The sequence below is a fragment of the Salmo salar genome, chromosome ssa07, assembly GCF_905237065.1.
Source record: "Salmo salar chromosome ssa07, Ssal_v3.1, whole genome shotgun sequence".
Taxonomy (NCBI): Eukaryota; Metazoa; Chordata; class Actinopteri; order Salmoniformes; family Salmonidae; genus Salmo; species Salmo salar.
Window position 1 is genome coordinate 27,380,724 of NC_059448.1, and position 140,122 is coordinate 27,520,845.

At 43.2% G+C, this 140,122-nt stretch overlaps 3 protein-coding genes and 1 long non-coding RNA gene across 8 annotated transcripts; 1 reads left to right on the forward strand and 3 right to left on the reverse strand.

Annotated features, from left to right (window-relative positions):
• Positions 1-22,472: 22,472 nt before the first annotated feature.
• On the reverse strand, positions 22,473-29,813 carry LOC100196067 (ER membrane protein complex subunit 4). Of its 2 annotated transcripts, none has more exons than XM_045721347.1 (6): positions 28,921-28,944; positions 28,633-28,745; positions 27,962-28,076; positions 27,648-27,801; positions 26,821-26,981; positions 22,473-22,931 (listed from the first exon to the last, which is right to left on the reverse strand). In XM_045721347.1, exons 2-6 carry the CDS (start codon positions 28,731-28,733, stop codon positions 22,896-22,898), a joined length of 567 nt encoding a protein of 188 aa, XP_045577303.1. In that variant the 5' UTR covers positions 28,734-28,745; positions 28,921-28,944; the 3' UTR covers positions 22,473-22,895. The 2 variants fall into 2 exon arrangements, with proteins under 2 accessions (XP_045577303.1, NP_001134568.1); NM_001141096.1 differs by lacking the exon at positions 28,921-28,944 and adding an exon at positions 29,624-29,813 and having other exon boundaries at positions 22,476-22,931.
• LOC106608970 (uncharacterized) lies at positions 28,721-40,905 on the forward strand. Its single transcript, XR_001329619.2, has 4 exons — positions 28,721-28,988; positions 33,494-33,553; positions 38,396-38,503; positions 38,886-40,905. It is a non-coding gene; the product is annotated as an uncharacterized lncRNA (long non-coding RNA).
• A 4,883-nt stretch (positions 40,906-45,788) lies between these two features.
• Positions 45,789-86,832, reverse strand: LOC106608969 (adenylate cyclase type 4). 3 transcript variants are annotated; one of them, XM_014207241.2, is made up of 28 exons: positions 86,795-86,832; positions 86,567-86,607; positions 82,902-84,005; positions 82,419-82,521; positions 81,818-82,015; positions 81,245-81,406; positions 78,842-78,991; positions 78,462-78,598; positions 77,655-77,766; positions 77,292-77,419; positions 74,720-74,878; positions 74,242-74,401; positions 72,542-72,718; positions 64,497-64,528; positions 64,346-64,405; positions 64,187-64,250; positions 62,383-62,480; positions 62,002-62,086; positions 61,753-61,890; positions 61,555-61,635; positions 61,189-61,364; positions 59,072-59,156; positions 58,736-58,894; positions 54,852-54,998; positions 47,977-48,084; positions 47,420-47,534; positions 47,023-47,147; positions 45,789-46,899 (listed from the first exon to the last, which is right to left on the reverse strand). In XM_014207241.2, the coding sequence occupies exons 3-28, from the start codon at positions 83,822-83,824 to the stop codon at positions 46,783-46,785; spliced, it is 3,999 nt and encodes a 1,332-aa protein (XP_014062716.2). In that variant the 5' UTR covers positions 83,825-84,005; positions 86,567-86,607; positions 86,795-86,832; the 3' UTR covers positions 45,789-46,782. The 3 variants fall into 3 exon arrangements, with proteins under 3 accessions (XP_014062716.2, XP_014062719.2, XP_014062717.2); XM_014207244.2 differs by having other exon boundaries at positions 82,902-83,871; positions 86,795-86,827; XM_014207242.2 differs by lacking the exons at positions 86,567-86,607; positions 86,795-86,832 and adding an exon at positions 85,450-86,511.
• A 14,716-nt stretch (positions 86,833-101,548) lies between these two features.
• On the reverse strand, positions 101,549-118,908 carry LOC106608968 (protein KHNYN). Of its 2 annotated transcripts, XR_006770603.1 has the most exons (10): positions 118,595-118,905; positions 117,422-117,715; positions 112,592-112,726; positions 110,067-112,333; positions 109,643-109,773; positions 109,283-109,379; positions 108,876-108,983; positions 108,172-108,215; positions 104,076-104,177; positions 103,660-103,949 (listed from the first exon to the last, which is right to left on the reverse strand). XR_006770603.1 is itself a non-coding variant. In XM_014207238.2 (9 exons), exons 2-9 carry the CDS (start codon positions 117,686-117,688, stop codon positions 103,541-103,543), a joined length of 3,516 nt encoding a protein of 1,171 aa, XP_014062713.2. In that variant the 5' UTR covers positions 117,689-117,715; positions 118,595-118,908; the 3' UTR covers positions 101,549-103,540. The 2 variants fall into 2 exon arrangements, 1 of the variants encoding a protein (XP_014062713.2); XM_014207238.2 differs by lacking the exon at positions 108,172-108,215 and having other exon boundaries at positions 101,549-103,949; positions 118,595-118,908.
• Positions 118,909-140,122: the final 21,214 nt, after the last annotated feature.

Sequence of the window (140,122 nt, forward strand, 5' to 3'; positions counted from 1 at the left end):
TCTGCCAATCACGTTATACGTATCTAAGGTAGTAGACAATTGGTGACATCTTGAGAGCGAACTAACGTAGCAGGCGCTTGATAATATATACATTTTTTTTTTATATTGGGGGAGTAATTCATCTGCACTGTTCAGATTTGTTGAACAGTGCAGAAAACCTCCCACGACAGTTAAAAAAAACCCTAATATGATCGTCAAGCGCCTGCTATGTTATGTTAGTCTCAAGATGTCACCAGCTGTCTACTACCTTTAGATACGGATACATTGATTGGCAGAGATAGTACCATGGTACAGGAGTTTTGGCTATAACCTGATCTCTGAGCATTTCGTATTATTCTGTAGTAAATCCTAAACAATAAATTTAGTATGACATGTTACGTTTTGTATGGTATCTATTAACTTGTGGATGTCCATCACCCATTTCGTAAGATATGTTACACATTACAATTCATATTATATGTTGTGAATCTGTAAAATATACATTATGTTACCAATTTGAAAATGTATGATATATTGCAAATTCTAACCAGGTAGCTAACGCTAGCTAGCTGGCTAATGTTAGTTAGGCTAGGGCTAAGGTAAGGGGAAGGGTTAGCTAACATGCTAAGTTGTTAATTTAAATGTTAATTGTATTTTTTAATCACAGAAAGAATGAGAAAATATGGAAAAACAAATAATGAAATGTTAATTATATAAAGCAGCTTGTGTAATCATCTGACAGAGAGTAGCCCCAATCATCCCGAGCCCCAAGTAATACATTTGGGCCAGATAACTCTCACCAGAATCGGCCCAATGTCAATCCCCACATCCTAGCCATAAATAATACTGCGAAGGCGGCCCAGACTCGGGCCACATGACGTCGGCCGAGTCCGACTCTCAGCCGAGTGTCCCGACTCTCAGCCGGAATCGGCCCAGATCCACTGTGCTAGCTGGGCAAATATACTAATTTGAGTGTCCCAGATTGACTGTACTATATTACGTATAGTCTATGAGACCAGGCTGGAACAATCAAGCAAATGTGGAGGAGGAGTTAAGATGCATTGCTGACAGAGATACTTTAGAAGAGATGGGAAACGTATTAACGCCTATTGTGTAGGTTGCACATGCTACGTCAATGGGCCGCATGATGCATTCTGGGCTATTCTTGGAGTTCTGAGGTGGATGAGCGTTCAAAAGATTTTTCACAGTCTGAGCTCGTTTTTTCCCGAGTTCCCAGTTATCTTTAACGTACTGAAGTCGGAATTCTGAGATTTCCCAGTTGTTTTGAACTTGGCATTTGCAACAACATGATGCAGAATGACAAGGTGAACGCGATTGGTCGACAGTCTGCTGTGTGGGGCGTTATACAGTATGTTTCTCCATTCGTTGCCGAAATGAACCCCACAGCGGATGTCCTCATAATACCCATAAAAACTAGCAGTAAACACGGAAATGATTCCAAACCTTTTTCAGCATTTAGTTTATTCATTGTGGATTTTAGAAACACTTCAAATAAGTGTTTCGTGTAGGCTTACCCTGGCGTGACGTTTTGATAACAGTGTAAATCTCTCTCGGACAAGGTGACTTGTGTTACAATATTTGGCGCTCAGATTCAAAAATACTAATTAGCATCAAAGCAAACATCATGCAAGACTACACATCGTTGCAAGCTTCTGCACATTATCTCTAGCTGACACCTTTGCTGTCTAGCTACTAGCTACCTTGATCCAAAACTAAAATATATTTTAATTTACTGTTCCATATTTTATTTAACTAATATTTGTTTTCTTATTTATACATTTGGTCTTGTGTCTTGCACATGATTCTATACCAGTAGCAGTCAGATATTTATAATGTGCCATGAAGACTAGACTAGTTTTTACAAAGAAGCTACAGTGCATTCGGAAAGTATTCAGACCCCTTCTCCAGATTTTGTTACGTTACAGCCATATAACATTTATTAAATTCAACATTATCTTCATAAATGAAGCGGCAGGTAGCCTAGTGGTTAGAGCGTTAGGCCAGTAACCTAAAGATAAGAATAAATTCATATTTACAATGATGGCCTACGAACAGTCTGACTGAAACCTAAAGGTTGCTAGATCGAATCCCTGAGCTGACAAGGTAAAAATCTGTCGTTCTGCCCCTGAACAAGGTTAACTGCCCCAATCAGGGATTCGATCTAGCAACCTTTAGGTTTCAGTCAGACTGTTCGTAGGCCATCATTGTAAATATGAATTTATTCTTATCTGACTTGCCTAGCTAAAAAAACAAGAAAAAAAACAATACCCCATAATGACAAAGTGAAAACAAGTTTTTTTTTTTTTTAAAATGTAATAAAAATTAACAGAAATACCTTATTTACACAAGTATTCAGACCCTTTGCTATGAGACTTGAAATTGAGCTCAGGTGCATCCTGTTTCCATTGGCCATCCTTGAGTTTCTCCAACTTCATTGGAGTCCACCTGTGGTAAATTCAATTGATTGGACATGATTTGGAAAGGCGCACACCTGTCAATATAAGGTCCCACAGTTGACAGTGCATGTCAGAGTAAAAACCAAGCCATGAGGTCAAAGGAATTGTCCTAGAGCTCCGAGACAGGATTGTGTCGAGGCACAGATCTGCGGAAGTGTACCAAAAAACAATTCTGCAGCATTGAAGGTCCCCAAGAACACAGTTGCTTCCACCATTCATAAATGGAAGAAGTTTGGAACCACCAAGACTTCCTTGAGCTGGCCGCCCGGCCAAACTAAGCAATCGGCGGAGAAGGGCCTTGGACAGGGAGGTGACCAAGAACCTGATGGTCACTTTGACAGAGCTCCTCTGTGGAAATGGGAGAACCTTCCAGAAGGACAACAATCTCTGAAGCACACCACCAATCAGGCCTTTATGGTAGAGTGGCCAGACGAAAACCACTTCTCAGTAAAAGGCACATAACAGCCCACTTGGAGTTTGCCAAAAGGCACCTAAAGGAATCAGACCATGAGAAACAAGATTATCTGGTCTGATGAAACCAAGATTGAACTCGTTGGCCTGAATCCCAAGCGTCACGTCTGGAGGAAACCTGGCACCATTCCTACGGTGAAGCATGGTGGTGGCAACATCATGCTGTGGGGATGTTCTTCAGCGGCAGGGACTGGGAGACTAGTCAGGGTCGAGGGAAAGATGAACGGAGCAAAGTACAGAGAGATCCTTAATGAAAACCTGCTCCGGAGTGCTCAGGACCCCAGACTGGGGTGAAGGCTCATCTTCCAACAAGACAACGACCCTAAGCACACAGCCAAGACAACGTGGAAGTAGCTTCAGGACAAGTCTCTGAATGTCCTTGAACCCTATCGAACATCTCTGGAGAGACAGGAAAAGAGCTGTGCAGCGAGTTTCTCCCATCCAACCTGACAGAGCTTGAGAGGATCTGCAGAGAAGAATGGGAGAAACTCCCCAAATACAGGTGTGCCAAGCTTATAGCATCATACCCAAGAAGACTCGAGGCTGTAATCACTGCCAAAGGTGCTTCAACAAAGTAAGGGGTCAGAATACTTATCTAAATGTGTTATTTTATTTTTAAAAACCTGTTTTTGCTCTGTCATTATGGGGTATTCTGTGTAGATTGATGAGGAAAATAAACAATTGAATACATTTTAGACTAAGGCTGTAACCTAACAAAATGTGAAAAAAGTCAAGGATCTGAATACTTTCCGAATGCACTGCAGCTATCTACCTACCTAGATATTAGCAACATACCTTTATTTTACCAGCTCCTCTTCTGCTTCAGCCAGTGGAGATTTTTTTCTTATTTCTGACAATTATATGAACAAGGTGAAATCTATTTCAATTGATGGTGTCCGAATGCACTGCTTTATTAAAGCAATTCAGAACTAACTTGTTATGTTGCATACTCAAAAGCCTGATTAACTCATTGCAGAATGTATCCATAAGGATGAATGAATAGGCATATTTATGACAATACACCTAATCACCCATCAATCACATTGTTTTAAAGAAATCAAAATAGTAAACAATGCATACATATGCCTTTTATATGCAACATAACATGTAAACATCTGAATTTAAGTAAACATTAAATTGTTTATTCATCAATGCCACAAACCTTAGACATCGAAGAGCACCATATGAACAGTTGTTACTATCCAAGAGTGCACAGATTCTTCTGCTTTTCCCTTTTAGGAATTAGACCAGTAAAAATAACACGATGTAAAACAGAATATTATGCTTTTGTGGGTGAGTTAAAAATGGAAACTGGATGCTTAAGGTAGGTTTTATATAAAATACTAGGTCAACTCCAGCAGAATGAGAAACACTTAGACTCAAAACAAGGAAGCCATGCCTAAACGCAGCCACTGTATATCAACACCCTTCTTGTAAATTTAACAGGTCCATGTTGCTGCTGTTAATTGTAAGCAGTACATTTACCACTGCATTCAGTCTGAACCCCAGAATAAGCAGGGCAGCATTACACAGGTGACAAAAAGGTAGTAAAAACAGTACATCACAACACGTTTAAACATGTTATCAAATCAGGAGAAGGAAAGGTGAAGGAAGCAGCATAGGGAAAATGGGTGAAGGTAGGGTGGGTTTACAGAGATAAGAGAGAGTTCCAAAGTGTTGACACAAATGATAAACTAAGCAATACCATGCAACAAACTACTACACATATAAAAGAATGTACTCCACAGGCCAGTACAATAGCCTACACATGGAGGGGTACCTAATGGCACATACAGGCTGTGTGCAGCAGTTAGTGGTTATGAGATGGTTTGGCTTGGAAAGGTTTTTTCACCTGGTCACAGACAGTTGATGTGTTGTGCACTGAAGTTCACAAGCGAAGGGAAAAGGTGAGAGGAGGAGAGCACGTAGATGCGAAGGAATTATACAAAGATCAAAGTTTACATGCTATTTGCATGTGGCTGCTATGAAGGTGAACTGTGTTTGCGTGTGATTAGTTGTGTATTAATTCCGCCGATTCTGTTAAAACGTTTCTTAAACAGAACGAAACAGGGATAAACATATCTGAATTTGTCCAATAAAAACTCTTGTTTGCAACTGTTGGACTAATGATTACACCCTAGATCAGCTAGATGCAGGCAAGAGTGTGCAAGGCGGTATTGAATGTGTCACTTTCTGTCACCTTGATTACTGAAATTTGTCTACCTGTGCACCCGTTGTAAACTTTTATTCACAGGCTAGGTTGTAGCAACCTCATGGGTATAAGGAAGTAGTAGCCTAAATCTATCGATGTTACATTGAGATGAGTGAATGGAATATGAATGACAGTCATCTAATATGCTGTAATAGAAATAAGTGGCAGATATAGGGGTGGTAATGTGTGAGGTAATGGAGTCCAGGTGTTCCTCATTATGACGTACAGGTGCGTGTAATGATTGATGCCAGGTGTGCGTAATGATAGATCCCAGGACCAGTGGTTAGTATACAGTCAACGTCGAACGCTGGAGGGGAGGAGCAGGAGTAGACATGACAGTAACCCCCCCCCCCCACGCGCAGAGGGACGGACACTGAGGATGAGGAGCGGGCCAGTCCGAGCGGTGAAGGTGGAAATCACGGATGATGTTGGGGTCCAGAATGTCTTCCACTGGAACCCAACACCGCTCCTCTGGGCCATACCCCTCGAGTCCACCAGGTACTGAAGCTGACCCCCATGACGTTGGGAGTCCAGTAGAGATCTGACGGCATAGGCCAGACCAGGGGGGCGGAGGGGTGTCGTGGGGGACAGCATCAGCTAGGGGACCAGGAACCACCGGCCTGAGAAGGGAGACATGAAAAGAAGGTGAGATATGGTAGTCACTGGGAGGCTGTAACCTATACGTCACCTCATTGATCCTTCTGAGAACCTTGAACGGTCCCACAAACCGGGGACTCAGCTTTTTACAGGGCAGGTGGAGTGGGAGGTTCCTGGTAGAGAGCCAGACACGATCCCCAGGGATCGTCCATGGAAGGAATCGAGGCCTGACTCCTCAGGAACCTTCCCAGCTCCTGGATTATCCTCTCCACCTGCCCATTGGACTGAGGCCTATACCTGGAAGTGAGGCTGACTGTGACCCCGAGCTTCTCCATAAAGGCTCTCCATACCCATGATGTGAACTGGGGGCCACGGTCAGAGACGATGTCCTCCAGAAGACCATAATGCCGGAAGACCTGCTGGAATAGTGCTTCAGCAACCTGGAGAGCAGTAGGGAGACAAGAAAGATGGATTAAAGGACAGGATTTTGAAAATCTATCCACAACCACCAAAATGGTGGTGAAACTGTCAGAGGAGGGGAGATCAGTAACAAAGTCAATGGATAGGTGGGACCAGGGAAGCTGAGGCACAGGAAGGGGAAGGAGTTTCCCTGCTGGAGTGTTCCAGGGGGATTTGGTTTAGGCACATACGAAAATGGAGTTGACGTAGCGAGTGATGTCCTGCGCCAAGGTGGGCCACTAGTACTTCTCAGAAATGGATTGATTAGTGTGAGAAATACCTGGATGTCCAGCAGAGACAGCTGTTTGTGCCCAGGTCAGCAGCCGATCCCTTATCACCATGGGAACATAGATGCGCGCGGCAGGACAGTTAGGGGGTCTGGGCTACCTCTCCAAAGCCTGGCGAATGTCCACATCTACTTCCCAGACCACTGGCGCTATGACTCGGGAAGGGATTGTAGGTGCACTCTGGACAGGACCCTCTCCCGAATCGTAGAGACGGGACATCGGGCCTTTGTTCTTTGAACCTGGGCGATAGGTCAGCATGAAGTCAAACCTTGTGAATAAAAGGGCCCACCTTGCTTGGAGCGGCTTCAGCCTCCCCGCTGTCCGTATGTACTCCAGGTTCTGATGGTCAGTGAGGGTGACGAATGGTTCCTTGGCGCCCTCCAGCCAGTGTCTTCACTCCTCTAATGCCAACTTCACAGCCAGGTGCTCTCGATCGCCAACGTCGTAATTCCTCTCTGCAGGGGACAGTTTCTTAGAGTAATATGCACAAGGATACAATTTGTGGCTGATTTGGTAGCCTAAGTAGGAGACAGTCTTCTGATGAAATTGGCACTTTTAAGCCTTGACGAACGGGTAGTTAGCCAGGAGGCATTCCAGGACTGCTCGAACGTGAATGATGTGATCCTCCAGGGTAGCCAAGTAGACCAGGATGTCGTCGATATACACAACCCCGTCGTCTGAGCATGTCCCTGAACACCTCGTTAATGAATGTCTGGAACACTGACGAAGCATTGGCTTAACCAAATGGCATCACCAAGTACTCGCAGTGACCAGACTCTTGGATGTAATCCTCCATTGCCTGGGTCTCAACCACCGACAGGGGGTAGATGCGTCTGCTCGGAGGCACAGACCCTGCCAGCAGGTCGATGGCACATTCCCAGGGGCGATTAGGGGGAAGACAGGTGACGTGGGTCTTGGAGAATACCTCCTTCAAGTCCTGGTATACCTCTGGGATGTTGGGCTGAAGGCTAACCACAGGACTCTCAACCGACGTGGCACCACAGGGGATGGGGAAGCAGGTCCTCTGGCATTTGGGTGACCAGTCTGATTCTCATCCGACTATGAGATGGTGGGGTTATGGCGTTGAAGCCGAGGGTGATCTTGTGACCTGGTGCACTGGTGATGAAGAAGATGTTCTCCTGATGAATGGACTCCGTGGTGAGAATGAGTGTGATGGTTCCGGATCTTAGTGGCCGATTATCAAGGGCTTGAACCGGGAAAGGAGAGCGGGTATGAGATGTTAACCTCTTACATCTAGACGTTCCGCTAGCGGAACACCTGCTCCAATATCCAATGATAGGCGTGGCGCGAATTACAAATTCCTCAAAAATACAAAAACTTCCATTTTTCAAACATATGACTATTTCACAGCATTTTAAAGACAAGACTCTCCTTTATCTAACCACACTGTCCGATTTCAAAAAGGCTTTACAACGAAAGCAAAACATTAGATTGTCAGCAGAGTACCCAGCCAGAAATAATCAGACATCCATTTTTCAAGCTAGCATATAATGTCACAAAAAACAAAACCACAGCTAAATGCAGCACTAACCTTTGATCTTCATCAGATGACACACCTAGGACATTATGTTATACAATACATGCATGTTTTGTTCAATCAAGTTCATATTTATATCAAAAACCAGATTTTTACATTAGCATGTGACGTTCAGAACTAGCATTCCCACCGAACACTTCCGGTGAATTTACTAAATTACTCACGATAAACGTTCACAAAAAACAAATTATTTTAAGAATTATAGATACAGAACTCCTTTGCAATCGAGGTGTCCGATTTTAAAATTAGCTTTTCGGTGAAAGCACATTTTGCAATATTCTGAGTAGATAGCCCAGCCATCACGGCTAGCTATTTAGACACCCACCAAGTTTAGCCCTGACCAAACTCCGATTTACTATTAGAAAAGTTTGATTACCTTTGGTGTTCTTCGTTAGAATGCACTCCCAGGACTGCTACTTCAATAACAAATGTTGGTTTGGTTCAAAATAATCCATTGTTATATCCAAATAGCGGCGTTTTGTTCGTGCGTTCAAGACACTATCCGAAGTGTAAATAAGGGTAACGCGCATGACGCATTTCGTGACAATTTTTTTTTCTAAATATTCCATTACCGTACTTCGAAGCATGTCAACCGCTGTTTCAAATCAATTTTTATGCCATTTTTCTCGTAAAAAAGCGATAATATTCCGACCGGGAGTGGTGGTTTTCGTTCAAAGATAAAACATGGAGTCCACTCGTGCACGAGCCTGAGTCTCACAGTACTGTGACCAGCCACTATCCAAACGTGCTACTTTTTTTCAGCCAGAGCCTGCAAAGCCACGATTCAGCTTTTTGCCGCCTTCTGAGAGCCCATGGGAGCCGTAGGAAGTGTCACGTAACAGCAGAGATCCCCTGTAATGGATAGAGATAATCAAGAAGGCCAAGAAATTGTCAGACAGGGCACTTCCTGCATGGAATCTTCAGGTTTTGGCCTGCCAAATGAGTTCTGTTATACTCACAGACACCATTCAAACAGTTTTAGAAACTTTGGAGTGTTTTCTATCCAAAGCTAATAATTATATGCATATTCTAGTTTCTGGGCAGGAGTAATAATCAGATTAAATCAGGTACGTTTTTTATCTGGCCGTGAAAATACTGCCCCCTAGCCATAACAGGTTAAGAGAGGAGATAAGGGTCTGGTCTTTTAAGTTCCCCGTGGCACCGGAATCCACTAACGCTGTAGACACAGTACATGAGGGACAGTCAACTAGTGTGATGGACACCAAAAAGAGTTTAGCAGAAAGTGATGAAGATTGAATACTCACTCCTGCCCTATGAGGTGGAAGAGCACGTATTCTGCCGTAATTAGAGTAAGCGCTCACCTCCCTCTCTGCCCTCTGGGGATGATCAAAGATGCATTTGAACAGAGACATGAACCCCTCATATGAATCTAGCTCTTCCGCTCTCCCAGACGGCCGTGGCCCATTCCAAAGCCCACCCAGTCAGCAGAGAAATAACTGTGGCAATCTTGGACCTCTCGGTGGTGGGGGCTTCCCTCTGGTGTGTAAAGTAGAGGGAGCACTGAAGTAGGAAGCCACGGCATTTAGATGGGGTAACATATTTATCCGGTAGGGACAAACGGGCATCGCTGACCTGAGCGGGTTGCTGAATAGGCTGTTGTGCTGGGTCGACTGGTTATAGAGTATCCACCGTTAGTTGACGGCAACACCTGGGTATGTTCGAGATGTTGCACACTGCAAAGAACCTCTCCCATAGCCGTCCCCAGTTGTGCCAGCTGGTCCTGGTGTTGACATAGATGGTATCCCTGCTTGTCGACCGTCTGGGAGATATTTTGTTCTCCTGCTGCTTCCATTGTTTGAGTCAGTATTCCATAACGAAGACGCTGTGAGTCGAGAAGCAGGTGAAACATTTAATAAAACAACAAACATGGAACGAGACAACATAACAGTAGCATCTTTTCATAAACACAGGATCAATACTGACTGGGGAAGGAACCTAAGGGAGTGCCAGATATATGTGAGGTAATGAGTAAGGTAATGGAGTCCAGGTGTGCCTCATGATGACGTACAGGTGCGTGTAATGATTGATACCAGGTGTGTGTAATGATGGATCCCAGGAACGGTGGTTAGTATACAGGCGACGTTGAACGCCGGAGGGGAGGAGAGGGAGTAGACGTGACACATACAGTATACAGTCTCCAAGCAGTTTAGCAGTTACACCGGTGGACACCGGTGGCAATAAATTGATAAAAGTTTACCTTGACTTGGAAGAGTACCAGTGTTGGATAGTCATAGCCAGCTAGCTAACATAGCATCCATCTATGTTTAAGCCGGGTGTTTGAATAGGCTAAACTAGCTAGCTGCATTTGCTAGCTAAGTAAGTGAAAAAAATCTGAAATTTAGCTAGCTCTCTCTCGCACTCTCTTGCTTTCAGTACTAGAGTTATTCTCTGATCCTTTGATTGGGTCAACAACATGTCAGTTCATGCTGCAAGAGCTCTGATAGGTTAGAGGACGTCCTCTGGAAGTTGTCATAATTACTGTGCAAGTCTATGGAATGGGGTGAAAACCATGAGCCTCCTAGGTTTTGTACTGAAGTCAATGTACACAGGACAGAAACTAGCTGACTCTGGCTACACCATGGTGCTACCCTACAGAATACTTTTGAGGCTACTGTAGACCTTCATTGCAATACAGTGTGTTTTAATCAGTTATTTGGCGACGTGAATATATTTAGTATAGTTTTATATAAAAAGGATAACTGATGTTGTTTCAATATATTTATTAAATTCACTGAGGATGGACGTTTGTTTTACTATCCTTGTGGGGACCAAACCATTTATTCCTATTCAAAATCCTCTTTTCCCCAACCTTAACCCCTAACCCTAACTCTTTGCAATTACAGTTTGTTTCCTTTCACAATAACAATGCAATTGAATCACATTTAACACTAAACAATAACTTGACAGACATGAATATATATATACACAATAGAGAATATATTAAAGGAAACCAAATCTTTTAGCCCGTTTAAACATGAGCTTCTCAGTCTATCAATATAATTAGTGATATTCAGCAATAGCATAGCAGGATTTGCAAGTATTGTGGTACCCATTTATTCCCCAGTCTATTCCATTACCCTATGACAAAAGGTTCCCAAACTTGGACATTTACAGAACATATGGATAATTTCACTTGTAATTCTTTATATCAGATTTTTTATTTTATGATTTTTTAAATATAAATTGACTTTTTTTACCCCCTTTTTCTCCCCAATTGGTAGTTAGTCTTGTCCCATTGCTGCAACTCCTGTACGGACTCGGAAGAGGTGAAGGTCGAGAGCCATGCGCACTCCGAAACACAACCCCATCAAGCCGCACTGCTTCTTAACACAATGCACGCTTAAGCCGGAAGCCGGCCGCACCAATGTGTCGGGAAGAAACACCGTACAGCGTGCTTGCGCCCGCCCTGCCACAGGAGTCGCTAGAGCGCAATGGGACAAGGACATCTTGGCCGGACAAACCCTCCCCTACCCGGATGATGCTTGGCCAATTTAACGTCGCCTAATGCCGGCTGCAACACAGTCCAGTATCGAACCAGGATCTGTAGTAACGCAGCTAGCACTGCGATGCAGTGCCCAAGACCGCTGCGCCACTCGGGAGGCCCATGTCAGCTGTACTTGATTGACATCTCCAGCATAGGTTGGATTCTATCAAACCTATTCTGTTCAGCCTCAGAGGAGTCCAATAAATCCCATTGAACACTTTAAATTGAATCAGCATCCCTCATAGGGATCTGCATCGGTTGTACTATTTTGTTCCATTCCTCCTCTACAAATGTTACCTCTAGGTCTTTTTCACCATACAGCCTTTAGGCCCTTACAAGTTTCATTAAATCCAGCTATAAGGTGGCTATATACACTGCTCAAAAAAATAAAGGGAACACTTAAACAACACAATGTAACTCCAAGTCAATGTAACTCCAAGTCAATCACACTTCTGTGAAATCAAACTGTCCACTTAGGAAGCAACACTGATAGACAATAAATTTCACATGTTGTTGTGCAAATGTTATAGACAACAGGTGGAAATTATAGGCAATTAGCAAGACACCCCCAATAAAGGAGTGGTTCTGCAGGTGGTGACCACAGACCACTTCTCAGTTCCTATGCTTCCTGGCTGATGTTTTGGTCACTTTTGAATGCTGGCGGTGCTTTCACTCTAGTGGTAGCATGAGACAGAGTCTACAACCCACACAAGTGGCTCAGGTAGTGCAGCTCATCCAGGAAGGTACATCAATGCGAGCTGTGGCAAGGTTTGCTGTGTCTGTCAGCGTAGTGTCCAGAGCATGGAGGCGCTACCAGGAGACAGGCCAGTACATCAGGAGACGTGGAGGTGGCCATAGTAGGGCAACAACCCAGCAGCAGGACCGCTACCTCCGCCTTTGTGCAAGGAGGAGCAGGAGGAGCACTGCCAGAGCCCTGCAAAATGACCTCCAGCAGATGTGCATGTGTCTGCTCAAAGGGTCAGAAACAGACTCCATGAGGGTGGTATGAGGGCCCGACGTCCACAGGTGGGGGTTGTGCTTACAGCCCAACACCGTGCAGGACGTTTGGCATTTGCCAGAGAACACCAAGATTGGCAAATTTGCCACTGGGGCCCTGTGCTCTTCACAGATGAAAGCAGGTTCACACTGAGCACATGTGACAGAGTCTGGAGGCGCCGTGGAGAACGTTCTGCTGCCTGCAACATGACCAGTTTGGCGGTGGGTCTGTCATGGTGTGGGGTGGCATTTCTTTGGGGGGCCGCACAGCCCTCCATGTGCTCGCCAGAGGTAGCCTGACTGCCATTAGGTACCGAGATGAGATCCTCAGACCCCTTGTGAGACCATATGCTGGTGCGGTTGGCCCTGGGTTCCTCCTAATGCAAGACAATGCTAGACCTCATGTGGCTGGAGTGTGTCAGCAGTTCCTGCAAGAGGAAGGCATTGATGCTATGGACTGGCCCGCCCGTTCCCCAGACCTGAATCCAATTGAGCACATCTGGGACATCATGTCTCGCTCCATCCACCAACGCCACGTTGCACCACAGACTGTCCAGGAGTTGGCGGATGCTTTAGTCCAGGTCTGGGAGGAGATCCCTCAGGAGACCATCCGCCACCTCATCAGGAGCATGCCCAGGCGTTGTAGGGAGGTCATACAGGCACGTGGAGGACACACACTACTGAGCCTCATTTTGACTTGTTTTAAGGACATTACATCAAAGTTGGATCAGCCTGTAGTGTGGTTTTCCACTTTAATTTTGAGTGTGACTCCAAATCCAGACCTCCATGGGTTGATAAATTGGATTTCCATTGATTATTTTTGTGTGCTTTTGTTGTCAGCACATTCAACTATGTAAAGAAAAAAGTATTTAATACGATTATTTCATTCATTCAGATCTAGGATGTGTTATTTTAGTGTTCCCTTTATTTTTTGGAGCAGTGTGTATATATAAGCCCTGCGGTATGTGGTCATTTGCAGAGGATTTCTATCTTAACATTTACATCAGAATATACAGAGAACTTGTTGTTTTTCAGACCCACCGTAAACATACATTATCTCCAGTTTAGAGATTGTGTCTCCTCAAGTCTTGTTCCTGTAAATTATACTTGGACCTTAGTTCTTCAAAAGAGGTAAATGTGTTTTCTTGATTTAGACACCCAACGTTCTTTATCCCCTTTCTATACCACTGTGTCCTCCTATTTTCAATTTACGGTTGTTCCATAACAAAGCAGAGCTTGTCAAAAAAGGTGAAGATTTGTCTCTCTTATGAATCTGACTCCACATATTTTTTGTATGGGACATTATTGGATACCGCCGTCCCACCTTTTGTTGACTCAATCTGATACTCCAAATGGGGCATTAAGTTCTTCTTTGATGTCCACCAAAATTGGCCTATTGGAGTTCTCAATGAAGAGAGAGCCTTTTTGGGCAGTTATAAAGGCTTCTTGACATAATTGCATGTCAGGTAGCTTTAATCCTCCCTTATCAGTCTTTGCCTGTAATCTCGCCTGTTTCATCCTGGCCCTTTTACCGGCCCAAATAAAGGGAGTATTCATTTTGTCCCTAGATTTAAAAAGGTACCGACAGGTATGGATAGTGGTAACATGCTGATGATGTAATTCAGTTTTGGGAGCTATGACCAATCTTTATATGCCTAGTTAAATAAAGGTTAAATAAAGAATAATACAAAATGATAAGCTGTATCCTACCCCATAATGCGATTGGTAGTTTATCCCAGTTCTTAAACTGGAGTTGAATTTTGTTGAATAGTGGGTTAAGGTTTTCAGAAATCACGTTCTCTTGACTAGGATTTAAAGCAATCCCCAGGCACTTCAAGTTTTTAGGGACCCATTGATACCTCCACTTAAGGAAATCAATGTTTTGATAGGGGCATTACCTCAGACTTGGTCAAATTTACTTTATACCCCAATATCTCTGAAAATGAATTTACTCGGTTGAGTAAAGGAGATATGGAGAGTTGGGGGTCTGATATTAATAGCAATATGTAGTCTGCGTAAAGCAGTAGTTTATTCTACCTACCTCCCACAGTAACCCCTTTGACTGACTGATGCAGCCTAATGGCTTTGGCTAATGGTTCTACTGCTATAATAAATAGCAGAGGTGAGAGACAGTCACCTTGTTTCGTGCCTCATCCTACTTTAAATGGAGATGACCGTAATCTGTTCGTGTCTACTATGGATTTGGGGTCGTTGTACGTAAGTGTAATAATATTCTGAAAGCCCTGTCCAAATTCAAATGTATTTAGAGTATAATGCAGGTAATCCCAACCCACACCATCAAAGGCTTTCTCTGCATCTAGGGATAAGGCTGCCACTGAAGTAACCAAATATTTTGCCTTCCAGATGACATGCAAAAGGCATCTAAGATTATCAGATCAGTTCTGCCTTTCACCAATTCCACATGGTCTGGATTTATGATTTTCTTAATATATGATTCACCCTCATAGACAGAAGTTTTGTAAATGATTTTCCATCCCAATTTATCAAAGAAATTGGACAGTAGCTTCCACACATGGGGATTCTTTCCTTTTTTTTGAGGAGTAGGGCGATTACTGTCTCACCTGTGTTAATCAATGTGTTAAATGTTTTCAATACCTCTGGGCTAAGCTGCTCTGCAAAACTTTTATAGAAACGACTGGGTAGCCCATCCAAGCCTGGAGTTTTACCAATGGTGCTTGTCTTATAGTTTTGGGTCAATTCCTCCCAAAATAATGGGGCAATCTAGTCAATTCCTGTCTTCCGCTGTTCGTTTATGCAGGTTCAAATTCTGAAAGAATGTCTCTGCTTTCTGCATATCTAAAGGACCATCTGAAGTATAACGTTTCTGATTGAAGTCTCTAAATATATTGTTTTCTTTATGATTGGTAATCAAGCATGCCTGTCTTATTTCTGATTCCACCTATTTGCTGAATTGTTTCAATTGACTGGCCAACAGTTTTCCTGCCTTTTCACCCGATTCGTACCATCTCTGCTTCAACCTGTACAGGGAATATTCAGCTTTTTTACTGAATAAAATATTTAGCTCGTATTTGGTTTTCGTCAGATTTGCCAGAGGATTGTTGTTGAGATTGGACCAATATCCCTCTCCAGCATTTTGAGCTCTGTTTCAAATTTAAAAAAGTTCTATTAATCAAATGTTTTAATAGTATCTGATCGTTGTGTCATTACTTCGCGTATGTAATCTTTAAAAGCTTCCCAAACAAGTATCTGTTTTGCACTGTCATTGTTTGTTTCAAAGAATATTGTAATGTGTGCTTTAAGGAATTCACAAAACACCTCGTCCTGTAAGAGGCTGGTGTTCATTCGCCAACATTTCAATGTTTCTCTTTCTTCTCCTATTCCAAAGGTCTGATCAATGGGTGCATGATCTGTCATAGCTATTGTGCCCACACTGCAAGCACCCACTTTATCTATGAGAGAGAGTGAGATCAGACAGTAGTCTATGCGTGAATAAACAGTAAGCTTATTTGAAAAGAATGTGTAATCATGAGCAGTTTGATTGATCAGTCTCCATATAGCATAAAGACCAGCATCTTTACACAGTGTTGGAATTGCTTCTTGAGTTTGAGGTCCTGTTTTTATTTATTTTGAATTTAACTAGGCAAGACAGTTAAGAACAAATACTTATTTACAATGACGGCCTACCCCGGCCAACTCTGGGCCAACTGTGCACCGCCCTATGGGACTCCCAATCACGGCTGGATGTGATACAGCCAGGATCGACCAGTTTTAGATTCATCTAAAATGCATCAGGGACCTGATTATAATCCCCCCCCCTAGTACCAGAGGAAAATCATCTAAATCCAGTATTATTTTGCTAAATAATTAATGTCACTTGTTAAATCCACTTCAATCAGTATAGATGAAGGGGAGGAGGCAGGTTAAGGAAGGATTTTTAAGCCTTGAGACATGGATTGTGTGTGTGCTATTCAGAGGGTGAATGGGCAAGACAAAAGATTTATGTGCCTTTGAACGGAGTATGGTAGTATGTGCCAGGTGCACTGGTTTGTGTCAAGAACTGCAACGTTGCTGTTTTTTTTTAATGCTCAACAGTTTCATGTATGTATCAAGAATGGTCCACCACCCAAAGGACATCCAGGCAATTTGACACAACTGTGGGAAGCATTGGAGTCAACATGGACCAGCATCTCTGTGGAGCGCTTTTGACACCTTGCAAAGTCAATGCCCTGACAAATGGAGGCTATTCTGAGGGCAAAATGGGGGGTGTAACTCAATATTTGGAAGGTGTTCCTAATGTCTGGTATAAATTCAGTGTGTGTGTCACCTCCGTGAACACATTTCTCTTGTCCTGAACATCCTTGGAAAAGTCAAAGTTTGTCCCTTTCCAGTGAACATTTCTAAGAGCTTTTGCTCTGAGCCAGACCTTCTCCCTGTCGGTGTATTGTAAGATTTTCACCAGGTTGGGGCAGTGTCGTCGCTGTCCGATGTGTTCTCTCGATGGTCATGTTAACATCATCAGGTGTGTCCTAAAAAGTCTTTCACACAATCAATCAAATTCAATTTTATTTGTCACATGCACTGAATACCACAGGTGTAGACCTTACCGTGGAATGCTTACTTACAAGCCCTTAACCAACAAAGCAATTTTAAGAAAATTTAGATATATTTACTAAATTAAGTAATACAAAAAAAAGTAACAATAAAAATGAGGCTATATACAGGGGGTACCGGTACGGAGTCAATGTGAGGGGTACAGCTTAGTCGAGGTAATTTGTACATGTAGGTAGGGGTAAAATGACTATGCATAGATAATAAACAGCGAGTAGCAGCAGTGTAAAAACAAAGGGGGTGGAGTTCAATGCAAATAGTCCGGTTGGCCATTTTATGAATTGTTCAAAAGTCTTATGGCTCGAGGGTAGAAGCTGTTAAGGAGCCTTTTGGACCTACACTTGGAGCTCCGGTACCGCTTGCCGTGCAGTAGCAGAGAACAGTCTAGAACTTGGGTGACTGGAGTCTGACAATTTTTTGGGCCTTCCTCTGACACCGCCTAGTATATAGGTCCTAGATGGCAGGAAGCTTGGCCCCAGTGATGTACTGGGCCGTAGGCACTACCCTCTGTAGCGCCTTACGGCCGGATGTCGAGCAGTTGCCATACCAGGTGGTGATGCAACTGGTCAGGATGCTCTTGATGGTGCAGCTGTAGAACTTTTTGAGGATCTGGGGACCCATGCCAAATATTTTCAGTCTCCTGAGGGGGAAAGGGTGTTGTCGTGCCCTCTTCACGACTTTATTGGTGTGTTTGGACCATTTCTAGTTGTTGATGTGGACACAGAGGAACTTGAAGCTCTCAACCTGCTCCACTACAGCCCCGTCGATGAGAATGGGGGCATGCTCTGTCCTCCTTTTCCTGTAGTCCACAATCATCTCCTTAGTCTTGGTTACGTTGAGGGATAGGTTGTTATTCTGGCACCACGGCCAGGTCTCTGACCTCCTCCCTATAGGCTTAACAATGTAGAAGTGAACCAATTTTTACAGATTGATAATTGGAAACGTGCCAAGTTAAATGTGCACCAGGTGCAACACACCTTGTACCACCAGATAGAATACTGTTCACGTACTCTGCAGTGGATTTTCTTTTCTTCACTTTACTAGCTAGTTGACCAATGCTAAACTACAGCTAACGATAGCCAGCTAGTAGCCAATGCTATTGAAAAACATCGATCAGTCACGTGAGCATTGGCGATTTTAGCATGTAAATCTTGGTGGGGCAAATTCAACATTTGTTTTTAGATGTATGCCAGCAAAGCTACAACTCCTTGTGGATTTGTTGTAAATTGATAAGAATCCTATTCTCCTTCAATAATAGCAAACACCAAAATGAGTTTTGGCTTTTGAACCACACACAAACATAATTACATTTATGTTCAGTAAATTCATAATGTTTATTCTTATCATTAACACTTAGCTCTAAGTATAAGAAAGTCCAAGTAAATGAGCTGCGACAAGGTAGGCATATTTGCACATTCAAAATGGACACCGTCAAAAATTCAGATAGATGTTAGTTCAGATAAATTCAGCAAGATGTTGAGGCCTTAACTTTACTGTTCTTTAAGTCACCACAGACAGAGAGAGAGAGAGACTCGGTTTGCTTACCATTTGTTGTATTTTATTAGGCCTATGTGGTCTAAAAAGGAAGGAAAATACAATCACGAGGTTCTAAATTATTAGAGAGTGAGGCACATGGGCTACTAAGAGCTTACTACAAAACATACACTTAGTATTACTTTCTTAGCTACAGTATACATATCTTTCTGGCATATTACATAATTTATGCAGCAGCATACTAGACATTTTTGGACTCACCATTGTTGTGCTGTGCTCACTTGAACAGGAAGGTGGTGCGGCGGTCCTTCTTGTGGGCAAATTTTGTCCTGAAACTTTGTCATCAACGTCTGGCATTCTCTGGATTGCGAACTTTGAAAAAAAAACAAGGTTGAATCATGATGTCAGTGACCTTCAGGTCGGAGAAAGAGGCCCGAGTTTCCAACTTGGAATTCTGAGTTGGATAACCATTCAAAACGTATTTTCCCAGTCTGAGCAAATTTTTTCCCCCGAGGTCCCAGTTGTCTTGAACTCACTGAAGTCTGAGATTTCCCAGTTCCGAGTTTACAGTTGTTTTGAACACGGCAGAAATCATGCTGGATTGACAGCATGGCCATTGTATTCAACCTTTTCTGGCCCATGGTGTTGTTTGTGAATGTTTATCCTTTTAAGCTCGGAAAAGAGAACCTTGAACCCAGACTTGGACCATTGCTGAATTTGCGATTTCCAACTTGTTGTGTAATGTTTATGTCCAATGAGCACCGATAGATTTTATCTATAATTTCTCTTCGTATATCAACGATTGAAAGGTATTTGCCAGTAGATTGTCGACATGATTCAGATGTTGACAATCAAAGCTACCGTAGATATAACGTGCTTTGACGTCATTTTATCTGTGGCCAATGACCTTGAGCCTTCTTGGATGGGCACTTCTAATGTAAATCTTTGGTAGCGCCCAACGGGCTTGAACTGCCTCGCTCTCCCTGTAGATTCTGCTGTGATGTAGTGTCCACATGTATTCAGCCTTCTATTTTTTGGGCCAAGCGCTTTTTGATTTGGCGCCATCCAGTGGCTGTTTTGTGTAGCCGCAGCTAACGTACAATGCTGTGTTACTTCTTTGTTGGTGGTAAAACAGTAAATTATGCAGTTCAGCCTCATTGTTGAAAAATATATATATACTGCTCAAAAAAATAAAGGGAACACTTAAACAACACAGTGTAACTCCAAGTCAATCACACTTCTGTGAAATCAAACTGTCCACTTAGGAAGCAACACTGATTGACAATAAATTTCACATGCTGTTGTGCAAATGGAATAGACAACAGGTGGAAATTATAGGCAATAAGCAAGACACCCCCAATAAAGGAGTGGTTCTGCAGGTGGAGACCACAGACCACTTCTCAGTTCCTATGCTTCCTGGGTGATGTTTTAGTCCCTTTTGAATGCTGGCGGTGCTTTCACTCTAGTGGTAGAATGAGACGGAGTCTACAACCCACACAAGTGGCTCAGGTAGTGCAGCTCATCCAGGATGGCACATCAATGCAAGCTGTGGCAAGAAGGTTTGCTGTGTCTGTCAGCGTAGTGTCCAGAGCATGGAGGCGCTACCAGGAGACAGGCCAGTACATCAGGAAACATGGAGGAGGCCGTAGGAGGGCAACAACCCAGCAGCAGGACCGCTACCTCCGCCTTTGTGCAAGGAGGAGCAGGAGGATCACTGCCAGAGCCCTGCAAAATGACCTCCAGCAGGCCACAAATGTGCATGTGTCTGCTCAAACGGTCAGAAACAGACTCCATGAGGGTGGTATGAGGGCCCGACGTCCACAGGTGGGGGTTGTGCTTACAGCCCAACACCGTGCAGGACGTTTGGCATTTGCCAGAGAACACCAAGATTGGCAAATTCGCCACTGGCACCCTGTGCTCTTCACAGATGAAAGCAGGATCACACTGAGCGCGTGATCAGACGTGCCAGAGTCTGGAGATGCCGTGGAGAACGTTCTGCTGCCTGCAACATCCTCCAGCATGACCGGTTTGGCGGTGGGTCAGTCATGGTGTGCGGTGGCATTTCTTTGGGGGGCCGCACAGCCCTCCATGTGCTCGCCAGAGGTAGCCTGACTGCCATTAGGTACCGAGATGAGATCCTCAGACCCCTTGTGAGACCATATGCTGGTGTGGTTGGCCCTGGGTTCCTCCTAATGCAAGACAATGCTAGACCTCATGTGGCTGGAGTGTGTCAGCAGTTCCTGCAAGAGGAAGGCATTGATGCTATGGACTGGCCCGCCCGTTCCCCAGACCTGAATCCAATTGAGCACATCTGGGACATCATGCCTCGCTCCATCCACCAACGCCACATTGCACCACAGACTGTCCAGGAGTTGGCGGATGCTTTAGTCCAGGTCTGGGAGGAGATCCCTCAGGAGACCATCCGCCACCTCATCAGGAGCATGCCCAGGCATTGTAGTGAGGTCATACAGGCACGTGGAGGCCACACACACTACTGAGCCTCATTTTGACTTGTTTTAAGGACATTACATCAAAGTTGGATCAGCCTGTAGTGTGGTTTTCCACTTTAATTTTGAGTGTGACTCCAAATCCAGACCTCCATGGGTTGATAAATTGGATTTCCATTGATTATTTTTGTGTGATTTTGTTGTCAGCACATTCAACTATGTAAAGAAAAAAGTATTTAATAAGATTATTTCTTTCATTCAGATCTAGGATGTGTTGTTTAAGTGTTCCCTTTATTTTTTTGAGCAGTGTATATATACTGCATTTTATCTTTTCCCATCTTTCTTGTTAAGCCTTCGTAAAGCATTGCCTTTTTACACCGTTTCAACTATAAAACTGGAGGTTTATGGAAATCCTTGACTCTGGTTCAGTTCTTGATTGAGTTTGGCTGGCTGTCAAATTATGGTTGCATACACCTTAATTAAGGACAGTACACCATGAGTCACAGAACATTGAGTCAATCAACCGTTGGCTGCCTCTCCACCACAGAAAGCACCGAGCTAGGCTGAAACACCTGCATTTTGGAACGGTCTTACTCAAGAAAGCAAAAAAGAGACCATGTTTGTTTGCAAACTGCTATGTGACACATTAATGCCAAAATAACTACACAAAAGTTGTTTTTTATCTTAACAGGTGGGGCAGAGCCCTGAATGACGGGTCGCCACTGCATCCTGTCACTCGTTAAACAGTTACATATTGATGACAGCAAAGGGTGATGCAAGTCTAACCTACAGTCTAATGCAATTTATTTACCTGTGTTATTCAGTGCAGGATGGGCTACTACCACCTATTTTGACCACATTTTGAAGTGGTTTTGTATTTTCTAGTGAAGAAGCAAGTCATGTGGGGGTGCAGCAAGGCGTTCGAAGGGGGCCAAATAAAAATGAACGGCAGTCATTGGTTTAACAAGAGCGAGTGCTGCTCAACAATTGTGTATTTTCAGTCAGTCGTCTCATTTGTTTTCTTAATCCATTTTATTTTACAAAGCTGTCGATTTGAAGCTTCCAACTTGCAAGTGTACATACATGAGAATGGGAGTTGTTTTTCAAATGACTTAAGACTTTGCAATGTACAAAATGTATGAGAAGAAACAATATTTCCAACAATGATGGCATAAGTTAACTAACATTCCGGATTTTGCCAGGACACTAATTAATTGCCTTTGTGATTCAATGCAAAAGTAACCTACATGTACCTCTCCAAATGTGTCTCCATAGCCTTCACCAATGTGCCCAACTTTCCCTTTCCTTCACTGCCGGTCTGACCCTATGGCCTGCCCGCCTGTTTTCAGTACAGGGAAAATGTTTGTAAAGGGTGTTCAAGGTTGAATGCAAAATCAAAATTCCTAAAAAATTTGTTTATTCCAGAACGACATTTTCACATTTGCCAGTAAACTTAGTTCCACACATTTCTAACGACTGTCACCATTCTATTTAACAAACAAAATTAACTAGTTAACCCTTTTATTTGACAAAAAGATAAATGAAAAATGTGTTATGGTGACACCTTAAGTTGACCGTGTGGATTTAGTAGAACGGTTTTACAAACATGACATTGTCCTATTATCAGTTGTTGAATGTGTTCTGTAACATTTTATAACCTGTGACAAATTAAATCTCAAATGACAAACAAAATGTAGATAAATAAAAAGCTTAAGGATTCTACAAAAACCTAAAAGCCGAAGAATTGAAAAGACTTGGAAGAGATTTAATGTATTAATAGAACAGTTCAGCATATTTCAGTATGTGTGGGTCTTCTGTCCTCTTCACAATACCATCCCTCCACCCATGATCTCCATCCTCTGCACAGAACAGAAAAATATCAGTTTATATATTTGTACTACCCCTTACAAAAGTAAGACATTGTAGAATTTTATGCATATTAGGCTTATGGGTTGTTATATGTATACTGAACAAAAACGCAACATGCAACAATTTAATTGATTTTACTGAGTTACAGTTCATATGAGGATATCAGTCAATTGAAATGAATTCATTAGGCCCTAATCTATGAATTTCACATCACTGGGAATACAGATATGCATCTGTTGGTCACAGATAAAAAAATAAATAAGAAGGGCCTCAGGATCTAATCACTGTATTTTTGTGCATTCAAAATGCCATTGATAAAATGCAATTGTGTTCGGTATTCGCAGTTTATGCCTGCCCATAACCCCACCATGGGGCACGTGGTCTGCGGTTATGAGGCCGGTTGGACGTACTGCCAAATTCTCTAAAATGACGCTGGAGGCGGCTTATAGTAGAGAAATGAACATTAAATTCTGGCAACAGCTCTGGTGGACATTCCTGCAGTTAGCATGCCAAGTGCACACTCCCTCAAAACTTGAGACATCTGTGGCATTGTGTTGTGCGACAAAACTGCACATTTTAGAGTGACCTTTTATTGTCCCCAGCACCAGGTGCACCTGTGTAATGATCATGCTGATTAATCAGCTCTTTGACATGCCACACCTGCCACGAGGATGGATTATCATGGCAAAGGAGAAATGCTCACTAACAGGGATGTAAACAAATGTGTACAAAATTAGAGAAAAATAAGCTTTTCGTGCAAAATTTCTGGGATCTTTTATTTCTGGGATCTTTTATTTCAGCTCATGAAAAATGAGACGAACACTTTACAAGTTGCTTTATATATTTTTTTCAGTGTATGTGTGAGTATATTTAGGGGTTCACAACAAAGCTGACATGGTAATTTAATATTTTTTTATCCAATCACTGACTTTGTTTTTTTAGAATACCCCTCCTGCCCCTTGTCACCAGAAACAACTTAAATGATGGCAGTCTCAGACTAACGCATGTAGCGAACGACAAAGCAGTGGAAGAATTTAATGTGTTGTCAGGCTAAGATTTTCCTCCATCTTGACATTTTGGAAAACCTTTAAAAATATTATAATCATGAACCCTAAGTCCAAAGAACACAATGTGGCAGGTAGGTCCATGGTACATCTCTTAACATTGTTTGAGAAAAGCTAAGGGATTGGTTAAGAGATGGCTGAGTTATTGATAAATGAGGAAATCAGATTTGATGTGTCCATTTCAATCCTTTGTAAATCCACTCCACAATGGCCTATCAACTTTAGACTTTTTAGGGTCATCAAAGACATTACCATGATGAACCATATTTCTTTAAGATATCAATGCCAAAATTAACAAGAGCTTGTTAGCTAGCATGAGTCATCTCAGACATTTTCTTGTAAAACAGCTCAGCTAGCTAGCGAAATGCTAATACACAATGCTAACGTTAGCTCAATAATGTGTTAGCTAGACTGCTTCTAGACTTGGGAGCTCATGGGAGCTTCAGGAGCCAGCAGGTTAGATTTCACCATGGGCAACAACTGGCTACTAGAACTGAACTGATGTACATTGGGCAATGAAGTTTGGTATGTGAACTTTAAACTCAGCAAAGAATTAAACGTCCCTTTTTCAGGACCCTGTCTTTCAAAGATAATTCGTAAAAATCCAAATAACTTCACAGATCTTCATTAAAAAGGGTTTAAACACTGTTTCCCATGCTTGTTCAATGAACTGCAAACAATGAACATGCACCTGTTGAACGGTCGTTATAACACTAACAGCTTACAGACGGTAGGCAATTAAGGTCACAGTTAAGAAAACTTAGGACACTAAAGAGGCCGTTCTACTGACTCTGAAAAACACCAAAAGAAAGATACCCAAGGTCCCTGCTCATCTGTGTGAACGTGCCTTAGGCATGCTGCAAGGAGGCATGAGGACTACAGATGTGGCCAGGGCAATAAATTGCAATGTCCGTACTGTGAGATGCCTAAGACAGCGCTACAAGGAGACAGGATGGACAGCTGATTGTCCTCGCAGTGGCAGACCACGTGTAACAACACCTACACAGGATCGGTACATCCGAACATCACACCTGCGGGACAGGTACAGGATGGCGAGTTACACCAGGAACACACAATCCCTCCATCAGTGCTCAGACTGCAATTGGCTGAGAGAGGCTGGACTGAGGGCTTGTAGGCCTCACCAGACATCACCGGCAACTACGTCGCCTATGGGCACAAACCCACCGTCATGGACCACACAGGACTGGTAAAAAGTGCTCTTCACTGACGAGCTGCGGTTTTGTCTCACCAGGGGTGATGGTCGGATTCGCGTTTATCGCCGAAGGAATGAGCGTTACACCGAGGCCTGTACTCTGGAGCGGGATCAATTTGGAGGTGGAGGGTCCATCATGGTCTGGGGCGGTGTGTCACAGCATCATCGGACTGAGCTTGTTGTCATTGCAGGCAATCTCAACGCTGTGCGTTACAGGGAAGACATCCTCCTCCCTCATGTGGTACCCTTCCTGCAGGCTCATCCTGACATGACCCTCCAGCATGACAATGCCACCAGCCATACTACTCGTTCTGTGAATGATTTCCTGCAAGACAGGAATGTCAGTGTTCTGCCATGGCCAGCGAAGAGCCCGGATCGCAATCCCATTGAGCACATCCGGGACCTGTTGGATCGGAGGATGAGGGCTAGGGCCATTCCCCCCAGAACTGTCCGGGAACTTGCAGGTGCCTTGGTGGAAGAGTGGGGTAACATCTCACAGCAAGAACTGGCAAATCTGGTGCAGTCCATGAGGAGGAGATGCACTGCAATACTTAATGCAGCTGGTGGCCACACCAGATACTGACTGTTACTTTTGACCCCCCTATGTTCAGGGACACATTATTCAATTTCTGTTAGTCACGTCTGTGGAACTTGTTCAGTTTATGTCTCAGTTGTTGAATCTTGTTATGTTCATACAAATATTTACACATGTTAAGTTGGCTGAAAATAAATGCAGCTGACAGTGAGAGGACGTTTCTTTTTTTGCTGAGTTTACATCCTTAGAATCTTTGAATATAAAGTCACTGCAGTCTTAGATGGCTGCACCAGACCAGTTGGTGGCACTATATATTTAAATAATCATTGGCACCAGAGGATACTAGAGCAATAACTATTGATCAAGTGGACTTTGTCTGATGCAAATTTAAAACTTTGCAGACGGACATTGTGGATTTTCGTGATTCGTATAAATCACATAGTTGCCCTCTTATTATATTTATTTAACCTTTATTTAACTCGGCAAGTCAGCTAAGAAAAAAAATTCTTATTTACAATGACGGCCTAGAAACAGTGGGTTAACTGCCTTGTTCAGGGGCAGAACGACAGATTTTTACCTTGTCAGCTCGGGGATTCAATCTAGCAACCTTTCGGTTACTGGCCCAACGCTCTAACCACTAGGCTACCTGCCGCCCCTTATGTGGTCTGAACGCAGTGAAGTGGATATTTTATTAGGTAAAATTAGAAACGGGATGTCCTGCCACTTACAGCCAGCGTATTACAGCGGTGAGAGTGTATCGAAGTATTTTGGAACGCTAATGTGGAATGTTCCAACAGATTTCAATTCTAAGTGGTAATGCTTTCAAAAACTGCACATAGACAGTTCCTACATGATAATGCATGCTTTGTTATCCGACTGATCATGTCTTTTCTGTCATCCAGTGAACCCTGTTCATTGCTGCTAGCAACTATGTTTTTTGCTGGTAAGCACAGGTAAGATTTCCAATGTATTCATTACACATGACAACCTTAAAAACAAGTTAACTATCCTATAACACAAGATAGAACAGGAAATTGGACGGATAACAGCCTAGAAAAAAATATCACCTGAGGTGGTTCTATGAAAGCGAGCCAATCAGAAGAGTGAGTTGGGAGAAGACCCATTGACTGACACTTGTAGATAGCCAATGCCGAGCCCAACAGGTTCCCTACAGAATAGACCAGCCCCTGGAGCCACTGCTGGTTAGAGTTCTCCAACAGCTTGAATGCTGAAGAGAGAAAGGGCAAGAGTGAACAGTGGTAACACACTTATAAACGACATTATACAAACCAGGTAGTTTGGGTCCCAGATGCTGATTGGCTGAAACTTTATTTCAGCTTTGTGTAGATCAGACAATATACCACAAATATGACACAAATACTTATTTACTGTTCTACTTATGTTGTTAACCAGTTGATAATAGCATTAAGGCACCTCAGGGGTTCGTGATATATGCGAACATAGCACGGCTAAGGGCTGTGTCCAGGCACTCACCCCATACATGGAAAAACAGTCCAAAAATAAATCAAAAGGAAGTTCTGGAAAGCTCAATGACAAAGGTTGGTGAACACTGCTGTAGTCTCAGAGAGCTAGGCACTGGCAGAACTACTCTTTTGCGTATTTGTACAGCTGTAGTGATGATTGTATTGTATTATGGATCTCCTATATCTGTTTCAACCTGCCCAGAGACTATGGATGAAAATGTGCACTTTTGATTACTGACTCATACATTGATTGACATGGAAACGGAAATGTTGATTGATGTGCACTGTCTGTACCTGTTGAAACACAAAACACTCTTTTGCAGGGCACCCTTGCAAAAGAAACATTGGTTTCAATGGGACTCCCTGCTAAAAGAAAGGTAAAATAAAGAAAATATACAATAAATACTCACTGGCAGACATGGACATGAGAGCCTGGATGGGCCTCCAGGCCATCATACAGACCATCATGATAGGGAAGATTGAGATGGTGTTACCAGACATGTACATGATGAACAGGTTCATGGGAATCTGCTTCAGAGGGCCCAGGGCCACGTCCCAACAACGCTGTTATAGAGGGAGGAGTTAGAGATAAAGGGTGACGGGGTAAGGAAGAGAGAGCAAGTTAATAACAATATATTAATGAAGTAAGATGGAAAAAGTTGAAAATGCAAACTTTGAACAACACATCATGATGTTATGAAATCACCCTCTTCTGGTGACCTACCTTTTCCACCAGGTTTTTGTCTGTTTCCTGGATGCTGGTGTCTGGGACTGGTTTGTCTGAGTATCCAATGGGGTACATCACATCTCCCTGGTTACTCTGTCTGTCTCCGCGACCCCTGGAAGACAAAGAGGACAGTTAGAGGGCGATCCATGGGGAAGAGGTTGGAACAGAAGCTTTAGGTTATAGATTAGTTAAGGTGGATCTTGAAGCATCTCATGCCTGTTTATCTGTGTAAATGTTGATCTGGACTCATTTGAAATGTCAGCACAATATCAAGTGTATCAGATAGTGAGAGAGGATGACAGTGGGGAAAGAGGTTGTGTCAAAGGGCAGGCCGGATTCAAACAAATGCAGACACTTTAATTTATTATTTATTTAAAATGTAACCTTTATTTCACTTTGCAAGTCAGTTAAGAACAAATTCTTATTTACAATGACTGCCTATCCCAGCCAAACCCAGGCGACGCTGGGCCAATGGTGCGCCGCCCTATGGGACTCCCAATCACGGCCGGATGTGATACAGCCTGGATTCGAACCAGGGACTGTAGTGATGCCTCTTGCACCAAGATGCAGTGCGTTACACCGCTGCGCCACTCGGGAGCACTGAAGACGTGTGCCGTAAAATGCAGCATTACTGCTAGAACAGCCAGGCTACGGGTCATTTGTCTTACCTAGCATTGCCCAAGCTCAACTCCAGAGCCCATTTCATCCTCCTAGCTCCTGCTCCTCTTGTAGACACTGCCCCTCCTCCCTGTCCCCCTGGAGACGCCATGGCAATGTATAACTATGTTGAACCACAAGAAGAACACAGTATTATAACATGAAAGGAACATGACTGAGTGACATTTGACAATGACCAAAACACTGATATTTGATTTTTGCTGCGCTTCATAGAAGATCTTGCTAGTGTCAGCGACTAGGTTATTCCTAACCGATTCAGCGCCTATTGACGGCAGTACCTTCTGGCTGGGGGTGTTCTGTCAAGAGCCCCGACACTCGTTCTGAACGTTTAAATGCACCGCTTACGGTAAGGTTTTGGAAACACAAGGAGCGTATCTTTCATATCTGCGAGGAATAATAATAAAACATGTTAAATTAACACACTTTCTATGGTTGGTAGTGTTGTTTACGGAAAGACAGGGGAGGCCCACTGTGTTAATTAGCTATGTAGCGTGCTCCGAAAAACGTTTCGCAAGCGATGTTTGACGTTTCTAATAGTTAAAACACAGCGTCGGAATTGACAGTTATGGAGAATATTTCTTAAACTAGGCTATTCCAAGACAACAACCCCTGACTAGCTACGAAGTGAGGCATTGGCTTGCCATAAAGCAAGATGGGGGTGAAATGTTCAGGTTTCTTAGTTAAACGTTAACGTTACCTATCTAAATTAGCAGCTAGGCCATCATTGCTGGTCATACAAATACTTGTATTACATATGAACTAGGGTTAGACTATAGGTTTATGGACTAACGCTACGCTAAATGACACAGAATTATGACGCTGTCCAGATATGGCATTCATGAAAACTGGTACTACTGCTAACAACCTATAGACATGCATAGTTAGCTACTGCTAGGTTAACCGAAGCAGCTAGCTAGCTTGTTAGCTCACACATCTAGCCAGAGAAAGAGGCTTAAGATAAGAAATGACAACACTCCTCACCTTAGAGACGTTCCAATTAGTGTTTACTTTACTTTTATGTTACTCTCGAGCAGAATTAGCCAACCGTAAGTGAATATTCGTCAAATTATTCACAAGCCGTTCATTCAGTTTAAATCGACGACATACGATGGCCGGGCACACAATGGTGACGTTCCAGTATTGGCGTCGCGCTTCACGTCTTCTTAAAATTGTATGTCAGACTATACCTATTGGTGTATTTCCGCCACCTACTGTACGGGGTATTGAAACCAAAATAAATCAAAAAATCCAACTCCTTCAGTCACATTCAAATCACATCCCTACACAGGCTCAGGTGCATAAATCGACAGGATTCCTTGTAATGCCTCGCAGAAAAAGTCAGCTGCACATACAATGTCTATTTTCTCTGATTTTCTGTTTGAGCTTTGCAGTTGATAACCAAAGTAATGAGAAGGGAGACTCATCAAAAAACAATAGAATGGATAGAGTGTGCTTCCGCACTCCATCTACCATGCGGTCAGTCATTGTGCACCAACCACTTGATCCAATTTTTCGCGTACAGTGTATTTGGAAACTATTCAGACGCCTTCACTTTTTCCACATGGTTGCTGCACAGCTATTTTCAGGTTTCTCCAAAGATGTTCAATCGGGTTCAAGTCCAGGCTCTGGTTGGGCCACTCAAGGACATTCAGAGACTTGTCCCGAAGCCACTCCTACGTTGTCTTTGCTGTGAGTTTAGGGTAATTGCCCTGTTGGAAGGTGAACCAAATGGGATTTGTGCCACAAATGCTAAAACATTAGCGTGTGGAAACGGTGCCAGGGAAACTAAACCAAATCAAGGATTGCTGTCATAGACTGTTTACAGTGTAAGGAAACCAATGTGTTATTCGATACAGTGTCTGTTTACATTTACGTTGTTTACAAACATTGGATAAAAAACAAACATATATATTTTAGGTTCTGACGGGGAACAAAAGTTGAACTAAGCTCATGAGGCATTTAGAAGTTATATTCTTCAAGAATGAATTGGTTGATATCATTAAAGCTGTGATCTGTATTAGGGGAAACATCGCCCCAGGCGTATTTGTTAATGTTTTGATTATTAAACGGAGAAGAGGAGCTTCAGCATCGTGGTAAAAATAGTCGTGGTACATACTTTGCTCATCAAATCTATTTGTCACATGCCGAATACAACAGATGTAGACTTTACTGTGAAATGCTTACTTACAAGTCCTTTCTCAACAATGCAGAGAAGGAAAATTAGCAAAAAAGAAAATAGTAACACTAAATAACAATAACGAGACTATATACAAGGAGTACCGGTACCGAGTCAATGTGCAGGGGTACGAGGCAGTTGAGGTAATATGTAAATGTACTGTAAGCAGGGGTAAAAGTGACTAGTCAATTAGGATAGACAATAAACAGAGTAGCAGCAGTGCATTTCAATAGTGTGAAAGTGTGTATGGCATCAATATACATGAGTGTGTGTTTTGAGTGTGTGTGTTGGAGTGTCAGTGTAGTATGTGTGAGTGTGTGGGTAGAGTCCAGTGAGTGTGCATAGAGACAGTGCAAGAGAGTCATTGCAAAAAAATAGTCAATGCAAATAGTCCTTGTAGCCATTTGATTGTTCAGCATTCTAATGGCTTGGGGGAAGAAGCTGTACAGTAGTCTTTTGGTCCCTGACTTGGAGCTCCAGTTCCTGCTTGCCATGCGGTAGTAGAGAGAACAGTCTATGACTTGGGTGGCTGGAGTCTTTGCCAATTTTTAGGGCCTTTGTCTGACACCGCCTGGTATTGAGGTCCTGGATGACAGGGAGCTCGGCCCCAGTGATGTACTGGGCCGTACGCACCACCCTTTGTTGCGCCTTGCGGTTGCATGCCAAGGAGTTCCCATACCAAGCGGTGATGCAGCCAGTCAAGATGCTCTCAGTGGTGCAGTTGTAGAACTTTTTGAAGATCTGAGGGTCCTTGACACATGTTTTCATGGACCACGATATCCAGGCCCCAAGTATCCGGTCTGGAGCGTAAAACCACTAGCTCTGCTGGTCGACTACTGCATAGCAACCTAGCGGTGCCAAAAGCCCTGGTCTGCCTTAGAAAGCCTATGTAAATTACAATCACCAGAATGGTGGCTTTGGCCTCTAAAATGTGTTTATTATGGTCAAGTTTGACCCTGATGGTGAATTATTTTACAGTTCGCTACAAATTGAGATATTTAATTAAATAGTGGTCCATTCTGACTACTACATTTGTTGGCAAGCCGGACCACGTGCTGACACAGACCAATCACTGGCCGACAGGCTACAAGGAGGCTCCCGGTTGACTCTCTCAGGCAGGATGAAAACAACTACATCGACCGTGATCCTCAGCTAGTTATGGCCACTTTCACCATGATCCTTAGCGATTTATTTGGTGCCATTTAGCCCCATAGTTGCCCCGTGATTGACTTAGTGTTCTGTCACTCATGGGGACACTACGTCACCACAAAATCTACAGAACGAGCTTGAAAATTCAAGCCAATTTGGGTGCTGCCATAGATTTACATTAAAGTGCCCATCCATGAAGGCTCAAGGTCATTGGCCACAGATAAAATGACGTCAAATCACGTTATATGTACCGTAGCTTTAATTGGACTGATCATGTCAATATCATACTTTAAAAATCTTAGCTAGCAAGCCAGACAGGCAGTCATCATCATGAATCATGTCAACAATCTACTGACAAATTCTTGTCATATGAAGAGAAATTATACTGTAGATAAAACATTTCGGTGCTCATCGGCTATTGAACATAAACATTAGTCAACAAGTTGGAAATCGCAAATTCAACAATGAGTGGTTTGGAAGGAATTAGTGTCTAACTGCAAGCATTGCAAAGCAATCACTAGCCTTCTATTCAGTGGAGAGGGCGTGTGGTCCAAGTCTGGGTTTAAGGGTCTCTTCTCTAAGCTTTAAAGGATAAATACTCACATGCAACACCATGGGCCAGAAAAGATTGAATACATAGGCCATGCTGTCAATCCAGCATGACTTCTGCCTCGTTCAAAACAACTGGAAACTCAGACTGCATTGAGTTCAAGACAACTGGGTACTCAGAAAAAAATGTGCTCCGACTGGGAAAATAAGTTTTGAACGGTCATCCAACTCAGAATTCCAAGTCCATCTGTCTGCACATTGCAAGACATGGCATATGGGGGTGTAGTGAGATACCCAAAGGGCTGAACGATTCTCTTCTCATCTTGAAAAAAATGTATACTAAAAACTTGGAAATCAATAACACAACGAAAATCTGATGATTTATTATTTAAATACTGAAAGTGTGTGGGCTACAGAGAGAAACAAAATGGTGCAGTTTCAGGACATGTGGCAGAAAGTGATGCGGGCGCTGGAGATGGGGGTGTGTGCTAGTGGGTCTGGGCAGGTGTGATGTAGTTGATGTTTGTATGATGTTGCCATTTGTATGTTTTGTATTGTTTATAAAATATAAAATAAAATAGTAAAAAAATAAAAAGTGTTGTCATAGTGTGGTGCTCAGTATCTGGATGTACAAACTACAAGCAAGCACAGGCTGCTGGGGTAACATTTAATCAGTTACCTTAATAAGATGTCGGGCAGAAGTAACGTAGCTAACTAGCTAGCGAACTACATTTGTTTATCTTCATAATACATTGGCAAGATATTTCAAAGCAAATCAATGTAATTAGCCAGCTGCTATCTGGCAATGTGATTTGTAACTTTGTAAGCTATCTTTAGCTACGTTACATTACATTAGCTACAGCCTAGTATACCGTATCTAACCATTAGCCAGCTAACTAGCCAGCTAACTAGCTAGCCAGCTAACTAACTAGCTATCGTAGTGGGTAACGTGACTGGCCTATGTGTTGTATTTACAGAGTCCGATCCCATCAACATCTGCAGCGGCATCAACATCAAGCTCAGTACCAGGAACTAATGTAAGTCACCTTTGCTAAATCTTTCCATGACTCTATGATGAGAAAATAAATATACTGGAGCGAGACATAAACATGATCCGTGTTTTGTTGTCATAGTTGGTGTGTTTATAAGTAGGCTACAACTGCTACTGTAGTTCTCGGTATTATGGAGGCTTAGTTGATTGTTTATGCAAAGCTTGAAGCCTAAATTGGAGAAAAGCAGAGTTATTAGTAAGGAGAGGATGGTGTGGGTGACTGACTGGTGTCTGTTGGGGGTGAGTATTGTGTGTGTGTGTGTGTGTGTGTGTGTGTGTGAAGGTTAGTCAGCATGATCTATCAACACGAGGGGGATGGGTGTATATAGTACCTTGTTTGAGTGTGTATTGATGGGTTCAAAGTAGTAAAATGTAGGCTAATCACTTATTTGTGTACTGTATGTCCTACAGACTAATCCTGCAGCATCTGTTTACAGTGCCCTGCAAAAGTATTTATCCCCCTTGGCGTTTTCCCTATTTTGTTGCATTACAACCTGTAATTTAAATAGATTTTTATTTGGATTTCATGTAATGGACATACAGAAAATAGTCCAAATTGGTGAAGTGAAATGAAAAAAATACAAAAACGTAAAAGTGGTGCGTGCATATGTATTCACCGCCTTTGTTATGAAGCCCCTAAATAAGGTCTGGTGCAACCAATTTCCTTCAAAAGTCACATAATTAGTTAAATAAAGTCCACCTGTGTGCAATCTAAGTGTCACATGATCTGTCACATGATCTCAGTATATATACACCTGTTCTGAAAGGCCCCAGAGTCTGCAACACCACTAAGCAAGGGGCACCACCAAGCAAGCGGCACCATGAAGACCAAGGAGCTCTCCAAACAGGTCAGGGACAAAGTTGTGGAGAAGTACAGATCAGGGTTGGGTTATAAAAAAATATCTGAAACTTTGACCATCCCACAGAGCACCATTAAATCCATTATTAAAAAAGGAAAGAATATTGCACCAAAACAAACCTGCCAAGAGAGGGCTGCCCTCCAAAACTCATGGACCAGGCAAGGAGGGCATTAATCAGAGAGGCAACAAAGAGATGAAAGATAACCCTGAAGGAGCTGCAAAGCTCCACAGTGGAGATTGGCTTAAAGTGATCCTATGGACAGATACTCCATACACTCCACAGAGCTGGGCTTTACAGAAGAGTGACCAGAAAAAAGCAAACACATTTGGTGTTTGTCAAAAGGCATGTGGGAGACTCCCCAAACATATGGAATAAGGTACTCTGGTCAGATAAGACTAAAATTGAGCTTTTTGACCATCAAGGAAAACGCTATGTCTGGTACAAACCCAACACCTCTCATCACCCTGAGAACACCATCCCCACAGTGAAGCATGGTGGTGGCAGCATCATGCTGTGGGGATGTTTTTAATCGTCAGGGACTGGGAAACTGGTCAGAATAAAAGGAATGATGGCATTTAATATAGGGAAATTCTTGAGGGATACCTGTTTCAGTCTTACAGAGATTTGAGACTGGGACAGAGGTTCACCTTCCAGCAGGACAATGACCCTAAGCATACTGCTAAAGCAACACTCGAGTGGTTTAAGGGGAAACATTTAAATGTCTTGGAATGGCCTAGTCAAAGCTCATACCTCAATCCAAATGAGAATCTGTGGTATGACTTAAAGATTGCTGTACACCAGCGGAACCCATCCAACTTGAAGGAGCTGGAGCAGTTTTGATTGAAGAATGGGCATAAATCCCAGTGGCTAGATGTGCCAAGCTTATAGAGACATACCCCAAGAGACTTGCATCTGTAATTAATGCAGAAGGTGGGGGGGTAAAAAGTTATGCACGCTCAAGTTCTGTTTTTTGTCTTATTTCTTGTTTATTTCACAAAAATATTTTGCATCTTCAAAGTGGTAGGCATGTTGTGTAAATCAAATGATACAAACCCCCCCAAAAATATATTTTAATTCCAGGTTGTAAGGCAACAAAATATGAAAAATGCCAAGGGGGTGAATACTTTCGCAAGCCACTGTATGATTACCTTGACAACAGCTTTAGTAGTGCAGATCCTGTGGACCAGTGGTTCCCAAACATTGTATAGTCCCGTACCCCTTCAAACATTCAACCTCCAGCTGTGTACACCCTCTAGCACCAGGGTCAGCGCACTCTCAAATGTTGTTTTTTGCCATCATTGTAAGCCTGCCACACACATACACTATATGATACATTTATTAAACATAAGAATGAGTGTGAGTTTGTCACAACCTGGCTTGTGGGAAGTTACAAAAAGCTCTTATAGGACCAGGGCACAAATAATAATAATAATCAATAATTTTGCCCTTTATTGATCCATCTTCCATATAAAACCTTATTTGTTCATCAAAAATTGTGAATAACTCACCACAAGTTAATGAGAAGGGTGTGCTTGAAAGGATGCACACAACTCTGCAATGTTGGGTAGTATTGGAGAGAGTCTCAGTCTTAAATGATTTTCCACACAGTGTCTGTGCCTGTATTTAGTTGTCATGCTAGTGAGGGTCAAGAATCCACTCTCACATAGGTACATGGTTGCAAAGGGCATCACTGTCTTAACAGCGCGATTTGCCAAGGCAAGAAAGTCTTGAGAGCAGCCCTATCCAGAAATCTGGCAGTGCCTTCTGATTCAATTTTCACAGAACCACTTGTTGCAATTTCGATGAGGCTCTCTTGTTCAGATATCAGTAAGTGGACTGGAGGCAGGGCATGAAAGGGATAACGGATCCAGTTGTTTGTGTCGTCCATTTCGGGAAAGTACCTGTGTAATTGCGCACACAGCTCACTCAAGTGCTTCGCTAAATCACATTTGACATTGTCCGAAAGCTTGAGTTCATTTGCACGCAAAAAAAATCATACAATGATGGAAAGACCTGTGTGTTGTCCTTGTTAATGCAGACATAAGAGCTCTAACTTCTTAATCATAGCCTCAATTTTGTCCCACACATTAAATATAGTTGCATAGAGTCCCTGTAATCCTAGATTCAGATCATTCAGGCAAGAAGAAACATCACACAGATAGGCCAGTCGTGTGAGAAACTCATTATCATGCAAGCGGTCAGACAAGTGAAAATTATGGTCAGTAAAGAAAACTTTAAGCTTGTCTCTCAATTTTTTTTTAAACGTGTCAATACTTTGCCCCTTGATAACCAGCGCATTTCTATATGTTGTAAAAGCGTTACATGATCGCTGCCCATATCATTGCATAATGCAGAAAATACACAAGAGTTCAGGGGCCTTGCTTTAACAAAGTTAACCATTTTCACTGTACTGTCAAAACGTATTTCAAGCTGTCAGGCATTCCCTTGGCAGCAAGAGCCTCGGTGGATTTTGCAGTGTACCTAAGTGGCGTCGGGAGCAACTGCTTGCACGCGCGTTACCACTCCACTATGTCTCCCTGTCATGACTTTTGCGCAATCAGTACAGATACCAACACATCTTGACCGTCAAAGTCCATTTGATGTCACAAAGCTATCCAGTACTTTAAAAATATCCTCTCCTGTTGTCCTGGTTTCCAGTGGTTTGCAGAAGAGGATGTCTTCCTCAATTGACCCCCCATAAACGTAACGGACATATATCAGGAGCTGTGCCAGGCCCGCCACGTCTGTTGAATCATCCAGCTGTAACGCATAGAATTCACTGGCTTGTATGCGAAGCAGTAATTGTTTCAAAACATCTCCTGCCATGTCACTGATGCGTTTTGAAACAGTGTTGTTTGATGAAGGCATTGTCTGTATAGTTTTTTGGGCCTTTTCCCCCAGCATTGTCCCAGCCATATCCGTGGCAGCAGGAAGAATGAAGTCCTCCACGATAGTATGGGGCGTTTATATGTCTTACTACTCGAAAGTCCTCTTAATTCTCACTCAAAAAACTCCCATGGCTTATTTTTCAAATTGGCATGTTTAGTTTCTAAATGTCTGCGCAAGAGTGAAGGTTTTATCAAGTTGTGAGATAGTACTTTGGCACATATAACACACTGTGGCTGAGGAAAAGGCACTACTCCCAGTATAAGTGAACCCCAAATCAATGTAGATCTCATCATATTTGGGCCTCTTCGATGGTCAAACGTCCCTGTCTATTCTTCGGCGCTTTCCCGGGTAAAGTGGCAGTAGCTCTTCGGCTACATCAGATTCACAACTGTCAGTGTCCATGCTAGCTGGGCTAGCAACACATGTATAATTACTGATGCTAGCATTGGATGTGCTCGTGGAAGCAGAACAACTTGTGTTGTCGACAGGTGCAGGTGTAATACTGCTGGTAGTAGCAATACTACCAGTAGAGCTGGTTTTGCATCTCTATGGACGAGGGCCTTACTTTTTTTAACCATTTATTCATTTTCGAGCAAATGGAATGAGCAGGAACTATGTTTGGCTACATACAGACCGTTTGTGGAATTCCCGCGAGAGAGTAACGATTAACGTGATTGGATGTTAATTATTTGACTAGGATGCCTGTATTTGACATTGTGCTCTTATTTCGCTGAACACTAGATTGTTTCATTTTATTTTTGGCAGTGAAACGAGGCTACTCAGATGAGGAAAAAAGATCACCCAAATATATTGCCTAGTTGGAAAATCTAAATGAACTGAATGAAAATGTACCCCCGACAGCATTGTGTGTACCCCTGGGGATAGACGCCCTATATAATGCACTACTTTTGAATTGGGGGCCATTTCAGAGCTTGGTCTGGAACTAGTCAGAAGGGAAGAGGGGACAAGAGTTTTTCCTCAACTGGTAATCTGACCATGAACTGACCATCAGTCTTGTCACCAAACTTGACCCTTTTTCTCTTTCTATGCCCCCCTCTCTATTCTCTCTCTCTAACAGCTTCTCTCTAAGCCAAAGTTCTGTTCTGCGGAGAAGACTAAGACTATTGGCAGCACCTACATGGCAGCTGCTGGTCTGACCAATCCTGCTATAGGGGACGAGCGAAAGGTTGGTAGTAGCCTATTCTATACAGCTCTGTTCTGCCTTACTGGGTCCTGTTCAAATACTTGTAAAAACACAACCTTACTTACTCCCTTCTCTAAGGTAGTCAGGGATCTGTACATGATTGGATAAGCAAAAGAAAGGTTACTTATCATCCTATTGCTTTCCCCAATCAAATATCGTCACATCAATGAAGTGAGTCTTGGAAGTTAGGAAGGAGGAAATCCATGTCTGAAGTATTTATTCGAACACAGTCTCTAGACTGCCTGCCTGTATGGATTCTAACTGAGTGTTCTGATTCAGTGTGTTCTCATAGCCTGGTTACACCAAGACTGAAGGCTGCACTCACAATTGATTCTAACTGAGTGTTCTCGGTCTCCACCAACAGGACTGTGATGTGTCCTACAGCCATGTACGCAGCATGGTAGAGTTTGCCATCGCTCTGAAGAACAACCTGGAGTCCATCAACCAACACTCCTTCAACAGCTTTAAGCTACGCATCGGTGAGTCTGTCTGTATGGCCAGAGGGACAAAGATATGGACTCCATTAATCTTTCCTCGATTACGTGCATCCTCTCTCCTTGCCTGCTTCTCAAAATGTATTGGAGAAGAAGGTCAGACAGGAGGGACCTTGGACTTTCTCCTTCAACACTGTTGAGAAAGGATGCACGGAATCAACGGACGACAAACAGAGATTGAGACTTTTACAACTAAACTCCCTTGATTTGATAACCATTTTATTTTTGGAAGTGAAACGAGGCTACTCAGGAGAGAGAAAAACATCACCCAAATGTATAGCCCCGTCGGAAAATATAAATGTACTGTTTGAAAATGTGAAGAAAAAAAAAAGAAAAAATGGTTTGGTGTACTGCATTGCACGTTTGGGAATACCTGCTGTGGACCCATTGGATGAAAGCTTTCAGCTGGGAACAAGCTCAAGCTCAATATCATCTGACTCAGAAGAGGAAAAGACTGCATAGGGCTGGCAAAGCCAAAGTGTATAGTCTATGTCCAAGATCATGACCAGCTGCCGTTGCCCAACACAAGATGACGTTCACCAGCTGAAGAACACTCAGGAGCCCGACTGAAAGATTAGTGGAATCTGTGTGGGTAGCTGGACAGGTAGGATGACTGACAGTGAGGGTGAACAGGTGGTCACGGGTCAGGTGACAGAGGAATGGATGAGACTGAGGCAGGAATTCCTTTAACCATAAAGTGGTATATTTACTGAGTAGTCTGTGCTGCATAACAAAGGAAACAGAATAACGTGTATCCAATCAAATCCATCATCACAAAGATCTAATCATAACAATCATTCATTGTTAACATCATTTAGGGAATTCAACAATCCAGTTAATTAATAAGTCAATAGGAATCGTCGGTGAGTAATTTAGGCTCGTAACTATTTATCATAAATCATGAAAGAATAATACAAACAGTGATCGGTTATTCAATCTATAAATCGCCATTAGTTGGATATCAGAGCCGATCAGTTCAACAAACAATTACTTTCTTATTTCACCCTTTGAAGTGTCTTCATGTGTACACGGAATTTCATTACATATTAACTATACCAATTGCATAATTGTCCTATTATGATCCGTAGGGCCGGAATCATTGACCATTCACATTAGACAAAATGTTTGAAGCGTGCGCTCCAAGCCACGCGATAATAACTTCAAATAACAACTGATGGCCCACTCTCCCGATCGCAACAGATAGTTCAGGTGAAAGGTAACAGAGTCGGTGGACTTACATGGACGCACAGAACTTCTGGATTTGACAGAGTGAAGGAAGAGAAAGCAGCGTGATCAGGCGATGGTGATTTCCTCCTTTTATGGAGTGGAGATCTGTCAGACATTTCCCCCTGACCTAATTAAAGCGCCCCTGGCCCAGCTGAGTAAGTGGCAATGAATTAAAGGATTATTCCACCAACTCCATGGGCTTTTTCTACACCGACCTTTAACATTCAGCCAACACAACATCTATATTCACTTAGACTGATGTGTAGCATAATATAGAATGCCTAGTATGCTCACAACTGCATTGTGCGGAAGACACATTTCAGTTGGACAACTGACTAGGTATCCCCCTTTCGTATAGATATTGCTAGCTCTTGTACATAAAATAAATTATGCAGGGAGAAGGTGTATCATTTCAACTTTAATTTGTTGGCAAGCAAACATGCTTCAATATAACAGTAGATTAGTCTGTCATTGTAGCAAATAAGTAGACATGGCTTGTATTCAAGACTAAGTTTTTATTTGCTCTGGAGACCGAGGTGAGTTTACACAGCAGTATGCAGGAACAGTTCTGGCAATGTACAGCATATACAGTGAATTCGGAAAGTATTCAGACACCTTGACTTTTTCCACAATTTGTTACATTACAGCATATTCTAAAAAGGATTCAATTGTTTTTCCCCCCTCGTCAATCTACACACAATAACCCATATGGCACTAATACACAATCCATGTCTCAATTGTCTCCAGGTTTAAAAATCCTTCTTTAATCTGTCTCCTGCCTTTCATCTACAGTGATTGAAGTGGATTTAACCAGTGACATCACTGAGGGATCATAGCTTTCACCTGGTCAGTCAGTCTGTCACGAACAGAGCAGGTGTTCATAATGTTTTGTACACTCAGTGCATACAGTGGAAGGAAAATATACTACTAACACCTATAATAAATACTACAAAGGGTATACTTGAATATGGTGTTTTTTTTTTTGTTATCTTTATTTTACCAGGTAAGTTGACTGAGAACAATGACCTGGGGAATAAATGAGCCAATTGGAAGCTGGGGAGGATTAGATGGCCATGATGGTATGAGGGCCAGATTGGAAATTTAGCCAGGACACCCCTACTCTTACGATAAGTGCCATGGGATCTTTAGTGACCACAGAGAGTGTAGGACACCTGTTTAAAGTCCCATCCAAAAGACAGCACCCTACACAGGGCAATGTCCCCAATCACTGGCCAGGGGTATTGGGATAGATTTTTTCCCCCAGAGAGACTTCTTCTGGCCCTTCAATACCAGTTCCAGCAGCATCTGATCTCCCATCCAGGGACCGACCAGGACCAACCCTGCTTAGCTTCAGAGGAAAGCCAGCAGTGGGATGCAGGGTGATATGCTGCTGACCCAAGGTACAGTGAGGTGTTCAGAGTCACTTTGATACAAGGGGAGATTGTTGTTATGGCCCTTTCACATCTCCTCTTGAATTGCTTAATGGCCCCAACAACACACGTAGGCAATGGGATTCGGTGTCCCGTGCTTAGCTTCTCATGTAGTACAAGTTATCAAAACAATCTGTAGGCCACTAAGCGGTATTGGTTGTAAGAGAATTACAAAAACACTATTAGAATTTCATGGGTAATCGTTGTGTACTGTCTGTATTCCTACTACAACACATCTCACAGACACACATGTTAGCTAGCTACAACACACAGGTATAGTTACACAAAAATGAATAATAAAGCCAAAGTCATTCCTTTACTCTGTCATCATCATTAAAACATCTCTCCAGTTTTGCTCCTAGTCCTAATGAGATGCACTGAGGCTAGCTTGGCTAGTTAGCTATAACATTTGGCTACAGTGTGTTGGGTTTTATTTCACTTATTAGATGTGATGCATTACCATTTACAGTAGATGTAGGCCTAAGTATGAATGGACTGTAATGCACTAAGAGGTTTATATTGTATTAACATAGATTGAGCAACATATAATAGACATTACTAACTGGAGGGTTGCTGGCTAGTAGGAGTGTAGGCTGAGTAGACTCTTGACACACACACACAATGCCTGGTTGTGGGGCCGCTCAAGGACAGGTGTACGGGAGGGGCTGGTAGAATGGAAGCAGAAACTATCCTAACTGTAGCATAAAAACAGGCACTGTCCTTGGGTGTCTGACTCTCGGGTACACACATGAAGATAAGCTAGAAGACAACTATGCTTGGCAACAAAGATGCATCTAGAGGCTGGGACCAGCCTACACGCCAACGATAGGATGAGTAAGTTTAAACCACGCTCATCCTCCCTCTGACAGGCCAGCAGTGAGCTGGAACTATCTCTGTCAGAGTATTTAATGAAGAACTTATGATGTCATTTTCAGTTCTCTGTTTGCCCTGCGAGGTGTTACAGTGAACCCGTATATACGAAGATTGCATTTACCATTTATTCTGCTTGACTAATTCTATTAATAAACTAATAAACAGCTGAAAATATACTGCTCAAAAAAATAAAGGGAACACTTAAACAACACATCCTAGATCTGAATGAAAGAAATAATCTTAGTAAATACTTTTTTCTTTACATAGTTGAATGTACTGACAACAAAATCACACAAAAATAATCAATGGAAATCCAATTTATCAACCCATGGAGGTCTGGATTTGGAGTCACACTCAAAATGAAAGTGGAAAACCACACTACAGGCTGATCCAACTTTGATGTAATGTCCTTAAAATAAGTCAAAATGAGGCTCAGTAGTGTGTGTGGCCTCCACGTGCCTGTATGACCTCCCTACAACGCCTGGGCATGCTCCTGATGAGGTGGCGGATGGTCTTCTGAGGGATCTCTTCCCAGACCTGGACTAACGCATCTGCCAACTCCTGGACAGTCTGTGGTGCAACGTGGCGTTGGTGGATGGAGCGAGACATGATGTCCCAGATGTGCTCATTTGGATTCAGGTCTGGGGAACGGGCGGGCCAGTCCATAGCATCAATGCCTTCCTCTTGCAGGAACTGCTGACACACTCCAGCCACATGAGGTCTAGCATTGTCTTGCATTAGGAGGAACCCAGGGCCAACCGCACCAGCATATGGTCTCACAAGGGGTCTGAGGATCTCATCTTGGTACCTAATCGCAGTCAGGCTATCTCTGGCGAGCACATGGAGGGCTGTGCGGCCCCCAAAGAAATGCCACCCCACACCATGACTGACCCACCGCCAAACCGGTCATGCTGGAGGATGTTGCAGGCAGCAGAACGTTCTCCACGGCGTCACCATACTCTGTCACGTCTTTCACGTGCTCAGTGTGAACCTGCTTTCATCTGTGAAGAGCACAGGGCGCCAGTGGCGAATTTGCCAATCTTGGTGTTCTCTGGCAAATGCCAAACGTCCTGCACGGTGTTGGGCTGTAAGCACAACCCCCACCTGTGGACGTCGGGCCCTCATACCACCCTCATGGAGTCTGTTTCTGACCGTTTGAGCAGACACATGCACATTTGTGGCCTGCTGGAGGTCATTTTGCAGGGCTCTGGCAGTGCTCCTCCTTGCACAAAGGTGGAGGTAGCGGTCCTGCTGCTGGGTTGTTGCCCTCCTACGACCTCCTCCACGTCTCCTGATGTACTGGCCTGTCTCCTGGTAGCGCCTCCATGCTCTAGACACTACGCTGACAGACACAGCAAACCTTCTTGCCACAGCTCGCATTGATGTGCCATCCTGGATGAGCTGCACTACCTGAGCCACTTGTGTGGGTTGTAGACTCTGTCTCATGCTACCACTAGAGTGAAAGCACCGCCAGCATTCAAAAGTGACCAAAACATCAGCCAGGAAGCATAGGAACTGAGAAGTGGTCTGTGGTCCCCACCTACAGAAACACTCCTTTATTGGGGGTGTCTTGCTAATTGCCTATAATTTCCACCTGTTGTCTATTCCATTTGCACAACAGCATGTGAAATTTATTGTCAGTCAGTGTTGCTTCCTAAGTGGACAGTTTGATTTCACAGAAGTGTGATTGACTTGGGGTTACATTGTGTTGTTTAAGTGTTCCCTTTAGTTTTTTGAGCAGTGTATATTCAGTAGCCTAGTGTTAAATTTTGTTCTGATACCAGAATTGAATTGACGCAGCCCTAACAAGTGCATTTTGGGTATAGCAACAAAGCTGGCTAGTTCAATTTGTGGTGGTACTAACAAGCCCCATTATGCCTGGATCGATCACAAAATTATGCTGTACTTAACACTTTCTCGTGTGAAAAGAGAGCTTAGCTATATTGCTAGCTAGCTACCGAAAACAAAACAACTTACTTGTTTGTCAAATGTTTGTATGTAAAAGAACTTCAAAACCTGTTTCGTCATCCAGGTCTTCTTGAAAAGAAGACTCGTCAGAAGCAGCCATTGTAATCAATTTGATAGCCATCAGTAACATAGCCCCCCGTGAACCTGTAGATACTAGTACCGCTCCCATTTTGAAAAGCCTGCCTTCAAGGCTATTATTATAATAATTATGTCTGAAACACCTCTCATCACCAATAATTATGCAGGGAGACTGAAAAAACAGTGTCTATTGGAGAAGTATCCCTTTCAGTGTTAATTTGTGATTGTATATTCCACTTGATTTGGCAATGTTAACATATGTATCCCATGCAAATGATTAAGAGGGGTTGGGTTAAATGCAGAAGACACATTTCAGTTGAATGCATTCAGTTGTACAACTGACAAGGTATCCCCCTTTCCCTTTCCCTTTCCTTTCCCAAATAAAGCTCCTTTCAAGAGATAGATAATCGCTGTTGAGCATTCCATTTAAAATGGTGTAAAAACTTTGCTAGAGTCATATTGTCTCAGCACAGTAGGGTACAGCAGGGTTAGAGAGATATGCAGACGTAGATTCATTGGGACAGGATTATTGCTTCTCATCAGGGTGTTGTAGGAAGCGGTAGGACCTTGAGAGCATCATGTCCACTGGATAGGGCTGAGTGGCTGAACTGTGTGAATTATTGTGTGGATTATAATTACTTGATTTTGTAAGGGTTGATCAATATTTGGTTAGGGAAAGTCTCACATTTTAAAGTGGAAATTATAATACATTACAAGTTTGCATTTCTTGTTGTGTAGGAAATTCGCTGCAACAACAGGGTGATCAAATTAAGATCCTACACCTGTATACATTCAGAGAAGACAATTGTCACAGCAATAGTTGTGCTCACAACTGAAGAGTATAGCCTTTGTATGCTTTTCAATGAGCAGGGAAGGATGTTAGTGAAGTATACCCATGCCAATAAAAAGGCTTATTTTAACTTACTGTAGGGGGTGTGTACTTCCGAGTAGGAACAAAACAAACAATAAATAATTTGAATAAATGTTATTTGTTTTCTGTTATTCCATATCCAATTTTGGCACAATAAATAAGAAAACAAGTCAATTTCAGCTGTTTTCTGTTTTCCCCCTCTTTTTGTTTTGACTCTGAAAATCAAAATATTGAAACGTACACGGGCCAAAGAGGCAAGTGATGATCGGTTCTTTGACGTCTAGAGATGCTCTGAAATGTCTATTTTAGCATTTTTGGGAAATCAATTCAAAATTCAAAATATAGTTTAATATTGAATTCACGTTATCTTGCTTCACCAAACTATCATACGTCTAAATAATTGTTTAAATATTACATATTTCTACATGTCCAGTGCTTCACAGGTTCCTGAAACATTATGAGTAAAAGGAAATACACATTTTCATGAGCTTACAAAAACATCAATGCAATTTGGTAGCTTACAGAAGCAATTGCACAACCTCCCACATCTTACTTTATTTCTATGCATATACTGTATGCCCAGGCATGCTTATAAAGTCATTCAGAATAGACAAAATATATCAATCTCTTTAAAAACAAAATGAAAAATATTTATCTGAAATTACATTATGAAAAGTTAAGTACAGTAAGTTATATTGCATTTTCATGGTATTAAAGTGGTGGCAGATGGATTCAAAAGTGTGAATGCAGCAGTACCTTTGGCAGTGATAGCCTACTGTCAACTACTTCCTCATCCATTTAAATAACATAATAGCCCATACATATTCTTATTATATATATATATATATATAAATAACATCCCTTTTAGGAAACCATTGAAAAGTACACAATCTTGTGTTTCCATATAGCCTATAATTTCCTCATAAGGAACATTCACTGTCATTGCTTGCCTTGAACCCACTCTGTGTCACTGTCATTAGTAAGAGCATATTGCTAAATGGCTTTGCTTTGTTGTCTGTCATCAAAGATCACACACAGATAGATACAGTAGTTCATGAGTAGTGACAGATTCATTCAAAACACAAACAATAAATTATCACAAATTGCCTACCAACCAAGTATTTCTTTTTTTACATTCTGTATTTGGTTTAACATATTCATCCAAAAGACAGCACCTCCTTCCTCCTAATGCAGTGTCCCCGTTCACAGCATTACTGCATGAGAATAAATAAGAACGATTGTGATAGGACAATGTTTGATGGTGTGGCTAGATGAGTGATGATGATTGGTTGGAGAGGTCAGAACGGTGGAGATGACTGGTCAGTCGGTGTTGATGAAGTAGGTCGTAAGTTCTCCCTTGCCCTTGACGGTGATGACTCCTCTCTTGGTCACACTGAAGCCAAAAGTCTTCACCACCTGCGCTGTTTCCTCGGTCACCTGTAGAGGGAGACAGAACCATATAACAAGCGCTCTCTCTTTCATTCAAAATGTTTCTCCCCTCTCTCCACCACTTCACTCTCGCTGTCTCTCCCTCCCCATCTCTCTCAATCTCTCTCTCACCTGGATCTTGTCTAGTACTCCAGTGCTGTCCATCCTACTGGCCACGTTCACAGAGTTCCCCCAGATATCATACTGTGGTTTGTGGGCTCCGATCACCCCCGCAATCACTGGACCAAGGTTTATCCCTATATAAGGTAAAGGAGATGAAGTGATGAAAAAGTTAGTTGGAAGGGGGGAGATGGTTATCAAATCAAGGGAGTTTAGTTGTAAAAGTCTCAATCTCTTTTTGTCTTCCATGCATCCTTTCTCAACCATATTGAAAGAGAAAGTCCAAGGTCGCTCTGACTTTCTTCTCCAATATATTTTGAGAAGCAGGCAAGGAGAGAGGATGCACGTAATCGAGGAAAGATTAATGGAGTCCATATCTTTGTCCCTCTGGCCATACAGACAGACTCACCGATGCGTAGCTTAAAGCTGTTGAAGGAGTGTTGGTTGATGGACTCCAGGTTGTTCTTCAGAGCGATGGCAAACTCTACCATGCTGCGTACATGGCTGTAGGACACATCACAGTCCTGTTGGTGGAGACCGAGAACACTCAGTTAGAATCCATTGTGAGCTCAGAATTCAGTCTGGTTTAACCAGGCTAAGAGAACACTCAGTAAGAATCAATGGTGAGTGCAGCCTTCAGTCATGGTTTAAGCAGGCTATGAGAACACACTGAATCAGAACACTCAGTTAGAATCCATACAGGCAGGCAGACTAGAGACCGTGTTCGAATAAATACTTCAGACATGGATTTCCTCCTTCCTAACTTCTAAGAGTCACTTCATTGATGTGACGATATTTGATTGGGGAAAGAAATAGGATGATAAGTAACCTTTCTTTTGCTTATCCAATCATGTACAGATCCCTGACTACCTTAGAGAAGGGAGTAAGTAAGGTTGTGTTTTTACAAGTATTTGAACAGGACCCAGTGAGGCAGAACAGAGCTGTATAGAATAGGCTACTACCAACCTTTCGCTCGTCCCCTATAGCAGGATTGGTCAGACCAGCAGCTGCCATGTAGGTGCTGCCAATAGTCTTAATCTTTTCCACAGAACAGAACTTTGGCTTAGAGAGAAGCTGTTAGAGAGAGAGAGAATAGAGAGGGGGGCATAGAAAGAGAAAAAGGGTCAAGTTTGTTGACAAGACTGATGGTCAGTTCATGGTCAGATTACCAGTTGAGGAAAAACTCTTGTCCCCTCTTCCCTTCTGACTAGTTCCAGACCAAGCTCTGAAATGGCCCCCAATTCAAAAGTAGTGCATTATATAGGGCGTCTATCCCCAGGGGTACGCACAATGCTGTCGGGGGTACATCAAATAAAAATGTGATTCACATTTTCAAACAGTCCATTTAGGTTTTCCAACTAGGCTATATATTTGGGTGATGTTTTTTTCCTCACCTGAGCAGCCTCGTTTCACTGCCAAAAATAAAATTAAACCATCTAGTGTTCAGCGAAGTAACAACACAATGTCAAATACAGGCATCCTAGTCAAATAATTAACATCCAATCACGTTAATCGTTACTCTCTCGCGGGAATTCCACTAACGGTCTGTATGTAGCCAAACATAGCTCCTGCTCATTCCATCTGCTCAAGGCCCGCATCCATAGAGATACATACCAGCAGTACTACACCTGCACCTGTCGACAACACAAGTTGTTCTGCTTCCACGAGCACATCCAATGCTAGCATCAGTAATTATGCATTTGTTGCTAGCCCAGCTAGCATGGACACTGACAATTGTGAATCTGATGCAGCCGAAGAGCTACTGCCCCTTTACCCGGGAAAGCACCGAACAACAGACAGGGACATTGGACCATCGAAGAGGCCCAAATATGATGAGATCTACATTGATTTGGGGTTCACTTATACTGGGAGTAGTGCCTTTCCTCAACCACAGTGCGTTATATGTGACAAAGTACTGTCTCACAACTCGATGAAACCGTCACTCTTGCGCAGACATTAAGAAACTAAACATGCCAATTTGAAAATAAACCACAGGAGATTTTTGAGCGAGAATTAATACGACTTTCAAGTAGTAAGAAGCGTCTTATTTGGTGAGCTACCGAGTGGCTAGGACAGGCAGGCCCCTTACTATTGTGGAGGACTTCATTCTTCCTGCTGCCGCGGATATGGCTGGGACAATGCTGGGGGAAAAGGCTCAAAAAACTACACAGACAATGCCTTCATCAAACAACACTGTTTCACAACGCATCAGTGACATGGCAGCATACAAGCCAGTGAATTCTATGCGTTACAGCTGGATGACGTGGCCGGCCTGGCACAGCTCCTGGTATATGTCCGTTACGTTTATGGGGGGGTCAATTAAGGAAGACATCCTCTTCTGGAAACCAAGACAACAGGAGAGGATATTTTTAAAGTACTGGATAACTTTGTGACATCAAATGGACTTTGGTTGTCAAGATGTGTTGGTATCTGTACTGATGGCGCAAACGCCATGACAGGGAGACATTGTGGAGTGGTGACGTGCGTGCAAGCAGTTGCTCCCGACGCCACTTGGGTACACTGCAGCATCTACCAAGAGGCTCTTGCTGCCAAGGTGATGCCTGACAGCATGAAATACTTTTTGTACACTACAATGAAAATGGTTAACTTTGTTAAAGCAAGGCCCCTGAACTCTCGTGTATTTATTGCATTATGCAATGATATGGGCAGCGACCATGTAATGCTTTTACAACATAGAGAAGTGCGCTATCAAGGGACAAAGTATTGACACGTTTAAAAAAAATTGAGAGACGAGCTTAAAGTTTTCTTTACTGACATTATTTTCACTGACCGCTTTCATGATGACGAGTTTCTCACACGACTGGCCTATCTGGGTGATGTTTTTTCTGGCCTGAATGATCTGAATCTAGGATTACAGGGACTCTCCACAACTACAGTGGTTCCTCCTTTAAAAGTTGCGAGCTTACGCCGCGGGACTTAGCGGTACCCAGCGTCACGGCTTCATTGCTCCAGATTACTGCAGGGGGGAGTTAGAGCACTCATTATGCATTTGGGTCCCAAGGTTTTTATATGACCAATCATATTGAGTGGTTCCAATGACGAATTTGACGTAATGCCACCTGTCATTGGTGACTTTTTTCAGCAAAGATGTCTGACAAAAAACATTATGGTGGATGCAAATGTAAGTAATTATAATGTCATAATGAGTCAAGCAAAACATGTACAATTGAGATTAATATGTTAGTTAATGTAGAGACAAATGATTGTGCATATTTTTTGGTTATTAAGTTAATTCACGAAAAATCGCTATTTAGTGTTGTTTTTTTCCAGTTATATCCAATACCAGGTGTATCAAACGCCATTCTTTGAATGATGCTGTGTCTGCATGTATGTATTACAAATATACACTTGTGTTTACCACTCCTGTTCCTGGGACATCAATGATTACACATTGTAACTATGCAATAGACTAGAAACATGATTTAAGTAAAGGCTGATTTGTAATTCATATATACAGAATGAATAAAAACAGTACACTACAATTCCTATGCATATCTAACTCCCTTCACCTGCATTAATCTGAGGAGGTTCTCCCAGCCATGTGTACGATTGAAAACAGGGCAGCAAAGTTTGTTTTTCACCAGAGCGGTTTAGAGCAGATTACTATTTGCCCGTGAATAACCAGACCATACAAACTTGCTATGCTGAATTCTTGATGCACAACTGAAGGTGCTGCCATATCCTGCCAGCACGCCCACAAGCGAGCCACTCAGGCGGAGAATGACGCATGGAAGAGGGCGAGGAACGAGATGGGAGTAACAATCCAGGCTATTTGCTCTGAGATCGGCATAATAATGTAACGAAACAAGCAGGGAGCAGGTTTCGAACTCTCAACATTCTAGCCCGAAGTCCAGCACGCTATCGACTGTGCCCAAATGTATTAATTGGGGTTGGGGCGGATTGTGGCTAAAATCACTTTATCATTCAGAATCTTTAACAAGTGGAAAGGGGAAAAGCTATTACTAGTTTTTCACAAGCGTAGCAGGCTGTGAATTCTGCTAACAACGTTTCTAGGATGGGCTATTAGCTAAACAATAGACTATTCAACCTTTAATAAAGAATTGTCTAAAAGCCGAGCTAGGTGTGAACCCCCTCCCCATCTTGCAACAAATAATTTGTATCTACTTTTCCATATCTACCTACACACGGTTAGTGCTCTGAAAAAAATGATATATACATATATAAAAAATATATATTCTGTAGCCCATCATATATATATATTGGTCATGGCTCCTGAGTGGCGCAGTGGTCTAAGGCACTCCATCTCAGTGCAAGAGGCATTACTACAGTCCCTGGTTTGAATACAGACTGTATCACATACGACCATGATTGGGAGTGCCATAGGGAGGCGCACAATTGGCCCAGCGTCATCCGGGGTAAGCCGTCATTGTAAGTAAGAATTTGTTCTTACCTGACTTGCCTACTCAAATAAAGGTTACATTTTAAAACAACTGGCTGCAACCGCAGTGCAATCAATAGGAGGGGAACAGTGGCTGGTGCTGAAAATATAGCTAACTTGTTATGCAAGTGTTGCACACCAACAGATGGAGAAAACCTACACCAGTTGAGCAATTCATTTCAACAAAAATCTTCTTTACAAACAAGGGGGCTTAATTGGCTAAGATAGGCTATGAGGCTTAACAGCCTCATAGAAGTATGATTTTTAAAATTAGGACTACTTACAATTGCAACTGGTCAAAAATGTAGCATCCTACATAAAACTATTACTTAAAGAAAAAAAAGTCTGCACGTTCCAACTAAAACAATGTAACTAATAATGAAAAATCACACATTTGTAAATCCAAAACTCTAAAAGTAGTTGGAAAGGTAGATACAAATTATTTATGACATTGTGGTTACAATAAAGAATGTAAACAAGATGCTGTGTTTTTATTTACAGTAGTGATGGACAACTGGAGGCATTTTGAAAACAGGTTTTCAAACACTTGTTTTTCACAGGTGTACTGTAGTACTGTAACAGGTGTAGCCCATCATGCAAATGTTTCCTATTAGCAGGACAATATACTTTTTTATAGATTTATTATCCAAATGGGAAAGCATATACTGTACAGTACTGTATTTCTTCATCAGCATCTTTATGCTTTCGTTAATAAAATAATGATAAAAATACTCTTTCAAAATGCTGATGTTTATTTAGTTATGGGGATAAATATCACTGAATTACAGAAATATTGGAACAAAGTTGCCCAATGAAGGTAAACAAATTGTTGCCTACTGGAAAATACTCTTTCATACCCAGGGTCACATTGTACAGTGCCATTATGGCTATTAGCAGGACTATATTTCGGCCTTTATAAATATTATTTTGGCCTTTATTCAGATTACAATCGCTCACTGTCATTTTTTTTTAAACAAAATAATCTCCAAAATATCGTTACATATAGCCTTCCCGCTATGGATGTCTATTTCAGCACTGTTTCGCGCTGCTCTGAGACAAGCATGGAAAAACTAAATTGTTCAATTATAGTCCATGATATTCTTAAGATATGTGTTGACTGCATATAAGGAAGTGATGTCTGCTAAATAATCAAGTTAAGTTTCTCCAGAAATAAATATTTCTAAATAACAAACTGGCTTTATTTACAAATTAGTGAGAATGACTCACCCCATGTTTGAGAACTGCCTTTTTCCTCGCTCACTCTAGGTTAAATAAAAACGAAATCTCCAAAATATCGTTATTTTTAAACAAAGCTATTTTTATTATTAATTAATTTAGAATGATATAAAAGCCACTTAGATATTCTCAGATATTCTCACAGATCCTAACAGAAAATGCCCCTTAGATATTAATTTAGAATCCTCCAATCCTCTAAATGTTATTATTGGTGTCACGTCATTGAAAAAATATTTTTAGATATACTGTAGGCTTACCATAGGCAAAATTAGTCTCACTAGTGTTGCGTAATGTGCGGTTAAAAGTGATGTAGATCTTATTTATTTAAAGAGCATATTGAAGTTAGAAGCAATAGGATTTGAAGCAAAAGCCTATAACTATTTCAGCACCGTTTTGCGCTGCTCTGAGACAAGCATGGGGACTGGTCTTGATAAATTAATGAGATTTTTATTTTCACTTAATCTCTGTTTGGGTATTGGTTAGACTAGCATTAGAAAATTAGGGTGCAGAAATGTTATGCTCTTAGTGTAACCTTTATTTAACTAGGCAAGTCAGTTAAGAACAAATTCTTATTTACAAAGACAGCCTACTCCTTCCTCCCCATCGGGGAATTCACCCTCGTGCCCTGCCTGCACGACACAGGGATTCTTTGGCTAAATAGCCCAGTACTGTACTGCCGAGTCTCACGTTGTACAGCACCATATTTTCCATTCCATCCTAACAGAAACCCGGTCTCCAGCGTGCCCACATTCTCTAGTACAGACATGGCCTGCTCTCCCTTATGTAAGGAATTAGACACTTTCCCATGTTACTACAGTATGTATTGTAGGCTATGTTTACTTGTCAGACTGCACAGTAGCAAACAATTTAGAATCCTCCAACTGTATGCTGTAGCCTACTCGCGACCGTCACGTTGTACAGCGCCATATTTTCCATTCCATCCTAACAGAAACCCTGAGGGTTTTCTTTTCCTCGGAATAGAAACACCATAATATTAATCAAATTAATTAAGCCAAATTTCTTAAAATCAATGCTATATACTATGTTATTACAAAAAAGTTTTAAATTCTCTGGTAATGCCAATATAGAAGACTATCAAATGCTTCTCAAAGATGCCCTCTGGTGGTCAAACTAGCACTAACTTGCATTAACAGAAAAAATGGCTGACAATTAAATAACGTGCCACAGGATGCTGCAGTAGCCCACAAGGTGTGCTGCAGTATGATACAACTTTTAAAGGAGCAACCACTGTATATTCAATGTGCGGGACAAAATTGAGGCTATGATTAAGAAGTTGGAGCTCTTCTCTGTCTGCATTAACAAGGACAACACACAGGTCTTTCCATGATTTTTTGCGTGCAAATGAACTCAAGCTTATGGACAATGTCAAATGTGATATAGCGAAGCACCTGAGTGAGCTGGGTGCGCAATTACGCAGGTACTTTCCCGAAATGGACGACACAAACAACTGGATTTGTTATCCCTTTCATGCCCTGCCTCTAGTCCACTTACGGATTTCTGAACAAGAGAGCTTCATCGAAATTGCAACAAGCGGTTCTGTGAAAATTGAATTGAATCAGAAGCCATTGCCAGATTTCTGGATAAGGCTGCGCTCAGAGTATCCTGCCTTGGAAAATCGTGCTGTTAAGACACTGATGCCCTTTGCAACCACGTACTTATGTGAGAGTGGATTCTCGGCCCTCACTAGCATGAAAACTAAATACAGGCACAGACACTGTGTGGAAAATGATTTAAGACTGAGACTCTCTCCAATACAACGCAACATTGCAGAGTTATGTGCATCCTTTCAAGCACACCCTTCTCATTAACCTGTGGTGAGTTATTCACACTTTTTGCTGAACAAATAAGGTTTTATATGTAAGATGGCTAAATAAAGAGCAAAATTATTGATTATTATTATTTGTGCCCTGGTCCTATAAGAGCTCTTTGCCACTTCCCACGAGCCAGGTTGTGACAAAAACTCACTCATTCTTATGTGTAATAAATGTATCGTATAGTGTGTGTGTGTGGCAGGCTTACAATGATGCCAAAAAACAACATTTGAGAGTGCGCTGATCCTGGGGCTAGAGGGGGTATGCAGCTGGAGGTTGAATGTTTGAAAGGGTACGGGACTATAAAAAGTTTGGGAACCACTGATATAGGGAATAACGTGGCATTTTTGTACCTCGTCAAAGTCTGAGATGATCTCATTGAGGAAACGTAAACACTCCAGTCCGTCTCGGTTCACACTGCTCTCGCTGTAGAACTCCTTAAACTGGGGTACCGAGGCGAACATCACACACACACAGTCACATGACTGGCTGTACAGGTCCTGCAACACACCCACAAGACACACATTATATCACAACACTGACACAAACACGTTATATACACACACACAAAACACATTATAACGTCACGTCACAACCCACACACATTTCACAAGCACACACGTCATATCCCAACACATACACATACACACACAAACATATTATATACATGTACACACACACACAATAATGACGCCTCACTTCATCCTACCCAAGGCCTTGGTGTTTGCATGATCATTTACATGTTTTTTTAGCATGATGTGGCCCTAACACAGTTACAGCATTGTTGCTGGCGGTGGAGCCCATTTGCCTCACTGACCACTACACTCTCCAGACCTAGGTTCAAATACTATTTGATATCGTTCAAATACTTGCTTTAGCCTGCCTGGAGTGCCATGTACAGTGCCTTGCGAAAGTATTCGGCCCCCTTGAACTTTTCGACCTTTTGCCACATTTCAGGCTTCAAACATAGAGATATAAAACTGTAATTTTTTGTGAAGAATCAACAACAAGTGGGACACAATCATGAAGTGGAACGAAATTTATTGGATATTTCAAACTTTTTTAACAATTAAAAAACTGAAAAATTGGGCGTGAAAATTATTCAGCCCCTTTACTTTCAGTGCAGCAAACTCTCTCCAGAAGTTCAGTGAGGATCTCTGAATGATCCAATGTTGACCTAAATGACTAATGATGATAAATAGAATCCACCTGTGTGTAATCAAGTCTCCGTATAAATGCACCTGCTCTGTGATAGTCTCAGAGGTCCGTTTAAAGCGCTGAGAGCATCATGAAGAACAAGGAACACACCAGGCAGGTCCGAGATACTGTTGTGGAGAAGTTTAAAGCCGGATTTGGATACAAAAAGATTTCCCAAGCAATAAACATCCCAAGGAGCACTGTGCAAGCGATAATATTGAAATGGACGGAGTATCAGACCACTGCAAATCTACGAAGACCCGGCCGTCCCTCTAAACTTTCAGCTCATACAAGGAGAAGACTGATCAGAGATGCATCCAAGAGGCCCATGATCACTCTGGATGAACTGCAGAGATCTACAGCTGAGGTGGGAGACTCTGTCCATAGGACAACAATCAGTCGTATACTGCACAAATCTGGCCTTTATGGAAGAGTGGCAAGAAGAAAGCCATTTCTTAAAGACATCCATAAAAAGTGTCGTTTAAAGTTTGCCACTAGCCACCTGGGAGACACACCAAACATGTGGAAGAAGGTGCTCTGGTCAGATGAAACCAAAATTAAACTTTTTGGCAACAATGCAAAACATTATGTTTGGCGTAAAAGCAACACAACTCATCACCCTGAACACACCATCCCCACTGACAAACATGGTGGTGGCAGCATCATGGTTTGGGCCTGCTTTTCTTCAGCAGGGGCAGGGAAGATGGTTAAAATTGATGGGAAGATGGATGGAGCCAAATACAGGACCATTCTGGAAGAAAACCTGATGGAGTCTGCAAAAGACCTGAGACTGGGACGGAGATTTGTCTTCCAACAAGACAATGATCCAAAACATAAAGCAAAATCTACAATGGAATGGTTCACAAATAAACATATCCAGGTGTTAGAATGGCCAAGTCAAAGTCCAGACCTGAATCCAATCGAGAATCTGTGGAAAGAACTGAAAACTGCTGTTCACAAACGCTCTCCATCCAACCTCACTGAGCTCGAGCTGTTTTGCAAGGAGGAATGGGCAAAAATTTCAGTCTCTCGATGTGCAAAACTGATAGAGACATACCCCAAGCGACTTACAGCTGTAATCACAGCAAAAGGTGGCGCTACAAAGTATTAACTTAAGGGGGCTGAATAATTTTGCACGGCCAATCTTTCAGTTTTTTATTTGTTAAAAAAGTTTGAAATATCCAATAAATTTCGTTCCACTTCATAATTGTGTCCCACTTGTTGTTGATTCTTCACAAAAAAATTACAGTTTTATATCTTTATGTTTGAAGCCTGAAATGTGGCAAAAGGTCGAAAAGTTCAAGGGGGCCGAATACTTTCGCAAGGCACTGTAAGTGGGGTTTTTCTATTGGTTCCATTGCAACAAGCAAGCTTTATCAAGCACAGCTAAAGTACACTGCTCAAAAAAATAAAGGGAACACTTAAACAACACAATGTAACTCCAAGTCAATCACACTTCTGTGAAATCAAACTGTCCACTTAGGAAGCAACACTGATTGACAATACATTTCACATGCTGTTGTGCAAATGGAATAGACAACAGGTGGAAATTATAGGCAATTAGCAAGACACCCCCAATAAAGGAGTGGTTCTGCAGGTGGGGACCACAGACCACTTCTCAGTTCCTATGCTTCCTGGCTGATGTTTTGGTCACTTTTGAATGCTGGCGGTGGTTTCACTCTAGTGGTAGCATGAGACGGAGTCTACAACCCACACAAGTGGCTCAGGTAGTGCAGCTCATCCAGGATGGCACATCAATGCGAGCTGTGGCAAGAAGGTTTGCTGTGTCTGTCAGCGTAGTGTCCAGAGCATGGAGGCGCTACCAAGAGACAGGCCAGTACATCAGGAGACGTGGAGGAGGCCGTAGGAGGGCAACAACCCAGCAGCAGGACCGCTACCTCCACCTTTGTGCAAGGAGGAGCAGGAGAAGCACTGCCAGAGCCCTGCAAAATGACCTTCAGCAGGCCACAAATTTGCATGTGTCTGCTCAAACGGTCAGAAACAGACTCCATGAGGGTGGAATGAGAGCCCGGCGTCCACAGGTGGGGGTTGTGCTTACAGCCCAACACCGTGCAGGACGTTTGGCATTTGCCAGAGAACACCAAGATTGGCAAATTCGCCACTGGCGCCCTGTGCTCTTCACAGATGAAAGCAGGTTCACACTGAGCACGTGACAGACGTGACAAAGTCTGGAGACGCCGTGGAGAACGTTCTGCTGCCTGCAACATCCTCCAGCATGACCGGTTTGGCGGTGGGTCAGTCATGGTGTGGGGTGGCATTTCTTTGGGGGGCCGCACAGCCCTCCATGTGCTCGCCAGAGGTAGCCTGACTGCCATTAGGTACCGAGATGAGATCCTCAGACCCCTTGTGAGACCATATGCTGGTGCGGTTGGCCCTGGGTTCCTCCTAATGCAAGACAATGCTAGACCTCATGTGGCTGTAGTGTGTCAGCAGTTCCTGCAAGAGGAAGGCATTGATGCTATGGACTGGCCCGCCCGTTCCCCAGACCTGAATCCAATTGAGCACATCTGGGACATCATGTCTCGCTCCATCCACCAACGCCACGTTGCACCACAGACTGTCCAGGAGTTGGCAGATGCTTTAGTCCAGGTCTGGGAGGAGATCCCTCAGGAGACCATCCGCCACCTCATCAGGAGCATGCCCAGGCATTGTAGGGAGGTCATACAGGGACATGGAGGCCACACACACCACTGAGCCTCATTTTGACTTGTTTTAAGGACATTCAATCAAAGTTGGATCAGCCTGTAGTGTGGTTTCCCACTTTAATTTTGAGTGTGACTCCAAATCCAGACCTCCATGGGTTGATAAATTGGATTTCCATTGATTTATTTTTGTGTGATTTTGTTGTCAGCACATTCAACTATGTAAAGAAAAAAGTATTTAATAAGATTATTTATTTCATTCAGATCTAGGATGTGTTGTTTAAGTGTTCCCTTTATTTTTTTGAGCAGTATATTTAAAATTATTGCAAACAGTATTTGAACCCAGGTCTGACACTGACACACACAAGTTTACTTACCTGGTTGCGTATGGTCTTGCCCATGAATTCAGATGCTACATGAAGAGGCAGGACGTTCTTCAGTAGTAGTTTGTTAACATTCGCCATGGTCTCCATCTCATCCCTCTCAGTTCTGAAACACTGCTGCAGTAGGAACTCCACGCGACAGCCCAACTCGTCCTGACGAGAACACACATCGTTAACACACACAAACACTTTAAACACACACAATTTAAACACACACGTATAGAGTAAATATACACAAACAAGCAGAAAGGCATGGACGACACAAGCACGCACACATGCTGAAAGCAAGCACGCACGCACGTATGAACACAGACAGACACGTCCCCTTACCTGTCGTGCCAGTATCAGGCATGTAAAATAGAAGATGAACAGCCAAACTCCAGCCATGATCTTAGGCTCCTTTAGGACTCCAGGCCTGTGGGAACACACACACACACACACGTACACGCACACTTTGAGACACTATGTAATCATCCCTCTCTCCTTTGTTCTCTCTGTCATGTCACAGTCTTTTTTTAAACGTACTCAAACACACACGCACATACTGGTCTGACTCAGCCCAGGTTATTAGAGTTTCATAACTTTTTTCTGAGTCCAGAATGTGAATCCCAGACGATAGTAGCATTTTACCTTTATTTATTCAAGCAGCCCATACAAAGGCCCAAGGAGATAACACCGCCTCAGGCTTCATTGACTAATGTATTGAGATACTCTCTGTGTAAGGTTCCATAACACCAAAGTGTATCGGGCCGTTACTAAAAGTGTGTGTGTAAGTGCAGGTGTACAGTTGAAGTCGAAAGTTTACATACACCTTAGCCAAATACATTTAAACTCAGTTTCACAATTCCTGACATTTAATCAGAGTAAAAATTCCCTGTCTTAGGTCAGTTAGGATCACCACGTTATTTGAAGAATGTGAAATGTCAGAATAATAGTAGAGAAAATGATTTATTTCAGCTTTTATATATTTCATCACATTCCCAGTGGGTCAGAAGTTTACATACACTCAATTAGTATTTGGTAGCATTGCCTTTAAATTGTTTTACTTGGGTCAAACGTTTTGGGTAGCCTTCCACAAGCTTCCCACAATAAGTTGGGTGAATTTTGGCCCATTCCTCCGGACAGAGCTGGTGTAACTGAGCCAGGTTTGTAGGCCTCCATGCTCCCACACACTTTTTCAGTTCTGCCCATAAATATTTTATGGGATTGAGGTCAAGGCTTTGTGATGGCCACTCCAATACCTTGACTTTGCCACAACTTTGGAAGTATGCTTGAGGTCATTGTCCATTTGCGACCAAGCTTTAACTTCTTGACTGATGTCTTGAGATGTTTCTTCAATATATCCACATCATTTTCCTGCCTCATGATGGCATCTATTTTGTGAAGTGCACCAGTCCCTCCTGCAGCAAAGCACCTCCACAACATGATGCTGCCACCCCCGTGCTTCACGGTTGGGATGGTGTTATTCGGCTTGCAAGACTCCCCCTTTCTCCTCCAAACATAACGATGGACATCATGGCCAAACAGTTCTATTTCTGTTTCATCAGACCAGAGGACATTTCTCCAAAAAGTACAATCTTTGTCCCCATGTGCAGTTGCAAACTGTAGTCTGGCTTTTTTATGGCGGTTTTGGAGCAGTGGCTTCTTCCTTGCTGAGCGGCCTTTCATGTTATGTTGACATAGGACTTGTTTTACTGTGGATATAGATACTTTTGTACCTGTTTCCTCCAGAATCTTCACAAGGTCCTTTGCTGTTGTTCTGGGATTGATTTGCACTTTTCGCACCAAAGTACGTTCATCTCTAGGAGACAGAATGCTTCTCCTTCCTGAGTGGTATGACGGCTGCATGGTCCCATGGTGTTTATACTTGCGTGCTATTGTTTGTACAGATAAACGTGGTTCCTTCAGGCGTTTGGAAATTGAGGTCAACAATTTATTTTCTGAGGTCTTGGCTGATTTCTTTTCATTTTCCCATGATATCAAGCAAAGAGGCACTGTTTGAAGGTAGGCCTTGAAATACATCCACAGGTACACCTCCAACTGACTCAAATAATGTAAATTAGCCTATCAGAAGCTTCGAAAGCCATGACATAATTTTCTGGAATTTCCCAAGCTGTTTAAAGGCAGTCAATTTACTGTATGTAAACTTCTGACCAACTGGAATTGTGATACAGTGGATTATAAGTGAAATAATCTGTCTGTAAAGAATTGTTGGAAAAATTACTTGTGTCATGCAGAAAGTAGATTTCCTAACCGACTTGCCAAAACTATAGTTTGTTAACAAGAAATTTGTGGAGTGGTTGAAAAACGAGATTTAATGACTCCAACCTAAGTGGATGTAAACTTCCGACTTCAACTGTACATGTTACTATCTATTATCCAGTCTAACTTGGTATCGTTGTAGAGCAACGTGCGTGTGTGTGTGTGTGTGTGTGTGTTAGTCTCACTTTGTATCGTTGTAGAGCAGGGCCATGTAACAGTCTGAGCGAGGTGCGTAGACGTAGAGGAAGAGAGACAGGTAGACTACTACAGCCAGTGTGAGGAGCAGCACCTTGACGGACATGCACGTCCTCACAAACACCACCACACCTAGCATAGCCAGCAGGCAGCAGTACAGGTAATACTGTAGGGAGAGGGGAGGGGATATGGACAGACAGACAGACACAGATGGGAGAGAGAGAGAGAAGAGAAAAATATATTGATATTACTAATTACTGATAATAGGCCCAAGTGTAGTTTTATGCACTGTGTGACAAGTGTATCCATTACACTACATGCAAATGCAGTTTGATTGATTGGTTGATTTGACTTACAGGGACGGTGTACAGGTTGAGGTTCTGTAGTTGTGATGTGTTGTATGAGTTGGAGGTACAGTCGTTTCCAGGTAGAAAGAACTGGGGGGTGAAAAACACAATGGGTCAAAGTGTGTGTGTATCTGTCAGAGTTTGTGCCAATGTATGTGGATTTATATATTTGTGTGTGTGTGTGTGTGTGTGTGTGTGCTGACTCACAAAGTTCAGTATGGCCATAAGCAAGGTGATGAGTAGACAAAGGCAGACCAGCAGTAAACGTGCCGCCGGCCTTGTGGCCACTCCTTGCGACAGCGACGTCACCCACTGAAGACCGATAGGGATTTTAGAGCGCCATGTCTAAAAACACCCACACAAAAAATACCTGGTTAGAACACTCAAACAGTGGAAATGTTCAAGAGAAACATGTAGCTAGGGTTGAGCCGTCGTTAGGGTTAGGTTTAGTGTTACCTTGAGGTATCCAGTGCAGACCACAGAGAGCAGCAACACTAGAACAGGGAAGGTGACACCATACGACACAGCCATGTGAAAGTTTCTGAGAGAGAGAATGAGAGAAAGAGCGAGAGCAATGAAATTAATTCTCAATTTCTCTCCATTCGATCCTCAGGCCCTCTACACCTCTTCCCCTCTCTCCTTTTATCTGGATGTTGTTTGTGGTTGATGCTTACAGTAAGTGCAAAACGCAAATTCCTTTTTTCTTTCGTTCTCTGCTCCATTTGCATGATTTTGCATTGTGACGTTGGCATTTGCATCAAAACAGTAGTATGTGTTTTTGTGTGTGCATAATGTGCGTTGAAAGGTTTTTGTACCTCACGCACACGGGATACTCACTTCTGGGAGACGAGCATTTGGACAGTAAACAGAGACACGAAGATGACAGCCATGCAGCCAACTGACTGGTGTAGACCTTTGACCTCTGAGAGACGAAACTGCAACACACACACAACAGACAACACCATTAGCCTATATCATTACACAGAGGGGTTTGACGGCTAGGCTACCTGGCCTGCGCACAAATGTAGGCCTATAAATGTGCCCATTTGGGGATCTGATAGTATTTCTGATTGTCTTAACTCACCACCACTGTGGAACGTCTCAAAGTAATTTTTTCTTCACCTCAAACAGCAAGTAAACAAAGACTGTTTTTACAATGACAATAGTTCCTCAATGTAGCCTATTTGAAAAATCTTTCCAGCTCTCTTGCGATAGAGTGAAATGGGGAGAAAAATGTAATGCTCTGATCCGGTGGAAACCAGGGGTTTGACGACCCCTGGTTTAGAAGTTAGAACTGAGGGAACATGGGGCTGAGGGAACATAGGGCTGAGGGATCATAGGGCTGAGGGAACATAGGGCCGAGGGAACATAGGGCTGAGGGAACAGACATTGGCTGAATTTCAAATTCATAAAAGACACACCCTCGTCCACTTATCCTCGCCTTATGCCCTTGGGGGAATCCCTGTGGCCATATTTGTCATCGGTCCAAATGATTAGCCAAGCAAGGGAAGTTTGCAACATAAGCCCCTCAGCCGTCGTTTTTAATGGAGTTTGCGAGTGTACAATTATGTTCACTTCAGGGCCTGAAACGCCCCATAATTCAGTTCGCGATGATTGTACATCCGCTAAGAAAAGTCTGCCAAAACTTAAAACCTCAACATCAATATGGAATCAACATACAAGTGTAAGTAAAAACTATTGTAAATAAGTTACAAATTGTGCTACTAAAGGACAAACACGTCTCGTAAAAGTAATGATGTTTTTGTTTGGTTAGCTTTTGGAAATTGTAGAAATCAAACATTTTCCTTCTTCAAAAGTTCCAGCTAAGCAGGCTAACGTTAGGTAGCTAATTAATTTGCTAGCTATCATACAGTAGGCATATATTAATAATTATATAGTTAATATAAGTAGACATGCAATCATAATTGACTGTAGCGCATATAAAGCACCCACAAGCTACCGGTGGTTGAAAACACAATCATCGCGGGATAACGAATTTCGGTCCATTTCAAAATCTTTCCTTCCTCCCTCGCCCCTTGCCCTGCAAGCGTATACTCATCAGACGTCATGATACGTCATCAGAAGTGTCCACTTCATTTGAGGGCTGAGGGGAGAGGGTGTGTCTGTAAAGTGTTTGAAATGCAGCCATGGTCCTGACAGATGAGATATTAGCCAAATGGGACCTGTATTGGCATCAGGGCTAGTGATTTGGCAGTCTGCACATTTTATTTTTAGTGGTGAACCCAGACCTCTCCTTAACCAGTTTCAACTGAGATTGTTCATTATGAACTGTACTTGCTAGCTTAGTTCGTTGCAAGCTTGGTTAGCTCGTTGCTCGCTAGCTTGATAAAACAGTTCTGGCAATGTCATTTTTGTCAGATAGCTAAATTGTACAGTCAGCATTTTGTCTAAATTGATCCTCATACAATAACCAAACGATTGGATAAACAAATAATTTGTGGGTTCTATATAGAACCGCAAAGCTGCCTTATTCTTAGGAGTGTACTGTTATACCAGACCGATCACAACATACAACACAGACATTAACACCACACTTCGAAAGACAAATACAACACACAGACATGTCACAAAACATAACTATTACACAGCAAATGAAAAACAGCAGCATAAAAACTCCCACCTGTTTCTCCAGCTTTAGGTCATTGAATAACAGCGTGAAGCAGTTCAGCTTCTTTTCTCTCCGCCTGTGATAGATAGAATAAGAGAAGAGAGGAGACAGATAGTAGAGAAAATAACAGAAAACTACAGAAAGATCTTACAACTATGGAAAAACACTTACCCTGCAGCGTCTATAGTATCTAACGACCCTCTTATGTCATCGTCCAGGACCTGACTGGTACTAAGGAGGGATTATTTAGATTAATTATTTAAAATTACACATATACAACAATTGAAAAATAATTTAAAGTAAAATAGAAAAGCTGGTTTACCTGTTGGAATCGGTCTGAGTAGGTGGTCTATCCTACAAACAAACACACACCCACACAGTCAACAAAACTCACACAAATCAAATATTATTTGTCACATGTGCCAAATACAACCTTACAGTGAAATGCTTACTTACTAGCACTTAACATTTATTTTTCTTAACTTCATTGTTGGTTAAGAAAGTATTAACTAAAATAAACTGAAGTAAAATAAACAAAAATGAAGAAATTAGGGGGTCAATGCAAAAAGTCCGGTCTTATGGCTTGGGGTAGAAGCTGTTAAGAAGCCTTTTGAACCTAGACATGGCGCTCCGGTACCGCTTGCCGTGCAGTAGCAGAGAGAACAGTCTATGACTAGGGTGGCTGGAGTCTGACATTTTTTAGGGCCTTCCTCTGACACCGCCTGGTATAGAGGTCCTGGATGGCAGGCAGCTTAGCCCCAATGATGTACTGGGCCGTTCGCACTACCCTCTGTTCCCATACCAGGTGGTGATGCAACCAGTCAGGATTCTCTCGATGGTGCAGCTGTAGAACTTGAGGATCTGAGGAACCATGCCAAATCTTTTCAGTCTCCTGAGGGGGAAAAGGTGTTGTTGTGCCCTCTTCATGACTATCTTTGTGTGTTTGGACCATGATAGTTTGTTGGTGATGTGGACACCAAGGAACTTGAAGCTCTCAACCTGCTCCACTACAGCCCCGTCGATGAGAATGGGGGCGTGCTTGGTCCTCCTTTACTTGTAGTCTACGATCATCTCCTTTGTATCGATCACATTGACGGAGAGGTTGTTATCATGGCACCACACTACCAGGTTTCTGACCTTCTCCCTATAGGCCGTCTCATCGTTGTCGGTGATGAGGCCCACCACGGTTGTGTCATCGTTAAACTTAATGATAGTGTTGGAGTCATGCTTGGCGATGCAGTCATGGGTGAACAGGGAGTCCCAGGGTCCTTTGCTTAGTGATTAACTTTGAGGGCACTATGGTGTTGAACGCTGAGCTGTAGTCAATGAATAGCATTCTCACGTAGGTGTTCCTTTTGTCCAGTTGGGAAAGGGCAGTGTGTTTTTGTGCAATAGAGATTGCGTCATCTGTGGATCTGTTGGGGAGCTATGTAAATTGGAGTGGGTCTAGGGTTTCTGGGAATGTTGTTGACGTGTCACGATTCCCACCGACGGTGGCGCCCCCTCCTGCTCGGGTGGCGCTCGGCGGTCGTCGTCACCGGCCTATTAGCTGCCACCGATTCCCTTTTGCTTTTCCCTTTTTTTGATTTTGGACACCTGTGGTCAATTAGCCATTAGAGGGGCTATTTAGTTTAGCTGGCCCGCTCCTTGTTGTGCGGGATTGATTGTTGTATGTCGACTGTCTTGTTCGTGTCGGCTTGGCATTGTCGCACATTGTATTTATTCCCCTGTGCTTGGGAACTTAGTTTTTTCTTCAAAGTGTTATTAAACACACCACTCCCTGTGTTCGTTGCTTCCTGCGCCTCATTCCTGCAAACGCGACTACCAAAGCCGTTACAGAATCCCGCACCATCTGAAAAGGCATGGAATCAGAGGGAGCAGCGGGCACTCCTCTGCCCTCGATGGAGGAACGCGTGCTCCACCACACGACAGTCCTACACCGCATCGGATCGGCAATGGACCAGATGATGGAGAGGATGGACCGATGGGAGAGAAGTGGTATCCTCTCTCCACCTCCACCTCCCCCGATACAGCCATCTTCGCCTCCCACGACGTCTGGCGCACTTCGTTTGGCGCTCCCGAGGGAGTACGATGGGGCGGCGGCTGGGTGCCAGGGGTTTTTGCTCCAGCTTGAGCTGTACCTGGCCACCGTCAGACCTGCTCCCACGGGAGAGGAGAGCGTGAGTGCCCTCGTTTCCTGCCTGACGGTCCGAGCTCTGGAGTGGGCTAATGCGGTCTGGAACGGTCCAGACTCGGCGAGGGACCACTACCCAGAGTTCACCCGCCGCTTTCGGGCCGTGTTCGACCACCCTCCGGAAGGAAGAGCGTTGGTTGAACGGCTGTTCCACCTCAGGCAGGAGACGAGGAGTGCTCAGGACTTCGCACTGGAGTTCAGGACCTTGGCTGCTGGGGCGGGGTGGAACGACAGGGCCCTCATAGACCACTACCGCTGCAGTCTCCGGGCGGATGTCCGCAGGGAGCTGGCCTGTCGGGACACAGCTCTGTCCCTGGACGAGCTGATAGACATGTCCATACGTCTGGACAATTTGCTGGCTGCCCGCGGGCGAACGGAGAGGGTCCTGCCCGTTCCACCCCCGTGCACCCCTGCCCCTACCCCTATGGAGTTAGGGGGGGGGCCGTGCCAAGGGACACCGGAGGAGGTGGCTCCTCCTGCACCAGCTGTGGTCGGAGAGGACACACGGCCGACCGGTGCTGGAGGAGCCAGTCTGGGAGTCGAGAGGGCAGGCAGAACACTTCTCGGTCACCTCAAGTGAGTCAGCACCAGATTCACCCAGAACCGCCTGTTGGTCACGTGTTTTTACCTGTTTTGTTTACTACATTTTTTCCCTCTTCCCAGCATAGGGCGCTAGTCGATTCAGGCGCAGCTGGGAACTTTATGGACCGTGGACTTGCCATTAAGCTGGGCATTCCGCGGGTGCCGATAGATTCCCCTTTCCCCGTGCACTCCCTAGATAGCCGACCATTAGGGTCAGGGCTAGTCAGGGAGTCTACGGTGCCACTGGACATGGTAACGCAGGGGAATCATAAGGAACGCATTAGTTTTTTCCTTATTGATTCGCCTGCGTTTCCGGTGGTGCTGGGGGTCCCCTGGCTGGCTGGTCACAATCCCCGTATTTCGTGGAAACAGGGGGTTCTCCAGGGGTGGTCAGAGGAGTGTTCAGGGAGGTGTCTAGGAGTTTCCATAGGTGCCACGTCGGTGGAAAGTCCAGACCAGGTGTCCACCGTGCGCATTCCCCCTGAATACGCCGATTTGGCGATCGCTTTTTGTAAAAAGAGGGCGACTAAATTACCACCTCATCGACAGGGGGGTTGTGCGATAGATCTCCAGGTTAACGCTGCGCTTCCCAGGAGTCACGTGTACCCCTTGTCACAGGAGGAGACGGCGGCTATGGAGACATATGTCACAGAATCCCTGGGACAGGGGTACATTCGGCCCTCCATCTCACCCGCTTCCTCGAGTTTCTTTTTTGTGAAGAAAAAGGAGGGAGGTCTGCGTCCGTGCATTGATTACAGAAGTCTAAACGCTATCACGGTGGGGTTTAGTTACCCACTACCTCTCATCGCTACGGCGGTGGAATCATTTCACGGAGCACAGTTCTTCACAAAACTGGATCTCAGGAGCGCGTATAATCTGGTGCGTATCAAGAAGGGAGATGAGTGGAAAACCGCCTTTAGTACCACATCAGGCCATTATGAGTACCTCGTCATGCCGTATGGGTTGAAAAATGCTCCAGCCGTCTTTCAAGCCTTTGTTGACGAAATTCTCAGGGACCTGCACGGGCAGGGCGTGATTGTCTATATCGATGACATTCTGATATATTCCCCCACCCGCTCCACGCATGTGTCCCTGGTGCGCAAGGTGCTTGGTAGACTGCTGGAGCATGACCTATACGTTAAGGCTGAGAAGTGTGAGTTTTCCAAACGAGCCGTCTCCTTTCTGGGTTATCGCATTTCCACCACGGGGGTGGTGATGGAGTGTGACCACGTTAAGGCCGTGCGTAATTGGCCGACTCCAACCACGGTGAAGGAGGTGCAGTGGTTCTTAGGCTTTGCCAATTACTACCGGAGGTTTATCCGGGGTTTTGGCCAGGTAGCGGCTCCCATTACCTCACTGCTGAAGGGGGGGCCGGTGCGTTTGCGATGGTCGACGGAGGCGGACGGAGCCTTCAAGAAGTTGAAGACGCTGTTCCCCGACGAACCCGTGTTGGCGCACCCGGACCAGTCTTTAGCGTTCATAGTGGAGGTGGACGCATCCGAGGCTGGGGTGGGTGCCGTGCTGTCACAGTGCTCGGGTACGCCATCGAAACTCCGCCCCTGCGCTTTCTTTTCGAAGAAGTCAGTTCGGCGGAGCGTAACTACGATGTGGGGCACAGGGAGTTGCTAGCGGTGGTCAAAGCCCTGAGGGTGTGGCGGCACTGGCTTGAGGGGGCTAAGCACTCCTTTCTCATCTGGACTGACCACCGAAACCTGGAGTACATCCGGGCAGCGAGGAGACTGAATCCACGTCAGGCGAGGTGGGCCATGTTCTTCGCCCGGTTTAGGTTTACCATCTCCTATAGACCGGGTTCCCTGAATACTAAAGCCGACGCGCTGTCCCGTCTCTATGACACGGAGGACCGGCCCATCGATCCAACTCCCATCATTCCAGCGTCTAGGCTGGTGGCACCAGTGGTATGGGAGGTGGACGCGGACATCGAGCGGGCATTGGTATTGGAACCTGCGCCTGCGCAGGTGCCCGTGGGGCGCATGTATGTGCCGCTCGGTGTTCGTGATCATTTGATTCGGTGGGCGCACACGCTACCTACTGCGGGTCATCCTGGTGAGGCGAGGACAGTGCGGAGTCTAAGGGGGAAGTACTGGTGGCCCACCTTGGCTAAGGACGTGAGGTCCTATGTATCTTCCTGTTCGGTGTGTGCCCAGAGTAAGGCTCCTAGTCATCTACCGAGAGGGAAGTTACAGCCCCTCCCCGTTCCACAACGACCATGGTCGCACCTGTCCATCGACTTCTTGACAGATCTTCCCCCCTCTCAGGGGAACACGGCGATTCTGGTGGTTGTGGATCGGTTCTCTAAGTCCTGCCGTCTCCTCCCATTGCCCGGTCTCCCTACGGCCCTGCAGACTGCGGAGGCCCTATTTACCCACGTCTTCCGGCACTATGGGGTGCCGGAGGACATTGTCTCTGATCGAGGTTCCCAGTTCACATCCAGGGTCTGGAGAGCGTTTATGGAGCGGCTGGGGGTCTCGGTCAGTTTGACCTCCGGTTATCACCCCGAGAGCAATGGGCAGGCGGAGAGGGTGAACCAGGAGGTGGGCAGGTTCCTGAGGTCGTATTGCCAGGACCGGCTAGGGGAGTGGGCGAGGTATATTCCCTGGGCTGAATTAGCCCAGAACTCACTTCGCCACTCCTCTACTAACATATCACCCTTTCAGTGTGTGTTAGGTTACCAGCTGGTCCTGGCACCATGGCACCGGAGCCAGACCGAGGCTCCTGTGGTGGAGGACTGGGTCCAGCACTCCAAGGAGACCTGGAGAGCCGTCCAGGACTCACTAAAGGAGGCCAGTGCGCGGCAGAAGAGGAGTGCTGACCTCCACCGCAGTGAGGCGCCCGTGTTCGCACCGGGAGACAGGGTCTGGTTCTCGACCCGGAACCTGCCCCTCCGCGTGCCCTGCCGGAAGCTGGGGCCGCAGTGTGTGGGGCCCTTCAAAGTCCTGAGGAGGATAAACGAGGTGTGTTATCGGTTGCAACTCCCTTCCTATTACCGTATTAACCCCTCGTTTCATGTGTCTCTCCTCAGGCCGGTGGTAGCTGGTCCCCTTCAAGAAGATGAGGTGCCGGAGGTCCCTCCGCCCCCTCTGGACATCGGGGGGTCCCCGGCGTACAGCATACGGGCCATTCTGGACTCGAGACGCCGGGTGAGGGGCCTGCAGTACCTCGTGGACTGGGAGGGGTATGGCCCGGAGGAGAGGTGCTGGGTGCCGGCGGAGGACGTCCTGGACCCATCTATGTTGAGGGATTTCCACCACCTCCGTCCGGATTGCCCTGCGCCTCGCCCTCCGGGTCGACCTCGAGGCCGGTGTCGGCGCGCTGCGGGAGCCGCGTGTCAGGAGGGGGGTACTGTCACGATTCCCACCGACGGTGGCACCCCCTCCTGCTCGGGTGGCGCTCGGCGGTCGTCGTCACCGGCCTATTAGCTGCCACCGATTCCCTTTTGCTTTTCCCTTTTTTGGATTTTGGACACCTGTGGTCAATTAGCCATTAGAGGGGCTATTTTGTTTAGCTGGCCCGCTCCTTTTTGTGCAGGATTGATTGTTGTATGTCGACTGTCTTGTTCGCGTCGGCTTGGCATTGTCGCACATTGTATTTATTCCCCTGTGCTTGGGAACTTTGTTTTTTCTTCAAAGTGTTATTAAACACACCACTCCCTGTGTTCGTTGCTTCCTGCGCCTCATTCCTGCAAACGCGACTACCAAAGCCGTTACATGACGTGAGCTATAACCAGCCTTTCAAAGCACTTCATGGCTACAGACGTGAGTGCTACAGGTCGGTAGTCATTTAGGCAAGTAACTTTGGTGTTCTTGGGCACAGGGACTGCGGTGGTCTGCTTGAAAGATGTTGGTATTACGGACTCGGTCAGGGACAGGTTGAAAATGTCAGTGAAGACACTTGCCAGTTGGTCAGCGCATGCTCGCAGTACACGTCTTGGTAATCCATCTGGCCCTGCGGCCTTGTGAATTCTGAACTGTTTAAATGTCTTACTCACATCGGCTACGGAGTGTGAGATCTCACAGTCGTCCGGAACACCTGCTGCTCTCATGCATGCTTCAGTGTTGCTTGCCTTGAAGTGAGCATAGAAGTAATTTAGCTTGTCTGGTAGGCTCGTGTCACTGGGCAGCTCGCGGCTGTGCTTTCCTTTGTAGTCCGTAACAGTTTGCAAGCCCTGCCACAACTGACGAGTGTCGAAGCCGGTGTAGTATGATTCAATCTTAGTCCTGTATTGACGCTTTTCCTGTTTGATGGTTCGTCGGAGGGCATAGCGGAATTTCTTATAAGCGTCCAGGTCAGAGTCCCGCTCCTTGAAAGCGGCAGCTCTACCCTTTAGCTCAGTGCGGATGTTGCCTGTAATCCATGGCTTCTGGTTGGGGTATGTTCGTACGGTCACTGTGGGGACGACGTCATCGATGCACTTATTGATGAAGCCAGTGACTGATGTGGTAGACTCCTCAATGCCATCGGAAGAATTCCGGAACATATTCCAGTCTGTGCTAGCAAACAGTCCTGTAGCTTAGCATCTGCGTCATCTGACCCCTTCCCTATTGTGCAAGTCACTGGTACTTCCTGCTTTAGTCTTTTCTTGTAAGCAGGAGGATAGAGTTATGGTCAGATTTGCCAAATGGAGGGTGAGGGAGAGCTTTGTACGTGTCTCTGTGTGTTTCATAAAGGTGGTCTAGTGTTTTTTTCCCTCTGATTATAACACACACACACTGTAATCGACCTGTGTGTAGCTGGTGTAGAGAGTCAGGCGCAGGACAGCAGATATGAGTAATCAACGTATTTACTCAGGTTTTCACAAAATACAACACAATATACCGAGCCCACAATAACAGACCGTATACAAGACAAACAATTACTCACAAACAAACATGGGGGAACAGAGGGTTAAATAATTAACAAGTAATTGGGGAATTAAAATTAGGTGTGTAAGACAAAGACAAAACAAGTGGAAAATGAAAAGTGGATCGGCGATGGCTAGAAGGCCGGTGACGTCGACCGCCGAACACCGCCCGAACAAGGAGAGGGACCGACTTCGGCGGAAGTCATGACACACACAAAATGTTCAAGTTCACTCTGAATATATAAGACTAACTCTGACAATATTGAAAGATTGACAGAAGAGAAAAAAAGAGAAAAAAAAGACTTTTGTGAACATTGTTAGGATTGCTAAGGCAATATGGTCATGAAAGGCATAAGAATGAGTGGGAGAAAGATTTAGGGTGTCTGTATTTGTGAAAGTATGTCATGCATGTGTGTGTAATAGGAGAAGGTAGAAGGGACTAACATGGTCATGTTCATTAGGGCACACAATGGTAAACGTTTTAAAATGTGTGTTTCTTGTTGGACAAGTCCAGGTCAGTTTCCTTCCATTTGGTGCCTAATGACCCTGGTATGTTACTTAGGAATATGATTGTGTGGGATGGGATACGGGGTGTGTCTTTGTGAAAGTTTGTCATGCATGTTGGCATGATTGTGTGTGAATGGCATAAGTGTGGATCAGCGTTGAGTGCGTGTGTGTATACGTGTCTGAGTGAACAGAGAAGGTAGGCGGGTTTAACAGGTACATTACTCACTGCGGATAGCTGTGATTGGTTCGTGCTGGCGCAGGTCGGGTTGATTGGCAGCTGGGTGGGTGTGGCCTCAGGGTTGCTGAGGTCAGAGAATGGACAGATGGTCTGCCAGGACTGCAGGTACTGAGACATCCTCACTGAGGCTCGCTGCTTATGACCACTGACCGTCAGGATGTTTGTCTGGAACACATGCAAACATCAGGGATGCAGGCATGCACACTAGGGCAGTCCCCATTTAGTCGACTGGTCGATAGGCTGTTCGTCGACAGAAATGTTATTAGCCGAACAGTCAAAAATATATACAGTATATCTTTCTTTTTTTTGGCACATGAGGCACCTGTCTGATTCACGCCTGTCTCAGTGGACAAATCCATTGGAGGCTGCGGGGATGGCACACCAGTATCACCAGTAGTACATTACCGTTAATTCTCATAATTTTGAATCTACAATGTTTGTTTGGTTATGGTAATTTCTGTTAATGCATTCAGTATATTGTTATTACAGACTTTTACCGTTCTCATTGTCAGAGTGGACACGTTGTTTGCGGACCACACAACCTTTAGGCTACACTTGTGAGGAACAAGTTTTTGTTTAATTTATCCATTTGGGAATTGACAATTTATTAATTGTCGTTTGTTTGTAGCCCTCCTGGCAATGTCGAGTAAGGACACGCACCTGATTATAGGCTAGGCTACCTGGCCTGCGCACAAATGTAGGCCTATAAATGTGCCCTATTGGGGATCTGATAGTATTTCTGATTGTCTTAACTCACCACCACTGTGGAACTTCTCAAAGTAATTTTTTCTTCACCTCAAACAGCAAGTAAACAAAGACTGTTTTTACATCCATTGAGAATGACAATAGTTCCTCAATGTAGCCTATTTGAAAAATCTTTCCAGCTCTCTTTCGATAGAGTGAAATGGGGAGAAAAATGTAATGCTCTGATCCGGTGGAAACCTCATAAAATAGGCCTAACTGATTACTTCTCTCTTGCGAAAATAGCCTACAGCTATGTCTTTCTGGAGCTCACTGGAGCGGAAACTCTGAGAGGCCAGAATATTTAATACAACGTTTGCTAGCACAGCTTCAACCCCAGTTAGTTTATAGGATATTTCTTTTTATCAGGATATTTTCTACCTGCAGGTGGCAATGTTTTTATTTGTTGGCTTTATGTAGACTATTTTACATAGTTGGAAATGGCAATAGAAGTTACTTTTAGAATTTATATTTTGAGATATGAAGACTTTGTTCTAAATTAAATTGAACTGTTCCATGAAAATGTGCATATCAAAATCATAACCGGCACACAGACTGGTAGAAATGGTAAGATAAATTGCCACTCCAAATGGAAAAGGTTGCCGACCCCTGGTGTAACCTATTAGGAACGTAACAGCAGAATCTGCGAAGGCCCGCAGCAACAGGAGGAAGAGAGTCGGGAACAAGTATTTTTTCTTCTGGTTAGGCTTGATCTCTGGCTCCCTCCAGTCAGTTGTGTGTCTTATTAATGATATACTCTGCACACACACACACACAAACGTCAGGGATGCACGCACGCACACACACACACATATGCAGAAACATGTACACACTCATCATTTTTGTACAGGTGCAGGCATCTAAGAGAATTTAAACGCGTACATACACACACACACACACATACAGATACAAGGACAGGCTTTCTAAAACATGCACATTGCACACACCTTTTCCTTCCTCTTAGAGGTGGTGTCTTCCTTATGGGGGTCGATTACCAGGTAGGTTTTCCTCCCCTTTAGCAGAGCATCCCGGCTTCCCCCGTCAGTGTCCTCCATTTGGTACACCCCAGCTAAGTGTCCCAGTGTCTCCTCTGTGATGTGGACACGTCTTGGGTGGGAAACATTGCAAATAGAAATGTAAGGAATAGAACTGGCACAATTCCTTATTCTGCATGGCAAACAATCATATTTGTTTTACCTAAAGTGTTTCTATCTGATTGATCTGTTAAATTGTGCCCTGCCTCCTGAACACACACTTGCAGAAAGTATATTTGCATAAAGATATCACACACAAACATAATAACACATGTATAACACGTCTATTACACATTTACAATAGTTTATAACACGTGTCATCTTATTACACATTTATAACAGTTCATAACACAGATTATAACACAAGCACATGCATTTTCTGGTTCCTTACCCTGGCATGCCCCCAGACTCCATATGGTTGGCCAGGGTCACGTCATGTGACCAGACGTCGTACTGCCACTTCTGTAGACCAATCACGCCACAGAGAACGTTGCCGGAGTGCACACCCACTCTCATACTGATCTCCACACCAGTAGCCTCCCGTAGTTTACTACAGAGATATGACATGGTTATAACAATCAGCCAGGACCTCAAACCAATGTCATTGTCACGGTTGTTGTAAGAGACGGACCAAGGCGCAGCGTTTGTTGAGTTTCACATATTTATTTAAAGTGAAACTTCTTCAACCAAAACAATAAACAAGCAACATAACGTGACTACGTGGTGAAACAAGCACCAACACAAACAATATCCCACCAACACAAGCGGGAGAAATGGCTACCTAAATATGATCCCCAATTAGAGGCAACGATTACCAGCTGCCTCTAATTGGGAACCATACAAAACACCAACATAGAAATATTGAACTAGAACACCCCCTAGTCACGCCCTGACCTACTACACCATAGAGAACCAAGGGCTCTCTATGGTCAGGGCGTGACAGTACCCCCCCCAAAGGTGCGGACTCCGGCCGCAAAACCTGAAACCAAATGGGGAGGGTAGGGGGGGTGACTAGTGTCGGTGGCGGCTCCGGTGCGGGTCGTAGCCCCCGCCCAGACCCTGGATCTGGCCATGGCACTGGGCTGAACGCCATGCCTGGACTGGGCATCAGCGCAGAGGAAAGCTCCGGCCTTGGGGCGGTACTGGATGCCATGCCTGGACTGGGCACCGGCGCAGAGGAGGGCTCCGGCCATGGAGCTGGGTTGGACGCCGTGCCTGGACTGGGCACCGGCGCAGAGGAAGGCTCAGGCCCTGGAGTGGGACTGGACACCGTGCCTGGACTGAGCACTGGCGCAGAGGAAGGCTCCTGCCAAGGAGCGGGACTGGACGCCGTGCCTGGACTGGGCATCGGCGCAGAGGAAGGCTCCGGCCATGGCACCGGCGCAGGAAGCTCCGGGCCGTGGACCGTCACTGGAAGCTCCGGACCGTTGACCATCACTGGAGGCACCGGGCCGTTGACCGTCACTGGAAGCTCCGGGCCGTTGACCCTCCGGGCCGATGACCGTCACTGGAAGCTCCGGGCCGATGACCGTCACTGGAAGCTCCGGGCCAATGACCGTCACTGGAAGCTCCTGACTGTGAACTGTCACTGTAAGCTCCGGACTGTGAACCGTCACTGGAAGCTCCGGACTGTGAACCGTCACTGGAGGTTCCGGGCTGTAGAGGCGCACTGGAGGCTTTGTGCGTGGAGCCGGCACAGGACATGCCGGGCTGGAGAGGCGCACTGGAGGACTGGTGCGTGGAGCCGGCACAGGTGGCACCGGACTGGTGACACGCACTTCAGGGCGAGTGCGGGGAGCTGGCACAGATGGCACCAGACTGATGACCCGCTCTTCGGGGCGAGTGCGAGGAACCGCCACAGGCTGGGGAGGCGCACTGGTGGCCTGGTGCGTGGAGCCGGCACAGATGGCACCGGACTGATGACACGCTCTTCAGCACGCCTGCGCTGCAGCCTACTCCTCGCCAACATCATTCTCCGATATCCCTCCTCACATTGCTCCATCGACTCCCAGGCGGGCTCTGGCTTTCTCCTTGGGTCGACCGACCACTTCTCTATCGCCTCCCTGACGGTCTCTGGCTCTTCCCTTTGCTCAGCCGCCAGCTCCATGTGCCCCCCACAAAAACAATCTTGGAGTTTCTGTGGCCGCGATCCCCGGCGTCATTGCTGTCCTTCCATGCTCCTTTGCGACTCCCGCCAAGGAAGGATCTGATCCTCCCATGATCTCTTCCCAGGTCCAACTCACTTTTCCCACCGTTGCACACTGCTTGGTCCTTGTTTGGTGGGATATTCTGTCACGGTTGTTGTAAGAGACGGACCAAGGAACAGCATTTGTCGAGTTCCACATATTTATTTAAAGTGAAACTTCTTCAACCAAAACAATAAACAAGCAACATACCGTCACTATGTGGTGAAACAAGCACCAACACAAACAATATCCCACCAACACATTTGGGAGGAATGGCTACCTAAATATGATCCCCAATTAGAGGCAACGATTACCAGCTGCCTCTAATTGGGAACCATACAAAACACCAACATAGAAATATTGAACTAGAACACCCCCTAGTCATGCCCTGACCTACTACACCATAGAGAACCAAGGGCTCTCTATGGTCAGGGTGTGACAGTCATACAAATTATGTTCAACTATTTTTGCATTAAATCATATTTATGTCAGCATCACAAGGTGATATGTCAGAAATATATCTAAATGTAATAAAGTAGATAAGCACATGTGATTGAGATTAATCATTGAAATATTTACATGTTATCATAAAACGATATACATTTATATAATAATCTGTATAAGCAATTCACTAAAGGGATTCTCGGAGGTGACCCACATGGAGTTGATTGACACATATTGAATGAAAGTTAGATGCAGATAAAGAAGAGCGAATTATATATGAGTGGCGATGGAGAGCAGTGATTCAATTATTGATTGATTGATTGGCAGACTGACTTGATTGCCGTGCACATGTCGAGTCCCATCTGAACACAGTTCCTGGCGTGGGCTGGGATGGGGTCTGGCAGACCCGACACACAGTAGTAACAATCACCCAGGATCTTTATACGCAAACACTCGTTCTTCTGGAGAGAGAGAGGGGGAGAAGGGTGGATGGGTATAGGGAGAGAGGAGGGAGGAGAGAGAGAGAGAGAGACAATAATAGTCAAGTTGTCTCAGTAAATTTGCACTACATCATAAGGATCCATTGACCTGTAGTTGAGATATTGTGTTGAGAGAATCTCTAGCTAGCCAAAACATCCATCCCAGGGCAAGGTGATGGGAAAGGTGACTGACTGATTGGTTAAGGGAAGCTCTCACCTTGGCAATGTCATCGAACCTGCCGAAGAGCTTATTGAGGACTCCCACCAGCTCCTCAGGAGAACAGGTACTGGCCAGCTTAGTAAACCCCACAATGTCAGCATACAGAATACTAGAGAGTGAAGGACACAACAGGGATGGTCGTGACCAGGTATAGACCCTGGGTTAGGTCTGCTTTAGCCCTCTCAGATAAAACCTGGAAGTTAACAAAAGTCCTCAAGATTTAGGATCAGGCCCCCTCTTTCCGTGTAATCTTATTTATTATGATTATATAAGTTAAATCTGTTCCTAGATCAGCATTCTTACTCTGAGACACTTTATGAATACTGGCCCAGGTCTCAGACAAGGTAATATTCATCACATCAAATAAAATGTTATTGGTCACATACACATATTTGGCAGATGTTATTGCAGATGTAGCGAAATGCTTGTGTTCCTAGCTCCAACAATGCAGTAGTATCTAACAATTCACAACGATACACACAAATCTAAAAGTAAAAGAGTGGAATTAAGAAATATCTAAATATTATATTGAGCAATGTCGGAGTGGCATTGACTAAAATACAGTAGAATAGAATACAGTATATACATATGAGATGAGTAAAGCAATATGTAAACATTATTTAAACATTACTAAAGTGACTAGTGTTCAATTCTTAAAGTGGCCATTTATTCCAAGTCTATATATATTTAGGGCAGCAGCCTCTAAGGTGCAGGGTTGCGTAACTGGTTGGAAGCCAGCTAGTGATGGCTATTTAACAGTCATGTTATGTATTGTGTTGTGTGTATAAGCGCACATTTCCTCACCTGACATCTTTGTGTTGCCGGATGTACAGACTGTGAAAGTTCTGTCCTTTCTCTTTCTTCTCCGACAGTCGTTTGATGATCTCCGTCTTCAGCTCCATGGCGATATAGCGTGGCAACACAGACAGGAGGAGGTGTTCCTGTTGTCAAGGGGAGGGGCATAAGGAGGGTTTGTGTGTTCATTGATTAAATGATCAAACTATTGACTTACAGTAGCAGACTGTTTGCATGCAGGTCATAAAGGGGGGCATCTATGACTGAAAGCTCTCCTGGAAGAGGATGCCCTTTGATGGCCTCTGAGGGGATTGATTAATAGGACTATAGAATTTTATTGAGTTGAACTGAACCGAATTGAACTGAACAAGTTTAATTGATTCAGCTACCTGCTGGTGTTTTTGTATGTCCCTCTGGGAGCGCATGGCGCTGAACCTCTCTTTCTTCTTACTGGACTTCCTGTGGGCATGCTCAGTCAGCCACAGGTGAAACATTCCCACACAGTTCACACACAAAAACAACACAGCATTGGCCACCAGCTGTCAGGGAGGGAGAGCGGGGAGGAGAGGGAGAGAGAGATGTTTTTATATAAAAAAAAACAACATTTAACCAGGCAAGTCAATTAAGATCAAATTCTTATTTGGAATGAGGGAGTGGCGAGAGGGAGGGAAATAGGGGGGAGGGGTTATAGGGGGGAGGGGTTGGGTGAGTAGATGAAAGAGTAGGAAATGGAGGGAGGGGGAGTGTGAAAGATAGAGTGGAGAGGTCGACAGGGAGAGAAGATAAGGAGAGAGAGATAGAGGGATGGGGGAAACAAAGGGAGAAAGGGCAGGTGTGGTTCTTACTTATCACTGTTCAGTAAAACAACAGAATCGCCATGTCGCACCATGCTGAACTTAGACACACAAACAATATAGGAAACAGTGTTTTGTGGACTGTGCTAGCGTACACAGTGTCCTGGTGAATTTGAATAGGGATGCTATCAGACGATGCAAATGTGTATGTGAGTGTGTCTGTGTGCTTACTGTAACTCATTCTTTCGTTCTCTGCAGCTCATTTGCAAGAGTTTGCCTGTGACCTTTCCATTTGCAGCATATTTAGTGTGGGTGTTTCTTTCATACTACGGCACCAAGCTGAGACAAACCAAGCTCTACTGTGCTGGACTTCATGGGTACACAACCCTTAAAGTTGCTGGAACCAAATCCACAATGACAATATATAAAGAAAATATCTGATTTGCGTCGGCACAATAGTGTGAATAGGGTGTCTGTGTGTCTGTGTCTATCTATGTGTGTGTGTGTGTGTGTGTCTATCTATGTGTGTGTTTGTGTGTCTATCTATGTCCATGTGTGTGTCTATCTATGTTTATGCGTGTGTCTATCTATGTTTATGTGTGTGTCTATCTATGTCTATGTGTGTGTCTATCTATGTTTATGTGTGTGTCTATCTATGTCTATGTGTGTGTCTATCTATGTCTATGTGTGTGTCTGTGTCTGTGTCTATCTATGTGTGTGTTTGTGTGTCTATGTCTATCTATGTGTGTGTTTGTGTGTCTATCTATGTCTATGTGTGTGTCTATCTATGTCTATGTGTGTGTCTATCTATGTCTATGTGTGTGTCTATCTATGTCTATGTGTGTGTCTATCTATGTTTATGTGTGTGTCTATCTACACTACCGTTGAAAAGTTTGGGGTCACTTAGAAATGTCCTTGTTTTTGAAAGAAAAGCAAATTTTTTGTCCATTGGCAATTTGTCGCATGGAATAGCCTTTGTTTCTCAGAACAAGAATAGACTGACGAGTTTCAGAAGAAAGTTATTTGTTTCTGGCCATTTCGAGCCTGTAATTGAACCCACAAATGCTGATGCTCCAGATACTCAACTAGTCTAAAGAAGGCCAGTTTTATTGCTTCTTTAATCAGAACAACAGCTTCCAGCTGTGCTAACATAATTGCAAAAGGGTTTTCTAATGATCGTTTAGCCTTTTAAAATGATAAACTTGGATTAGCTAACACAACGTGCCGTTGGAACACAGGAGTGATGGTTGCTGATAATGGGCCTCTGTACGTCTATGTAGATATTCCATAAAAAATCTGCCATTTCCAGCTACAATAGTCATTAACAATGAACAATGTCTACACTGTATTTCTGATCAATTTGATGTTATTTTAAAGACAAAAAATGTTGTTTTCCTTCAAAAAACAAGGACATTTCTAAGTGATCCCAAACTTTTGAACGGTAGTGTATGTCTACGTGTGTCGTGTGTCTATCTATCTATCTATCTATCTATCTATCTATCTATCTGTCTGTCTGTCTGTCTGTCTGTCTGTCTGTCTGTCTGTCTGTCTGTCTGTCTGTCTGTCTGTCTGTCTGTCTGTCTGTCTGTCTGTCTGTCTGTCTGTCTGTCTGTCTGTCTGTCTGTCTGTCTGTCTGTCTGTCTGTCTGTCTGTCTGTCTGTCTGTCTGTCTGTCTGTCTGTCTGTCTGTCTGTCTGTCTGTCTGTCTGTCTGTCTGTCTGTCTGTTCGTCTGTCTGTCTGTCTGTCTGTCTGTCTGTCTGTCTGTCTGTCTGTCTGTCTGTCTGTCTGTCTGTCTGTCTGTCTGTCTGTCCGTCTGTCTGTCTGTCTGTCTGTCTGTCTGTCTGTCTGTCTGTCTGTCTGTCTGTCTGTCTGTCTGTCTGTCTGTCTGTCTGTCTGTCTGTCTGTCTGTCTGTCTGTCTGTCTGTCTGTCTGTCTGTCTGTCTGTCTGTCTGTCTGTCTGTCTGTCTGTCTGTCTGTGTGCTACTATGTTTCTTTTACCTGCACTGCCAGGTCTGGCGTGTTAGGCCTGGTGACGGGAACGTAGACACTGATGATGATGATGTGTGACACACTGGTCCCTATACCCACCATCAGAGCCCAGGCTAGGGACAGGGGCAGCACCGTGTACACACACAGAGACAGGAAGAGGAAGAACGCTACCTGTAAAGGGAGGAAGGGAGGGAAAGAGAGAGAGAGAGACAGTGAAGGAAAGTTTGATAAACCGCATGGACAGAAATAGAATTCATATAAAGATACATTTAATACACAAGTCCTCGAACCAGAGAGACAGAGCTCCTCCACATCGCCTCGCCACAGCTAGCCACGTCTCAGAATAAGTGCTGATCTAGGATCAGTTTTCCCTTTTAGATTATAATCAATAAGATTACATGGACAGGGAGGACCTGATCTGAGATCAGCACACGCACATTAAGACGCTTTGTGAATACAGGCCCTGACCTGCTCCTCCCCCCTCATTAATTCTCCACCCCCATCCCTATCTTTGACCTGCTCCTCACCCCACCCCCTACCCTTCCAACCCGTCACTCAGCCCGGCCCCTTCTCCTGTCTGACCTGTTCCCATGCGGTGACGGGTCCTCCGGTGAAGGTGAAGACTATAGCTGTGACATACAGGGCCCCCCAGAGGCAAAGTGACAGCGCTCCCCCACACCGCCTCACCACGGCCAGCCAGGGCAGGGCCACCAGCAGGGCTGTGCTCAAACACAGCACCACACAGACCACGGACAGGGCCCCTACATGGACACTGATGTTCTGGAGAGCGGGAGAGAGAGAGCGAGAGGGAGTTAAACACCGCAACATACACCACACTGATACTCTGGAGAGGAAGTGCAAAAGGGAGAGAGATAGAAGGGGGGAGGGGGAAGAGAAGGGAGAAGAGAAAATTGAGAGGTTGAAAATGGTTAATAGTTTGTTAATTCAATTATAAATATATCTAGAATGCAATACAGCACCTCAATCCTTAATTTACCTCCCCATCCTCCTAGCTCTTACCCCTGGCTACGGTACACCCTCCACACATCCTCCTTCCCCCCAGCTCTTTCACCCTGCGTGTGGCTGGGATGAGATTGATTATAGCCCCAGAGTCCATACTCCTTCCCCTCTACCTCCCCTCCTACCCCTCCATCTCCCCCTCTATCCCCTACATCCCCCCCACCTCTTTCAGCCTTCCGGTAGTTGGTATAAGGATGATGATAGCCACACAGAAGCCCATGGCCAGCAACAGTCCAGGGAGCATGGCTGGTGTCTCCTCTAGGCACCTTATGAGAGAAGGGTTTATTTCAATAAAGGCAACATAACATTGGTATCAATAGCATCGGAGGCTAAATGATTTCATACAATTGACGGTTTCCACAAATGTGAAGAATAAGCACACACTGGAATTATGCAACAAACAATACACATTTAAAATGCATGTTTAGTGCAGAGCCGTGGTGTAGTGGTAACATTCCACAGCATATGTCACATGTACTACTCTCCACCGGAGACAGGGGTTCAATCCCTGTGTCCACTGTTTCTCCCACTTGTCCGTCGCACTCCTTTATTTCTTGCTGTTTGAATAAAATAAAATGTAAAAAATACCTACAAAATAAATTAAAATAATTAAAATACAGTTTTAAAAGGTAAAAATCATACAGACCTTATGAAGGCCTTGTGTACTGCTCTGTAGCAGCAGCACACCCCCTCTGCTACATTCCTCTGTGAGGGCGGTCTACTGTCGTCTTCACCCCCCTCCCTGACGTTCGGGGTGTCGTCCCATGTGATGTCGGGCGCAGGGGCCAATTGGTTGAGAGGGACTGAAGTTTCCGATCTGGAAGTGGAAGTGTCGTCGGACGGGATGTCGGGGGTTGTGTAGTTGTCGTGGTTAAGTCTGCAGAGGGTTGTTGGGGAGTCCATCATGGCCAGATCAGAGTTGTGATTGTGTGGGTTTGTTTTTAATTTAAAGGCATCAGTACTCTTTTTGTCCGAAGAATCTTCACCATTGACTTTGCAGCTATCATCTAAGTTATCATAAGTGTCAGTGGTCGTTTTAGCGCTATCATTATCAGAGTCATTGCTGGATTTTGTGCTGTCATTCATCAAAGTGTCTGTTTTAATGTCAGTGCCATGGTTACCAGTGCTCGCAGTGGACGGGAACTCCGGAGATTCTTGGAAAGACGATTGGGCCTTGAGTGGTTCCGAGGCAAGCTCCACTTTAGCCACGCCCACCTCTATGTAGACCCGAGGCTCACTGTGCGCTGATTGGCTCTCGGAATCACCGTTGACCTCATCTCCGAAGTTATCACATTGAGTCCTGATGTCATTCATTTTTGCTGTGATGTCATTCCTTTGCGTTAAGTCGTCACCGTCCTCATCTTCTTCTGCAATCGGATGTTCATTGTCTGTTGTGCTGCTGGTCAAATCCTTCAGCTCCATGCTTGTGTCTTGCCCATCTCCCATGTCTCCTCCCCTGTCTCCCATGCCTCCCCCATCTCCCCCACCAGCAAACCCACTACCAGTCCTGTGGATGTCTCCCGTTCTGTTTCCCCCAATCACCAAGTATCCCTCAGGGTCGTCCTGCATGGTACTTTAGTGCTTATCTCTATGTCCTTGTTGTCAGTGAAAGGCGACTGAAGGACAAACAAAAGACAAAGTCACTGTATAGTCCCTTCAGGTCCTCTGGATAGTTCTAAGACATGCTACAAGCACAATGCCGTCTTCCTTGGATGACTGTAAGTCCATATGGAAATGGAGGAATGTTTCACTGTCAAAACGGATAAAAATGAAAAGTAACCAAAACCCACACATAATCCTCAGTGTTAAGTCGTGCTAACCACTACTGCTAACCAGACCATAATTCTTTTACCACTTATGCTACCCACATATGCTAAAGCTAACCACTTGTTATTTATGCTAACCAAGCCATAATGCTAACCACCACTTCCCTAAATACAATCCTTTCTCTTCTCCAATAAAGAATTGTACTGGAAAGCTTAAATTTTTTTAAATGTTAGACTAACCCTTTATGCTAAACCAGGACATAACAACTACTGCCCTAAACACAGCCTTTCTCTTCTTCAATCAAGTAATAAATGAGGCTGTTTGGTTGACTGCTGGCAGTCAGGTTTTTACATTACATGTTTCCCAGTCAGTCATTTCCCTATTGTGTTAAACAAGTTCTGCTAGATGAAGGTGTTTCCTCATTCACTCTGATGACAGGGGTGTAGTTTTCATAAGGTACAGAAATGCAAAACTGACCAAAGATCAGTGTTTAGGGGCAACTCCACCCTGCTACACCCACTGATGACTCCACTAATGCAGACCTGGGTTCAAGTAGAATTTTAAATCATGCTTGATTGACCTCGCCGGCCGTATTGGACCAATAGACTAGTCCCAAATCTGTAAACCCCACCCAGAGCAAATGCTTGAAGTATGTGAAAGATTTCAAATAGTAGTTTTAATCCATGTCTATTCTGACGCACCCTGTCCTCCTCCCTGTTGGTCTGTGGCATGATAATGACACACCCCTAGCAATTATCATGACACTCATTCATGTCTTCTTTCTCTCTATCTCAAAGAGCAATATGTGAATAAGGAGAATTCTAAACAAATTAACAAAAACTATATTCAACTGCATTTCAAATTATATGTAACACAAATTAATAAAACTGCATTTCCACATTTCAAATAATATTTAGGTCTACATAACTGTTTACAAATGGGTACAGATGAAGGATCTTAATTTGATCACCCTGAATTTACGAAAGATACATCAACCCCTACAAAAATGCTCATTAATTATAATCCACATAATAATTCACATTTCCTGTTGCAAACTGGCTCAAATTAAGATCCTTTATCTGAATCTCCCAGTCTCAGTTATTAGTGTTGTGACACTAGGCTACACTACATTCTTAGAAAAAAAGGTTCTATCTAGAACCTAAAATGGTTCTTCGGCTGTCCCCATAGGAGATCCCTTTGAATAACCCCTTTTTGTTCCAGGTAGAAACCTTTAAGGTTCCATGAAGAACCCTTTTCACAGAGGAAACACTTTCCAAGGTTCTCCTATGGGGACAGCTGAAGAACCCTTTTGAAATCCTTTTTTCTAAGAGTGTAGGAAGATAGCACACACGGTTGAATTACTTTGATACAAAAATCACAGCTATCAGTAACAAAACAAAAAGTTAAAGTCAAAACCAGTAACCTACCTTGTTTTTCAAGTTGTTTTATGTTAGTCTGGCTGACTATTGCTTGCTCTCCCCCCTCTCTTTTTCTCTCTCTCCCTCCTTCTTCCTCTCTGTTGATCTCTGTATCGCTCACAGGTCCATTTTCCCATCCTCCTTTTTTATGACCTTTTTATGTTTTCCTCCTCCACCTCCTCTACCCTTTCGCTCTTTCCTTCTCTTTCTATCTGTTCGATTGATTTGAAACCCAACACACATCAATACATCTGAACTGAAACCATGATAATTTGAACATCAATTTAATTCACAGCTGTATAATATCACATCCATGATTTAAAGCCACAATATGTAATTTGAACAACAACAAAACAGCAGCCTGCTCTTGGTTTGCTATAAAACTGAGGGATGACACTAGGGAAATGTAACCACTCTCAAATTCAATTGAGCTATAACGCATGAGGAATTTATAAATGATATTCAATGAGATATACTGCTAAAAAAATTGCAGAGTGGGGCTTTTGGGCAAATAAGTGTGTGTGTGTATGGCTGCATCCCAAATTGACCCTGGTCAAAAGTAGTGTACTATAAAGGGAATAGGTTACCATTTAGGAGGCAACTTATGTATGCACAGACAAGTGCGCATGTGTGTTACAATGAAAAGTCCCTGCGCCAGCTATGCAAATACACTGAGGTAAACAGATGAACGAGAGAGACGGAAGGGAGAGAGGGAGGGCAAGGGGAGAGACATGAGAGAGGAAGGAGAGAATGCGGGGATAAGAGGGCAAGGGGAGAGAGAGTGTAAAGGGAGAGGAGAGAGAGGAGGGAGAAAGGAAGGGAAGAGAAGGAGGGAGAAAGAGGAGAGAGTGATGGCAGAGGAAGAGAGGAGTTTCGACTTTCCATGGTGACATCATTAAGCAGTAAATTGGTTAACAGACCAATAACAAAGAGAGTTTCAAACCTATCTGCCAATAAAAGCTAGTTTTCAGTTTTCACCTCCCAGACAGTCCAAGCAAATTATTGCTTTAGAAATAGCTAAATAGCTATTTTTGGCCATACAGTACGGTACCCAAAAATGATATCATATAAAAAAAACAGCTGCATGTATAAAGTTATACACATGACAGTTATAATAAAGTGTTACCTCTATATCTTGATGGAGATGATCCTTATCTGGTCTCTTGTCTAGTTTATGCAATCACAAAGAGATGAAATTAGGTTATTCTCCATTCAGATTGATCCCATAAATAATAGTAAGTATAGCTAAAGTTATAAAGTAAGTATAACTCTTGAAATAATACACTGTTATAAATATGTCAGCAGTTTCTCAACATCGGTACATTATTAAAGCCAGAAACCATGATACCCTCACCTCGCTCTCTTTCTCTCCCTCTGTCTGTCTAGAGTCTGTGTGTGTGTGTGTGTGTGTGTGTGTGTGTGTGTGTGTGTGTGTGTGTGTGTGTGTGTGTGTGTGTGTGTGTGTGTGTGTGTGTGTGTGTGTGTGTGTGTGTGTGTGTGTGTGTGTGTGTGTGTGTGTGTGTGTGTGTGTGTGTTGCCTATTCTTTAGGAATGTTCCTAAAATAGTTGGCGGGTTCCTTTTTCCTCGCCCGAACTTGACAAACCAGTCCTAGATCACCACAAGCTTTAGTACATAATGAAATGTACAGAATAGACTAGAATAGACTAGAATAGAGTAGAATAGACTAGAATCTAATGCCTAAAGAGACTTGTTTGTCCTAGACTTGAAATTATGGTTGTTTAGATTGTTTGATATCAGGAACTACATAATAAAACGTCTAGAATAGAATTTATGCCCCAGAGACTTGTTTTCTTGCATGTCAGAAACAAATGTATTGTCAGGTGAATTCTCCTTAAATGTACATTTAGTTGTGTCACACTGTGAATTTATTGGGCGGCAGGTAGCCTAGTGGTGAGAGCGTTGGACTAGTAACCAAAAGGTTGCAAGATCAAATCCTTGAGTTGACAAGGTAAAAATCTGTTGTTCTACCCCTGAAAAAGGCAGTTAACCCACTGTTCCTATGCTGTCATTGAAAATAAGAATTTGTCCTTAACTGACCTGCCTAGTTAAATAAAGGTTAAAAAAAGAATCTTTCACCTGTCTTGTGATTGTCTGCAACCCCCACCAGGTGTCTCCCATTACCTTGTGTATTTATACCTGCGTTTTCTGTTTGTCTGTTGCCAGTTCGTCTTGTACCATCAAGTCCTACCAGTGTGTTCCCTATGCTCTAGTTTTTGTCTTCCCAGTTCTGATCTTTCTGTCCTGATCCTGATCATTACACTTGTGCTGGGAACAATAGTATTTCTGTCTGTAATAAAGTCCTTTTGTGGGGGAAAACTAATTCTGATTGGCTGGGCCTGGCTGCCAAGTGGCTGGGCCTACAGTATGCCCTCTCGGGTCCACCCATGGCTGCACCCCTGACCAGTCATGTGAAATCTATAGATTAGGGCCTAATTAATTAATTTCAATTGACTTATTTCCTTATATGAACTGTAACATTCTTGAAATAGTTGCATGTTGCGTTTATTTTTTTGTTCAGTATAGTATTTACAGTTCATCCTTTATACTCTGAACAGTTTCTTCTCTCGTTTTCTCGTTTTCTTCCTTGTGCAAGATCTATCTATGGAGCTGCTCCTTCCATCTCAGTTTGACATCATCAGACATCCCCTTGTCCCTCAGCTCTTTCTTCATCTGAGGAACACAAACAGCATTTTGTTTACTGACTATTGACTATGCAGCCAGCACTGGCTAACACTTTACTGTTCGCCCCCTTATGTATGCATTCATACAGTCTTTATAACAGCTACATAAGACATAACATCAGTCAGTCATAAACATTATGAACAATGGCATAATATGTTATGAAGGTACTTGTAATGCTATTATAGATGACAGGCACATCTGTACTAAATGGCCAGAGCAGTAACCGTGGGTTACACTAACGTGGCACGGCAGGATCAGTCAGTCCCATGTTCTAGTCCTCTCTCGCCATCTGCTGTATCTTGGTTGTGTAGTTGTTGGTAGCCCAGTAGTTCCTTGTGTAGTTGTTGTCATAGTAGGATCTGCAATTGTAATATTTGCCATTTGGCAGACACTTTTATCCAAAGCAACATACAGTTGTGCATTTTACATATGGGTAATCCTGGGAATCAAATTCACTATCCTAGCGTTACAATTGCCCCGCGTGAGTTGAGTTCAACATCTTTTAATAAACAGTGAAACTTCCACAAAACAATAAACAACCAACGACACGTGACCTAACTGGTGCAACAAGCACATACACAAAACAATATCCCACAAAAACAGGTGGGAGAAAGGGCTTCCTAAATATGATCCCCAATTAGAGGCAACGATTACCAGCTGCCTCTAATTGGGAACCATACAAATCACCAACATAGAAAAAGAATGACTAGAACACCCCTAGTCACGCTCTGACCTAAACACCATAGAGAACCAAGGGCTCTCTATGGTCAGGGCGTGACACAGGTCCAAAATTATTGGCACCCTTGATAAAGATTAGCAAAAAAAGACTGTATAAAATAAATAATACAAATACTGAGCTACTTTTATGAAAAATGTATCCTTCGATACTAATACAACTGCTCTGAGAAAGAGATTTTCAAACCACAGATTTTGAACTTTACCCAGTAACAGGACATTTTTGTCAAAAACCTGGTTGCCTCTGCCAGGAGGCTGAAACTTGGCCGCGAGTGGATCTTCCAGCAAGACAATAACCCCAAGCACACATCAAAGTCCCCCCCAAAATTGTTAATTGACCACAAAATCTAAGTTTTGTAATGTCCATCTCAGTTTCCCGGACTAAAACCCCACTATAAACCTGTGGTTTGAATTGAAGAGGGCAGTCCATAAGCGCAGATGAAGGATATCAAGGATCTGGAAAGATCTGGAAAGATTATGTATGAAGGAATGGTTTAAGATCCCTCCAAATGTGTTCTCCAATCTCATGAAACATTTTAGAGAAAGTTTCATTGTCATTATCCTTGCAAGGTGAGGTATTGAAAGGTATTGAAAACAGTGGTGCCAATAATTTTGACTCCTATGTTTTTGAGGGAAAAAACATTACTTGTTAAAGGTCCCGCAGAGTCATTCTATTTTCCAAGTAAAAATAGTCTCTGAATCACCCATAATATTTTACGCTATTAAAATGCTCAGAATTGAAGAAATTGTACCCTTTCTATCCTATATCTAACTATCAAGAAACCTGAAAGAATAGGCTGAGTGGGCGGGGAACTGATATTCATGGGCTTGCCTTAACTGACAGCTCTTGACTGACAGCCGCCCTAAAGTGTTTAGGCTACCATTGATTCGTACAATTTGTAACCTTCATCTCATGTCCAAATGTTTTTTAAAAAACAATACAAAGTAACAAAATGTGATACCATATCACGTAAAAGTGAATTACTTAGGCTCAGTGGTGGAAAAAGTACCTAATTGTCATACTTGAGTAAAAGTAAAGATACCTTAATAGAAAAAGTGAAAGTCACCCAGTAAAATCCTACTTAAGTAAAAGTCTAAAAGTATTTGGTTTTAAATATATTTAAGTATTAAAAGTAAATGTTATTGCTAAAATATACTTGAGTATCAAAAGTAAAAGTAAAAATATAAATAATTTCAAATTCCTTATATTAAGCAAACCAGACGGCACCATTTTCTTGTTTTTTATTTACATATAATGTCACAGTTTGCTGGAGCAAAGTGGTTCAATAAGCTTGATGCCTCATCAGGATTCTGGCAAATGAAGCTAGATGATGCAAGCTCAAGGCTATGCACATTCAACACACCTGAGGGCAGGTACAGATTTCTTCGTCTACCATATGGGATTCTCTCAGCGCCAGAGGTCTACCACAAGACAATCCACATGATCTTCGAGCACATTCCAGGAGTGGAGACTATGATGGATGACACATCATCTGGGGGTCCACAAAATAATAACACGACGCTAGAGTGAGACAAGTGCTGGACCTGACACGGAAAGTCAACCTAAAACTAAACAAGGACAAATGCGAGTTTGGTGAGAAAACACTTACCTTCGTGGGTGACGTACTTTCAGAGGATGGAGTCAAACCAGACCCGAGGAAAACATCAGCCATCAACAACATGGAGCGCCCGAAGAACAAGGACGACGTGAGATGCTTCATGGGCATGATCACCTACCTTGCAAAGTTCATACCTCAACTGTCAGCACAGTCTGCTCCACTCAGATGTCTTCTGGAACAGAAGAAGGAATGGGAATGGTCCCATGAACAGGAAAACTGCTTCAAAAACCTAAAGAAGACAATCACAGAAGAGCCAGTGCTCAGGTTGTATGATCCAGAGAAAAGCACAATGATTTCTGCAGTTTGGCCTGGGTGCAGTTCTTCTGCAACAGCATGATGACACATGGCAACCCGGTTTCACCAATACGTCTACGGACGAGACTTCGAAGTAGAAACCGTCCACAAACCATTGGTGTCAATCATGTCTAAACCACTGAATGATTGTCCAATGAGAATCTAGAGAATGTTGATCAGACTGCAAAAGTATGATCAACAAAGATGAAGATGATCTATACCCCGGGAAAGTTCATGTTCGCCGCCGACACTCTTTCTCGAGCAGTCGACAAGAAAGAGAGCTTCGACACACAGAAAAACACTGAGATTCAGGCCTACGTCGACATGATCGTAGCATCACTTCCTGTGTCTTCTGAGAGAATGGAGCAGATCAAAAGAGAGACTGCAGCTGACCAAACAATGACAGAGTTGAAAGAAACAACACTGATAGGATGGCCCGCACAGAAAAACAACTGTCCAAGGAGAATACAGGATTACTGGATGTGCAGAGCAGAGCTCACCGTTGTGGATGACATAGTGTTCAAAGGCAACAAGATTGTCATTCCCATAACACTACACAAATAAATGCTCCAGAAAATACACGAGGGCTACTTGGTTGAGGAAAAATGCAAACGACGAGCACGAGAAGTAATGTACTGGCCAAGAATGAACCAGGAAATCAGCCAGACCACTGCTTCATGTGAACTGTGTTTGACCTACAGGCCAAAGCAGCAAGCAGAGCCGCTAATGCCTCATCCAGTACCCAACAGACCCTACTACAAAGTTGGAGTTGACCTTTTTGACTGCAATGGCAAAAGTCACATTGCTGCTACCGACTACTACTCAAACTACCCTGAAGTAGCAATACTGCCAACTACCTCCAGCAAAGCTGTAATCACCTCCCTGAAATCAGTCTTTGTAAGACATGGGGTTGCGTCTGAACTGTACTCGGACAATGGTCCGCAGTTCTCAAGTTCAGAATTCCGATCGTTCGCTAACGACTGGGGATTCCGACACAACACCTCCAGCCCCAACTACCCATGGTCTAACGGCTTAGCAGAGAGTTCACTCAAAATTGTCAAAGGTCTGATGAAAACGGCACACGATGGAAACGAGGATTTCCCAAAAAATCTGATGATCTACCGCAGCGCACCGCTGCAGAACGGACTTTCAGCTGCACAAATGTTGATCGGATGTTGCATCAGAACCAACCTACCCATTCATGAGGACTTGCTAACACCCAGAGGTGCTCACAAAGTCAAACTCACAAAGGAAAAACAGAAAGACAAACAAAAATAGCGACACGACAAAAGTGCAAGACACGTACCTGAACTGAAACCTGGAGATCATGTACGACTCCGAGACATCACTACAGGAACCTGGATGCAGCAAGGGTGTGTGCAGAGAGAAGTTGCACCGCGATCCTATGAGATCCAAACAGAGCATGGATCACAACTGAGACGAAACAGAGTGGATCTAAGGCTGCAGCCATTCACTCAAGGGACTGAGGATCATCAGAAGGATACTGCTGAAGCGTTAAATTCCTTTAGAAATGAACAATTCAGTCAGAACAGCCTGACTGACAACGAACGTTGTTTCAAGAAGCACTTCAGCAGAATGACCAAAAAGGACTGTCAGAGCCCCTGAAAGGCTTATTGAGAATTGTTAAAAAAAGAAATACAAAAACGGGGCACCTGGACTGAATGTTTTGTTTATGTGAAAAGAAATAGAGCCACAATAGAGTATTGTTGGACAGACTATATTTAGTTGGAAAAAAAAATAATCTGAATATGTTTATTGCCTCTTAAGTGATGAGAGCAATGTAAAAAAAAAAAGAAATGTGTTTTTGAAAATTGCATGTTATGCAGGTTGAGTAAACAAACGTGAAAAGTAAACAAATAGAAAAGTAGTTTTCTTTTAAAGGAAAGAAGATGTGTTGTTATGTGTTAACTTTTTATGGGCAGGTGGGACGGTAGCGTTGCACCTGGCCAACATCCGGTGAAATTGCAGAGCACGAAATTCAAACCACAGAATTATAAATATTTAACTTTCATAAAATCCCAAGTGTAATACATCAAAATAAAGCTTAACTTCTTGTTAATCCAGCCGCTGTGTCAGATTTCAAAAAGGCTTTACGGCGAAAACACACCATGCGATTATCTGAGGACAGCGCCACGCATACAAAAGCATGAAAAACATATTTCAACCAGGCAGGTGCGCCATGAAAGTCAGAAATTACGATATAATAAATGCCTTATCTTAGATGATCTTCTTCTGTTGGCACTCCAAAAGGTTCCAGTTACATCACAAATGGTCCTTTTGTTCGATAATGTCCTTCTTTATATCCATAAAAACTCAGTTTAGCTGGCACGCTTCAGTCAATAATCCACCCAGTTTCCCTCCATCAAAATGCATACAAAATGAATCCCAAACGTTACTAATAAACTTTTCCAAACAAGTCAAACAACGTTTATAATCAAACCTTAGGTACCCTAATTCTTAAATAAATGATAACATTTAAGACGGAGAATCGTTATTGTCTTTACCGGAGAAAAATACCAAAGAACGGGAGCCACCTAGAAAAATGACAATTTCTGGTTCATTTTTCCAAAAACCAGCATGAAACTCTTTCTAAAGACTGTTGACATCTAGTGGAAGCCCTAGGAACTGCAATCTGGGAGGATTTCACCTTATAATAAAAGTGATAGCCATTGAAAACTGGTAGGCTGAATTAATTTTGGGGGGGATGGTTTGTCCTCGGGGTTTCGCCTGCCATATCAGTTCTATTATACTCACAGACAGTATTTTAACAGTTTTAGAAACGTTAGAGTGTTTTCTATCCAAATCTACCAATTATATGCATATCCTAGCTATCCTAGCATATCCTAGAAAATACTGCCCCCTACCCAAGAGAGGTTAATAACATGTAGACTACGTTACCCAGCAGGCTATGCGGGGGGCAGGTGGTTGAAGAATGCCTTGCATGGCTAAACAAGGAGTTTTCTAGCTGAAGTATATGTTCATTGAAAGTAGTTAAACCTACGCCCCGGTTTGTCATTATATAAGGAACAAACATAACACTGTCTTATCAAGTCATGGGAAAAAAAGTGGATTCGGATTCACAAAACAAAAAATGTATAAGTTCATAACATAGTTGGTAAGTGCAATTCCTCAACAATATCTTAAGATTGAATGATTTTCTTATGAACTTCACAACGTCCTTTGCATGGGGTGATGTAAGTTTCCTTCAACAATCAGTCTTCCAGATAGATGACACAGACACGGGAACCTTGATATAAAACTCTAGTAATAAAATACAATTACAGACAGAGAATGACATACAGAATACCTCTGTAGTCTATAGTTAAGATCTGTGTGGCGAAACAGGAGACAACACTCTTTATACTAAACTCAGCAAAAAAAAAAGAAACGTCCTCTCACTGTCAACTCACTGTCACTGTCAGCAAACTTAACATGTGTAAATATTTGTATGAACATAACAAGATTCAACAACTGAGACATAAACTGAACAAGTTCCACAGACATGTGACTAACAGCAATGTAATAATGTGTGCCTGAACAAAGGGGGGGGGGTCAAAATCAAAAGTAACAGTCAGTATATGGTGTGGCCACCAGCTGCATTAAGTACTGCAGTGGATCTCCTCCTCATGGACTACACCAGATTTGCCAGTTCTTGCTGTGAGATGTTACCCCACTCTTCCACCAAGGCACCTGCAAGTTCCCGGACATTTCTGGGGGGAATGGCCCTAGCACTCACCCTCCGATCCAACAGGTCCCAGACGTGCTCAATGGGATTGAGATCTGGGCTCTTCGCTGGCCATGGCAGAACACTGACATTCCTGTCTTGCAGGAAATCACTCACAGAACAAGCAGCATGGCTGGTGGCTTTGTCATGATGGAGGGTCATGTCAGGATGAGCCTGCGGGAAGGGTACCACATGAGGGAGGAGGATGCCTTCTCTGTAACGTACAGCATTGAGATTGCCTGCAATGACAACAAGCTCAGTCCGATGATGCTGTGACACACCGCCCCAGACTATGACGGACACTCCACCTCCAAATCGATCCCGCTCCAGAGTACAGGCTTCGGTGTAACACTCATTCCTTCGACGATAAACGCGAATCCGACCATCACTCCTGGTGAGACAAAACCATGACTCATCAGTGAAGAGCACTTTTTGCCAGTCCTGTCTGGTCCAGCGACGGTGGGTTTGTGCCCATAGGCGCCGTTGTTGCCGGTGATGTCTGGTGAGGACCTGCCTTACAACAGCCCTACAAGCCCTCAATCCAGCCTCTCTCAGCCTATTGAGGACAGTTTGAGCACTGATGGAGGGATTGTGCGTTCCTGGTGTAATTCGGGCAGTTGTTGTTGCCATCCTGTACCTATCCCGCAGGTGTGATGTTCAGATGTACCGATCCTATGCAGGTGTTGTTACACGTGGTCTGCCACTGCGAGGACGATCAGCTGTCCGTCCTGTCTCCCTGTAGTGCTGTCTTAGGCGTCTCACAGTACAGACATTGCAATTTATTGCCCTGGCCACATCTGCAGTCCTCATGCCTCCTTGCAGCATGCCTAAGGCACATTCAGGCAGATGAGCAGGGACCCTGGGCATCTTTCGTTTGGTGTTTTTCAGAGTCAGTAGAAAGGCCTCTTTAGTGTCCTACGTTTTCATAACTGTGACCATAATTGCCTACCATCTGTAAGCTGATAGAGTCTTAACTACCGTTCCACAGGTGCATGTTCATTAATTGTTTATGGTTCATTGAACAAGCGTGAGAAACAGTGTTAAAACCCTTTACAATGAAGATCTGTGAAGTTATTTGGATTTTTACTAATTATCTTTGAAAGACAGGGTCCTGAAAATGGGAAGTTTATTTTTTTGCTGAGTTTAGTTGGTGTGGACAGCCTACCGTCAATCATACCTTAACATTGTTGCATTGGATTAGATACAAAGTATCTAAGATGAGAAAAACATCTCTAGACTGTGGTTTCTCACTCTACTGTAAGCCATCAACCACACCTGTGTGGTGTCAGACGCTTTGCTACTTTCGGAACATCTCGGCCTTGAGGCTGCATGATTATCAGCAGGTGCAGGCAGTTTTCAGCCTGAGAACTAAAGCAGTACATCTCCATTACCCAGTAATTTTCCGTCATTGTGCATTGCAAGCATACAAAGGTTATCACATATATACAGTAATCATGGCATTGGTGTAGCCCCACATCCGATCCCCAGGGTAACCCCCAACACTCTTCTTGCCAATCTTCTTAAGATGTTTGTTGCTAGGCAACCAATATAGCTAGCTATCTAGCTAGCAATTGCAATCATGTTAGCATACTTTGTACTGAGATTACTGTTCTAAAACATGTTCTTGGGTTTAAAATAATAAATTCTGAAACTTTCATGTGAAGTTTGAGTCAATTAAACATGTTCAATTTCTTTCATGAGTTTTTTTCTCTCACTGCTCTGAGTTTAAGACAGGGGTTTAGCTATGTTGGAATTAAGAACATTTCCAATAACTTCATTTTCAAGAATCAAATTTATTCTTAACTTTTTGCTTACAGAGAAACATAAGATCTGGTTTTGGTTTTGTTTTTAAATCCGTATTTTAGATTTTAAGGTAAGAAAATGTATCTGGCAGAATTGGCCATTTACAAGTATTTTCACATTTGTTTGCCAAGAACATTTATATGTTCAGGTACTGTCACGGCCGTCGTATGAATTGGACCAAGGCGCAGCGGGTTGAGTGCTCATATTTACTTTATTGAAACCGTACGAACGAACGAACAGGATGCAGGCTAAACACAAAGCTATGCAACTACCCACAATACCCCATACAAAACAACCCCTATACATAGGACCTTCAATCAGAGGCAACGAGAAACAGCTGCCTCCAATTGAAGGTCAAATCAATAAACTGAACATAGACGTAAACAACCTAGAACTAACATAGAATACACTAACCTAGAACCTAAACCTAAAACCCCGGTACACTCTAAACCAACACCCCTCTACATGAACACATAGCCCAAAAAAACCCGAACCACTCTAAACAAAAACCCCTACTACATAAACACATAATATAACAAACCCCTAAACACTCTAAACAAATACCCCCTGCCACCTCCTGACCAAACTACAATAACAAATAAGCCCTTTACTGGTCAGGACGTGACAGGTACGCTGGTTGAAAGTTACCCCAAAATTTTTGTTTTTTTGCTTACATCACACTGCATTGAGAGCACCATAGCAGCAAGCACAATTGAAAGCTTGAAAAATACTTCTCTATCTGATACAATGTTGAGAACATGTTAGTACAAACACAGAGCTGTAAATACACCAAAGACTATCAGAGATGGAACTAGGTTAGACCTGTCAAAACGGTTAGCGGTTCAATGTCACAAAACCATACACTTCCTTGTATACTGTATCCCACCCGTGTTAGAAGACTACAACATCACACATTCTAGTGTTGGAACTTGTAATGCTGCTGCATGGAATATCTTCTAATGCGACTCGGCGCATCCAGTGGCAATGTCCACAATACTGTAGGTAAACCAGTACTGGTTACCTTCAGACAAGTCCCCTGACACTTGTGGGGATTGTAGAGCATAAAAGAGACCCCCATCTTGTTCGGGAGAATCTCAAACACTGCTATAGCTTGGCCACCTTCCACCGCAGATGCGGAAGGCCGATATATAGGTGGATGCAGTGGGTTTAGACGTAGCCCATGTTACTTAGATTGATGCACGGGTGCGGGAAATAGACTCTCTTTTTAAAGGCCCAGTGATTTTCCTGTGTTTTGTTTTATTTAAAGGCCCAGTGATTTTCCTGTGTTTTATATACAGTCACATTCATTAGGTACACCCACCCACCCTCGTACCCCCCATTTACATCCAGAACGGCCTGAATTCTCTGGGGCATTCTACAAAGTGTCGAACCGTTCAACAGGGATGTTGGTCCATGCTGACGCGATAAATGCTGGCGGTACATTCATGCTGCGAACAGCCGTTACAACTCATCCAAGAGATGGTCTATTGGGTTGAGGTCTGGGGACTGTGCAGTCCACTCAGGTAAAATGAACTCGCTGTCATGTTCCAGGCGATTGTTTTTCTATTCTTCAATTGTCTAGTGTTGGTGATCGAGTGCCCACTGGAGCCACTTCTTCTTGTTTTTAGCTGATAAGAGTGGAACCGGGTGTGGTCGTCTGCTGCAATAGCCCATCTGTGACAAGGATGTTCGTACTGCACCGTTATTTGTCTGTTTATGGCCCACGTGTTAGCTTGCAGGATTCTTGCCATTCTCCTTCGGCCTCTATCATGAACAAGCTGTTTTTGCCCACAGGATTTCTGCTGACTGGATGTTTTTTGTTTGTCACACCATTCTAGACAGTGTCGTGTGTGAAAAGCCCAGGAGAGGTGTTTGAAAAGAGCACCTGAAATTTCAGCCTGTTTTGATGAGATGGAGTTTTGGCCTTCCATGTTGACATAACCATGTGGTAAATGAGTTATTAGACCAATAAGAAAGAGAGTTCCAAACCTCTCTGCCAATAACAGCACATTTTCAGTTTGCTCTTTGCTAAGAAGCTATTTTTATTTCTTTTGACCATTTTCATTGAAAGGTACTTAATTGTTATCCAGAAATGATTTGATATTGAGATAAAAATGGCTGCATTGGACCTTTAACGCATCATGTTTGCAAACACATACTTTAACATGCATATGCACTGAAAGTGACACACTATATCAAGTTATTAAGACACAAACATGAATTAAAACAAGTAAAGATTTTTGGGGAAATATTACTGGGATTTCAAGAAGCATTTGATATTTGGAAGAGAGACAACAACATTTCTGAGAGAATCATCTTGTCAAATGAAACTCTGACCTGGGATGTGGCACAGAGCTACAGCAAAGAGCACTACACAGACCTGGCCAGTGTGAGGAACCTGAATGAGAGCAAGAAGATAGGGAAGATGGTACCAAAGGGCTACCTGTATGCATGGATCGGCCTGTTCAGAGACAAGAGCTGGTCGGACCAGAGTAACTTTTCATTCAGATACCGGTGGTCAGGAAAACACAATAATCTCTACAGGAGCAGTGTGTTGGTGTCTTGTAAGGCGAATGGGAAGACTACACGTGCGATGAAACTTCCCTTCTGTTGCTACTGTGGTGAGTTATATGTTATAGTGTGTGTGTGTGTGTGTGTGTGTGGTGTGTCGACATGGTCTATCTGATGAGCAAAAATGGATAACACTTGACACCCAGCGTCATAACACATTATGACACGGTCATAACCATGTCATAACAGCTGACATGACCTGTCATTACCTGTTACAATATGGTCATAACACGGTCTTGACACATACACCCTTGACTTTTTCCACATTTTGTTACATTACAACCTTATTCTAAAACTGATTAAATAATTTTTTCCTTCATCAATCTACACACAATAGCCCATAATGACAAAGCAAATACAGGTTTTTAGAAATGTTTTCAAATGTATATAAAAACACCCTGAAATATCACATTTACATAAGTATTCAGACCCTTTACTCAGTACCTTGTTGAAGCACCTTAGGCAGCGATTACAGCCTTGAGTCTTCTTGGGTATGACGCCGCAAGCTTGGCACACCTGTATTTGTGGAGTTTCTCCCAATCTTCTCTGCAGATCTTCTTAAGCTCTGTCAGGTTGGGTGCGAGTGTCACTGCACAGCTATTTTCAGGTCTCTTCAGAGATGTTCGATCGGGTTCAAGTCCGGGCTCTGGCTGGGCCACTCAAGGACATTCTTGACTGTGTGCTTAGGGTCATTGTCCTGTTGGAAGGTGAACCTTCACACCAGTCTTTGGTCCTAAGTGGTCTGGAGCAGGTTTTTATCAAGGATCTCTCTGTACTTTGCTTCGTTCATCTTTCCCTCGATCTTGACTAGTCTCCCAGTCCCTGCCACTGAAAGCATCCACATAGCATGATGCTGCCACCACCATTCTTCTCCAAGGGATGGTGCCAGGTTTCCTCCAGATGTGATGCTTGGCATTCAGGCCAAAGAGTTCAATCTTGCTTTCATCAGACCAAAGCATCTTGTTTCTCATGGTCTGAGAGTCCATTTTGGCAAAGTCCAAGCAGGCCTTTTACTGGGGAGTGGATTCCGTTTGGCCACTCTACCATAAAGGCCTGATTGGTGGAGTGCTGCAGAGACGGTTGTCCTTCTGGAAGGTTCTCCCACCTCCACAGAGGAACTCTGGAGCTCTGTCAAAGTGACTATCGGGTTCTTGGTCACCTCCCTGACCAAGGCCCTTCTCCCCCAATTGCTCCGTTTGGCTGTGCGGCCAGCTCTAGGAAGAGTCTTGGTGGTTCCAAACTGCTTCCAATAATGATGGAGGCCACTGTGTTCTTGGGGACCTTCAATGCTGCAGAAATGTTTTGGTACACTTCCCCAGATCTGTAAAATATGGTGGTGGATTTTTTTATGTTATGGGGCTATTTTGCTTCCCCTGGTCTTGGGGCCCTTGGTAAGGTCAATTGCATAACACATTTTACCCATACCAGGATATTTGAAACCCATTGAAAACCTGTGGTTTTGATTGAAGAGGGCAGTCTGATGGTTATCAAGGATCTGGAAGGATTCTGTATGAAGGAATGGTTTAAGATCCCTCCTAATGTGTTCTCCAACTCATAAAATATTTTTGAAAAAGTCTGTCGTTATCCTCACAAGGTGAGGTATTGAAAGGTATTGAAAACAGGGGTGTCAATAATTTTGACCCCTACCTTTTTGAGGGGAAAAAAAGATTACTTGTTTAACAAATATCTTTCTCTGAGCAACTGTATTTGTATAAAATATTATTTCCATACAATATATATTTTTGCATACAATATAGCTCTATATTTTAATAATTTATTTTATACAGTCATTGTTGCTCATCTTTATCAAGGGTGTCAATAATTTCGGACCCAACAGTATGTCAGATGACTGTATCGGTATCTGTTAGTCCCAGTGAAGAGTGAGGCTAGAACATGGACCTGACTGATCCTTCCGTTCAGGAGGCCATCTTACAGCAGGTGTCTCACCTGCTCTTCCTCTCAGCTATCATTTACTACAGATTTGCCTGTCTTCCGCAGCAACCATTAAAAGTACCCTTTAAAGCATCTTATGCCCTTGGTCATGTTTATGACTGCCCATCGCTGATGCTATAATGTGTTATGTAGCTTTATGAATGCATACATAAGGGGGTGAACAGTGAAGTGTTAGCCAGTGCTGGCTGTATAGTCGGTAGTCAGTACACAAAATGCTGTTTTATTCCTCAGATAAAGGAGCTGAGGGAGAAGTGGATGTCTGATGTCAAACTGAGACGGAAGGAGCAGCCCGATGGAAAGATCTTCCACAAGGAAGAATAGAGCAAGAAGAAAGGAGGAAAAAGTGAACTGAGTATGAAGTTGCAACTGTAAATATTGTTACAGGAGGCTATTTCTGACAAACATTTCAATTAGCCAAAACCTAAAACTGGCCTTATCATAACCATAACCAACCCCTTAACCCTAACCTAATTTAAAACAATTTGAAAATGAAATATTGGCTTGCACATCAGTCAGGTCCACTTAGTTTGCCCCAACTATTATTAAAAAAAATCATTTTCTTTACAATCTCTAGCCAACAATAGTTAAATATTATTACTACTGCTACATTATGTCAAACTGCATTTTGATTTTGTTGGTTATGAATTGTTCAAACAATAATTCCAAGAAATGTCAATGTTTCACCATTTAGTTAACCTTTATTTTATCTGGGGGTCCAAGGTCTCTTACAGATGAGCCCTGAATTACATAAATTACAGAAAATACACATGAATATAAATACAAAACGCAAGCAGAAAGAAAGAAAATACACGGTCATAAGAAAATAACACATTAATCAGTAATAAGGTCCTAAAATCAGCTTTCTGAATTGCCATAGAGGCACCAAAACATCAAATTTAAGAACATTTTGAAGATCGTTCCACAAATAAGGTGCATGAAAACTAAAAGCTGATTTACCTAACTCAGTAGAGACCAAAGGAATTTCCAGAGTTAACCATCCCTAAGACCAGGCGTGGCAACTCGTATGTCTAAAGTTTAGTAATGACGTTAGGTAAAGTGGGACTTTTTGTAAAAGTGCTTTATAAATGAAAACATAGCAATGTATCAATCTACGTGACATCAAAAAGGGCCAACCAACTTTCCGGTAGAGAATGCAGTGATGAGTATTAAAATTGTCGCACGTAACAAAGCGCAATGAGCTATGATAAACTGCATCTAATGGCTTTAATGAAGTACCAGCTGCTTTCATATAGATGATGTCGCCGTAGTCTAGGACCTATAGGAATGTTGACTGAATAATCTGCTTTTTACTATTTATCGAGAGACGGGACCTATATCAATAGAAGAAGCCCATTTTTATTCTCAGCTTCTTAACTAACTCATGAATATGCTTTTTAAAAGACAGTTTTTCATCTATACAGATATTTGTAAGCAGGGACACGATCAATATTGACACCATCCAAAGTACATATGCTTAACACAGAGTTATTTTTATGCGCTCTAGAGAACTACATATACTTTTACCTGCATTCAATACTAATTTCAGGTCAATAAAGTTTTTCTGTAATACAATGAAGGTAGACTAGTTCAGACAGAGCTTGGTCACCCGTGGGGGCAATAGCATAAACAGTACTTTAGGCATACAAGTGCAGGTTACAATTTTTTACAGACTCCTCCAGTACACGTTTGTAGGTGATCACTTCATGGTGCCTGATGACCCGCTGGGCCGAGAAGGACCCCATCTCGATGACTTCCTACGCTCACTGCACAGGTAACACATACATATGTTAATGTAAACAGTAAAAAGTACAGGACCCAGAATCAACCCCTGCAGGACACCTTCCATGTCATTGATTCAATGTATTTACTTTTCTTGTTATTTCTAAGTGTAAACAACTATCTTAACATGACAAACGTGTGTTTGAATTTACATTCTGTGGGTCAATGTAACAGTCCCCACAAGGAGAACATGTGTAATTGGTTAATTCATTGATTGATTAATGAGATTTGATTGATTATGATATTTTTTCAATATTACCAATTAATGATTGTTCAATTTGTTAATTCTTATTGTGGTTTATATGCATTTTCTAACTCTTCTTACAATAATATTATTCCTATTTCAAACTGCATTTAAAGTATGAATATACAGTATAAAATAAACAAATAATTGTCTTATTACATGAACTGTAGTTTAAAGAGTAACATTAACAAAGTTATACTATTGAAGTACGGCACTTCTGAGTTTGAAATTATTAATTAGAAGTTGAGCATCATCAACTTAATAATTTCATGCTGTTATGTCATATTTAATAGATAACATTGTACACTGAATTCAGCAACACAGCTCATCCCTAACACAAAATCCAACAGTGGCCAGAAGTGTTACAATAAATAAAATAAAAATGTAAGGGTACGAAATATGTTTTAAAAATAGTTTTGCAGTATTTAAGTCCTGTTTCCAACATAAAAATCTATTAAGAAACATAATTTGAATATCTGTCTGTTTTTTAACTAAACCTATCATTCAAACACTTAAATAATATACATTAATACATCAATATACACACACTATGGACTAGACTGAATAGAAAGCGAAAGTTATTGGTCTTCGAATATTAGTCTTATTTTTCTGGAATACCACCTCAAACACACACACACGCCCTCCCCCATCATTCAGTCTTCACCCCCCTGCTCACTCTCCATCTGTTGCTGCAGCATAAAGTGTGACAGTGAATTGATGTCAGTCACAGTAGGGTTACACTGCAGCACCAGAGTAACAATGCTGTCTTGTCCTGGGAACACCTGGGATAATCTCTCCCTAAGTCTGGAGGTCTCTGCTGCACTCCTCTCCATATCCAGGCCAAGGCCCATCCCCGGAACAAGGTCCATTCCAGGGCTACTGTGTCCAGCCTTAGCCTGCCCCTTCCTTTTCCCTCTGCTCTGGGCCTGGCTGGACTCTGGCTCCACACCGACACCTGGTGTTCTGTCCCTGAACTTCAGGACCTCTGTCTGGGCCCTGGGGGCTTGGGGGATGGGGGTGGAGGCAATGCCTGCAAATGAGTGACTGCCTGGGACAGGAGTCCTGAGAGAGAGAGAAAGAGAGAGATAGAAAGAAAGGGAAGTAGGGAGAGAAAGAGTATGAGCAATGTGTACATATTTATGTGGGAGAAATCTAGTCAAAGAGTAAGAGGAAATGTGTATGTGTTACCTGTGCAGTGAGCGTAGGAAGTCATCTAGATGGGGTCCTTCTCGGCCAAGCGGGTCATCAGGCACCATGAAGTGATCACCTACAAACGTGTACTGGAGGAGTCTGGGTAATACAAAATCAGTATGACACTGAGACCTAATTTACAGCTTGTATTATTCCTATCCGAACAGCTGTGATTAGGATGACATGCAGAACATGGGCCTCGCATTTACTTGCAATTAAACCTTGTTCATAAAATGCGTGCACTCCGGCCACATTGTGTTCGGATCTAACTTTTCCCTCCCATTTATGCAGATCATTTGTGGTCACAATTAAATTATATACAGTGTATAGCCTATAGGCCTACATAAGTGGTCACCAACCTTTAATGAGTGAAAATGGAAGCTGAGATCTACCGCTCAGATTAATTTTTTTACATGAATTAAAAAACGTAAGCCTACGCAACATTAACCAATTAAAAACAGTACTGTAGCAATGAGGTTTGTGCAGTGGGCTACGAGCCCAAAACATAAAAATATTTTAGGTAGGCCATATGATCACACCGGTAATAGATCAGTTGTTGTAATACTTGTGAAGCACAGCTGAGGGAGCAAAAATTTAAATCATTCTCTTTTTATTATACTGGGCCAGCATCTGATGGTCAGTCTCAGTGGAGGGAGAGAGCAGCAGACAAAGGGTATGCCTCTCAACATCCCTCAGCTCTCCTTTTCCTCCACTAACACTGACCAAAAAGCGGCACAGTCTTCCAGATAATACCGAAACTCAGGTCGCACCGAATTATTTCTGCCTAATGCACAAATTAATGTTGTTACTCCTATGAACAGAGAAAGTTAAATATTTCTCGATATTAAAAGACCCAAGCCGCTAATAATAAAAACACAAGCCTATAGATACACTTTCCTACTCATTCATACTTCTGCAGTGCTGGTTGTAGCGCGAGTAGAACACATTTTATGGCTTATAAAAGTTTAATAAAAAGCTCATAGCGTGGAAGTGAGAAAAATTGCTTTTATTCATACAACGTGACAGAATAACCAACCCTAAATGGAGACAGCGGGAATGGCCCATTCGACACCGCCGCAACTTCGGCAGCCACAACTGGCCCGTCTGCCGCCGCAACTTCGGGTAGCTGCAACTGGCTCGTCTGCCGCCGCAACTTCGGGCAGCTGCAACTGGCCCGTCTGCCGCCGCAACTTCGGGTAGCTGCAACTGGCTCGTCTGCCGCCGCAACTTCGGGTAGCTGCAACTGGGGCGGCAGGGTAGCCTAGTGGTTAGAGCGTAACCGAAAGGTTGCAAGATCGAATCCCAGAGCTGACAAAGTAAAAATCTGTCGTTCTGCCCCTGAACAAGGCAGTTAATCCACTGTTCCCCAGTAGGCCGTCATTGAAAATAAGAATGTTCTTAACTGACTTGCCTAGTTAAATAAAGGTTAAATAAAACAAAATTTAAAACTGGGCTGTCCACCACCGCAACTTCGGGCAGCTGCAACTGACCCGTCCAGCCCCGCTGTAACTGGCCCGTTACCGCCGCCGCAACTGGCCTGTCCGCTGTAGCTGACCCGTCCCACGCCGCCGCTTCGGCAGCTGCAACTGGCCAGTCTGACGCAACTTCGGCAGCTGTAACTGGCCAGTCTGACGCAACTTCGGCAGCTGTAACTGGCCAGTCCGACAACGACGCAATTTTGGCAGCTGCAACTGGCCCTGCCCAACAACTTTGGCAGTTATAGGCCTTTCGTTGGCCAGCTGCCGAAGTTGCGTCGGACGTGCCATTCCCGCTGTTTCCATTTAGGGTCGGTTATTCTGTCACGTTGTATACATGTTTGGAAAAAGGCGCAGGAATACGTAATAGGGAGTTTTAATACTCCACCCAAAAATACAACATGCCATGAAAAGGCACGGGGACGAAGCCCAAAACATACACATATACAAAAACACAGGGATGTAACCCAAACAAAAGAGTGAGGTTAAACCTCTAATAAATACACGGGACGAGACCCGTAATAACAAGTGCACAACAATACACGGGACGAGACCCGTAATAACGAGTACACCATACACGCAGCATGAAAGCCGAAACAACAAAGCACAGGTACTCTCAAGACCAAAGAACATGGGAACAATAACCGATAATTACTAATCAAGGGAATTGGAAACAAGTGTGTGTAATGACAGTTCAGTGACACCTAGAGGCCGGGGACGTAGACCTCCGGAGTTGGTGGACGGAATGAGCAGCAGAACCGGGGAAATCCGTGACAGCTACAATAGGTTATTATGTCAATGGAGTGCTATTCAACTTTTTCACGTTAACTGTTTTCCATCGTTCCCTTTGAGCGTCATCTTAGGCTATTTCGGAATGAACATGCCAATATTTGCTGACATCTTCACTGCAATATTGCAATAACTATTTACCTATTCCGGACTAAACTGTGGGCATATATTCGGCACAGGTTTTATTGCATATTGTGATGAGTGAGAATGTGATCGTTGGAACAGGTTATAGAGCAAACAATGCAGTTATTACAACATAAATTGACAATAAATGACATCAAATCACATTATCTACCGTAGCTTTGATTGGACTGATCATGTCAACATCATACTTTCAGAATCTTAGCTAGCAAGCAATCTACAGGCAAATCCTTTTCAATCCTTGTCATTTGAAGAGAAATTATAGATAAAACGTATCGATGCTCATCGGCCATTGGACATAAGCATTACACAGTTGGAAATCGCAAATTCAACAATGAGTGGTTTGGAAGGAATCAGTGGCTAACTGCCAGCGTTGCAAAGCAATCACTAGCCTGCTATTCAGTGGAGAGGGTGTTTGGTCCATGTCTGGGTTTAAGGGTCTCTTTTACAAGCTTAAAAGGATAAACATTCACATGCAACACCATGGGCCAGAAAAGGTTGAATATATTGGTCATGCTGTCAATCCAGCATGACTTCTGCTGCATTCAAAACAACTGGAAAATTGGAACTGGGAAATCTTAGACTTCAGTGAGTTCAAGACAACTGGGAACTCGGACTATACGCTTTGAGTGGGGAACTCTGGCCTCTTTCTAGAGCTCCAACCTGAAGATCACTTATGTCATGATTCGACCTTGTTTTTTCAGAGTTCCCAGTTGTCTTGAAAGCACCATAAATCCAGAGAATGCCAGACTGAAGACGTTTTATGACAAAATTTGCCCACAAGAAGGACTGCCGCGCCACCTTCCTGTTCAAGTGACCACAGCAAAACAATGTCCAAAAATATCTTGTATGCTACTGCATAAATTATGTAATATGCCAGCGAGATATGTATACTGTAGCTAAGAAAGTAATACTAAGTGTATATTTTGTAGTAAGCTGTTAGTAGCCCTAATAATTTGGAACCTTTCCCCCTCATAACATAGCCTACTGTTTTGACTTGGTGGTGTACATGTAGCCTATAGCCTGTTTTGGATAAATGTCATCATCGAATATTGTAAGAGCTTTCATTGTCTGCTTATATGCCCCTTTATTTATCCCATGGTTCTGACTTGGTGTACAGGGAGAATACTGTAAGAGCGGTCCATGTTCTGAATTATATCGCTGTACATTTGAGAACAAATAGTTATATTCACTACGTCCGTCTTAGCTCGCTCATTAATGTCTTAATCGAAATTACGGATTGCCTCTTATCCGCTCATCGTTCCCTTATGCCATAGTTTGTACATCTGAATTGTCAGTAGAAACCACATTTTGTTTAAGCAAGTCAGCCATATCAGCTATGTTTTTTAAAAAGGCAGTACATAAGACTGAATGAACTGTTTCGCTGCCAGACAAGGCTCCGCTGATAGCCAGGTGTAGCGGTGGTAAGGATTCACTCCATGGTGCTGAAAAGAAAGCTCTGCTGTTGGGACAGATTTATGTAGGCCCAAACAGTTTGTGGACACCGTTTGTCACCGTTTTATAGTGCAATTAATGTATTGTTTAGTGTAGTGTAGAGTTTGCCCCACCAAGATATACATGCTAAAATCGCCACTGACTAGGCCTAGTCTATTTGTAGGCCTACGCCTGCTGTTTCAAAAAGACCTACCTAAAGCAAAATATCAGAAATAAATTAGCCTATAGCTTACCGGATAATGCAAAGACACAATATATGAAACTTGATGGGGAAAGTCTGAAGGGGAGAGAGAGACGGTTATAGTGCGATAGTGATGAAGACGAAATTGAAAACTCCAAACAAAAATGATATGCACCTGTCCTAAATAATGATCCGCCGTTGATACATTTTAGTAAAACAGGTGGTTAAATGCCGACACCACATTTTAAATTTGTGTGCAGTAGTCCGCTCTGCCCTTGCTCTTTTTACATTCAATAGGTGGAACACTTGAATAATGCTTTATTTTAGATGGAGCACTGATGATGTTACCCACTGAATGTGGTCAGGCTGGCCTAATTGCATTTACACTGAGAAAATCTGCATTTAGACCTGGCATGAAGATGCGTTTCTTGATATGTGAATACAAATGTGCATACAGACAGCATTTTTAAAACAAGAATGTAAATAGGGTCTGATGTTATTGAGATATGAGTCCAATATAACACTTTCAAATTAAAGGGGTGTTGGTTCATACAAAAGGATGACTTTAGTTGTCAAATCCACTAAGGCAGAATGAAAATGATATTGTTGCTGTCCTGTGCAATGCACACATATATCCAAAATCTATTTCATTGGACAATTGCTAATATACAGTCAACTTATTGATAAAAATATGTCATGCCAATTGCATCTCAACTGTTTCCTCTCCTCCATTCCTTTCTTTCTTTCTTTCTCTACCTTTTCTTGATGATGTCCATCCATACAGGGGACTCATCCAGCAGGTCTCTAAGGTTGTCATTTGTCACGATCACTCCATCTGTCCTCTCGGCCAGCTGCAGCATGACCCTGCAGAGAAGAGGGATGGAGGACGAGGGAGGAGTGCAATGGGGACGTCAATTCATCCATTTAGAGAATATTCCATACTAAGCACGAACAAGCCTTATAATGAACATATATAACTTAAACTGTAACAAAGCTGTTCATAATCAGTTTAAAGGGAGTTTATAAAATATATTAATGTAAAGTTTAGAAGCCGTTAATAAGCAGTTTAGAAGCAGTTATTAATATAAAGATTGTAAGCTGTTTATAAGCAATGTATATAGTTTAAAAGCAGATCTATAGTATGACAGAAGCGAGGGTCCAACCTGTCATCGTATGAGTTTATCCTCTTCCCCTGGACCTCTCTGGAGGGGGTGTAGGAGAGCAGACCCAGGTTCTGGAGCTCAGTAAGGTAGTGCTGCTCTGAAAACAACACAGACCAAAAACCGCTAATTTACAACACAGTATACAGAGTCACACACATTTGCCACAATTAATCAATTCCGTAGGGATAATACTATACAGGCTTGGGGTCAATTCAGGAAGGGAATTAATTAATGGACAAATACATTAATACCAAATCCATACAAAAAACTTCACTTCCTGAAGTGACTTGACAAAACTGGTGAAATGAAAGAACTGGATGGATGTAAATTCTGGCCTTCCAGACGGACAGGAAGTGTTACCTTTGACCCGGGGGTCTCTCTTCTGCCTCCACTGGGGGAGCAAGGTGCTGATTCCGCGATGGCCGCGGTTCCAGAAGTGTTGCACGGCCAGGGCGATTCCTCGACACGAAAATAAATGACCCAGACCGTGACTACAGAGGAGTGAGATAAAAACATTAAATACTGCTGTGTAGTATACTTGTTATTTGAATTATGAAAACAATAGCTGTTAGTTGGAGCATAGCATTACAACTAAAACAGCTGTGTTTTTATGTAAAGCAGGGGCCACACTGGTATGTCACTTTGTTGTTTCTACACTGCTTTCAGTGAAAGTGTTTACTAAATAACTTAATGAATGAATGAATAATCTCAACATTTTGCCTGCTCTTCTACATTTTCCATCTTATTTTTAATCTTTTCGTCCTCTCACTTCTCTCATTCTCACCTCATGGCAACATTGCTCCCATCGATGACCACCATCCTGAGTCCTGGATCTCCTGGTTGGTCAGTCAGCTTGAGGTCAAAGGGCGTCTGTAGTCCTTCCAGGAAGCGCTGCTGCCCGGTCACTAAAGACCCTGCTGCCATGGGCGGGAGACCCCATATTTCAACAGCCGGGGTAGGGAGACCCTTTCTTGCTGGAACCTCTGCTGCTAGTGTAAGGAAACCCCGTTTCTCCTTCACTCTGGTTGCTGAGGAGTTATTCACAGTGAGGGTGGAGTCTAAGGTGGTCTGGGGTGGCTGCGTGAGAGGGTAAATGAGTTGATGGGGAAATAAGGGAAGTTTGGTGGGTTGTGGAGGTAGTGTGATGGGGTAGGTGGGCTGGGGAGGCCCTCTGACTAAAGGGGGGCTGGCTAGACGGGGGGTGTGTGTCTGGGCGGGTTGCGGTCGTGTCTGTGTGGGGTTCTTCTGGAGACCATGTGTCGGGAACGGAATCTGGTTCATCACAGCATTCCACTGAACCAGATCCGGTTCAACCCTAACTGGGCCATCAATGGTTCGGTTTGGCACTTTCACTCCTCCTAACTCATCCGTTTTCCTTTCACTCATTCCTTTGGCACTCTTCCTTTCTACTTCTCGGTTTTCAGTAGTTGTGAATGGTTGTGCCGGTGCCTTCCTCTCTTTACCTCTCTCCTTCTCAGTTTCCTCTTTTCTGCCCTTCATTTTCCGAACCTCTGAGACAACCTCATCCAACTCTCTTGGTTCGTCATGTACCCTGTCCTGGGATTTGGCTTCTGTCTCTCTGGTGCCCTCTCTCTGTAGCTCCAGGAGTAGCTGACGTATGGACAGTTCAGGTAACATACTGTATACTTCTGTTACCTTCTCCTCTGTGTACCCACAGTTGGCCGCAGCTCTCTTCAGCACCCCCAGTACAAAATCCTCCTCGTTCCCCACCTCTCCTCCCTTACTGTCTCCTTCATCGCTCTCCCTGCCCCCCTCACCTCTCCCCCTGTCTACCTCTGTTGAATCCTTGGACAAATCATCAGACAATCCTCCACCCCCCCCTCTTCCCTTCTCCGCTCTTTGCTCTTCTCTAGCCCTCACCCCTTCTCCCACGGCTCCCTCCATCTCCACTCTTTTATCTATACTGCTTCTCTTTCCTCTCACTTCTTCACCTCCACTCTCCTCCCCCTCTCTATGCTCTAGCTCCACAAGGCTGTTCATGGCCAGTCTGGTCCGGTCCTGCTCTTGTTGCACCAGGTCCAGGATCTGGGAAGCTTCTCTGGGTCTGGTCTGAGCTAGGACCCTCAGTACCACGTCTTCCGCATAGCCCATAGCTGTGAAGAACTTCAGAAGCAGGCCAAACTCCTCCTTGGTCCCTACTGACAACATCATATTCCCTTCTCCCTCCTCTATCTCCTCCTCCTCTTCCCGGTGTCCTTCCTCCTTTACCTCCTGTGGGGAATGCCCTTGTACCCCTTTTGCCCCCTCCGACCCCTCGGCTCGACCGCGAATGTCTTCGTTTTGGGGGAAAGAGTGGAAGATGGGATCTCGGGGGGATGCTTCGTTCCCAATCCCTCCTTGTGTCCCATATCTGCTTCCCTCTCTACCTTTTACAGGTGCGGTAGTGACCGTCTGTTGAGAAAACAGTCCAATATTCCGTAGACCAGGGTCTTGGTTGTGGTAGGAATGTTCGGAAGGTTTGGTCGTTGATTTGGTAATTGAAATCCCCTGTACTTCCTGTATGTCCCTTGCCTCTCCAGCTCTGGTCCCTATTCTGGTATCCATAAGTGTTAGTGCCTCTAATTCGAATTGGCTGTCCCATAGTCTCTGTGTATCAGTGTCCATTAGACCCACTCTGTCTCTAGACCCCCCAAGACCAAGGTTCAAGCCCAGCCCTGGAATGGGGTTTGAGCCCAGCCCTGGACCGGGATTTAAACCCCCATGACCTGGGTTTGAACCCCCATGACCCGGGTTCAAGCCCCCGGGACCAGGGTTAGATCCCAGCCCAGATTCCCTCACCAGATCCAGTAAAGTCTCCTTCACTGCTCCCGGTAGCACTAGCAGGTCCAGAGTGTGCCTGTCATCCCATCTCTCCACCAGGGACTTGAAGGCCCGACGGGAATCCAGGGTCTCGCCTGCTGCCCTGTCCCTAGGCTCGCTGAGTCGTCCCTGGGTGCCCTCGGAGCGCTCCACAAGGTCTGTGATCAGGGAGTAGGCCCTGACCACTGGTTCTGCCAGACCTGAGATGAGCAGGAAGCCTGGGGAAACCACCTGGAGGAAGGAACATTTGAAAAAAGGGAGAAGATCAACTTTAGTCTTATCTCTCAAGGACTAAAGAGACTCAAACCCACAACCTCCTTCCTCTCCTCTAATGTGCATTTCCTTCTTTCATTATCCATCTATCCATTTGTGTGTGTGTGTGTGTGTGTGTGTGTGTGTGTGTGTGTGTGTGTGTGTGTGTGTGAGCATACACTTGTCTGTATGCCTGCATTTGTGTTTGCGCCTGGGAGCGAGCATGTGTATGCTTACCACTATGCGAGCAGAGGTGTTTCTGATCAGGCAGTCCATGAACAGCCCCCGTGCTCCACAGAACACACAGTGAAGGACCCCTGGATACGGAACCTCCTGCGGGGCCTCCTGGTTCACAACTCCCTTAACAAACAACTGGAGGAGAGAGGGAGCGTAAGCAACTTCCACACAGACCATCCGCTGGCATGGCGCAGTGCTATATTAACACACTACCCCTCTGTCAAGAGGGGGGGGAGGTGTTAGCGATGGGTGGAAACTCAGGACACTAGACAACAAGGATTCTTAGTCAGCCAGTGTTAAGTCTGGAACAGTATTGGTACAGGGCAACCCCAAACAGTTCAGCTGGATCAAAGAGGGAGCGCAGCAGGAGAAGCTCACCCTTGAGAAAGACTCCTCCACCCCGAGCGAGTCAGACCTCTTCATTATACAAGCCCATAGACGAGCAACCCAAGCAGAAAGTCAACCTCCCAGTACAGAGCACTACACCCTCACTAAAATGAAGGATAAATTCACCCAGCTGGAGGTAAGGCAGGTGGAGCTGGGAACATCAGGTGAACACACTCCAGTCAGCACAGACCCAGACAACAATACAGCACAACAACACCCCCCCAACCAGACCTGGTGAGCTGGAGGGGGAGAGAGACATGTCAGAACTCTGGATTGTGGTGTGACAACTTCAACAGGAGAAAAACAGGAGTGGAAGAAGAAGGCCCAGTGGCAGGAGAAGAACAGAGCACTAGAGGAGAAGGTAAGAGTGTTGGAGGAGAAGGTGAGAAAGATGACGTGTGAGAGAGAACAACCCATTAGAGAGCTGGCCTCCCCTGAAGAGAAGCAAGCAGAACAGCCCACCTCAGATCCTGACCATAGCCTCGACATCACAGCAGGACAGATAAATGAAGAACCCCAACCCCAGGGGATCCCACCCCCTCTGAGCACCCCACCATCAGCCCCCCCGATAGCCCTACTGAAAACCCCCCTACACCCAATGAAGACATACATAAGCCACAGATTGTACTTCTTATGGACTCAAACAGGAAATATATACAACAAAATCTACTTTTCCCCAAACACAGTCTCTAAACTCTGGTGTCCAGACCCCCCCCATGCCCACATCCCATATACGCCCCTTCAGATCAGACCTATGGCCCTCCTGCCTACCCCATGGCCCCCACTCTCGCAAAGAGGGCCTCAACATGAAAGTCACACATACAGTGAGGGAAAAAAGTATTTGATCCCCTGCTGATTTTGTACGTTTGCCCACTGACAAAGAAATGATCAGTCCATAATTTTAATGGTAGGTTTATTTGAACAGTGAGAGACAGAATAACAACAACAAAAAATCCAGAAAACCGCATGTCAAAAATTGTATTAATTGATTTGCATTTTAATGAGGGAAATAAGTATTTGACCCCCCTCTCAATCAGAAAGATTTCTGGCTCCCAGGTGTCTTTTATACAGGTAACGAGCTGAGATTAGGTGCACACTCTTAAAGGGAGTGCTCCTAATCTCAGCTTGTTACCTGTATAAAAGACACCTGTCCACAGAAGCAATCAATCAATCAGATTCCAAACTCTCCACCATGGCCAAGACCAAAGAGCTCTCCAAGGATGTCAGGGACAAGATTGTAGACCTACACAAGGCTGGAATGGGCTACAAGACCATCGCCAAGCAGCTTGGTGAGAAGGTGACAACAGTTGGTGCGATTATTCGCAAATGGAAGAAACACAAAAGAACTGTCAATCTCCCTCGGCCTGGGGCTCCATTCAAGATCTCACCTCGTGGAGTTGCAATGATCATGAGAACGGTGAGGAATCCGCCCAGAACTACACGGGAGGATCTTGTCAATGATCTCAAGGCAGCTGGGACCATAGTCACCAAGAAAACAATTGGTAACACACTATGCCGTGAAGGACTGAAATCCTGCAGCGCTCGCAAGGTCCCCCTACTCAAGAAAGCACATATACATGCCCGTCTGAAGTTTGCCAAAGAACATCTGAATGATTCAGAGGACAACTGGGTGAAAGTGTTGTGGTCAGATGAGACCAAAATGGAGCTCTTTGGCATCAACTCAACTCGCCGTGTTTGGAGGAGGAGGAATGCTGCCTATGACCCCAAGAACGCCATCCCACCGTCAAACATGGAGGTGGAAACATTATGCTTTGGGGGTGTTTTTCTGCTAGGGGGACAGGACAACTTCACAGCATCAAAGGGACGATGGACGGGGCCATGTACCGTCAAATCTTGGGTGAGAACCTCCTTCCCTCAGCCAGGGCATTGAAAATGGGTCATGGATGGGTATTCCAGCATGACAATGACCCAAAACACATGGCCAAGGCAACAAAGGAGTGGCTCAAGAAGAAGCAGATTAAGGTCCTGGAGTGGCCTAGCCAGTCTCCAGACCTTAATCCCATAGAAAATCTGTGGAGGGAGCTGAAGGTTCGAGTTGCCAAACGTCAGCCTCGAAACCTTAATGACTTGGAGAAGATCTGCAAAGAAGAGTGGGACAAAATCCCTCCTGAGATCTGTGCAAACCTGGTGGCCAACTACAAGAAACGTCTGACCTCTGTGATTGCCAACAAGGGTTTTGCCACCAAGTACTAAGTCATGTTTTGCAGAGGGGTCAAATACTTATTTCCCTCATTAAAATGCAAATCAATTTATAACATTTTTGACATGCGTTTTTCTGGATTTTTTTGTTGTTATTCTGTCTCTCACTGTTCAAATAAACCTACCATTAAAATGATATACTGATCATTTCTTTGTCAGTGGGCAAATGTACAAAATCAGCAGGGGATCAAGTACTTTTCCCCCTCACTGTATGTTAACATGTTTTACAGTTGAGATTAACCTTTTAGTCTTTTGCATTAACACTAGGTGGTAATTTCACTATATGTGTCATAAGGGCCCTGGGGTTTTTCTGATCACGTCATCTGACTGGGGAAAACTCCAAACCCTATGTTGTAACATTATATAGGACCCAAGTACCTATCATCTGTATTTAACATCTCTCTCTGTCTCTCTCTGTCTCTCACTCTGTCTTTCTCTCTCTCTCTGTGTGTGTGTCTCTCACTCTCTCTCTCAATCTGCCCCCCACCATTATCCCAACCCATCTCTCTCGCTCTCATTTTCAATACAATTTAAGGGGCTTTATTGGCATGGGAAACATGTTTTCATTGCCAAAGCAAGTGAAATAAACTATACATTTCTTTTTACAGTAAACATTACACTCACAAAAGTTCCAAAAGAATAAAGACATTACAAATGTCATATTATGTTCAAATAGTTAAAGTACAAAAGGGAAAATAAATGAACTACTTATGGGTTTTATTTACAATGGTGCTTGTTCTTCACTGGTTGCCCTTTTCTTGTGGCAACAGGTCACAAATCTTGCTGAAGTAATGACCCCTGCCAACTAATACCTACACTTACATTTGGTTTTGGAGAAATGATTTGCCTTCTGTAAGTTTAGGAAACATTTCCTTGTGCCTTGTAATTCCGTTACCAAATACCCACATATCTTGAAGATATTTTCAAATTTCTCTCCCTCATGTGGATGGAGGAAAATTTCACAGAAGTAACAAATAAAGGTTGACCTACAAATTAGTTAGTGTTTTTACTGACAAGAAGTTTGTTTATGAATTATTAAGTGAATAAAACTCATAATTATGTTAGGACTTACAAAAAAATCAGTAACAGAATTACTGCAATTGAATTGGCTACAATAGTAGTCAAAAACCACAGTTGGGTCACTTGCTACTGTCCTCCCTTCCACTGGCATACTGTTATGTTTAGCTCATAACAGTTTTGTTCTCTTTCTGTCGTTTGGTGGTCAAAGCAAGACTGTGACTGTCTTGACAATCTCTCCCTCTCACTCTCTCCAGTTAATGTCACCTCTACCGGCTCTTACTGACACCTACCACCTACCCTATTTCGATTTACTGTAACAAACATCCTCACCCACTGAGCACCGACCAACACTGGATGTCAATGTACGTTAAAAAGTAGTTGAAATTTGGTCCTGGCCGGAACAAATCTGAACCACTCATAGACGACTACGTTGCACAAGTTTGGACAGCACAGTACAGTAGATCTCAGTAGAGAACAGTACAGTAAAGACAAGTATAGTAGAGTAAAGTACTGTAAAGTAGAGTTCCGTACAGTAGGGCACACTAAAGTAGAGCACAGTATAATATACTGTACTGAACATATCTACTTTACTGTGCTTTACTGTACTCTACTGTGCTGTACTGTGCTGTCCAAAGTTGTGAAACATAGACGTCTATGATTGTTTCAGATTTGGTCTGGTCCGGACCAACCAAATGTGGTATTGTTTGGGGGCGGAGCTCATTACAATAATAGCCAGATGTGTAGAATAATACCCATATATGCAACAGAAGGATATTGCATATTTCTACCTTTGTTTACCAATTCAGGATACATCACCATGAAGAGAATGATATTCATATCCATAATTATGCATTTCTGTATAGTACAGATCAGGGACCCATAATGTAATTCCATTACCGTAATTCCATTACAGTAGTTCCATTACCAGATGTAAATCCACTTCACCTACTGTAGTTCAATAACAATATTTTGGGGGGGAAAATGTGGTCGCATAAAAAACTGAGGGAGATTTGACCGCAATTCTGTTACCAAACCTTGTGAATAGAGTTGTAATGGTTTGTTAAACTTTCAAATCAATTGTCCTTGTTTAGCATACATTTTAAAGTGAAAAATCTGAGTCAAAGCGTAATTCTATTACCATGAAATTGCCCATAACATTAAAACTAAGAATTCAGAATAATAATAATATGAGTAATTTCTTACTTTGGCAGCCACAACGTCCTTCCTTCCTCCTTTTAGTTTAAGCCAGATCTGTCCATCATGTGGCAACACAGCATCCTCCTCTCTCCCGATCATAAAGGACACCCCAAATATCCTCTCCAGGGAGGGGTGGAAGGACAGTAGGGCTCCGCGTAGCGCTCCAGAACACGCAAACTCATCCTCCACCTGGTCCTCTCCTCCTCCTCCATCACTCCATCCTTCTCTCTCTCTTCCAGACACTGGAGAGAGATGGCTCAGGGCAGAGGCCATGGGAATGGGGGGTTGTGTCAGAACTCACTGAGAGGGTGGGAGAGAGATATGGAAAGAGAGAACGAGACACACAGAAATAAATGGCCTGTCAATTTATTCTATTTCCATAAAAATATGAATAACTTAATATGCCCATGTCAGGCAATGATCTGCCATAGATATATAGAGAGAAACAGTCATGTTGTTTTTTTGTAGGCACTAACTCCGCCATGGCTCGTTGGACAAAACCTATGGGGAAAATGAATGGCGTTTTTGGATAAACGCTGAAAATAAGGTCTGTGGTAAACACAGGCTTAGGAGATCTTATACGTTTTGTTCTAGGAGATCATCTTCATCAGCTAACGTCCATTTTTGTGAATTTTGAAGAAGTTATGTAATAAAAATAAGCACATAAAGGCTTAATAACTCAAAGGTAATGTTAGCTGACTGCTATTATTTCATAGAACAAAACGTATAAGATCTCCTACGCCTGTGTTAACCTTCATTTCGGCGTTTATTCGAAAACTCTATTCTTTCCCCGTTCACTTTTGTCATAGGGATGGCTGAACGAAAGAGGTAACTCATTTCCGGGTTTTAGGACTACAAGCTGGCGAACTCTATGGGTCGAGAGAGGTTTGCCTCGCGAGACTTCTCAGTAGGAATAATAACAGGAATTGACAAACATTCTCTAAACCCAATCTCGTCCACAGCTAACAATAGTTTTATTTAATTTACAATGTTAAATGTAGACTTTACATTTAAATAATATTATGAACAAACTCAACAATTCTCTAAACGCATTCCTCCTTCTCCCGAAGTCGCTCTCTTTCACTGTGGCTCAAAATGTAGATTTCTAATAGGCTATTGGAATAATTTGATGCTGCCTTCTGCGAACTTAAAATAATACAGTACAAAAATCATAAATACCGTAAGATCAAAAAACGATGTGCCAGACCGACAGTAGCCGTTGGTAAAATAAAACGAGATAAAGTGTCAATTGAACAACATTTGAGTTTCTGTCTGAACTTGTATGGTCTTCAAAAACGAAACAATAGACACAACAACGTAAATGCTAGAGTATCTGCGACATTCATAAAGTCAACTCAACTCCTATCTCTTGCCAGTCACATGCACGACTTCAATTGGTTATTATCGGTAATACCGTAAACCGACAGTTAAGTTAAGTTGCATATTCATTATTTATTAAATATCGTTGGTGCTTTAGAATTAGGACTAACGGTTTTACAGAAATATGACATTCTAAGTTACTGAATACTTGTAAAACCAGCACATTAAACCCGACCTCTCGGTGTATGGTGACACCAGGAAACAAAAATGCGCAGATACACCAGGCTGTACGATCAAAACACAGAGAGTAAATCAAGAGATAAGGGGAATTCCATTTACGTCATGCACGACATAGAACACTTCATTTTCCATAGATAAGTACGTGGTTCCGCTGTAAACTAGAATTAACTTCACCCTGTAATTCTTTGCAACAAATAATCGAATCTAGTATTTCGTGACAGTAATTGTCAGTTAAAGAATCCAAGCCTTAAGCCATCATATTAACCAAAACCCCTCTGTTGCATTATTTATATACATTATAATGATATTGGGGTAGGGGTAGGGGTAGGGGAGAGAAAAAAACATTGGATATTTATATATGGGGACCATTCTGCGTGGAGAGCTACCAACGCTGCTTTGTAAGCGGTTCCCTCATGATATGCTCTTATTTATTTAGTTGTGGGGGTTTGGAGTCAGACACGCTCTGCTGTACAATGTACAGTATAGTTTGAGTTAAGTCGGGTTTCTCTCCCTCTCTGTTCCTCTCTACCAGTTGTGGTGGATGTCAAGTGATCTGGAGCAGTGCTCCCAATTTATTATTCAGTTCTGTTTTCTATTAGTTTACAATTCTAACCTTGGCTAAAGGGAATGGGAAAATATAAAATAAGGAACATGGCATTCTCTCGCCCTAGGCTCGCAGGCCTGCTCCTGCCCATGTCAAAGGCCTGCTCATGACCACAGCAAGCTACACAGTGCTGGGTGCGGCCCAGAGAGTGGTTCTTGCCACCTGGTCTCAGAGCATTTTATTATTCTGTACGTAAATCCAAGACACTCCATTTAGTATGATATGTTACGCTTGTATGGTATGTATTCATTTGTGGATGTCCATCCCCCATTTCGTATGATATGCTACGAATTACAATTTATATTATATGTTACAAATTTGTAAAAAGTACAATATGTTATAATTTCTAGCTAGGTGACTAGCGTTTGCTAGGTTAGGGGTTAGGGTTAAGGTTAGGCTTAAGTTTAGGAGTTAGGTTAAAGGTTTAAGGTTAGGTAAAAGGGTTAAGGTCAGGGTTAGAGGAAGGGTTAGCTAACATGCAAAGTAGTAAGTAGTTGAAAAGTCGCTAATTAGCTAAAGTTGTCTGTGATGAGATTCGAACTCGCAACCTTCGGGTTCCTAGACGTTTGCGTTATATGCCTACTCACCCATCCCAACCAACTACACTACTTTCATTTTTGCCGTAAATAACCATCTCTTTTTTGTAACCACACAAAACGTAACATATTATACTAATTTGGGTGTGTCGTTTACGTTTACTATGTTACATCTAGTCTATGAGAGCAGGCTGCCACTGGTGGGGGGAGAGTGTTGGAGAGATGTTTCAAATACTGTGAGGTAATATCATGAAAAAAAATTTAACGGACTTCGTTGACTTACTGAGTGAGGTGAAGAAAAAATGACTTACTCACCTTATTAGTGGTGGGGATTTAAGACAATAATAAATCAGACATCCAGTTAGCATATTTGTGCTCAGGATCGCGCATTCCATCAACATTAAGAGGACAGAGAAACCAGACACATGGTCATTGATCACATGGAGCGCTCCTTACAAAATACAATGAAAAAATTGTCAACACTAGTAAATGATGGTATGAAATAAACCAAAACTCGTTTCCCAGAAGTGTAGCAGGTTGTGAACTCCGCAAACAAGTAAAGTGGAAAAAGTAGTGTGAAGGAGATCGCAGGTGGAGAGCTACGAAATATGTCTCTAGCCAGAAGCCTTGTGTCAGCGTTTCTGATCTATTGTATAATTCTAATGTGGAGATTATCCCAAACTCCCGTTACACCTGCACCAAAACATGGATGGTGCATGGGATGGAAATCTTCCTTTTCATAGTATGAACTTCAGACATATCCAGTGCTTGACTTGAACTGAAATAGGTGCCTGTACTCATTTTGGGTGCTGGTACTTTTCATATTTAGGTGCAGGAGCTCCACAATAGGTTTGAGCTAATATTCTATAAGAGGAACAGGAACTCAAGCAGTAGAAAATTGAATGTGCCGGTACTCAGCTCTGGTGAGCTCATGTCCAAGTCAAGCACTTTGATTGAAAACTTTTACCATAGCAAAGGTATCACAAATGACTTGTTTTAGCAGTGTATGGTAACAGAGAACAAAGTTTCCAATCTACTATGCTTAATGAACACAAACAAAGCAACTTGGTTGGTTAACCTTCCTGCAAGATTCATAAAGGATAGTGCCTGTGTCACTGCTAAAACGATAACGCATACTATTGTAAACCTTTCTATTAGTAGTGGTAAATTCCCCCAATGATCTCAAAACAGCCAGGGTGGATCCACTCCACAAGAAAATCAGTCAAACAGATGTAGGAAACTAAAGGCCTGTATTTATCCACAGCACAAACTTTTTTTAGAAACTCCAATCTGGTTTCCCTCAGCTCATTCCACTGATACTGGCCTTATCCACCTTTTTAACCACATCAAGCAGGAAAGTGAGAATGGGAAGTACAGTATACAAGTAGGGTCATGTTAGACTTGCAGAAAGCTTTTGACACTGTGGACAATGATATTCTCCTGATGAAACGGAAATGCATGGGTCTAAATGATGTACTGTAGCAGTGTATTGGTTTAGGTCTCACCTGACCAACAGAAATGTAACGAAATGCTTTTGTTCCTAGCTGCAACAGTATCTAATAATTCACATCAATACACACAAATCTAAAAGTAAAATAATGGAATTAAGAAATATATAAATATTAGGATGTGCAATGTCGGAGTGGCATTGACTAAAAAACGGTAGAATAGAATACAGTATATACATATGAAATGAGTAAAGCAGTATGTAACATTATTAAAGTGACCGGTGATTCCATGTCTATGTATATAGGCAGCATTCTCTAAGGCTCTGGGTTGAGTAACCGGGTGGTAGCCAGCTAGTAATGGCTATATAACAGTCTGATGGCCTTGAGATAGAAGCTGTTTTTCAGTCTCTCGGTTCCAGCTTTGATGCGCCTGTGCTGAGCTCGCCTTCTGGATGGTAGCGGGGTGAGCCAGCCTTGGCTCGGTTGATTGATGTCCTTGATGATCTTTTTGGCCTTCCTGTGACATCGGGTGCTGTAAGTGTCCTGGAGGGCAGGCAGTGTGCCCCCGGTGATACGTTGGCAGACCGCACCAACCTCTGGAGAGCCCTGTGGTTGCGGGCGGAGCTGTTGCCGTACCAGGCAGTGATACAGCCCGACAAGATGCTCTCAATTGTGCATCTGTAAAAGTTTGTGAGGGTCTTAGGGGCCAAGATTAATTTCTTCAGCCTCATGAGGTTGAAGTGGCACTGTTGCGCCTTCTTCACCACGCTGTCTGTGTGGGTAGACCATTTCAGATGGTCAGTAATGTGTACACCGAGGAACTTGAAGCTTTTCACCTTTTCCACTGCACTCCCGTCGATGTGGATAGGGGCGTGGTCCCTCTGCTGTTTCCTGAAGTCCACGATCAGCCCTTTCGTTTTGTTGAGGGAGAGGTTATTTTCCTGGAACCACTCCGCAAGGTCCCTCACCTCCTCCCTGTAGGCTGTCTTGTCATTGCTGGTAATCAGGTCTATTACAAGTTTGTAATGTTGGTGATGTTCTGTCAGAGGCCAAAGAATACTGCAGGGATCAATTTTAGGGTCTCTCTTATTTCTTATATATGTCAATGATATGCGAGATACAGTAAAGTGCAAACTCCTGCTTTATTAAGCTGATGACTCAGCGATACTGGTATCAGGGAAGGATAAGGCTTAGAGGAGACCTTGAGTAAGGAAGTGCCTTATGTAAGAGATTGGTTGACTGAACACAAATTGTCCCTACATGTGGGAATAACTTAATCAATTTTGTTTGGAACATAACTTAGATTGCTTAGGGCTAACAAGATGAAGGTAAACTGTGCAGAATTTTTAACATTTTTAATTTAACCTTTATATGAGTAGGTTGTTTTTTAAGATCAGGGAAATTTGCAATGAATGTGGGTGGCAGGTAGCCTAGTGGTTAGAGTGTTGGGCCAGTAACTGAAAGGTGGCTGGATTGAATCCCTGAGCTGACAAGGTAAAAATCTGTCGTTCTGCCCCTGAACAAAGCAGGTAACCTGCTGTTCCTGTTTGGCCATCATTGTAAAATAAGAATTTGTTCTTAACTGACTTGCCTAGTTAAATAAAGGTCACACGCAAGTCAGTTAAGAACAAATTCTTATTTACAATGACAGCCTACCCCAGCCAAACCCAGACGACACTGGGCCAATTGTGGGACTCCCAATCACGGCCAGATGTGATGCAGTCTGGATTTGAACAATGGACTGCAGTGCCTTAGACCACTGCGCCACTCGGGAGCCAAAAAAGTGTAACTTATCTTGGTGTGTCCATAGATCAATCCCTTTCTGGAAACAAGATTGCTGCTAACTGACATTTCTATATCGTAACACTAGATACTTTAACATCAAAGTCAAGAAACTGCTTGTCACAACCTTGATTCAGTGTCATTATGATTATGCCTGCTCTGCTTGCTATAGTGGGCTATCAAAAAAGCTGAACAAGAGATTGCAGGTCACACAAAATAATGTTATCAGGTACAGTACATGCTGAATATCCCCCCCCTAGGACCCACAGGGGTACAGGAGTTCCGGGAGGTGGTCTTGTTGCCTTTGGAGTCCAGAGTGGACCAACTTAAGCTCAATCAAATGTTTGACATCTTAAATGATTGTGCCCCAGGTTATATGAAATACCACATTGATATGGTATAACCAGCACAGTTACAATACCAAAGATAGTGTTATGTCTTGTAAAATCCCAAGAGAAAACAGTACTACGAGGTGCACGTTTTTCATTACAGGCATTTGTCTCTCCTTGGAGATCAAGGAAAGAAATAGTAGAAATAGCTTTAATAGCAGACAAAGGTTTAAATTTGGAGGTCGCCCCCTTGTGCCCCCTACTGCTGGTCAGGTGTATTTTTTAAAAACATTTTATTTCACCTTTATTTAACCAGGTAGGCCAGTTGAGAACAAGTTCTCATTTACAACTGCGACCTGGCCAAGATAAAGCAAAGCAGTGCAAGACAAACAACAACACAGAGTTACACATGGAATAAACAAACGTACAGTCAATAACACAATATAAATAAATCTATATACAGAGTGTGCAAATGAGGTAATATTAGGGAGGTAAGGCAATAAATAGGCCGTAGTGGCGAAGTAATTACAATGTAGCAATTTAACACTGGAGTGATAGATGTGCAGAAGATGAATGTGCAAGTAGAGATACTGAGGTGCAAAGGAGCAAAAAAAATTATATAACAATATGGGGATGAGGTAGTTGGATGGGCTATTTACAGATGGGCTTTGTACAGTAAGGGAAAAATATATTTGATCCCCTGCTGATTTTGTACGTTTGCCCACTGACAAATTAATGATCAGTCTATAATTTTAATGGTAGGTTTATTTGAACAGTGAGAGACAGAATAACAACAACAAAAAATCCAGAAAAACGCATGTCAAAAATGTTATAAATTGATTGGAGGTAAATTATACTTACTGTTAATAAGTCTTACTACTGTCTTGTTTACTGAATAAGATCCTCTGTATCAAAATGTATACAATATAGGTGGTAATCAGGAGCATATGCTGTACACTGAGTGTACAAAACATTGAAGACACATTTTCCCTCAGAACAGCTTCAATTCACCTGGTCAGTTTATGTCTCTCTCTCTCTCTCTCTCCAGCTGACAGACTTTGTCCTAGCAAGGGTTTACCACAGCATTTCCAAGGCAACCATGAAGGACACAGGAAAAGATGGAGGTACATTAAGTTACATGCCACCAGTGGCTTTACCCATACTGAATGGATACCTAGTAGGAGAAAGATACTGTACATGATGATTATTGTTCTTTCTAACAGCTATGGCATACTACTGTGGTCCATTATCACTGGTGAAGAAACATATCCTAGTGAGTGACTAGTCCTAAAACATACACAAACATAAATACATTTTACCCATCAAATATACAGTCCCAGTCAAAAGTTTGGACATACCTATTCATTCAAGGGTTTTTCTTTATTTTTACTATTTTCTACATTGTAGAATAATGGTGAAGACATCAAAACAATGAAATAACACATATGGAATCATGTAGTAACCAAAAAAGTGTTAAACAAATCAAAATAGATTTTAGATTCTTCAAAATAGCTACCCTTTGCCCTGATGACAGCTTTGCACACTCTTGGCATTCTCTCAACCAGCTTCATGAGGTAGTCACCTGGAATGCATTTCAATTAACATGTGGGCCTTGTTAAAAGTACATTTGTGGAATTTCTTTCCTTCTTCATGCGTTTCTGGCAATCAGTTGTGTTGTGACAAGGTAGGGGTGGTATACAGAAGATAGCCCTATTTGGTAAAATACCAAGTCCAAATAAGCATCTCAAATAAGCAAAGAGAAACGACAGTCCATCATTACTTTAAGACATGAAGGTCAGTCAATCCGGAAAATGTCAAGAACTTTGAAAGTTCTTCATGCGCAGTCGCAAAAACCATCAAGAGCTATGATGAAACTGGCACTTGTGAGGACCACCACAGGAAAGGATGACCCAGAGTTACCTGTGCTGCAGAGGATACGTTCATTAGAGTTACCAGCATCAGAAATTGCAGCCCAAATAAATGCTTCACAGAGTTCAAGTAACAGACACATCTCAACATCAACTGTTCAGAGGATACTGCGTAAATCAGGCCATCATGGTCGAATTGCTGCAAAGAAACCACGACTGAAGGACACCAATAATAAGAAGAGACTTGCTTGGGCCAAAAACATGAACAATGGACATTAGACTGGTGGAAATCTGTCCGTTGGTCTGATGAGTCCAAATTTGAGAATTTTGGTTCCAACCGCTGTGTCCTTGTGAGACGCAGAGTAGGTGAACGGATGATCTTTGCATGCGTTCCTGTTCTGAAGAAAGCTAAGGTAACTGAGCTAAATGACTATCGCCCCATTGCACTCACTTCTGTCATCATGAAGTGCTTTGAGAGACTAGTCAAGGACCATATCACCTCCACCCTACCTGATACCCTAGACCCACTCCAATTTGCTTACCGCCCTAATAGGTCCACTGACAATGCAATCGCCATCACACTGCACACTGCCCTATCCCATCTGGACAAGAGGAATACCTATGTAAGAATGCTGTTCTTTGACTACAGCTCAGCATTTAACACCATAGTACCCTCCAAACTCGTCATTAAGCTTGAGACCCTGGCTCTCGACCCCGCCTTGTGCAACTGGGTCCTGGACTTTCTGACGGGCAGCCCCCAGGTGGTGAAGGTAGGAAACAACATCTCCACCCCGCTGATCCTTAACACTGGGGCCCCACAAGGGTGCATTCTCAGCACTCTCCTGTACTCCCTGTTCACCCATGACTGTTTGGCCATGCACGCTTCCAACTCAATCATCTAGTTTGTAGACGACACTACAGTGGTATGCCTGATTACCAACAACAACGAGACAGCCTACAGGGAGGAGGTGAGGGCCCTCGGAGTGTGGTGTCAGGAAAATAACCTCTCACTCAACGTCAACAAACCAAAGGAGATGATCGTGGACTTCAGGAAACAGCAGAGGGAACACCCCCCTATCCACATCGACGGGACAGTAGTGGAGAAGGTGGAAAGTTTTAAGTTCCTCGGCGTACACATCATGGACAAACTGAAATGGTCCACCCACACAGACCACATGTGTGTGGGTGGACTTCAACCTTAGGAGGCTGAAGAAATTTGGCTTGTCATTTAAAACACTCACAAACTTTTACAGATACACAATCGAGAGCATCCTGTCGGGCTGTATCACATCCTGGTATGACAATTGCACCACCCTCAACTGCAAGGTTCTCCAGAGGGTAGTGCGGTCTGCACAACACATCACCGGGGGCAAACTACCTTCCCTCCAGGACACCTACAGCACCCGATGTCACAGGAAGGCCAAAAAGATGATCAAGGACAACAACCACCCGAGCCATTGCCTGTTCACCCCGTTATCATCCAGAAGGCGAGGTCAGTACAGGTGCATCAAAGCTGGGACCGAGAGACTAAAATACATATTCTATCTCAATGCCATCAGACTGTTAAACAGCCATCACTAACATAGAGAGGTTGCTGCTAACATACAGACTCAAATCTCTGGCCACTTAAATAAATGGACTTAATAAAGGTATCACTAGTCACTTTAAATAACGCCACTTTAATAATGTTTACATATCCTACATTACTCATCTCATATGCATATAATGTATTCTACACCATCTACTGCATCTTGCCTATGTCGCACGCCATCACTCATCCATATATTTATATGCACATATTCTTATTCATCCCTTTACATTTGTGTGTATTTGTGTGTATAAGGTAGTTGTTGTGAATTTGTTAGATTACTTGATAGATATTACTGCATAGTCGGAACTAGAAGCACAAGCATTTCGCTACACTCGCAGTAACATCTGCTAACCATGTGTATGTGACCAATACAATTTGATTTGATTTGTGTGGTTCCCACCGTGAAGCATGGAGGAGGAGGTGCGATGGTGTAAGGGTGTTTTGCTTGTGAAACTGTCAGTGGTTAATTTAGAATTTAAGGCACACTTAACCAGCATGGCTACCACAGCATTCTGCAGTGATACGCCATCCCACCTGGTTTGCGCTTAGTGGGACTATCATTTGTTTTTCAACAGGACAATGACCCAACACACCTACAGGCTGTGTTAGGGCTATTTGACCAAGAAGGAGAGTGATGGAATGCTGCATCAGATGACCTGGCTTCCACAATCCCCCGTCCTCAACCCAATTGAGATGGTTTGGGATGTGTTGGACCGCAGAGTGAAGGAAAAGCAGCCAGGCCTGTGGGGGTCCCAATCACAGGAGGATTCAGGAACCCGGTCTTAATGAGTGTAGACAGCCTGCTGCCGCTCTGCTAATGATCAGATGGAGGGAGTAGAGGAGGTAGGGGGCCACATTGGTAACTGGGGGGCCCTGTCTTCATTCGGTAAGTGGTTAATAACATTTTTTTTTTAAGCGTGTGACATCTGCCAGAACATCTTCAGTGAGCCTTGGCATAGATTCTACAAGTGTGTACCTAAACTATGCCAGGAAAATGCACCCCACACCATAACATGCAGTGCATTTTGGAAAGTATTCCGACCCCTTGACTTTTTCCACATTTTATTACATTACAGCCTTATTCTAAAATGGATTGAATTAATTGTTTTCCTCATCAATCTACACACCATGCCGCAATATAAATGTTAGCTAATTTATTACAAAAACAAGCAAATCTTATTTACATAAGTATTCAGACCCTTTGCTATGAGACTCGAAATTGAGCCCAGGTGCATCCTGTTTCCATTGATCATCCTTGAGATGTTTCTACAACTTGATTGGAGTCCACCTGTGGTCAATTCAGTTGATTGGACATGATTTGGAAAGGCACACACCTGTCTATATAAGGTCCCACAGCTGACAGTGCATGTCTGAACAAAAACCAAGCCATGAGGTCGAAGTAATTGTCCGTAGAGTTCCGAGACAGGATTGTGTCGAGGCACAGATCTGGAGAAGGGTACCAAAACAATTCTGCAGCATTGAAGGTCCCCAAGAACACAGTGGCCTCCATCATTCTTCAATGAAAGAAGTTTGAACGCACCAAGACTCTTCCTCGAGCTGGCCGCCCAGGCAAACTGAGTGATCGGGGGAGAAGGGCCTTGGTCAGGGAGGTGACCAAGAACCAGATGGTCACTCTGATAGAGCTCCAGTTCCATTGTGGAGATGGGAGAACCTTCCAGAAGGACAACCATCTCTGCAGTGCTCCAACAATCAGGCCTTTATGGTAGAGTGGCCAGACGGAAGCCACTCCTCAGTAAGGCACATGACAGCCCGCTTGGAGTTTGCCAAAAGGAACCTGAAGGACTTTCAGACCAAGAGAAACAAAATTCTTTGGTCTGATGAAACCAAGATTGAACTCTTTGGCTTGAATGCCAAGCGTCATATCTGGAGGAAACCAGGCACTATCTGTACAGTGAAGCATGGTGGTGACAGCATCATGCTGTGGGGATGTTTTTCAGCAGCAGGGACTGGGAGACTAGTAAGGATTGAGGGAAAGATGAACAGAGCAAAGTACAGAGAGATCCTTGATGAAAACCTGCTCCACAGCGCTCAGGACCTCATACTGGGGCGAACTTTCATCTTCCAACAGGACAATAACCCTAAGCACACAACCAAGAAAATGCAGGAGTGGCTTCGGGACAAGTCTCTGACTGTCTTTGAGTGGCCCAGCCAGAGCCCAGACTTGAACCCGATCGAACATCTCTGGAGAGACCTGAAAATAGCTGTGCAGCGACTCTCCCCATCCAACCTGACAGAGCTTGAGAGGATCTGCAGAGAAGAATGGGAGAAACTCCCCAAATACATATGTGCTAAGCTTGTAGGGTCATACCCAAGGAGACTCAAGGCTGTAATCGCTGCCAAAGGTGCTCAACCAAAGTACTGAGTAAAGATTCTGAACACTTGTGTAAATAAGTGTTCAATAAGTGTGATATTTCAGTTGTTGTTTTTTTATACATTTGCTAACATTTCTAAGAACCTGTTTTTGCTTTGCCATTATGGGGTTTTGTTTGTAGATTGATGATGGGAAAAAACTATGTAATACATTTTAGACTAAGGCTGTAACGTAACAAATTGTGAAACAATTCAAGGGGTCTGAATACTTTCGAATGTACTGTACATTTTTAAAGCAGGTAAATATATCCAAGACGTAGATACATAAACTGCAAAAAAAGAAAAATTCCTTTTTCAGGACCCTGTCTTTCAAAGATAATTTGTAAAAATTCAGTGTAAAGGGTTTGAACACTGTTTCCCATGTTTGTTCAATGAACCATAAATAATTAATGAACATGCACCTGTGGAACAGTAGTTAAGACACTAACAGCTTACAGACGGTAGGCAATTAAGGTCACAATTATGAAAACTTAGGACACTAAAGAGGCCTTTCTACTGACTCTGAAAAACATCAAAAGAGAGATACCCAGGGTCCCTGCTCATCTGTGTGAACGTGCCTTAGGCATGCTGCAAGGAGGCATGAGGACTGCAGATGTGGCCAGGGCAATAAATTGCAATGTCCGTACTGTGAGACGCGCTACAGGTAGACAGGATGGACAGCTGGCAACAAGCGCTCTTCACTGACAAGTCGCAGTTTTGTCTCACCAGGGGTGATGGTCGGATTTGCATTTATTGTCGAAGGAATGAGCGTTACACCGAGGCCTGTACTCTGGAGCGGGATCGATTTGGAGGTGGAGGGTCCGTCATGGTCTGGGGCGATGTGTCACAGCATCATCGGACTGAGCTTGTTGTCGTTGCAGGCAATCTCAACACTGTGCGTTACAGGGAAGACAGTTTAGAAAAGACAATGAAATGTAATATTTCAATCATGTACAGAATATTGGTTATGTAGCTCCTCGCTAGCATATGACTTTTATGAGTTACTTTGTTTGTGTCTTGTTACGTTTGCTTTAATGCAAACTCCCTGCGACACGGGTTGAATTCAAAAGTATTTTTTTCTGCTGCATTTTAATGTTTTTTAGATAGGTAAAATCTCTCCTGCATATGTAACAGTGGTAAGGCCAGCAGCACTCCGTATTAACTAGTCCCGCATGAAAAGACACAGGATTTAGATGCTACAGACTCTATTGAGTGTTTCATTGTTTTCATAAATATGTATTGCATTTGCTTATTAGCTCATTGATGAAAATGTCAAATTTTTTGAATGAGTTATTGACATTGCAATGTCTTGAAATTAGGGATTTTATTTTGAAGGCTTTAATATTAGCATACCAAAAGGGACTCCATCCAGCTGCTGTTAGCAGAATGGTCAGTGGTGCTGGACAGGGTTGGACAACTTATAGGCTTTTTCTTATTTCAGTTTGTGTCTGTTGTGAGAAGCCCAAACAATAAGAAAATATAGAGGTCTGATACACAGAGAATGTTTTGCATGGTAAGTGAGAAGAAGCGTTAGCCTACACTGCCATACATTTTCTAAAATGGTCTGTGACATCAAAATCTAGAACTGACTGTCGAGACTTCTGGACTTGAATAGCTTGCCTAGTGGCTGCTGATTGGCTGAATAGGCTTTTCCCTTGTTTCCGGGGCGGGACATCCGTTTTTGGGAAAACGTGGGAAATCCTTTATCCGGTCGAAGGCGTATGGCCTTTTTTTTTCAATAGAAATGGCACAAACGAAGAGCAAATCCTCTTGTAGCGTACCTCTTTGTCCGAAAACAGACATATCTAAAGCCTCGCACTTTCAATTGAACCCAGATTGGGCTTCCCTTGGTGGGCTAGCATGAATTACGTTTCCACTGCCTCCAGAATATAGAAATTATATCTTGTTGTTAGCTAGCCAATGTGACTGTGCAGCTAGCTTTGCTAATTTTGGTAGATAGCTAGAAATTGTAGAAAGTTCTTTGGCTACAACTAGCTAGATAACTAGCTAGCTGGTAAGATTGTGAAGAAATCATTTAATTCACCCTGACCACGCTGTAACTAATTATACCCCATAATCCCTATGCCGGGTAGACAAATGTTTAGCTTGCTAGCTGAATGGTTAGCGTCTTGAATGGCTAACTAGTTTAATTCCTAACCTTGTCATGGCATTTGCTACTAGTTAGCAGGCTAACCAAACACACCAGATGACAGGTTTGATAGAATGTAGCTAGCTAGCTTTCAATACGACCTGGCTAGCTAAAATTCCTGCTAGTTTGTATCAATTTGATTTGCAAGCTAACATAATCCAGCTAGCATTCGTGGGCTGACTATTCTGGTGAATGCACCAATTTGTAAATCGCTCTGGATAAGAGCGTCTGCTAAATGACGTAAATGTATTCTCATAAACGTTTATTGTGTAGTGCAAAAATAAATGAAGTATCTGTGATGGAAATGTTCTTGTGTGTATGGGAACGTACGTATAGGACAATGCTGTCTTTGTAATAAAGTATTTTGGTTGGGATCATGAGAGTGACGGATTGATTACACACAGGAGTAAACCACTATCAGTCATGCAGCAATTTGGCAGTACGCCCATAACATTGCTCTGGGAACAAAGCCTCGTGAGGTATCAGTCAGTCACGTGCAGGAACCGATCGTCCTTTTCAGTTTCATCAAGCTTGTATTGAGTTTGTGAATCTCTCTGGCAGTTAAAATAAAGATTTCTTCATTTACTTTGAATTTGAGTGCTTAGTGGTGAATTTACACGACATATCCAACTATGTTGGTAATTTGTGTGATGTCTTGACTACTGCTTGTCCATGTGCTAGCTAACAGTAACAAACCCAGACAAGCTAACGTGAAAGCATCCAGCAAAGATCAACTTCTCATTAGCTAGCTAATGTTATGTTATAGCTATAAAGAATTAGGTTTGCTGTTAATGTTTTGAAATAACATTATATATTTCTTAGCAAATTAATTTTTTAGGTATAATATTTAGCGAACTAGCATCAAGCGTAGGCGATAGAAAAAATGCGGTAAAACCAGATCTAGCTGACGTTAACTTGTTTCAAAGAAGGCCTATTCAACACAACTTGCATTATAGAAAGAACCCATTTTACTGGTCCGATTATCATATGCATGCATTGCGTGCATGTACTTCCGTCTAGTGCATATGCCTTCTGTCGTCAGCAAACACGTGTGCGCGCGATGCATGCATACTAACTGAAGTTAGCAGGTATTTACATGGTTTTGCGCATGTGCCAGGTGATAGAAATGTCAACTATAGTACTGGCACTCTAAAGAGTCGGGTAAACAATACTTTCCTGTGGATATTTTGTCAAAGAATTTGAGCAGCTGAAGGACAAACCACCACAGACAACCGGTAGAGTAAGTCTGGTTTGGTTGGAACATTTACACAATTTTGCATTCGTTAGTTTCAGGCTGTATATACCAATGAATTGTGTATTACAGCCTGATTAATCAGACTGCCATTTTACTTGCTTCAATAAATTCAAAATTAAGAAGTGTGGTTATTGGCTAATTATTCTGTAGCCTAATTACCATGTCATTTTACCAAATAATTTTTCAATTTTAAAGTTCAAAAGCAAATTACACTGTTCATGATAGGCCAATTAATTTACTTGGTATTTTCTTAACCTCTATGGGCTATCCCACCCCTGGTACACCCTATCAACAACAGGTGAAATATCAAGAGCGCCAAATTTGAAAACGATTAAATGTCATAATTCAAATTTCTCAAACATACAACTATCTTACACCCTTTGAAAGATAAACATCTCCTTAATCTAACCACGTTGTCCGATTTCAAAAAGGCTTTACGGCGAAAGCATAAAGTTAGATTATGTTAGGACAGTACATTGAAAATAGCTGTGTGTAATGTTTTGTCAATGCAAAGACACGCGTCACCAAAAGCAGAAAACCAGCTAAAATTATGCACTAACCTTTGACAATCTCCATCAGATGACACTCCGAGGACATTATGTTAGACAATACATGCATTTTTTGTTCTATCAAGTTCATATTTATATCCAAAAACAGCGTTTTACTATGGCGTTGATGTTGAGGAAATCTTTTCCCTCCAATACCGCCAGTCAAATCAGCACAACAAATTAAATAATTACTATTCGAAAACATTGGTAAAATATTATATTGTCATTCAAAGAATTATAGATTTGCATCTCTTGAACGCAACCGGATTGCCAGATTTAAGAATAACCTTACTGGGAAATCACACTTTGCAATAATCTGAGCACTGCGCCCAGAAAAATACGCTTTGCGATACAGACTAACCGCCATGTTGGAGAGATCTAAAATCGAAAATACTATGTAAATAATCCATTACCTTTGATTCTCTTCATCAGATGTCACTTCCAGGAATCCCAGGTTCATAACAAATGTAGTTTTGTTCGAAAAAGCTCATAATTTATGTCCAAAAAGCTCAGTGTTGTTAGCACATGATCTATGCCCGCCGGACTTGTCTTCATGAACGAGGGGGAAAAAAATATTTACGTTCGTTCAAACATGTCAAACGTTGTATAGCATAAATCATTAGTGCCTTTTTCAACTAGAACATGAATAATATTCAAGGCGGACGATTGCATTCTCTTTTAAAACGTATTGGAACGAGAGTACCCAACATGAACTCGCGCGCCAGAGTCTAATCGGCCACCACCGTTCCAAGGCTCTTGTTCGTTCAGTTCTCACAGTAGAAGACTCAAACCACTTTCTAAAGACTGGTGACATCTAGTGGAAGCCATAGGAAGTGCTCAAAGATTAATAAGCCCCTGTGTGTTTCAATGGCATAGGCTTAAAGGTAATTCAACACATCAGGTATCCACTTCCTGTCAGAATTTGTCTCAGGGTTTTGACTGCCATATGAGTTCTGTTATACTTACAGACACCATTCAAACAGTTTTAGAAAATTCAGAGTGTTTTCTATCCAAACCTGAACAATAATATGCATATTCTAGCTTCTGAGTTGGTGTAGGAGGCAGTTAAAAATGGGCACATATTTTTTTCAAAATTCTCAATACTGCCGGGGCTAGGGGGCAGTATTTGCACGGCCGGATAAAAAACGTACCCTATTTAAACTGGTTACTACTCTTGCCCAGAAACGAGAATATGCATATAATTAGTAGATTTGGATAGAAAACACTCTAAAGTTTACAAAACTGTTTGAATGGTGTCTGTGAGTATAACAGAACTCATATGGCAGGCCAAAACCTGAGAAGATTCCATACAGGAAGTGCCCTGTCTGACAATTTGTTCTCCTTCTGTGGCATCTCTATCGAAAATACAGCATCTCTGCTGTGACGTGACATTTTCTAAGGCTTCCATTGGCTCTCAGAAGGCGCCAGAAAGTGGAATGACGTCTCTCCTGTCTCTGGGCAAAAAACAGCAGCTCTGTTTGTGAGTGGTCAAGCTGAGAACAGTGACACTGGAGATGCGCGTTTATGTGAATTCTCCATTTTTTTCTTTCAGCCTTTGAATGAGTACAATGTCGCCCGGTTGGAATATTATCGCTATTTTACGAGAAAAATAGCATAAAAATTTAAACAGCGTTTGACATGCTTCGAAGTACGGTAATGGAATATTTTGACATTTTTTGTCACGAAATGCGCTCGCGCGTCACCCTTCGGATACTGACCTGAACGCACGAACAAAATGGAGGTATTTGAATATAACTATGGATTATTTGGAACCAAAACAACATTTGTTGTTGAAGTAGAAGTCCTGGGAGTGCATTCTGACGAAGAACAGCAAAGGTAATCCAATTTTTCTTATAGTAAATCTGAGTTTGGTAAGGGCCAAACTTGGTGGGTGTCAAATTAGCTAGCCATGATGGCCGGGCTATGTACTCAGAATATTGCAAAATGTGCTTTTGCCGAAAAGCTATTTTAAAATCTGACACCGCGATTGCATAAAGGAGTTCTGTATCTCTAATTCTTAAAATAATTGTTATGTATTTTGTGAACGTTAATCGTGAGTAATATAGTAAATTCACCGGAAGTTTGCTAGTTCTGAACATCACTTGCTAATGTAAAAAGCTGTTTTTTGATATAAATATGAACTTGATTGAACAAAACATGCATGTATTGTATAATATAATGTCCTAGGAGTGTCATCTGATGAAGATCATCAAAGGTTAGTGCTGCATTTAGCTGTGGTTTTGGTTTTTGTGACATAAATGCTTGCTTTGAAAATGGCTGTGTGATTATTTTTGGCAGGGTACTCTCCTGACATAATCTAATGTTTTGCTTTCGCTGTAAAGCCTTTTTGAAATCGGACAATGTGATTAGATTAACGAGAGTCTTGTCTTTAAAATGGTGTAAAATAGTCATATGTTTGAGAAATTGAAGTTATAGCATTTTTGAGGTATTTGTATTTCGCGCCACGCGATTCCACTGGCTGTTGACTAGCGTCCCACCTTGCCCAGGGAGGTTAAAGCATGTCATCAATAGCATACTATTTTTTCACATCTGGATAAAATATATTGTTGTACTGTCTTGATATCTGTTTTGATATGTTGATCATTTGTATTTGCAGAATTTCTACACGGTAACCCCTTCCAAATGGACACTGAGATGGATTCTTCCTGAGCCTCTGGACCAGACCACCTCGTCACTATGGGGGGTAACAAGCAAACCTGATTGGTCAGGACCCAGGATTCACCCCACCCACATTAAAACCGAAACAAAGTCATGGGATCGCCAAGATGGAATGCTTGGGAACTCGTTGTGCACCAACAGGCCAGAGGAGGAGGACGCTGGATTGGATCTTCTCGATGACCAACCACAACAATCTGAATTTCTATCGGACATCGAGTGTTTCAAGTGTCTCCAGCTCAGAGACAGATACCGGTACAGGAGATATGCTGTTATATCCAGTGTGGAAGAGACTAAGCAAGACGGACATTTTGAAAATATAGCAGCAAACTAAAATGCATGGGAGACACAGATACGACACATGCTGGAAGCGTTCACCAACTCCAAGTACTAAAAACGACATGTACTGACACACAGGAGCGAGGCCACATGATTTTAAACTCTGTGGGAAACAGTTTACCTGTCTGTCCCACTTAAAGACCCACCAGTGAACGCACACAGATGAATGGCGGTACATCTTCCACAGTGGCGCTGACGGCAGTGGCGCTGACCTCACCAATGCAACTCACCAATGCAACCTCACCATGTGCGACTGAGGCTTCATGAGTCTTGCGGAGTTAAACGTTCACCAGCTCCTTCATTGCGGACTGAAACCGCACTGCTGCTCCCGAGTGTGGGAAAAGCTTCCGACTTCGACAGCATCTGAAAGTTCACCGATGGGTTCACACAGGTGCCAAACCCTTCTCCTGCGATGTATGCAGGTTAACATTTTTCGTAAATGAATCTTGTTCTGGAGACAGCTCTGCGGAGTGGTCACTAGCTGGCACAGACACAAAGCCATAAAATGGGATTGTAAACCTAACTTTATCCATACAGCTAACCCTAACCTTAAATGAAGACCAAAAAGCAAATATCTGTTTTCATGAATTTTTATAATATAGCCAATTTATACTTTCCAGCTGGGGAAATCGCTCAGTTCTGCCTCTAGGATGAATTAAATGTCAACAATAAACGTAAACCTGCTCAAAGTATGTGGCAGCAAATTCTCTGACCATACCACCTGGAACAGAAACAAAGATCCACACGGGTAACAAGCCGGAGGAGTGCTCAGACTGCGGGCTGAGGTTCCACTGTCTTATCACCCTGAAGTTGCACCAGTTAACTCACACCAAGGAGAAACCGTACGCTTGCAGTGTCCCCAACTGTGGTAAACGCTTCAGTCAATCGTTGAGTTTGTGAAGACATGTTCGGACACATACGGAAGAGAAACCATTTGCGTGTTCCAAGTGATTACAGATCCACAGACAAATCGACACTAAGAACCCATGAGAAAAGACACACTGGGGTAAAGCTGTACTGCTGTGATGAATGTGGAAAGGCTTTTTTTATCAGGCAAAAAGCTGTAAATCCATCAGAGAATGTACACAGGGGAGAAGCCATACCACTGTGAAATATGTGGGAGAGATTTCTCCCAGCTAAGTAACATGAAAGCGCATACAAAAATCAACAAAATACGTTTGTATGCAACAGGTGTGGCAAGGGGTTCGCCTTAACCGGGCCTTGACATATACAAATAGCCACCAATGCTGAGCCCTTGGGGCATCCACATTTAAGTCTAAATCCATTTAATAATTAATAAATCCATTTAATATACACCGTCACAAATAAATTCATTATTTTGTTTAGGCAGATCATAAAAACATTATTATACTAAGAAAATCTATTTCAAAAGAATAGAATAGCTGAGTGTCGTGAGAGCTCACATGTAGAACCTGTGGAACTGCGGTTATTCTGCAAAAAAGTTATATTTTGTAAAAAAAAAATGAAAAGCATGTGCTCCATTCTCTCTCGGTCAATTATACACTGCACTGTTCATCAGTCTCTTCATACCCTGTTTGACAATTTATCATATTGTCACCCATCAGACTATTGTGAATTTAATATTACCTTTAGGCTACATCTATTAGTATATGCGTGAAAATAATCTCGATGTAGTTTAGGTCTAGTTTCATTGGGCCATTATCAGCTGTGCAGGCAACTGTCGGTGAATAACAATTTAAAACGACTTATGACAGCTTATAACAAAAGTCAATATTTTGCAATGACCAGAAAAATCAACATTTTACAATAGCCAGATCAGCCTTTGGACTTGAACCCCATTGAAGACCTGTGGTTTGAACAGAAGAGGGCAGTCGATAAGCACAGACGAAGAACATCAATTATCTTTAAAAATTCCATATGGAGAAATGGGCTAAGATCCCTCCCCACGTGTTCTCCAATCTCATAAAACATTTTAGAAAACAGCTCAGTGTCGTTATCCTTGCAAGGGTAGGGTGCTGGAGTACTGAAAACAGGAGTGCCAATAATTTTGACACATATCTTTTTTAGATTTAAAAAAAATACTTGTAAAACAAAATAAAAAAAATTCTGAGCAATTGTATTACTATAAAATACTATAATAAAAAAAATAACAAATTGAGCATGCGATATAAGTTATTATTTATTTTAGACAGTATTTTTTTCTCATTTTTATCAAGAGTGCCAATAATTATGGACCTGACTGATGGGGAGACTAGATACATAAATTGCTTTATAAATTGTTTTCATTTCATTTTTGACCAGTGCCTGCACACATTTTGCACTCTACAATCTACAATCCTTAACGAACAAGTCTCTTCTTCTGTATGAGTTTATCTCCGACAGTGACTTTGACATGATATGCCTCACTGAAACATGGCACAGAGAGGGTGACTTTTACCATCTTCAGGAAGCAGCTCCGCCTGGATACAAATACATTGAAAAGGCGTGCAGCCTGACTACCAGACTGACACTGTCTGGCACTGCTCCAACTCCTCTCTACTGCTCAAAGAAGACCATTAAATTCCGCAACCTGATTAAACTTAACCCGTCCTTCTTTCAAGAACACATCAAGCCCACCTTTGCGTCTGACTGCAGTAAGCTGGCCCTCGATGACATGGTCAATCTGTATAACAGCACTCGGAGTAATACCCTGAACATCCTTGCCCCTGAAAAAACATGTGAAATAACATTCCAACGCTTGTCTCATTGGTTCACTGATGAACTGCGCAGAAGGACGACTCATGGCTTGAGAGACATTGGAGGAAGGATAGCCTCGTACTGGCCTATAAACCCACCAGCACATGCCTTAAAAGCAGAACGATCAGCCTTCTACTCTGCCACGATTGACAATAACAACGTTAACCCCAGAACCCTGTTCTCTATCATCGACCACCTTTTCAACCCTTCAAACTCATGCTCTCCTGCAGCCTTATCTGAGCAATGCAATAGCGTCTCAGATTTCTTCACGACATAAATTGACACTATCAGGACAAACATCATCCTCTAAGACGGACTGCACCATCAAAACCTGCTCATCTAGCATGCTTATGTTTGTCACCACCCTGATCAGCAAGTCCCTGCTGACCAGAGAGGTACCATTGATCTTCAAAACAGCTGCAGTCAACCCCCTTACTGAAGAAACCCAACCTTGACCAGGACATCCTATCCAACTACAGGCCCCCTTCATCTTCTCTCAGATTGACTATGGTAATGCGCTACATTTACATTAGTCATTTAGCAGACGCTCTTATCCAGAGCGACTTACTGTAGTAAAAACATACATTTCATTTCATGCATTTTTTTTTTGTTTTACTGGCCCACCGTGGGAATCAAACCCACAACCCTGGCGTTGCGCACACACCATGCTGGCATTGCAAACACCATGCTCTACCAACTGAGCCACAGGGAAGACCCCACTAGAAGTCCTGAAGACACGTCTCTGAACTATGGGGGACAGAGGCTTCTGCTCCCTTGTCCCTCGCCTATGGATTGCTCTCGGAACTTTTGAAACGGGCCTTAAAACCTACTTATACAGACTGCCTTTTTTATAGTCTTATTCCCTATCTAAACTGTATTTAGCACCTAGCCCACTATTGCTATTTTACCTGCCTTGATTCTAAATTAAATGTTG

Coding starts and splice junctions, on each gene's coding strand:
- LOC100196067 (XM_045721347.1), bottom strand. CDS start 28,733: ATGGCGTCTCCAGGGGGACAGGGAGGAGGGGCAGTGTCTACAAGAGGA. Junction 28,077..28,632: donor TTGAGCTTGGGCAATGCTAG/GTAAGACAAATG, acceptor TTTGTCTTCCAG/GGGTCGCGGAGACAGACAGA. Junction 22,932..26,820: donor CTTTCATAGAACCACCTCAG/GTGATATTTTTT, acceptor TGTTCTGTGCAG/AGGATGGAGATCATGGGTGG.
- LOC106608969 (XM_014207241.2), bottom strand. CDS start 83,824: ATGCAGGACGACCCTGAGGGATACTTGGTGATTGGGGGAAACAGAACG. Junction 77,420..77,654: donor GGTTCGATGACATTGCCAAG/GTGAGAGCTTCC, acceptor CTCTCTCTCCAG/AAGAACGAGTGTTTGCGTAT. Junction 61,891..62,001: donor TCTGCACTGGATACCTCAAG/GTAACACTAAAC, acceptor GGGTGTTTTTAG/ACATGGCGCTCTAAAATCCC.
- LOC106608968 (XM_014207238.2), bottom strand. CDS start 117,688: ATGGCCTCTGCCCTGAGCCATCTCTCTCCAGTGTCTGGAAGAGAGAGA. Junction 112,727..117,421: donor AGGACGTTGTGGCTGCCAAA/GTAAGAAATTAC, acceptor TCTCTCCTCCAG/TTGTTTGTTAAGGGAGTTGT. Junction 109,380..109,642: donor GAGAGACCCCCGGGTCAAAG/GTAACACTTCCT, acceptor TGTTGTTTTCAG/AGCAGCACTACCTTACTGAG.